Source organism: Heloderma suspectum, chromosome 3 (assembly GCF_057233095.1).
Source record: "Heloderma suspectum isolate Gila_16-S chromosome 3, 16-S_ref, whole genome shotgun sequence".
Lineage (NCBI taxonomy): Eukaryota > Metazoa > Chordata > Lepidosauria > Squamata > Helodermatidae > Heloderma > Heloderma suspectum.
The window spans coordinates 315,692,640-315,836,818 of record NC_139460.1 but is presented as its reverse complement, the minus strand read 5'-3'; the positions used below and the strand labels follow the sequence as shown (position 1 = coordinate 315,836,818).

Here is a 144,179-nt window from a genome sequence, read left to right as displayed (position 1 = left end):
ACTGCCTGATGTGAAAGTTGTGGTTATCACGCGCAGTCTAGACATCTTTATAAATAATGCTGGGTAGAGTCAGTGGACATGGTCCATGTTGGTACCATTGACATGGGGAAATGTAGTTGTGAGGTCCTGGAAGCCAATACATAATACTAGAACCTGGGGTCATCCCATGAAACTGATTGGTGGGAGATTCAGGACAGATAAAAGGAAGTATTTCTTCACAGAGTGCATAGTTACAATATGGAATTTGCTACCACAAGATGTAGCGATGGCTACCAATTTGGATTATTTTAAAAAGAGATTAGACAAATTCATGGAGGTTAAGGCTTTCAATGGCTACCAGTCCTGATGGCTATATGCTACCTCCAGTATCAGAGGCAGTATGCCTATGTACACCAGTTGCTGAGGAACACAGGTGGGAGGGTGCTGTTGCACTCATGTCCTGCTTGTGGGTTTCCTATGGGCAGCTGGTTGGTTGCTGTATGAACAGAATGCTGATTAGATGGACCTTTGGTCTGTTCCAGCATGGCTCTTCTTAAGTTCTTATCTTTTTCTTTACCTTAGTTATGAAGTGTAACAAACTGCAGCTTCTTTCCTTCCTATTCTTACCTGTCCAAGGGAGGGAAGCAATGCACTTAGCTGACTGGCCAACTGCTAGGTGTTTTCTTGCCCCAAAGATGTTGTACATAAAGCCCATCTGCTGAGATCATCACCCAGTGCTCTCCTCTGTGGTGAGGCAATTGACAACTGAGGAGAGGTCATCTTGGGCTGTGGCTGCTCATCTCTTCCAAGGGAGGCTGACCTGGTACTTACACTGCTATCTTTTAGATGCCACAGAAAGATCTCATTTCATAGAATCATAGAATAGTAAGGTTGGAAGGTGCCTATAAGACCATCGAGTCCCCCCCCCCCCCCACTCAATGCAGGAATCCAAGTCAGAGCATCCCTGACAGATGGCTGTCCAGCCTCATCTTGAATGCCTCCAATGTGGGAAAGCCCACCACCTCCCTAGGTAACTGGTTCCATTGTCGTATTGCTCTAACAGTCAGGAAGTTTTTCCTGATGTTCAGCCGGAATCTGGCTTCCTGTAACTTGAGCCCATTATTCCATGTCCTGCATTCTGGGATGACTGAGATTTCTCCCAGGCTTTTACAAATGGATTCAATTGATTTGATTCTTCTTTTCATTCTCATTGCTATTTTACTGTTGTTTTATTACTTAATTTTTAATTTTTCTTTCTTTTAATGTTTCTTTATTGGTTGCTCTTTTTAATCCTGTAAACCTTGTTGACATTTTATGATGAAGGGTGGAATAGAAATCTATAAGTAAATAAATATTAATAAGCAAACTCTGGTATGCTGTCTCCTGGGGTAACTTCAGCCCAAACCATTTAACGGTTTACGGGCACAAACCTATCTAGATAGGCAGCTGCCTCTGAACATGGACGTGACCACCTATCCAAAGCAAGGCAGGAGAAGCATGGGTGGGATCATTCCCTCTGCACCTCTCCTGCCCTGTGTTTTCGGCTGTCTCTCAAGCGGGAGAGGAAGGCTGCTGTACGACACATAGGATGTGTCGTACATGCAGTACTGTTCTCCCCACCTCGGAACGCCCCCAGCCCCACCCCTTTTCAGCTGCTCCACACTCCTGTTCCGAGCACAGAGGACGGGGCTCCTCTGTGCTGCCTCTGAGGGGGGGAGGTTGGTTTACCAGGAATCAAAGAAAGCAATCCTATGGCCCCTAGACAGCAGCTAGATGGCCAATAGGATACATCGGTTTCTAGGAACCGAACTCGGAGGCTGCGTTGCAAGGTTGGTTCCCTGAGAACCAACCTTCCCCGCCTCCCGCACTGCCTCGCAGGTAGCTTGGAACGGCCCTGTGCTCTGCTCTCAGAAGAAGAGTGCGGAAGTGCGAAAACGGGCTGTTCCTGGGGGCGTTCCAGAGCAGGAAAGGTGGAAATGTTGGTACGACACATCCAACGTGTCGTACAGCAGCCACTTCCCCCACTCCACCTTCCCGCAGCTAGACAGCCGAAATCGGCTCTCTAGCTGCAAATGCAGGGCAGCTGAAGCACAAGGGGAACAATCCCCTCCGCACTTCTCCTGCTCTACATTGGATAGGTGGTCACCCCCAAGTTCGGAGGCAGTCGCCTATCCTGGTAGGATTGCTCCCTAAATGTTAAAACCAGCTTAGTTTAGGTGCCATGCTAAAAAAATTATTTGTCAAACATTTAATGTTTAATTGAGTAATACTGCTATTTGAAGCTTGTTGTTATACTGCATCATTATTTTCATGGTTTTTATTGTTCCTCATTTATTTATTTTATTTAAAATTATGTTTAGGCTACCTTTAAGGGTTTGACCCTTAAGGTGGCATGTAAATTAAAAACAACACAAAATAGTGCAAAACAAATACAACAATATTCAATAAATAAATATTCAATTAAAATCTTATAAAAACAGTTATCACCAATAAAACCTACAACCCACAGACTATGAAAAGGTCAGTAAAAACAGGTAGGTTTTCAGAGCCTTCCTGGAGATCTGCAAAGAAGGGGCCTGACAAACCCCTGATTGAAGCTGATCCCAGAGGTGCAGGACCCACCACTGAAAAGGCCCTCTCCCTTGTACTCACCAGCCTAATCATGCTTGGTGGCAGGCAGGTGAGAAGGGTGTCTGCTGCTGACCTCCAAGTATGGGTAAGCTGGTAGAAGGGAACGGGGTCCTTCGGGTAACATGGTCCCAAACTACTTAAAGCTTTAAAGGTTAAAACCAGTACCTTAATTTGCCCTCAGAAACCCACTGACAACCAGTTCAGCTGGCATGGTATTGGTGTTACATGAGTGGACTGTCCAGCACCCACCAATATTTGGGAAGCTCCATTCTGTACCACTTGAAGTTGCTGAGCCATCTTCAAAGGCCGCCCCATGTGTTGCAATAGTCCAGCCTGGACAAGAGCATGAATAACTGAGGCAATCTTCTCACTCTCCATATAGGGTCATAACTGGTGTCCCACCCTAAACTGGTAAAAAATACTCCTGGCCGCCACCACCACCACCTGAGCTTCCCCAATCAGCAAAGTAATACTTTCTCCTGAGTAAAGCTTTGATCTATTTTGTTGTTTTTAACTGTTGGAAGCCATCTGAAATTTTTTGAAAAGTTATGAGGGAATAAACAAAATTCTCTGAATTCTCTTAGCAGCTTTTGATTAACATCAATCATGATATCCTTCTGCACCACCTGGCTGGTTGGGTGTTGGGTATACTGCGCCCCCGTGGTTTCATTCCTATTTGGGGGGAAGATTACAGAAAGTAGTTCTAGGGTATTTTATCCCTGATCAGGGCATTTATGTTATAAAGTTCTGCAGAGCTTTATTATTTCACCCATGCTATTTATCATCTACATGAAACCACTGGCTGAGGTTGTCTGAAGATTCGGAGTGAGGTGCCATCAGTATGTTGCTAACACACAAAACCCAGGAGGGGAACACCAAAAACAGATGGAATGCAAAAAGAGAACATGTTCTCAAAGGTGCCAATGAATAATTAAAAAACAACAACTCAGTGCATTTCAGAACAAAGCATTTCTTTGTCAGGAGCAATCTCACATCGCTGTAGATGTCCAAGTGGCATCTGTCAGTCAAAACATCTTTATGAATTTCAGTTGGTATAGCAGCTGGAGGGGGGGGGGGGCATTACTTCACCAGATATCCATGCTCTGGTCATGTCCAGTTTGGAATACTGTAATGTATTGTACATGGGACTATTTGGAAACTTCAACCAGTTGTTGTTAACAGGAACTTGTTAAAATGAACTTCTTAGGCTAGTATTAATATGCCTTATCAGAGGCCCTTCTCCAGTGTCCCCCCCCCCCCCGGTTTATTAGAAGTTATATAAGTGGTGACTAGAAATAGGATCTTCTCTGCTTTGGCACCATATCTTTCAATCATCCTCTGTGGAGATGTTCATCTGGTTCCTACATTGTTATCATTTAGGCACTAGGTGAAGATGTTTGCATTTTATCATGCCTTTAGTTTTAATTCTGCCTAAAAGTCTGACTTTCTACTAACTTGCTGCAACTCTACACCTGTTTTAATATTTTGGTGTTTCATCTCTTGCTATTAGACTTATTTATAACATTTGAATTATTTGATTTATTTATTTATTTCATTTGTAAGTTACTTTGTATGTTCCTATAGAAAAGCATTTTTAAAAAATAAAAAGGCAAGTAAAGCCAAAGCTGTTGAAGACAAATCTTAACAGAAGTATTGAAGGCAGTATATATGTCCACATATAAAATAAAATTGCAGTTGAGATTGGTACAGTGCAGATTTGAAGAACAACAAAAAGATGTTGTTGTTTTTAGCATTCTGGGTTTTGTGAAACTATAAATATGAATTATGGTCATGAAATGTGGTTTTGCCACAGAGATCAGTTTCACTTGATTCAAGACTATTTGCCAGTGTCTGCATTCAAATTCTGCTATGTCAAATTGTGAAATACATCCAATTCCCACCTTGTTCACTTGTTATTGCAGCACTGATGCAGTCCCTGTAGTACTGGTGTAATATGCTACTGACTACCTTCCTGCATTAAGAGATGCGCATTATAGTTTTACTCATGTCTCAAACTGACATGACTCAAAATGTCAGTTACCAAACATGAAACTGAAAGAAAAGCAGTTTTCTCACCAGATACCACTGCTGAAAAGTTCAGACCACCACTGGAACCAAGAAATAGAGTTAAACACGTGCCTATCCTTTGTGCTGTAGAAAATCTGTCATCTGACTACCATTCACTTAGGCCCAGCTCTATGGGTTGTGCCCTTCATGATCATAAGCCCCCAAACTCAGAGGCTTATGATCATCAAGTTCACCCAGTGATCACCCTATGCAGGGCAGGAGGAGTGGTGGTAAGGATCTCTTCCTCCCTGCCCTGCTGCTTTGCATTTTTCACTAGATTGTCTTTTTTGCCCATCTAGCTGGGGTGCTTTGTAGGGGGAGGGAAGGAGGCTGGAGAGGCCTCAGGATAGCTTGTATCCTGGCCTCTCTAGTCTCCCCCCCACCCCACTCACTGAAATACCCCCTTCTCTTCTCCAAAGTTGAGTTCCTGACCTCAAAGAGCAGCCAGCGTGGTTCTTTCCATGGAAGCTGTGAGGGGGAAGGGGGTTGGAGCCCTGATTCCCCCCTCCGAGGTTGGAGTGCTGTCTCCAACCTCAGACTGGGGAATCCAAAATACCCTATGGCCCTTCAGATGCTGTCTAGGGGGCCATAGGATTTCTCTCTTAGTTACTCAGTTTTGGAAATCACTGTTCAAATATGGAAAATCTTTTGCCATATACCACTGTCAAAGTAAAATATTTCCAGATTCTTGATATTGCTCATAGGTCCTCTGTAATAAACATACAAAATACATAGAATTCAGCCAACATATAGCTCCCAAACTTCAGCAAAGGAGATCGTTACCTTGTCGTGGTGCTGGAGCTTGAGCACCTCAGTGACGTCCTGAGCTAAACCGTGAAGGGACACCCAAGACGGGAAGGTCATGGCAGAGAGGTCAGAGTAAATATGATCCCTGGGGAAGGAAATGGCAGCCCACCCCAGTATTCTTGCCATGAAGACTAAATGGATCAGTACAACCAGAGATATGTCAGTATACCGTCGGAAGATGGGACTCCCAGGTCAGAGGATAGTCAAAATGCTACTGGGGAGGAACAGAGGATAAGTTCAACTAGCCCCAGATGTGATGACACAGCTAGCTCAAAGCCGAAAGGACGGCTAGCAGCTGATGGTGCTGGTGGTGAACGACGAATCCGATGTTCTAAAGATCAACACACCATCGGAACCTGGAATGTAAGATCTATGAGCCAGGGCAAATTGGATGTGGTTATTGGGGAGATGTCAAGATTAAATTCAGGGTAAGCCATTTAACATCACAGGGGTCCAAATATATGCCCCAACCACAGATGCTGAAGAAGCAGAAGTAGATCAGTTCTATGAGGATCTGCAGCACCTACTGGATAGTACGCCAAACAAAGATGTTATTTTCATTACAGGAGACTGGAATGCTAAGGTGGGTAGTCGAACGACACCTGGAATTACAGGCAAGCATGGTCTGGGAGAACAAAATGAAGCAGGACATAGGCTGATAGAATTTTGCCAAGAAAACTCACTGTGCATAACAAACACTGTCTTCCAACAACCTAAGAGACGACTTTGTACATGGACTTCACCAGACGGTCGACAGCGAAATCAGATTGACTACATCTTTGTAGCCAAAGGTGGCGGACATCTATGCAGTCGGTAAAAACAAGACCTGGAGCTGATTGTAGTTCAGATCACGAACTTCTTATTGCACGATTTAGAATCAGACTAAAGAGAATAGGGAAGACCCACAGATCAGTCAGATATGAGCTCACGAATATTCCTCATGAATATGCAGTGGAGGTGAAGAATAGATTTAAGGGACTAGATTTAGTAGATAGGGTCCCGGAAGAACTATGGACAGAAGTTCGCAACATTGTTCAGGAGGTGGCAACAAAAAACGTCCCAAAGAAAAAGAAAACCAAGAAGGCAAGATGGCTGTCTGCTGAGACACTGGAAGCAGCCCAAGAAAGAAGGAAAGCAAAAGGCAATAGTGGTAGGGGAAGATAAGCCCAATTAAATGCAACATTCCAGAGGTTATCCAGAAGAGATAAGGAATTATTTTTAAACAAGCAATGCGCGGAAGCGGAAGAAGATAATAGACTAGGAAGGACAAGAGACCTCTTCCAGAAAATTAGAAACATTGGAGGTAAATTCCAGGCAAAAATGGGTATGATCAAAAACAAAGAAGGCAAGGACCTAACAGAAGCAGAAGAGATCAAGAAAAGGTGGCAAGAATATACGGAAAATCTGTATAGGAAGGATAATAATATCGGGGATAGATTTGATGGTGTGGTCAGTGAGCTAGAGCCAGACATCCTGAAGAGTGAGGTTGAATGGGCCTTAAGAAGCATTGCTAATAACAAGGCAGCAGGAGATGACAGTATCCCAGCTGAACTGTTTAAAATCTTGCTAGATGATGCTGTCAAGGTGATGCATGCCATATGCCAGCAAATTTGCAAAACACAAGAATGGCCAACAGATTGGAAAAAATCAACTTATATCCCCATACCAAAAAAGGGACGCACCAAAGAATGTTCAAACTATCGAAGAGTGGCACTTATTTCACATGCCAGTAAGGTAATGCTCAAGATCTTGCAAGGTAGACTCCAGCAATTCATGGAATGAGAATTGCCGGACGTACAAGCTGGGTTTAGAAAAGGCAGAGGAACTAGAGACCAAATTGCCAATATCCGCTGGATAATGGAGAAAGCCAGGGAGTTTCAGAAAAACATCTATTTCTGTTTTATTGACTATTCTAAAACCTTTGACTGTGTGGATCATAACAAATTGTGGCAAGTTCTTGGTGGTATGGGGATACCAAGTCATCTTGTCTGCCTCCTGAGGAATCTGTATAAGGACCAAGTAGCAACGGTAAGAACAGAGCATGGAACAACAGACTGGTTTAAGATTGGGAAAGGAGTACGGCAGGGTTGTATACTCTCACCCTACCTATTCAACCTGTACGCAGAACACATCATGCGACGTGCTGGGCTTGATGAAGCCAAGGTGGAGTTAAAATCGTTGGAAGAAACATTAACAATCTCCGATATGCAGATGATACCACTTTGATAGCTGAAAGTGAGGAGGAGCTGAGGAACTTCATGACAAAGGTGAAAGAAGAAAGTGAAAAGCTGGGTTGCAGTTAAACCTCAAAAAAACCAAGATTATGGCAACCAGCTTGATTGAGAACTGGCAAATAGAGGGAGAAAACGTGGAGCCAGTGACAGACTTTGTCTTCTAGGCGCAAAGATTACTGCAGATGCTGACTGCAGCCAGGAAATCAGAAGACGTTTACTTCTTGGGAGGACAGCAGTAACAAATCTGGATAAAATAGTGAAGAGCAGAGTCATCACACTGACAACAAAGGTCCGCATAGTTCAAGCAATGGTACTCCCCGTAGTAACCTATGGCTGCGAGAGCTGGACCATAAGGAAGGCTGAGCGAAGGAAGATAGATGCTTTTGAACTGTGGTGCTGGAGGAAAATTCTGAGAGTGCCTTGGCCTGCAAGAAGATCAAACCAGTCCATACTCCAGGAAATAAAGCCAGACTGCTCACTTGAGGGAATGATATTAAAGGCAAAACTGAAGTACTTTGGCCACATCATGAGAAGACAGGACACCCTGGAGAAGATGCTGATGTTAGGGAAAATGGAAGGCAAAAGGAAGAGGGGCCGACCAAGGGCAAGGTGGATGGATGATATTCTGGAGGTGATGGACTCGACTTTGGGGGGGCTGGGGGTGGCGACGGCCAACAGGAAGCTCTGGCATGGGCTGGTCCATGAAGTCACAAAGAGTCGGAAGCAACTGACCGAATAAACAACAACAATAGCTCCCAAAAAACATTTGTGTAGTCTGTAACAGTTGTTGGTACCTGGGGCATACCATCTCCTACTTTCTTTTTAAAAAGAAAATTTATAGTCCCTGTAATCAAAGAGATGCTTTTGAAAATGGAGTGGAAAGCCTTATGAAAGAACAAGGAAGGAAGTTAAAAAAAATAATCAGAGGCCAACGTGATAGCTAAATATTTCACAATTCTAATGAAGTATGCTTATTAAGAGACTCTGATGCTGGGAAAGATTGAAGGCAAAAGGAGAAGGGGATGGCAGAGGATGAGATGGCTAGATAGCATCACTGATGCAATGAATATAGACTTGAGCACGCTCCGGGAGAGAGCGCAGGACAGGAAGGCCTGGCGTGCTATGGTCCATGGGGTCACGAAGAGTCGGACACGACTTAACGACTGAACAACAACAATGCTTATTAAGATGTTCAAGAAATACAACTACTTCCTCAAATTTGAGGGTAACAATTCAAAACAACAATATCAGCATATGTGGAATATGTACATCAACCTTCACTGGCAATTGACATCTTCAGGAAAATGATAAGCAAAACTAAACTTCAGATTCTGGTCCTATGGTTTGTGGTATATTTCCAGTATTCATCTTAGTGCTAAAGAAGTCACTAGTCCCTGATTTAGAGAATTCCATGAAACTGGGGAAACAATCAGTAGCCTACAGATGATAAGCAAGTTTGAATGAAGGTCTTCCCATTTAGCCTTAAAAGTGTTGTGTTAAGGTTGAGGCCTGCTAGGTATGACCAAAATTATACTACTGTCTCTCTATCTGTTCATAACAAGAAGTTATAGTCCCTCCTATAGCAAACAGACCTGTTTTTCTCTAACAGCAAATTCACTTGTCATGGAAACCAGACATATATCCTGGTTAACATTTTTCTCTCTTTGTGACTCTTCCATATTTTTTTTATTTCTTTTGTCCCCACAGATCTATATTTATCATTCCTGGCCCACTCTTGTATTTATGTTAATTCTCTTCCCTTTGTCTGTGGCTTCCCATTTCCCCCCTACCACCCATGACCACTTTTCTCTTGCATTTCTCTTTTTGTTCCAGATACATTACCACTGGATTTTTAGTGAATGCACACTCTAATGGCGTTTCTCCTGCTGGGCTCTGAACAAATACGACTGACCACTGTAGCAATCTGTGTAAACTTAATATCACGTGCTGGTTCCAGATGGACAAGCTGAGTTGTTTGATTGCTGAGATTATCACAAAATGAGGGTGAATTATAGCTCTGGTACTTGTTTGTGAGTATTCTTAATAATACAGTGTCATGTATTAATAACAGTGTCTCACACATAACAAAAGCAAAAGCTGAAGGTACATCTGTGGCTCCATTATGAAGTCATTTGTGCATGGCTCAAAATATAAGTAATAGGACAGGGCAACTTCCAGCTCTCATGCTCGGATTCTACATACATAATCAGTGGAAACTATTTTGACGTGTTGTTTATTTAGGGTTATATTGACACTGGATTACACACTAGGAATCTGAACAACTAAGCATTAGTTTGCTGTAGTCATGAGCAGACTCCCCCCAGGCTCATTCTTTTGTGGTCCATGCTTAACAAGCTCCTTCTCTGGAAAAAGAGCAATGGGATTCCTCCCCTGGTTTCTCATATTGGTTCATGCATGCTGATGGTGACTCACATTGCTCCTTGGGATTTGTAGTTCAGATGCTGTAGTGCACGCATAGAACTTATAGCACAGTATATCGCGATCATGCACACTGGCTGTTCTTTGAACTTACATCGTGCCACAGCTTACAATTGGTTGCATTTGATGCATGTCTATATGGGATGGATTAAATAAAGTAAAGCTGCAATACAATGTTAACCTACTTGGGAGTAAGTCCCACAGAACACAATAGGACATTTCCCAGCAAAAATATATCGGCAAACTGCTGCATCTACATGAATCTTTGCCAAAAAAGTAAACATATTTCTGATGTGTAGCCTAACATTTGCAGTGCAAGATGGGAAGAAAGGAATAGATATAGGAGTGAACTGGAATTCCTACTGCATGTTATTCTTGCTGAAAATTCAGTGGAATGAAATGACATGGCACATCCCACACTCTACTTTCACTTTCTCAACTTACAACTTGGGAATTGTGGTTCACTTGCTGTAGAGTGTGGAATGATGAGCTTCCACCTGGCTTTAAAAACCTGGCTGTTCAGGTGGGCATTTGGGGTGGGGTACGGTTTTTTTTAGAGCGGTGTTGTTTTGTTATGTTGTTTTGTTCAGATGATTATGTAACTTCATTGTATTTCGTGTTATTAGTATTGTATGCTGCCTAGAGTGGCTGGGAAGCCAGCCAGATGGGTGGCTAATAAATCAAATAAATAAATAAATAGCCCTGCTCTCCCTCTCATCTCCCTCCATACAGCCTATTGAAATGGCTGGTGGGGTGACAGTTGAAGAAGGAGTAGCCTTCATTAGGGAGATCTTCACCAGGGTTGGTGGAATGGCCCTGCTCTCCCTACATACAGCCTGCTGGAATGGGTGCTGGGGGAGGGAGAAGGAGCCTTCATAAGGGAGGCCTTTCAGCAGAGAACAGTGTTTGTGTGTGCATGTGTGGGGGGGTACACAAATAAGTCTGAGATCCTCCTTTATCTTTTACTTACTCAAAAAGTAAGCATTTTTGTTGCAATTTTAACTGTGCTTTCTTTTCAACCCTCATCCCTGCAATTTTCTCTGTGCATTAGGAATATGCACTACTACAAATACCTCAGAACCCCTCTCACTGCTAAACCTCCCTCCTTCTTTCTCTCCTCTCCCTAACAAGCTCATGCTCATGCTGTATCTCTTGCTCTCTCTGTGCACTCTCTCTGCACCATCACGGGTCTACACCTGCATCTATTACCCCCCTTTTTTTCTTTTCCCTATGCACAAATCTCTCTGAGGTACCATTTCAATTACCTCTTTTGAGTTACATCCCACAGCACTCTCCTTGTACCCCCAATTCTGTTGCCCCCCTTGGTTCTTTCCACACTTCACAGATCTCAGTACCCCAGTCAGCCACCTCTTCTTTTTTCTATTTCTCCACCTACAGTTCTGTCTGCTTCTCTATTTCTCACCTTATTTCCCTTTTCCTCCCTGTACCCCCATTGCACTCACTTTTCTCAGCAACTCAATCTGTTCCCCTTTTTATTTAATCATAGTTTCTATGTTTGTTGTTTCTGTCACACTCCCCACCCTCTGCCTTAACTAATTCTCCATGGCAAGTTTGGTAGCAAAAGCATACAAGGGCTTCCCCTCTCCCAGCAAGTTACACCAGTGAAGGAGTCTCATGCAGCATTGCCTGTGCAGTGTGGCTGGCTGGCAAAGTCTAGAAAAGCTTGTGCCAACTCCATTATGCACCTATGAATCTAGGAAGGGGATGGGCAGTTCAAGTGTAGTGATACAGTGATTCTCTCATCCCCATTCCCACATTTCTCAGACTTCACTGGGCTTTAGATGTTCTCACAAAGATTATGAATAGGCTACCAAGAATGAGTATTTGGAATTTGCCTGGATGGCTCTAAAGAGACAGGGAGGGGCTGCACCATTGTGCAAGCCTCATCTATGAAATTGTGAGAAATGGAATCCTGTGCCACATCCCACACCACTGGTCAATCGGTACCCCAGCCAGATGCAAACTTGGTTGTAGGCTTGTTACCTTCCAAAGTCTCTGAAAAGCCAGCTGGCTGGGAGATATCACTTCCTTTGTCTGAATCTTTTGCCCATTTTTTAGCAGAGGACAGATTTCCAAATATGACTCACCACAACAATCTCCAGTGTCCTTCACCTGTATTCAACTATAATTCCATGGACGCAGCCAATGATAGCAAGACCCCCCACGGTCCCCTCCCATTGTAGTGGATCCAACTGTGGATGACTCCAGTGTAGTGACGCCTGCCTTCATTCTCCCACTTCTCATTACAATTCTGGAAGCTATAGAAGTCAGTGAGCAAAATGAAGAGATGGCATTCAAGACCTTTTACGATGCAAGTGCTAAACAGAGGCCCCATCCACATGGAGACGCTTCGTGATCTGTTTCTGGTTTAATCTGGAGTTTCATCACTTTGGGTTTGCTTCTCCAGTGGCACAAGGTAGCCAGTAAAGCAATATGTACCTTAAAAAAAACCCTTGCACTGGGCAAATGGCACCTGAAGCCACGTTAGGGATTGAGTAGGGTGGGTGAGTAGAACAACGTCATGAATTGCGTAGGTGCGGGGCAGCTAATGAGTGGAGGCTTGCTCTTCACCCCTGCTCTCCTTTCCTGCTCAATCAAGTGCAATGGACGAGCATGACTTATTTCCAAGGAGGCACATTTAGCAAACACCTCCCCTCACATGCTCCCTCTCTCAGGAAAAGCTGAGGTGAATTAAAGTACTTGAATTAAATTCCTGTGGATGTGCAGGCAGACAGGCTTGCCCCACCACCACCCGCTCTCCGTGCTCCTATGTTTTGTTAAATCAGTTTGTTGTTGTTCAGTCATTCAGTCGTGTCCGACTCTTCGTGACCCCATGGACCATAGCATGCCAGGCCTTCCTGTCCTGCGCTCTCTCCCTGAGTGTGCTCAAGTTCATATTCATTGCATCGGTGATGCTATCTAGCCATCTCATCCTCTGCCGTCCCCTTCTCCTTTTGCCTTCAGTCTTTCCCAGCATCAGGGGCTTTTCCAGAGAGTTTTCTCTTCGCATTAGGTGGCCAAAATACTTGAGCTTCAGCTTCAGGATCTGTCCTTCCAATGAGCACTCAGGGTTGATTTCCTTTAGGATGGACTGATTTGACCTCCTTGCAGTCCAGGGGACTCGTAAGAGTCTTCTCCAGCACCCCAGTTCGAAAGCATCCATTCTTCGGCGCTCAGCCTTCCTTATAGTCCAGCTCTCACAGCCATACATTACTACTGGGAAAACCATAGCTTTGATTAGACGGACCTTTGTCGGCAAGGTGATGTCTCTGCTTCTTACTATGCTGTCTAGGTTGGCCATAGCTTTCCTCCCAAGGAGCAAGCGTCTTTTAATTTCATGGCTACAGTCACTGTCTGCGGTAATCTTGGAGCCCACGAAAGTAAAATCTGTCACTGCTTCCATTTCTTCCCCTTCTATATGCCAGGAAGTGATGGGGCCAGATGCCATGATCTTCGTTTTTTTAATGTTGAGTTTCAAACCAGCTTTTGCACTCTCCTCTTTCACCCTCATCCTCTTTCACCCTCAAGGATCTTGAGATCCTCTTCACTTTCTGCCATTAGGGTGGTATCATCTGCATATCGGAGGTTGTTGATAATTCTCCCAGCAATCTTAATTCCGACCTCTAATTCATCCAACCCGGCATTTCTCATGATGTACTCTGCATATCAGTTAAATAAGCAGGGTGACAATATGCAGCCTTGTCGTACTCCTTTCCCAATTTTGAACCAATCGGTTGTTCCATGTCTGGTTCTTACTGTTGCTTCTTGACCCTCGTACAGGTTTCTCAGGAGACAGGTAAGGTGGTCTGGTACTCCCATCACTTTAAGAATTTGCCACCGTTTGTTGTGATCCACACAATCAAAGGCTTTAGCGTAGTCAATGAAGCAGAAAGAGACGTTTTTCTGGAATTCTCTTGCTTTCTCCACGATGCAGCGAATGTTGGCAATTTGATCTCTAGTTCCTCTGCCTCTTCGAAACCCAGCTTGTACTTCCAGTAGTTGTCGGTTCACATACTGCTGAAGCCTAGCTTGTAGGATTTTGAGCATCACCTTGCTGGCATGTGAAATGAGCGCAATTGTGCGGTAGTCTGAACACTCTTTGGCGTTGCCCTTCTTTGGAATTGGAATGTAAACTGACCTTTTCCAGTCTTGCGGCCATTGTTGAGTGTTCCAAATTTGTTGGCATATTGAATGCAGCACTTTAACAGCATCATCTTTTAGGATTTTAAATAGCTCAGCTGGAATACTGTCATCTCCACTAGCTTTGTTGTTAGTAATGCTTCCTAAGGCCCACTTGACTTCACTCTCGAGGATGTCCGGCTCAAGTTCAGTGACCGCACTATCATGGCTATCAGGGACATTCAGATCTTTCCTGTATAGTTCTTCTGTGTATTCTTTCCACCTCTTCTTAATCTCATCTGCTTCTGTTAGGTCCCTGCCTTTTTGGTCCTTTATCATGCCCATCTTTGCACAAAACGTTCCCTTGAGATCTCCGATTTTCTTGAAGAGATCTCTATTCTTTCCCATTCTGTTGTTTTCCTCGATTTCTTCGCATTGTTCATTTAAGAAGGCCTTCTTGTCTCTCCTTGCTATTCTCTGGAACTCTGCATTCAGTTGGATATATCTTCCCCTTTCTCCTTTGCTTTTCGCTTCCCTTCTTTTGTGAGCTACTTGTAAAGCCTCATCAGACAGCCACTTGGCTTTCTTGCATTTCTTTTTCTTTGGGATGGATTTCGTTGCTGCCTCCTGAACAATGTTACGGACCTCCGTCCATAGTTCCTCAGGCACTCTGTCTATCAGGTCTAATCCCTGAAATCTATTCCTCACCTCCACTGTGTATTCATAAGGGATATGATTTAGGTCATACCTGAATGGTTTAGTGGTTTTCCCTACGTTCTTCAATTTAAGCTGAAATTTTGCAACAAGAAGCTCATGATCTGAGCCACAGTCAGCTCCAGGTCTTGTTTTTACTGACTGTATAGAGCTTCTCCATCTTTGGCTGCAAAGTACATAATCAATCTGATTTCGATATTGACCATCTGGTGATGTCCATGTGTAGAGTCATCTCTTGTGCTGTTGGAAAAGAGTGTTTGCTATGATCAGCGTGTTCTCTTGGCAAAACTCTATTAGCCTTTGTCCTGCTTCATTCTGTACACCAAGGCCATGCTTGCCTGTTATCCTGGTGATTTCTTGACTTCCTACTTTAGCATTCCAATCCCCTATGATGAAGAGGACATCTTTTTTTGGTGTTAGTTCTAGAAGGTATTGTAGGTCTTCATAGAACCAATCAACCTCAGCTTCTTCGGCATCAGTGGTTGGGGCATAGACTTGAATTACTGTGATGTTGAATGGTTTGCCTTGGATTCGTACTGAGATCATTCTATCGTTTTTAAGATTGTACCCCAGTACTGCTTTTCCCACCCTTTTGTTGACAATTAGTGCTACTCCATTTCTTCTAAGGGATTCTTGCCCACAATAGTAGATATGATGGTCACCTGAATTAAATTTGCCCATGCCTGTCCATTTTAGTTCGCTGATTCCCAAGATGTCGATGTTCAATCTTGCCATCTCATGTTTGACCACCTCCAACTTACCTTGATTCATTGATCTGACATTCCAGGTTCCTAAACAATATTGTTCTTTACAGCATCGGATTTTCTTTTCACCGCCAGACACATCCACAGCTGAGTGTCCTTTCGGCTTTGGCCCAGCCGCTTCACTCTTTCTGGTGCTACTTGGAAATACCCTCTGCTCTTCCCCAGTAGTATATTGGACACCTTCCGACCTGAGGGGCTCATCTTCCGGTGTCATCTCTTTTAGCCTTGTGTTACGTTCCATGGGGTTTTCTCGGCAAGAATACTGGAGTGGGTTGCCATTTCCTTCTCCAGTGGACCACATTTTGTCAGAACTCTCTGCCATGACCTGTCTGTCTTGGGTGGCCCTGCACGGCATAGCTTATGGCTTCACTGAGTTACACAAGCCTTTTCGCCACAACAAGGCAGTGATCCATGAAGCGGGTTAAATCAGTAGGAGACATCAAATTACATCTGCCTCTGTTCTCCTTTCCGTGCTCAGTCAAGTGAAATAGATGAGAATGAGGGGGGGGGGTTGAGGACAATCACTATTTAAGTGACTAGAAATGCACAGTTCCGCACTGCCATATATGAATCAACAGGCTTTCTGTCGCTTGCGTGCAATGGAGGAGTTACTTCCAAGGAGACATGCAAACATCCTCCCTCTCATCCCTCTCTTCCCCTCTAGTGGTGGCGGCATCCCTAAGCCCTGGTGAAGTAATGCAGAAGTTCTGAAGGAGCAACAACGCTCCTCTGGAAAAGCGATACTGTGAATGACTGAGCAGCAGCAGAGCTCAGAATTATTATAATAGTATTAGTAGTCCTCATGGGATTAGGGCTCATTTGGGGGCCATCGGCTCTTAAAATCAATAAACCTCTGGGTACCTAAGAATCGGGAAGTGGGGGAGGGGAAGGGCATTGCAAGAATGAGTGTAAAACTACGTGGAGATTTTTATTTTTTTTTTTCAAAGGGAACCCAAAAGCAACCTGCTGACTTTCTCAAGAGTGAGCGTTACTGAAAAAAATGTGATTTACTTCTGAGTAGACATGGTTATCTATGCTAGCTCGTTCCTTGAGGCAAAGAAATTAAAAGGGAGAAAGGAGGTATTTTCATATTTGAAGCTGTGCAGATTCTGGCCGGGTCTACATGGGACTTTTACGCCAGTCCTACTACGCCTCGAAATTGATAGTCAGATGACACATGCCCTTCTCTGCAGCCAGCATGCTGTTTCTTGCTGTAAAATCTGGTGTTTCTGAAACTGCTTTTCTGACAAATTATCCCATCATGGTGTTTTCACAGCACTTTTGGGGTCTGTGTGAGCTGAACTGCTCTGGCTGTGGGCTGCTGGAGCAGCGCTGATTGGTAGAAGGGAAAGTGACGGGGGTGGGGGTGGAAAGAGCAGAATCATGTCTACCCGAAGTAACTTCAAATTGCACTTTGCCGAGTACAGGAGCAGAGGGGTCGGGAGAATTCCTCTGCCTGTTGTTATAATATTGAGGGTGGGAGTCAGGTGGGGGCGGAAAAGTGGTGGACATCTCTACTTGGAAGTAACTTGTCTTCTTTTGCAGTTCACCACGGGGGGGGGGGGGAGGGGGGGAGACATGGCTATCTGTGCCAGCTAGTTGTCCCTAGAGGGAAAGAAATTAAAAGGAAGAAAGGAGAGAACTGGCCCCATTCATATTCAAAGGTGCACTGATAGGGATAGGAAGAAGCCATAGGTTAACTCTTGCCATTCCTTCCCTCTCCCACTGTTTGAGATTTGCTCTCTGCCACCACCACCCCCTTTGCAGGCAGTGAACTGCAAATGACGATGCATTACTTCCAAGTAGGGATGCGTAGTTTTGAAATGGCAGACTTGAGACTTGCTCTCCATCACTCCCCCCACCCCCGCACTCCTGGGCTCAATGAATATTATAACAACAGGCAGAGGAATGCAAAGTGCAATTTGAAATTACTTCCGGATAGACCTGACTCTGCTCTTCTCATGCCCACCCCCTGCCACTTTCCCTTCTGCCAATCAGCACTGCTCCAGCAGCCCACAGCAAGAGCAGTTCAGCTCACACAGACCCCAAAAGTGCCATGAAAGAGCCACGACGGGATAATCAGTCAGAAAAGCAGTTTCAGAAATACCGGATTTTAGAGCTAGAAACAGTGTGCTGGCTACAGAGAAGGGCATGCGTCATCTGACTCTATCAACTTCAGGGCACAGTAGGACTGATGTAAAAGTCCGGTGTAGATCTGGCCAGAATTTCATTTGCTCATTTCAAATTGTGTCACATGATTTCCCGATTTGTAAATTTCCATTAGAGCTTCCTTTCTCTTGGCTAGGTGTTATCTAATACCGTATGCATTGTAGAAGAAGGGAAATAAGTTACTTCTTGGGGGTGGAGGTTTCACGGGGAATGGCCCATTTAACTTTGAGTCTGACTCACAGGAACAAATATGTTTGTTAACTGCATAGTAGCATGCTTCCTGGCTTCATGCCTAGCTTCATTCCACCTCCCTCTCCATCTTTCATAGTTTGCTATCTTCCCTATTTACTCTCCCAGTTCAAAAAGTGAGGCTTACATATATGGTTGTATGATCATTAGAGCGCACATTCAAGAGATGGGTTCCAGTACTCTTCAGGCTGCAAGAAAACCTAAAAAATAAAAACAAATGTTTATTTTCAAGAAAGCACCATCACTATGAATATATATACTGATATTTTTAAGTATCTTATCTTATCTATCTTATGGTAGTATTTGGATAGACTACCTGTGATTGGGATTTCAGACATGCCCAGAACAACTAGTGTCAAACATATGCCTAACAATTTTATATCCTTTCTCAGCTTACTGTTTTAACGGTACAATTCTATGAACTTTACTCAGAAGCAAGTCCCAGTGTATTCAGTGGACCTTACTCCAAAGTAAGTACGCATAAGGTTGCAGTTTGGGCTACAAGACAAATTATTCTTACACAGAAGGAAGTAGGCTATACTGAAGTTAATATGAATTGTTTCTATGTAACACTTTAGTGTTTCATACTCCACACTTTCTGGCTGAATAGGAAGTTTCAGGGAAGATTTATAGGGTCAATTTCCTTTGCAAAGAGCAATGGAGATGTATAGAGAGTTTCTGCATCCTCATCCTCCCCCTGTCTAATATTGAATATGGGTAGTCAAGTGCCTATCATTTTGGAATAAGATAGTGATTCCTACGTAAGAACTCCCTAGATACTAATAGATGTGTCAATTTAAAAGAAACAGATTATAAAAACAAAATGCATAAATAATTAGTGACTTTTCCAGGAGCTATGAGATATTGAGGGCATAGAGATAATTATATTCTAGAGCTGGGGTCCCCTACATGATGCCCATGGGTGTCAATGTGCCCACAGACACCTCCCTTGGTGTTAATTAGTCTCTCTAAAATAATTATTTATTTTTAGATTGTTTTAATTATTTTTTTAACTGGGAGACTGGCATCCTGCAAAGTAAATTGCCAGCCTCCAGTGCTATCTTTATTTCTAAATATGCCTCTGGGTCTCACGTGAGCCCCCAAGTCATTCTTAAAAAATAAAAATGACAAGTGGCTACAGCCCAGCATGACTTTTTGAAATATGCCCACCTGCCCACCCAGAAAAAAGTATACTGAGGAGGTGGTAGGAGGACATGTCCTAGGAACAAGGTGGATGTCTTGCCTGTGCTGTGCATGTTTTTCCTTTGTGTGTGTGGCATGGGGTGGGGGTGTATTAGTTTCTTTGTTTGTGGCATGGTATGTTTTGCCTGTGTGTGTATGGTATGTTTGGGGGCGGGGGGTTGTTGGGGATGTGCAGTGTTTGGCTTTTGTAAAATGAGTATTTTATTGTGCTTTGTGGAGGGAAATATGTGATTTGGCATTTAGCACCCAGACTCCACCTCTGCCTTGTGCTAGTTTCTTGGCCAGTTTCTTGTGAAATGGGTGTTGCAGCAGAAAACTCGAGAGAATAGTTTGTGTTTTGGAGCTCAGCCATTTTGGAGCTGTAGTTATGTTCTTGAGCAAGTTACTTTTGTTGCAAGGCACAATTCTATGCATGTTTAGGCAGGAAAATGTGCTATAATTCCCAGCATGCCCCAGTCAATATGGCTAGCTGGGGAATGCTGGGAGTTGTAGGACTTTTTTCTGTCTAAACATGCATAGGATTGCACCCTTAGTCTCATCAGTTTGTGTTCTGGGAAATTGATGTTTTGTTACTGGTCACACTCACCGGGCACCATTTTGTGAATGAGAAGTCCTCCCATGGCAGCCATTTTGAGAGAATACCCATAAAAATCTCTCAAAACTCCAAATATGTCCATTGACCCAAAAAGATTGGGGGCCTCTGTTCTAGAGTAACTCATCTCATTGTCTAGAGAGAAAATTTTCTGCTTTACACTAAAGCCAGGGATTCCTTTCTGTGCTGCTATCTTTTGTGGAGGGGATACACTCCTGCCTAGTCAAGCTACACTAAAATCCTGAATTTCTCCAGTGTTTCCTATGGGCATCTCTTACTTCTGACCAGCAAGAAGAAAGAAAAAGGGTGTAAAAGAACTGCGCGAGTCTAGAAATCAAGGGCACAATGTTATGCATGTTTAGACAGAAAAAAATCCTACAACTGGGACTTTTTTCAATCTAAACATGCATAGCATTGCACCCTAAGTCTATGCCTGTGGGAGGGCCATGGAAAAATGGAAAACAGGGTGGGATTGCCTGCTCAGGTCCCTAACATCTTACAGTAGCCTAGAATATTAGAGTTGGGCAAATGCATGACATGAAATTAAAATAAAAAAGATCTTACCCCTTGCTACACTACGAAATTCCAGAAGGAAAAAGCAGCACCTTTTGAAAACATCTCTCCCCCCACCTCACTACTAACTAAGTAACAAATATGTACTCAAATATAAGCCCTTTAGCACTATATATAGCTCTTACAGCACACTTAATATAAGATGGTGAAGCAGGGCTGGGGGAGTGCTTCTTCCCCCCCTTAGAGCTCCAAAGAGTGCTACAAGACTCCTCCAGGCTGGTTGGAGCTGTGACCAAGAGCACTTCTGTTAGTTACTGGGAATACACCAGAACCCCCTTCATGGATCACTGCCTTGTTGTGGCGAAGGGGCTTGCGTAACTCAGTGAAGCCATAAGCTATGCCGTGCAGGGCCACCCAAGACGGACAGGTCATGGCAGAGAGTTCTGACAAAATGTGGTCCACTGGAGAAGGAAATGGCAACCCACTCCAGTATTCTTGCCAAGAAAACCCCATGGAACGTATCACAAGGCTAAAAGAGATGACGCCGGAAGATGAGCCCCTCAGGTCAGGTGTCCAATATGCTACTGGGGAAGAGCAGAGGGTATTTCCAAGTAGCGCCAGAAAGAGTGAAGCGGCTGGGCCAAACCCGAAAGGACACTCAGCTGTGGATGTGTCTGGCGGTGAAAAGAAAATCCGATGCTGTAAAGAACAATATTGTTTAGGAACCTGGAATGTCAGATCAATGAATCAAGGTAAGCTGGAGGTGGTCAAACATGAGATGGCAAGATTGAACATCGACATCTTGGGAATCAGCGAACTAAAATGGACAGGCATGGGCAAATTTAATTCAGGTGACCATCATATCTACTATTGTGGGCAAGAATCCCTTAGAAGAAATGGAGTAGCACTCATAGTCAACAAAAGGGTGGGAAAAGCAGTACTGGGGTACAATCTTAAAAATGATAGAATGATCTCAGTACGAATCCAAGGCAAACCATTCAACATCACAGTAATTCAAGTCTATGCCCCAACCACTGAGGCCGAAGAAGCTGAGGTTGATCGGTTCTATAAAGACCTACAACACCTTCTAGAACTAACACCAAAAAAAGATGTCCTCTTCATCATAGGGGATTGGAATGCTAAAGTAGGAAGTCAAGAAATCACCAGGATAACAGGCAGGCATGGCCTTGGTGTACAAAATGAAGCAGGACAAAAGCTAATAGAGTTTTGCCAAGAGAACATGCTGATCATAGCAAACACTCTTTTCCAACAGCACAAGAGGCGACTCTACACATGGACGTCACCAGATGGTCAATATCGAAATCAGATTGATTATGTCCTTTGCAGCCAAAGATGGAGAAGCTCCATACAGTCAGTAAAAACAAGACCTGGAGCTGACTGTGGCTCAGATCATGAGCTGCTTCTTGCAAAATTTCAGCTTAAATTGAAGAATGTCGGGAAAACCACTAAACCGTTCAGGTATGACCTAAATCATATCCCTGATGAATATACAGTGGAGGTGAGGAATAGATTTCAGGGATTAGACCTGATAGACAGAGTGCCTGAGGAACTATGGACGGAGGTCCGTAACATTGTTCAGGAGGCAGCAACGAAATCCGTCCCAAAGAAAAAGAAATGCAAGAAAGCCAAGTGGCTGTCTGATGAGGCTTTACAAGTAGCTCACGAAAGAAGGGAAGCGAAAAGCAAGGGAGAAAGGGGAAGATATACCCAACTGAATGCAGAGTTCCAGAGAATAGCAAGGAGAGACAAGAAGGCCTTCTTAAATGCACAATGCAAAGAAATCGAGGAAAACAACAGAATGGGAAAGAATAGAGATCTCTTCAAGAAAATTGGAGATCTCAAGGGAACGTTTTGTGCAAAGACGGGCATGATAAAGGACAAAGAAGGCAGGGACCTAACAGAAGCAGATGAGATTAAGAAGAGGTGGCAAGAATATACAGAAGAACTATACAGGAAAGATCTGAATGTCCCTGATAGCCATGATAGTGCGGTCACTGAACTTGAGCCGGACATCCTAGAGAGTGAAGTCAAGTGGGCCTTAGGAAGCATTAGTAACAACAAAGCTAGCGGAGATGACAGCATTCCAGCCGAGCTATTTAAAATCCTAAAAGATGATGCTGTTAAAGTGCTGCACTCAATATGCCAACAAATCTGGAACACTCAACAGTGGCCACAAGACTGGAAAAGGTCAGTTTACATTCCAATTCCAAAGAAGGGCAACGCCAAAGAGTGTTCAGACTACCGCACAATTGCGCTCATTTCACATGCCAGCAAGGTGATGCTCAAAATCCTACAAGCTAGGCTTCAGCAGTATGCGAGCCGAGAACTACCGGAAGTACAAGCTGGGTTTCGAAGAGGCAGAGGAACTAGAGATCAAATCGCCAACATTCGCTGCATCATGGAGAAAGCAAGAGAATTCCAGAAAAACGTCTATTTCTGCTTCATTGACTACGCTAAAGCCTTTGATTGTGTGGATCACAACAAACTGTGGCAAATTCTGAAAGTGATGGGAGTACCAGACCACCTTACCTGTCTCCTGAGAAACCTGTACGAGGGTCAAGAAGCAACAGTAAGAACCAGACATGGAACAACCGACTGGTTCAAAATTGGGAAAGGAGTACGACAAGGCTGCATATTGTCACCCTGCTTATTTAACTGATATGCAGAGTACATCATGAGAAATGCCGGGTTGGATGAATCAGAGGTCGGAATTAAGATTGCCGGGAGAATTATCAACAACCTCCGATATGCAGACGATACCACCCTAATGGCAGAAAGCGAAGAGGATCTCAAGAGCCTCTTGTTGAGGGTGAAAGAGGAGAGTGCAAAAGCTGGTTTGAAACTCAACATTAAAAAAACGAAGATCATGGCATCTGGCCCCATCACTTCCTGGCATATAGAAGGGGAAGAAATGGAAGCAGTGACAGATTTTACTTTCTTGGGCTCCAAGATCACCGCGGATGGTGACTGTAGCCATGAAATTAAAAGACGCTTGCTCCTTGGGAGGAAAGCTATGGCCAACCTAGACAGCATAGTAAGAAGCAGAGACATCACCTTGCCGACAAAGGTCCGTCTAATCAAAGCTATGGTTTTCCCAGTAGTAACGTATGGCTGTGAGAGCTGGACTATAAGGAAGGCTGAGCGCCGAAGAATTGATGCTTTCGAACTGTGGTGCTGGAGAAGACTCTTACGAGTCCCCTGGACTGCAAGGAGGTCAAATCAGTCCATCCTAAAGGAAATCAACCCTGAGTGCTCATTGGAAGGACAGATCCTGAAGCTGAAGCTCAAGTATTTTGGCCACCTAATGCGAAGAGAAAACTCCCTGGAAAAGACCCTGATGCTGGGAAAGACTGAAGGCAAAAGGAGAAGGGGACGGCAGAGGATGAGATGGCTAGATAGCATCACGGATGCAATGAATATGAACTTGAGCACGCTCCGGGAGAGAGCGCAGGACAGGAAGGCCTGGCGTGCTATGGTCCATGGGGTCACGAAGAGTCGGACACGACTGAACGACTGAACAACAACAACAACACCAGAACATTTTGTTGTTACACTTCCCCATTTACAAATATATAGACCGAGCTAGTACCAGACAAACAACCTTTCCTGTTAGACTTACACTGTTGGAAGAGAGGAGATTAAAACCACGAAACAGGCAGATGACCGGGTGGGGGTGGAAATGAGCAGTAGAATCCCTCATTGCAGGTCAGCAACTTAAGCACAGCTGCTCCCTCCTCTATTACAACTGGAACTTGAGGTGAGCAACCCCCAAACGTGGCGTGTGAGTGAGTGAAGGAAACCTTGGGCCAGTGCTACTTCTGCTCTCTCAGCCTAGCCTACCATAGAAGATTGTTGCAGGGATAAGGAAGGATGGAACTGTGCAAGCCACCCTGAGCATTTTGGAGGAAGGAAAATATAAAAATGGTAAAATCAATACGCAAGTGAAACGAATCGTGATGGGAGAGGAAAGCTTTACTCGGATGTTTGTGTGCGTGTGTATATCTATCTACGTGTGTGTGTAAGAGATACACACACACACACACACACGTACTGGTTTCATCCTTCAAGGCGGCCTAAAAATAACTGTAAATACATAAATAAAACACTGCGCGCACTCGTACCTATATATCTTGAAGCCACTATGTACATTCAGAACTTGCTAAGCTAACTAGAGTTCTACCTTTTTGTTTGTGTGTCTCCCCCCCCCCAAAAAAAAAAAAAAAAATGGTTCGCAGAAAACAAATCCGCCCCCTCACGCCGCTGAGGAGAACCTCCCTCCCTCCTGCCGAAAGTGCCGCCAGGCCTGCAGCGCGCGCGCCTCTGCCGCTTCTCACCTCGGCCGGGGGGGGGGGGGGAGGAGGCGTTGCTGTTTTACGACAAGCTCGGGGCCTCTGTTCGCTTTACGGCAGGGCTTCTGAGGAGAGAGGGAAGGGCGGCCGGGGTCGTGCGCTCCGAGGCTGGGCCCGGCTCGTGTCGGCTCGAGCAGATTCTCCCCCCCCCCCCGATACCCCACGCCCCATTCTCCTCACACGCGTCGGCGGAGGCGCACGGGAGCCATGGTGAGTGTGCGGGAGAACTGCCGCGCCCTTGGTTCTCCTTGTACTGTAGCAGGCGGTCAGCCCCTGCCAGGCGGGGGGTCCGGGGTGGGCTCGTGAGGCTGCGGCAGCCTGTCGCTTCTCCCTCGCAGTTCGCCCTTTCCGCGGGAGAACCCTTCCTGCCTCGTTGAGGAGAACGGGTGATGGCCGTCTTACCGACACGTGTGCGCGCGTGCATAATGTGCCCTTCCAGTTTGAGGAGCTGGGAGCGGAGAGCATGCCCACCCGTACACGCACGATATTACACGGAAGTAAGCCGCACCATGCAGTGTAGCTTACTCCTACATGACTTCGCCTAGGACTGGAGCCTTGCAGCTCAATACCGTGCGCATGTTTACTCAGCAGTGAATCCCCATTAAGGCTAGTGAGACTTTACTGCCAAGTAAGTATGCACAAGATTGCAGCTGTAGTCTGGAGTAGTGCGGATCTGGATTAATAGTCGCCACTGTGCCTTCCCGTTTATAATGGTCAAACTAGATTAATAACACACTAGCTGTTTTGTTTAGAAGTGTCGCCCATCTTTCTTAAATTTCCCTGTTGCTCTGAGAAAGAGAGGGAGTTAGGATTTCCCATCTTTATAATACTTGCTGGAAGATTAAAATTATAATTAATAAATAAAATAATGCGTTATCATGAGCATACACTCTATGAAGAAAGAAGGAGCAAATATTATGTCTAGGCACGATCGTGTTTGTCTAAAGAATGTCATTGGCTATTAGTCATGCTAGCTAAACGGAATCTCCTTATTCATAGGCATTGTCTCTTTTGAGTGCCACATTTTGAGGTGGAAGGCGCCTGGTCATACCTTTTTCAATCTGGTCATTCTATGGTCACAGTATCATTTAACATAGATTTTGTTCACCTTTAGCCACAAGTTTTGTCCATATGAACTGTTTGAGAGTGTCCTGGGGCATCTGGCTTGCCACAATTGGAAATAGTTTTTCTAATCTGTAAAGGTGATTGTTATTTTCTTAAAGAGTGGAAAAGGCTCTGAAAACAGGTGATCAAGGGGCTGAAGCAACTCCCCTATGAGGAAAGGTTACAACATTTGGGGTTCTTTACCTTAGAAAAAAAGGCGAGTAAAGGGGGAGGGACATGATAGCAGTGTATTAAATTATGCAGGGTGTGAAGAAAGTGGATAGGGAGAAGTTTTTCAGGGTTATCCAGCGAAGCTGAATGGTGGGAGACTCAGGACAGTTACAAGGAAGTATTCTTCACACAGTGCATAATTAAACTATGGGATTTACTTTCACAAGATATAGTGATGGCCACCAACCTGGTTGGCTTTAAAAGGGGATTAGACAGATTCATGGACGATAAGGCTGTCAGTGATGGTCATGTATTATTTTCAGTATCATAGGCAGTATGCCTCTCAGTACCAATTGCTGTAGAACACAAGCAGGAAAGTGTTGTTGAGCTTATATCCTGCTTGTGGGCTTCCCATAAGCATCTGGTATGGCCATTGTGGAAACAGACTGCTGGGCTAGACAAATCTAAGGTCTCATCCATCATGGCTCTTGTTATGTTCTTAAATATTCAGTCACACAGATCTTAACCTGATAGAACTACTACCTCTCTAGATATAGATTTGTTGAATTCAGGTGCATCATCCGCTTGAGACTTCAGTAGTTTGGTCAGGTACAAGATGAGGGCAAAAAGTTCAAGATCGGTGGAAAAACCCAAAATGGCAGTGCTTGAACAATCCCATGAAGTCATTTTATTCTAGCCATAATGACAGTATTAAATAAAAATAGAAGCCTCATGTATGCAGTGTGAGTTGAAATAATGGGAGCAGGGAAGAAACCCATCCCACCATCATTCAGACACTATTCTATCTTTTATATGCTCCTGTAGCTGCACAAGAGCTGCATTTCCATGATGCACTCCCATTACCAGAGCTGCCTCTGAATGATATAACCATGGTGGTGGTGATTATCAAATAGGTCTTTCCCACAGAATTGGTACTTGAAGTCATTCAGCTGCATGTGAGAGCATCATGGAAAAGCAGTTCCAACACAGCTACAAAAACGTATAAAGGAAACCTACATGTGCAAAACATATGATTAAAGGCTAACAAAATCTATGTTAAATGATATTGAATATGTGACCATAGAATGACCAGACTGAAAAAGGTATGACCAGGTGCCACCTCAAAATCAGTAATTTTGTTTTAGTAATTGCACATATCTATGCTGCATGATTTCTTTTCTACCCTTAGAATACCTGTTGACAGTATGCTGTGTGTGGTTTCAAATGCAAGAAGAAGTTGAAAGTTACCAGTTAAGGCTCTCTGTAATGTGTGATCAATCTGCATCCCATCCATTTTAGTTCAGGTTATTGTTTTTCTTTTTATATCTCAAACCATCTGAGTCCAATAGTACCTATACTCAGTGTACAGAAATGATTACTTTTTCATTTTATGGTATTGCTTCCCCCTGCCCTTTTTATTTTTTAGGCTAGTACTATGATAGCCGTTGGTCTGACAATTGCTGCTGCTGGATACGTAGGTTTGTATTTGGATTGCATGCTTTATTTCTGACTACTTTTAGTAGTGTTACAGTGTAAATTGATAGTATCATTACAGTCCAGGCCTGGGTAGCACGTTAGTCTCCAAGGGCTACACAGGATAGCTTTCATGACTAGAAAGGCAGTGGATAATTATATATTTTTAGTGGTATGTTGTGGAATTCTTCTCTCCTTTTTTGGAGAAATCTTACAAGTACCAAATTATTTTATACATTTCCGTTTCTATCACATCCTTTATTGCGAGCTCAGTTTGGGTACCTCATTATTTAGGAATAGCAGGTGTATTGTACTAAATCTAAAACTATGTTTGCCCTAAATTAGTGTTTCTCAAACTCTTTGAACTTGGGCTTCCTACTAAATGTAATCTGTGTTCCAGTACACAAAGGTGAGTGTGTGGAGATTCTCACATACAATGGAATACAGGTGGCTCCTGTACATGAAAATCTGTGACTTGTGGCAAATTGCTATTAAAGATTATATTGTTTATTTATGTATTTATTTGTGATATTTATATACCGCTAAATATAATAAAATCCTTAAGCAGTTCACATATAAATGTTAAAATCACAACATTAAATATTAAAAACATAACATTCCAATTACAATAAAAACAATACAAAGGGCAGTACGATGAAGCAGCATGATTAATTTAATTGCAATCCAGGGAAAACCTGGGTGAACAAGTGCACTTTCAGGAGGCGTTTGAAAGATGCCACATTTTTCACCTCCCGAACTGCACAGGAGGGTTTCCAAATGGTGGGTGCCCCTACCCAGAAGGCCCGCCATAAAGGTATTGCGTGGTGACATTCCATTAATTTCAGAATGACCAGCAAAGCCTCCACTGATGCTCCTAAAGGTCAGCTGGGTGTGTGTGTGTGTGTGTGTGTGTGTGAAGGCAGTCTGCTAGGTATCCTGGTCCCTAGTTATTTAGGGCTTTGTATGACAATAACATAACTTTGTATGTGGCTCAGTAGCTAATAGGCAGTCAGTGCATTCTTTTAACACATGTGTTATATGAGCATTGCTGGGTGTCCCTAGCTGCTGCATTCTGCACTAGCTGTAGCTTCTGAACCATGCACAGGGGCAACCTTACATAGAGCGCATTGTAGTAGTCTAATTGTGAAGTTACCAGTCTGTGACTAGGCTATCTCTATCCAGGAACAGGCATAGTTGGCATACCAACCAAAGTTGGTAATGGGCACTCCGGGCCACTGACATCACCTGGGCCTCCAGTGACAAAGATGGATCCAGGGGCACCCCCAGACTACATTCCTGCTCCTTCAGAGGGAGTGCAACCCCATATAGAACAGGCGAACAGCCCAATTACCGGACCTGGGAACTGCCAACCCGTAGGGTTTCTATCTTACCAGGATTCAGCTTCAGTTTATTAGCCCTCATCCAAGCCATAACTGCATCCAGTCACTGTTTCAGAACGTGCATGGCCTCTCCTGATTCAGGTGTCATAGAGAAATAGAGCTGGGTGTCATCAGCGTACAGGTGACACCTTGCCCCAAATCTCTTATTAACAGGTGTATTACCCCTTTTCTTCAACTTGTCACCCTTGCTTTCTTGCCTGATAGCAGGCCTCGTAGGGATTGACTTAACTGACAGAAATTTAGCAATTAATTTCTCTTAACTATTACATGCAGAGTTTCTGTTCAGGTTCTTGGAGCAACAAAGGAGAGTGGATGCCCTATCTACCACTCCTGACAGCAGAGGGCAACTCCCAGTCTCCCAGCATCACCCCACGGGATCCTGATCTGACAGTTTGAGAATCTTGCATTTAAATCATATCACCCTTGCTTGATTCTGATATTACAAGTGTCTATGGTTTTAATTTTTTTCTTGAAGCTGCTGGCACTTTAATGACCTTCCAGAAGAAGGGAATTCTGTAGAAGAGCAGCTACCTTTGTTTTGCAGAATCATAGTGCATAGAAAGTATTTTCAGAGAAGTGCTCCCTGCGTAGTATTAGAAATTGTAAGCATGTGGGAAGATGCAATCTCTCAAGTATAGGGTATGATTCATTATTTTGCACAAGAAGATATTTCACTTATTTGTGAAACAATCCTAAATGGTCTTGATTCCATATATCTCAAGATCATTAAAGTTAATTTGGGCTTCCCTTTGCTGGTTTTCTGAAGTTTTACAGTACACTGTCATTCCCGTCTCAAGTTTTATCTCTACAATTAGAGTAGTAGAATGTAAACAAAAATAAGACTTGATTTTGAAAGGCCTTTAGGGTAATAGAAAAATTGGTTGAGGGCTCTACATGGCCCAACAGCTGCATGTAGCCCATCCTTGATTTTAATAATCTGGAGGCTCTAAGGATGGGGAAAACATTAGAGGGATGAATTGGCCCAGGAAGCTGTAGAGATTCCTGTGTGTTTATGGTTTGATTGAGGAATATTAGAGTCTTCAAAAGTAGTGTGTGAATTCAGGAGATCCAGGTTATAGTCCCCACTTGGCTATGAAGTTCACTGAGTGACTTTGGGCCACTCACTGACTCTCAGCCTAACCCACCTCGCAGGGTTGTTGTGAGGATAAAATGGAGAGAAGGAAGAACATGTAAGCCACCTTGGGTTCCTTAAAAGAGGAAAAATGGCAGGATATAAATGTGATAATAAGTTCAAGAAGTATACATGTATCTGTGCAAGAGCTATAGGAAGACGATTCAGATCTGCTCCTCATGCTATGGTTGCCATAAGCACTCCTACAGAGTTTCCAGGAAGAAGCAGCAAATTATAGGCTGGGAATAGGGAGAAATTACTATACCTATGTCTGCACCCTCTTCAGCCTATTGCACCAGTAGGAAGCCAGCCTCTGGAGGCACTGCATCTCGTCCAATCTCTCCTGGGCATGCAGTGCTGGCCAGCTGCGCCAGAAGAACCTGCAGATCAGTCTCTAAGTAGCTGAATTGGAATTCTTCCCTTTCTTCGAGGTCGTTATGCACTGCAAGCAATGAAGCAAATGGAGCCACAAGTAAAGCAAGCTCTTCAGTCACTGCCAAAAGCTGTGAGTTTGTTTTATTCAATTTTCTTTTGCAGCAAGAGTATTTTTTTCTTTCCTTGCCGTAGCCCTTTATGTGACAGTGGGCTAAAGCAGCTCACTAACGAAGGATTGTGTGATTCTTATGCTTTAACATAATCCTACATTTGTCCATCACAAACCACACTTGGCAATTAGAAGATATGAAAATCAGGCATATATGCATTTGTTCGCTCTGTTTTGTAGAAATATTTTTACTCTTGAACTAGGAAAGAAGGGTTGGGTGTCATAATCTGAGGTGACGGGGAGGGCATTATTTATTGATTTGATTGGTACCCCACCTTTCTACCAAGAAAATGGCACTCAAGGCGGCTAATTCTACTCCATTAGGAGTGGAAAGGCTGATTTACCCAGTATTGTAGAATGCTCTTTGGCACAAGTACAGTGGTCTGGATTTTAAGTCCTCTCGCAAATTGGTGGTAACTTTGTTTAACACTTTTTAAATACCAATTTATCTTATTACAGACCTTCAGTGGTTATTACAGAGGAGGATTCGAACCCAAAATGAGCAGGCGAGAAGCTGCTTTAATATTAGGAGTGAGGTAAAAAAACACAAAAAACAATTTCAAGTTTAAGGGGCCCATTTTCCAAATATGCAGGACCCAACAGGTCCTAGTGACCTTCCTTTTTACTGGGCTTTGGTATGTTAAATTTAGGACATACCTAATGTCCTAGTATGTTAACATAATACGTTAATAGTATGTTAACATAATTATGTTGACATAATTTAACATACCTAAATTTGGTGTGTTAAATTTAGGACTTGTATAGTTGAAGAGCAGGAAACATTCCAGTCTGTATAACTTTATGTAGAAGTTACGTAACTTTATGTAGACAATTACCATGTGCTTTTTCTATACTTCACTCTGTCTGAAGTAAGTGCTGTAACTTGGGTCAGACCACAACAGCCACCCTTAATATCAGTACTGCTAATGACAAGGGTCCCTGAATTAGTATTTTGACTGAGTCCAAGGTGGGTGGTAAATCTTCAGAACCCCTCAGCTTGATCATTTGAATTTTGCCATCTACAGAGCTCTCAGGCAAATGAGTTGGGGAGAGGTGTGGGTGATTGTGAGGAATTGACCTTTCACTGTGCAGTACATGAGCAAGAGAGAATGAATATCTTTATCTGTCCACATTGTTGCAGACTAATCAAGTAGAATTGGCTATTTATTTGTATCTGCTGCTAGAATTGTCGAAATATTTATTGTGTAGCTTGCAAATTCTTGGTTACAGACTGCAAGAATGCTGTATAATTTTTCCCATTAATAGTCATGCTGCAATGTCTGATGTGAGTGGGCTTACAGTCATGTGAAAAAGAAAGTACACCCTCTTTGAGTTTTATGGTTTTACGTATCAGGACATAATAAAAATCATCTGGTCCTTAGCAGGTCTTAAAATTCGGTAAATACAACCTCAGATGAACAACAACACATGACATATTACACCGTGTCATTATTTATTTTACAGAAATAAAGCCAAAATGGAGAAGCCATGTGTGAAAAACTAAGTACACCTTATGATTCAGTAGCTTGTAGAACCACCTTTAGCAGCAATAACTTGAAGTAATAATTTTCTGTATGATTTTATCAGCCTCTCACATCATTGTGGAGGAATTTTGGCCTACTCTTCTTTACATCATTGCTTCAGTTCATTGAGGTTTGCAGGCATTTGTTTATGCACAGCTCTCTTAAGGTCCCACCACAGCATTTCAATCGGGTTGAGATCTGGACTTTAACTGGGCCATTGCAACACCTTGATTCTTTTCTTTTTCAGCCATTCTGTTGTAGATTTGCTGGTGTGCTTGGGATCATTGTCCTGTTGCATGACCCAATTTCGGCCAAGCTTTAGCTGTCGAACAGATGGCCTCACATTTGACTCTAGAATGCTTTGGTATACAGAGGAGGTCATGGTCAACTCAATGACTGCAAGGTGCCCAGGTCCTGTGGCTGCAAAACAAACCCAAATCATCACCCCTCCACCACCGTGCTTGACAGTTGGTATGAGATGTTTGTGCTGATATGCTGTGTTTGGTTTTCGCCAAATGTGGCGCTGTGCATTATGGCCAAACATCTCCGCTTTGGTCTTGCCCGTCCAAAGGACATTGTTCCAGAAGTCTTGTGATTTGTTCAGATGCACCTTTGCAAACCTAAGCCATGCTGCCATGTTCTTTTTAGAGAGAAGAGGATTTCTTCTGGCAACCCTTCCAAACAAACCATACTTGTTCAGTCTTTTTCTAATTGTACTGTCATGAACTTCAACATTTAACATGCTAACTGAGGCCTGTAGAGTCTGCGATGTAACTCTTAGATGTTTTGCAATTTCTCTGAGCATTGCATGGTCTGCCCTTGGGGTGAATTTGCTGGGACGTCCACTCCTGGGAAGATTGGCAATTGTCTTGAATGTTTTCCACTTGTGAATAATCTTCCTCACTGTAGAATGATCGACTTTAAATTGTTTGGAAATGGCCTAACAACCCTTCCCAGACTGATGGGCAGCAGCAATTGCTTCTCTAAGATCCTTGCTGATGTCTTTACTCTTTGGTGTTGTGTTAACACACACCTGAATGCTCAAGACCAGCAAACTCCTGAGACTTCAGCTTTTATAGAGGCGGTCACACTTGCTGATGATCCATTAATCAAGGGTGTTTGATTAGCAGCACCTGGCTGCTACTTAGCCTCTTCATACCCATGGAAGCAGTAAGGGTGTACTTAGTTTTTCACACATGGCTTCTCCATTTTGGCTTTATTTCTGTAAAATAAATAATGACATGGTGTAATATGTCATATGTTGTTGTTCATCTGAGGTTGTATTTACCGAATTTTAAGACCTGCTAAGGACCAGATGATACTCATTATGTTCTGATACGTAAAACCATAGAACTCAAAGAGGGTGTACGTTTTTTACATGACTGTAGGTAATGCTAGTGGGGATGGGGAATCTATCTCTATCACCCAAAGAAGCAGCTCAGCCCTGACACAGATAGAACTATCCAAAGGTAGCTATTTTTTCACATAAGCTTTTGAAGATGGAATTGATCTTCATCTTTTTTTTAAACTATTAGTCCTACAGCTAATAAAGGAAAAATCAGAGAAGCTCACAGACGAATCATGCTTCTGAATCATCCTGACAAAGGTAAATCATATCAGAAAAAACAAGTTCTCTTTGACATGAATGTACTAAAACATTCCCCCTGCTCATCTAGAATAGGGCTATGCTATGGGGCCAGACAAGAAGCCATTAGGGGGTGGCTTCGACCCTGGGCTTTACTTTCCTAGCCCTGCATAGTTCTTTTGAAGGCCATGCAAATGTAGAGCTAAGGGAAAAGTTTTGGGGTTTTCTGATAAGTCTGGAAAGGCCTCCTTATTTTCAGTACCATTGTTATACGGTCAGGTACTTTGGGTAGCAAGCAGTATCCAGTGCAACACTACCACTAACATAAATTACATCACGCTAACGTATATGAGCTCTAGCATTCTAATAGCATTCCCTGGCGTGACAAGTTTCCCAGAAAACCCATTGCACCAGCAAACGCTATTGGTGTTGCACTAGAGGTCATTTATGCTAGCACAATGTAATTTACATTAGCAGTAGTATCGCATTGGATACTACCCATTTTTTTTACATGATAAAATGTCTTGACAGAAGGGATTTTGTCATTCTGAGTGTTTTCCCTATGCCTAACACTCCAAAATATTTTTTATTTGAATAGTCATACATAAATGTATAGTGCATGTGCCAAAAGGATGGGACAAATATTCCTTTTCGTGGAGTATGACATCCATATTTTCCTCTTTGCTAGGTGGGTCTCCATATGTTGCGGCCAAAATCAATGAAGCTAAAGACTTACTGGAAGGTCAAGCTAAGAAGTGAAAACACATCACCTGATCAATGACTTAAGAGTATATTTTTAAAAAATCACCCAAAGACATCAACAAAAGATGAGCATATGATATGTACCAAGATGAATTTCTTGTTCCAGTGGCAGTCATATGCCCCTTTGATTATTTTCAGAATTGAATCTTAAATACAACTTCCAGTAAAAGAGTAAAGAAGGTGTGGGGCAGTGGGTTGATTCATGCTAAGATATGTGCAGGCTTTCCAAAGTATTGGCCAGTTTGATTAATCAGATGCTGGTGTCTGAATTTCATGCTGCCATGATTTAGGCTGTCAACAATAGCAAGATAATGCTGACATCCATGACTGGGTCAACAACACCTGTTTGAGTTTTATCATGTGACGTTTTCCTCATCAGGTAAAGTGTGGACAGTGGTATGAATCATCTTATCATGGACCTCCTATCTAGCATACTCCAATTTGATCCTTTCAGCATTTTTATAATTGTCATGGTTTCTGAGCAATAAAATTGTTAAAGTAATCTCAGATTAGCCAAAACCAGGCTTGTGACAAGATATTCACTTTTCCCATTGGTCTCCCAAGCAGCAGCTGGGGATACAGACTAAGTTGGTCAACTCAGCATTCTTGTGCAGCCTTTAAAGCAAGGAAGGAGAATGTCTGGCCCATACAGCCTCCCTGGATTCCTCTAGGCTCATCCCTTGGAGGAATCCCTGTTGGGATCTCTGATCGGAAATAACAGTGGAGATTCCCCCTCCCAATTGGGATGGCACTGGCTCCTCCCAGTGCTGGCCAAGTCCCTCTCTCAGCATGGAAAAAGGGCGGGGGCAGTGTTAATAGGTGAGGGGCAATTTGGCCCCTCCTGCTTTAAAGTATACACTTTCAACTGACTCAAAGTACTGTGCATTCTTTACACCAAGAAAAGCTTTATAATCTGAACGATGTTCTCTGCTCTCACATGATCTCAGTTTTGAACATGAAACTTTTAATGAACGCAAGGGGAAAGGAGCAGGAATAAGGCAGCCATAGACAGAGTGAAGTACTACAACTTACTGAATAAGGCCTCCCCCATTAGAAAGTTTACCTTTAAAACTATGCTAGAAACATTTGCCTTTAAATTCAAACTACCATGTTCTATAGTTGTACAAGTCCTGTAGAGAAATACAACTGAGTTTAATTCTTGTATAGATACTTATCCTGCTCTGTTATGGCAAGTCTAGTTTACAGATTTCAGTCCTTATTTTCATATATGCCACAAATTCAAGCTCATACTAGATTGCACAGTTCATTCCTAAAGGCAGCAGACATTCCCCTAGTATTGTGCTGTGAACAAGGCAGCTGTTGGACTGATGCAGAAAAGAACTTGTGGTGTCTAGGTATCCCAGGGCAAGATTTTTAGTGATGGTATTACTGTTACCCCCCCTCTTCAGCTGAAAAGGCTCTCAGAGCAACTTAGAAAGATCAGAAACAGGATAGTCCCTGCCTGCAGGCTTACAGTCTAAAAGACTCGTGAGAAAAGGGAGTGGGTAGGAAAAGGAAAACAGCACATGTGTAGTAGATGCTGTGTTACAAAGTTCAGAAGGTCACTGAGTTGGATCTAAGTACAATGGAAGGGCTACTGCTTCTCCCTCTGGTAGCCTCAGCGATGGCAGTTTGTAGCTGGAGAGAGGGTTCTCAGCTGGAGCAGAATCCAGGCATGAGAGAAAAAGGTGCTTCTTCTTCTGGAGGGCTGTAGTCTCTCAGCTAGACAAGCTTGAACATCCACATCAGTAAGCATTTGTTAAGGGCGGGGAGCTGCCTTGGTTTCACTTCTGCTTAAACATTAAACTAAAACCACCCAAGAATACCCACGTATCAGTTGTTCCTACCAGCCATAGAAGGGGTGAAGTGAAGAAACTGTTCAACAGCAAAGGCAAGGAAGCAATCTGATTCCACTCATTTGCTCTAGTTTAGTGATTGTGGATAAAGATTTTTAATCATATGAGAGGAGGAATGGGCTGTATGGGAAACATGTCCACATTGACAGGATAACACATGGAACTAAATATGTTATCCCATTCAGATGCAAGATAGCTTGCTCTTGTTCCGTTTCCTGCATATGGACAATTGTCTTAGCGTGCACAAACAAGCATGCAAGTAACTCAAGGCTGTTCACCTTAATTATAGGTGAAAATCTTTTCCCCCTAAGGTACAGATTGCTTTTAGGATCAAACTAGACAATATAGCAGAAAATCTGAGAGTGGATCTCCAGTTATTGTTTTTAAACAATATTTCAAATCAGAGGAAACCTGCTTGGGGCAAAGGTTTAACTATTCCCTACTAATCTAAATTGCCCCCTGCTGCAGCTGTTTTCCCCCATGTGATAAATAGCTGCTGCGCTGCAGGGAGGAAGGAAGCATTTAGATCAGGATATTGGTATGGGGAAGGAATTCCTCCTTGCAGCATTTGAACGTTTAAGAAAACAAAGGGCAATCTAATCACAAATTTGCTATCGCACCTCATTTGACCCCACAGTGGTAGTAGCCATGTCAAATAGCACTTTGATTTTAAATCTTTAAAAGATTAATGACTGTGGCAAGTACTTAAGGATCAACCAATGGAAGATCAAAGTTTATTTATTTTTCTACCAGCATACAAAAAACATATTGCACATCAAACAACCAAAACAAAAATAAAAATACTCTAAGGACTAACGTATGTAGTTTATACAGAATAAACTTTCTGGAAATTGATCTTTTCAGTAGTACTGGTTATGTCTTAATGGACATGACTAATTCAGCTTAAGTGTTTTGACTAAAGCTATGTTTGATTTTTAAATACTGTACAGTTTAATAAATAAATCAAACAAAGCCTCAATGTAGAACAGTCGCTGCCAATGTCACCCAATATCCCTGCAGATTGAGAATTTAATAAATGTATTCCAGTGGTCTGCAGTTTTCCCCCACTACATACAGCATTTAAAAAACATGTATTAAAACAGACCAGTTTCCAGACTAAACTAATGGAGAAATTACAATTCAGTGCAAAATATTTTAGACTGCATTTTTTCTAGTTTTCCTCAGGTGAAGAAGTGGTTGCATATTATTAAAAATGTAACAAAAGCAGCTAATGCTTTCATAAAGAAGGTTACGTTAGGGATCCCCCCACATCTCTGCCATATTTTGAAAACAAAATAACATTTCCTATAGCCAGCAATTTGTTTTTATTTAAATGTTACATTTACTATTCTCAAGGCACATCTGATGATATTTATAACACAGTAGGTGTCAAGGTATGTTCAACATTGGATTTCTTCAGGATCCCTCCCCATTCTGTTTTCCAAAATGGAGGAACTGAAAGTGCGGTGTCACAACTCGCGATCCATATTCTATCTTTGGCAAGCTTATACAAGCACTATTGTAAAATGTAATGTAAAAGAACTGTAAACTAGGAACTCTTGTTTATGAAACACCATTCAACACCGCTTCTTCCTGTTTATTTCTATCTTCTTGTACAGTAATAGGCCTTTCTTCAGGACCATGCTGCAGCTTTAATGGTTCAGTCCCAGAAACAACTGCAGGGCCATTTATGGCCTTTTCAGGAAGGCCAACTTCTTCAATCACATCTTTTGCCTTTTAAAGAAGAAGGCAATATTTAGTGACAGAGCCACTTGCAAATTATTATAGCATAAGCTTATACTTTCCCTTATTTCCAAATTCAGGCACTGCAAGAAAATCTACAGACAGTATCAAATTCCCAGAGGGGTAGCTATGTTAAAAACACATTTTAAATACAATAGTTAATATTTTTACATCCAGTCATCTATGTTCTACCTACAAAGTCTGCTCATCAAGTTTATCTTTAAGTTCTGAGGCACTCCTTTTAAAATCCTATTAAAATAATTGTTACATAAGGCAATTTGATACTATATATGAATTATTACGTATGAGGAAGCGAAGGTGTAGCCAGTTGACCTCCATTCTTACACAATGTAGGTGGAAATATGTGATCAGGATAAATTGTATATATTTAACCAAGATACTTTTGCCAAAATTCACCAATAGTAAAATGGTGGCATGCCGTCATTCTTCCTCACACGAACCCCCTAGAGGCAATATGCTGGCAAAACTTTGTCAACACATAGGGATGGATTTAGTAATCTATATGGTCCTAGCAGTGAAACCCCTACACAAATCAACAGAAGGACGTATGCTGGCACAAGATACAGATGTACAACACAAGAATTTCTCTATTGTGCCAGCACGTATCTGAGCACCACATTGATTGACCTGTCACATTCCCTTGGTGTTGGTACAAATCAATAGCTGTCTTGTGCAATATTTTTAAATAATTCTATAAATGGGGAAAAAACCAAACATTTTAATGAATGTACCACTGTATATTTCTTTCCTTACCATTTCTTTCTTGTTTTTGGCCAGTGTTTCCCTTGGGAGGTTTCTTTGTCTACTCTGAGATTCTGCTCTTGATATATAATCAGCAACTGTTACTGTAAAGAGAAAAAGTATTTTTAAAATTACGTTTAAAAACTGAGTGATCACTGGCTGCAATCCAAAAAGGCCAATTAGGTAGATGCCTCAGTGTCTGTATCCTTGCCTGCCAACACTAGCTCCAACTTTCAGGAGTAGTTGCTTGGTGGCACAAAGCAAGCACCATTCTAATGCCTGTTGTGTGCACAGAATACAGAACACATGATCCTCGGATTTAGGGATTTCAACATTTCGTATATGGCTGATCTTTGAAGGGTTCTTAAACAGAATCATTTGTCAAGTTACTCAAATTCTATTCTAGTTTGAAGCAATCAAAAACAGAAGACCTCAGGCCTTATCCTGAAGCTTCTTACTCAGAACTAATCCTAATTAAGTTAATAAGTACTTGTTTTTAAGGGGTCTACCTATTCATCCCTTTAATTTCAGCATATTTTAGCAGTCTTTAACAGAAGAGGATTTTGTTTATGGCTTTTATGATCAGAGAAGGGCTGGGCAGCTATGGTACTGCTTACAACTTTGTCTCAATTATATTCTTCAAAGAGTGTGAAAAGCCTGAAGGAGACTTAAAATTAGTTGGATTTTGAAAAGAAGCCTTGAAAACAATTAACAATTTATCTTGGACCCAGCTGGGAGAAAAGTGGTGGGCTGGGTCAGACAATCTGGTTGTGATCCAGATACATATCCCAGGGTCTGAGTGGCGGCCCAGATTGAGATCCTTCAGAGTAGAGCTCCAAGGCAGTTTGCTGTTACTGCTTAATGTAACTATCATGTATGGTGCTGCAAAGCTGTATTGCAACCAGTTCTGTTTGCCTTAAAAAAATATCCACAGGTGGGGAGCACTGTGGATTGCTTTCTCCTTTTGACTACATACACAACCAGGATGTTGGAGAGGGAGACAGGGGAGAAGAGTGCAGTGCAGCTGCCCTGGACTGAAGGAGAATGTCACAACACAGTCTAATCTGGAATGGGCTACTATTTATGAGAGGGGACACATCTGTGTGGATGACTGCCATGTCACCCAAAAACATCTGCCAGTTCACACACACCTAGGTTTCTGGAGGTGCTTCATAGCACTAAGATGACCAGACACTAGCTCTTACTGATCAAGATCATGTGCTCCATGCAATATTTTGCAGTATCATAATATATTGTGTTTCTCAATTGTTCAAAAGCTACTGAAGGCACAAAGAGATAACACTATCACAAATCATTAGTTTACTAAAATACAGAAACATTTTAGTGGACACATAACAATACTTAGTTACTTAGCTAAGGTATTTATGGGCACAACAAAGAGCCATACTGAGAGAGCCATTATACCTTTAAAATATGTAAGGTGTTAGTAGACATTAAAGAAATGCATCAAACTACAATACCAAACAAGAACATGCAACTATTTTTGTTTTAATTCAACTGTGATTCCTAGTGTCCTTAAAAGCAAGGGACTGGAGGTCATCAGATTGATTCAAAGTATAAGACAGGCAGGTGCCATGCAAGTTCCCCCATACTGGTATGCTAGAGCACTAGTAACCTGGCTAGCATCTCTGTTACTAAGAAGAATAGATGCCAGAAGGGCCAAGAAAGAGAGACTATCTGGTAATGTTGCTACCAATCTGACATAATCTTCCATCGCTGACATCCATGGATATTTGTCCTCTAATTTTAATGGCATTTCCACTGGAAGTACACAAGGTAAAAAGCACCAACATTCATTTCATAAATGTTATAAAACCAGAAGACATCCTGCTGACAGTTTCTCATCCTGCAATTTGATTAGTTATTAAGCAATAATTATTTCCAAAAGCAGCTTTACATATGTTTAGGAGGTACACAACAGCAGACATAGAGCATTCCTTCATGCTTGTGACCTGAGGTGGTCCACCTCTCCACTCAAATTACCTGGCTGTCTATCTTCTGCCTGACCCCTGAAGCGACGCCTGCGACTACGATTGCGTCGCTGGGGTTTTTTGTCTCTATCATCTGCAATGGCAAAGTTTTACCATGAACCATCTCAGTGATAAATTGTTTTGTTGGCAGTTTAGTGCCCAACCCAAAACACATTCAAAGGAAAAAGTCTTCTGAATGGTTAAAAGCACTGCAGTTCTATACATCTGGGGACTGAAAGAGCAACAACCTAAGTCTGTGTTTAAGTTGGTATACCGAAAGTTAAACATGGGCCTACAGAATTAATTCCCTATCTCGTTAGAAAGATTTTTCCTTAGTGTGATTTGCATAAACAGCATGCTATCACAAAATGGCTGTTCTTGGATGCATAGCATACACTTCAGTCCTCAAACCACATATATACAAGTCCTACTGATTTTTTAGCATGTTTGGGATCACAGCCTTAAAGGAGCAAGAAACCTGAGTTCTTCTCCTGAGTCCTGACCTCAACTTCCTTCTTTCCAAAGTTCATTTAGCAAATTTCAGCAAGACAACAACTCAAGTCCTAGAAAAGGCAGAAGGGATGTTAATTTCACATGTGTTTACTTTATTAAAACAGAAGCCCAAGCTCCTAAAGATGAAGGGCTAGCTCCTCTGACTTTCCCAACTCAAGCTGATTGATCTTCGTGGTAGATGTGTACATGGAAGCTCATCTTGTAAATGAGTTCAACATATGCCCTGTTATTCCATTCCTAGGAGGCTAAAACTGGATATATATACGGTGATCTAACCCATTCAAGAGACGGGCCTCCATGCAGCTCTACTAGAAGTCATCTCTAAGAATACAGTCCAATGAAATTCAGCTTTTCATAGCCCTTCTGGATTCCATTTTCCCCAATGTATTGTGGCTCCAATATAGGGCTAAAATTAATACCACAAAAGATGAGGACAGTATCTTGAAGCACTAGGAAGCAGATAGAATAAAGGGGCTAGTTAAGAAAATGAACCAGGTTGGTAAGATTTTTGGGAGGCAATGTGCGTTCAGTTCTGCCACAAGCTATTTACATACCTAAGCCATTTTCATTAACTGATGCTGTGTCAGATTCTGTCATCCCATCCATTAAGGCAGCATCTTCATCAGTCCTTCGTCTGCGGGATCGCCTGCGCCGGTTAGTGCTGTGATGTGATTCACTCGCGTCTGTGTCTGCAGTCTGGTCAGACTCTGTGTTATCAAGTAAACTGTAAGGGTTGCTGTCTGGATCTTTTAGCACTAAAGTAAATGACAAAGGAACAAAGATCACATAAGGATCAGTAATGGTACATGTTCATTTTGTTCTGTTTTCATCTAACACTTTAACTAGAAATGTTAAGAGGAAATAATAGTTTAATCCAGGACACACATCCTACGGGCCATTCCTTCTTGGCCTCAATAACAAATTAGCCCAGACAGGATGCCAGACCACTAAGGGAAATCTGGGAGAAGTTGTTCTCAGAAGGAAAAGGAGGAGTTATCGTAGCTTCTGAAAGAGGAGGGAAAGGGAGGACAGCATAGACCTGAAAGACGATGGCCGCACCCAGGCTCAAAGTGTTCAAACACCTTTGGGTGTAATCAAGTCCTGCCCTCCAGAAAATTCAGCAGGGGAGCTTAAGGACAATTGTTCTCTGTTTACTTCCTTGTGCAATTTGTCTCAATATGACTTTCTGGTAGCTTCCAAATTAAGGTATAACATAAGAACTGTATGCTGTAATTCTGGTACATATGAGGGGGGACAGGTGAGTTCAAAGTACCAAATCTAAGAACAGTAAAGCCCTCTGAACTGCAAGTCTTCACATTTGATTGCAATTCCTGGATCAAGGCAGTCAACTTGAAAGTTGCAGCAGAAGAATTTCAAGACACTGCTTCTTGCTGCGGAATTTCAAAACGTGCCTCTCAAGTACTTACCAGAACTGATAGATGACTTCCCACCTCGGGGGCCACCTCGTCCACGGCCCCCAGAAACACTACGTCCTCTTCCCCCTGGTGGACGCCTTCTGCTGTCACGCTGGTGTCTGCTATCTCGGTCATCATCTCCTGCTAATGACCAGTCACTCAGTTCATCTTTCCTTTCTGATTCTGTTTCGGAGGGATTAGACAGCTCAGAATTTGTTCCTTTATAAACAAATGAGAGGGAAGAATTAAGTATTGTTCTCCTAGGCACAAAAAGCACAGGTGGAGGTTTGCTCCACAAATTACTATGCAGTTTCTAACAGAATGCATACGGCCAGTATCAAGCCATAATTGTACTAGTGTCTGAAACAGGTAACAGAACTTAGCCCAAAAAGCAGACAGTCCAAAAAGCCAATAAGAAATGCTGAATGTGAACTCTGGAGCACCAACCAGATGCCAATGAAGATCAACAGGATTGGCAAAGAGCCAGTCTGTTTTATTAAGCAGCCACTTCAGTCATGGCATGTGAAACCTAGCTATTCCTAAGCAGTCTGGAAGTGATAATCGCTGGAAAAGCTTAATCCATACAAATAATGAAGCATAAAAGATTAGTAGTATGAACCAAATGGGAGCAGATCTGAAGGGGAGTATGTTTTCTTATTTATGAAACTGGATACTTCCATTTCATACTAGCTTGGCCAGTTCAATACCATCTATAGACCACAGCTTCCATACGATTTCAAGATCAAGAATATGCCACAAGACACAGATGTCTAAGCCAATACCTAAACAGCATTTGCAATGCCTAAAAAAATAGCTACTCCTATTAAAAAAGCATTCCTACATCTCAGTGATGTGTTACATTTAGACAGCAGCCAAGATTTCTACTTTCTAAATGGAGGGGACCCTCCAGAACAGAATGGGATATGGTGTAAACAACTGCAGTAGGTTGGGGGAGTGGGGGGAGATGGATTGATGAAAAGTGCCTTGACTTGCATGAACAGAAGCACTGTCCATTAAGGCACAGCCACCATTGGATACAACCCAAAGTGCACAGTGATCCAGGTTTGGTTCTCTGTAATACAGAACACGAGATAATGAAATACTGAACACTCTAAAATGCTGTATACGTGCTGCTTTTCTTCCAGCATTTTAGCTACTTTTTCCTGTAGCATTTATAGCAAAGGTGAGAAAAATAAAGAAGCGAGCAAAAGCAGTTCAATAATTATGTACTTTCACTATCACAATAAGGAAGTGATGGGTTACATTTTCAGGACAAAGGTTATTCCAGGTATCTGCATAATTATGGGCCTAGCTACATAATCAAGAATTGGGTTTACTATTCAGGCTTGTCAACTGAGGATAACATCCTGTGCCTACACAAACAAGGACATCCAGGGTATTTCAGTCCATCCCATACTTCATTGCTCATGGTCTTGGGTTATGCACAGCCTACTGTGCTTAGTTATAAACTCCACTCACTAAGGAACCCTTTTACTGCCTTTTACCTCACTTAGCAATGGAAAGCAGCAAGATAAGGCACTTTCCATGATCTCTTTAACTCTGAACAACAACAACAACAAGGAATGTCCTGAATTCTATGAACAAGGGATAACCAACTTCTGCATTCTTGGGGGTTAGAAATGGATTTTGCATCACAGCTACCCGTTCCCCCACACTGGTGGTTCAACTCTAGAAGTAGGCCATATCCACCAGTATGGACTTAGGTTATAGAACAACCTGGGGGGGCACTATGGCAGGATTATCTGCCATTATATACAGGGCAATCACAATTTTACTAAGTTAATGAAGGACAGAACCAAACATTGATACTTACCGAGAAGGTTCCTTCTGGGCTGGTGTGTGGAAGGCATCCCACAATGGGCTAACTCCCCTATCGCCCAAGGAAAAGCAGGGAGCATGTGACAGATTTTCAAGAACTCTATTGGTCCCAGGGTCCTCCTTGCCAGTTCTGTCTGTGGCTATAGCTCAGAAATAGAGAAAAGTAGACACTCCTAGGTAGAGTTGTGAGAAGGACAAGGCCATGCAGTTTTAATGTTAAGACAGTTATCACACCTGAAAAAAATAACTGACTAGAGTCCTGTAGGTAAAGGACCAGCTGGAGGGCATAGAGGTCAGTTGCTGTAGAACTGTGTGTGTATAGACTCAGTGAAAAATAAGGGTGCAGTTGGGATGCCTTCCACACACCAACCCAGAAGGAAACTTCTCAACAGGTACCAATGTTCCATTCCCCAGGTTGGTGCAAGGAAGGCATCCCACAATGGAATATGCTAAAGCTTGACTACCAGTTTGGGTGGGAAGAAGGTTTACAAATCAACAAAGTCTACTGTGATGCTACCCTCTTACCAAAGGAGGCATCTGGAAAGGCATATGTGTCAATTTTGTAATGCCTATAATGAAAGAATTTGGGTTTTTCCAAGTTGTTGCCTTGTATATCTCAGCCAAGGATGCATTAATGCTTAAAGCAGCCAAAGTGGCTGCTGATCTAGTTCAGTGTGCTGTAATATGGAGAGGTGTGATGCCTCATATGCCAGAAATATGCATGCTTTTAACTATCTAGCTAATGTGGATCTGGACACTTTTTTGGCCATAGCTGCTTATGAATAAAGAATCAGATTGTCTAAAGGACTGGGTATGCTTACGGTAGATTTTTACTGCCTTCCGTACATCCAATTTGTGCCAATCCCTCTACTATGGGTGAGAGGGACTAAGACAGAAGTAGAGTAGGATCAGCTCCTGAGACCTATGAAACAAGGTGTTAACTTTTGGGATGAATGTCGGATCCATCCTGAGGATCACTGTGTCTTTTTGAAAGTTGATGAGCCCTTTACTTACTGAAAGGGCTGATATTCTGCATGCAGAACTAATGGCTACCAGGAATAACTTTTTGAGACAATGTTCTAAGTGATACAGATTTAAATGGTTCAAAAGGACCTTTTGTTAATGCTGAGAGGACTACATATATACTCCATGATGGGAATCTGTGAATCGTGGGAGGACTTTTCAGAGAGGCTCCTGGGAGGGATCAATTAAGGTGAGAGTGTGTGCGTACTGAACGGCATCTTGGTTTTGATAGAACTGAAGAGACGGCTGATGTTTGCCTGTGCAAGGTGCTGGGTTTTAGGCCCAAGTCAAGCCCTGCTTTGAGGTAGAGAAGTTCTTTGATGTCTGCTCTTTGGGTGTCGACCTTTTTTCTCCTATGCCATCTGGAGAATGCCTTCCAAGTGATCTCATATATGTGTGATGTGGATTCTTTGCAGGATGCTAGCAGGGTATTTATGACTGTATCCGGATCGCCTAGCTTGGAATAGATGGATATTTCAATAGCCATGTGGCTAATCAAAACCATCCTGTCTTCAGGTGAAGAACTGGGTCCTGGGATAGGAGACCTGCTTTCAGAGGGAGGAATCATGGCTCTTGATGTGCCAGGTATAGGAGTTAGGAGAACTATGGTCAGCATGGCCAGAATGAGGCTATCAAGAGGACAACTGTCACTTGTTCCTGTCTGATCTTTTGCAACACCCTCGTGAGGATTGGTGGAAAGGCTTAAGAGTCTCTCCTTTGGCCAGCTGAGGTTCAGCGCATCTATTCCTGGTGTTCTGTAAGGGTGAATCTCAAAAACAATCTTGGGCGCTTGTGGTTGTGTTGTGAGGTGAGTAGATCCACTGTGAGAGGGCTGAACTGGTGTTGAATTTCCTGAAACACTGAAAGATGCAGGCTGCACTCCCCCAGCTCTACCTGTTGTTAGCTCAGGTGGTCTGCCATGTGGCTTCTTCATAAAGTGAGCAAGTTTGGATACTCCCTGACAATTCATGCGTGCCTTTGCCGTCATATTGTCTGTTCTTATGAGAACATGTGAGCACTGGATGTGGTGCTAGAGGTGCTTCAGGCCCAAGTGTATTGCTCCGAGTTCCAGCCAACTGATGCTGTGTTTCTTTTCTAATGCTGCCATTTGCCTTGGGTTACTATTGCAGTTGGGCCCCCATCCCCTGAGGTTGGAATTTGCAGTTAGCGTGATCTTGCACGGTTCCTAGAATGGTGTATCCGTCTGAAGGTTTGGGAGGTGTTGCCACCAAAGAAGAGAAGCTCTGAGTTGGTGAGTAAAGTGGATTATGCTATGTTCCCTCCTGGTGGTCATTGTAAGGGGCAAAAAAGCAGTCTGGCCCATGGAACAATGCCAAGGCAGGAGATCACAAGGCCCAGCAGGTGTGCCAGATCCATTAAGTCTGCATTGTGTTGATGTTGAAATTTCTTTGAGTTTGTCGTTTGAACGCTCTGTCGGGAGAGACCAGATAGCCCTTCATGGTGTTGAATATGACTCTGAGGTGGAGTAGAGACTGTGTTGGTGTAAGGTGGCTCTTTTTCCTGTTTATGATGAATCTGTGCTGATGGAGGCAGGCAACTGTAGGGAAAGATCCAGTGAAGCTTTGTGACTGGAAGGGGACTGGATGAGTAGGTAATCCAGGTATGGGTAGATGTATACTGCTTTTAGCTATAGATGGGCCACCAGGGACACTATGATCTTGGTGAAGACACAGGGTGCTGATGTTAGGCCAAAGGGCATGGCTCTGTGTTGAAAGTGCTGATTCTGGTAGCACAGGAAACGTCTGTGATGTGAGGAGATTGGAATATGGAGATAAGCTTCGGTGAAGTCAATTGACATGAGAAATTCTCCTTTGTGAAGGGCTTCTCTGATTGTTTGAAGTGTTTCCCTGCAAAAACATCTGTACTTTACAAATGTGTTAAGGTGTTTGAGATCCAGTATGGCCTGCCATTCTCCATCTTTTTTGGCAACCACAAAGAAGACTGAGTAGATGCCTTTGCCTTTTTCTTGAGGCAGAGCCTGTTCTATGACCCCTATTTGAAGTAGATGTTGTATTGCTTCTGAAATTATATGCTTTTTGGTAGTGAAGCATGATGTTGGTGATGGAATGAATCTAGGAGGTGGATCTTTCCAGAATTTGATGTGGAAGCCCTTGCTGATGGTGTCTAAGATCCAGTGATCTGATGTTGATTGTTCCCAGGCCGGAAGGAAATGCTGCAGTCTTCTTCCCACTTTGGGATCACTGGCATCAGAATTGTTGAGGTCCAGTTTTGGCTGACTGGAAGGAAAAAGATGGTTTAGCAGAGGAGCTAGACGCACTGGCGCCTCTGGGCTGGAAGCACTGGCTGGACCAGGCTGGTTTGGGGAATCTGTAGTTTTTGAAACGAAAGGAAGACTGGTTAGCAGACCTGAAAGGACAAAAGGAAGGGTAAGGCCTGTTAAAGGACTTCCTATCCTCCCTCCTGAAAGATGAAGGCATGGCCGGTTTCTTAACTTTGGTTTCTATAAGGATACCCTTTAAAGCTTTTTCTCCAAATAGCTGTGTGCCCGTGAAGGGCAACTGTGGCAAAGTTTCATCTAGAGGCAATACCTATGTTCCAGTGCTTATGCCAGATGGAATATCGAGCCACAGCCGGGGCTGCCATGGAGTGTGCATTAAATTGAAGTGCATCCTGTGTGGCGTCTGCTAAGGAGGCAAAAGATTTTGAGAGTTTTAAGTAATCTTCTATAGAAGATAGTCTGATGTAAGTCTTTATTGTTTATAAATATAAATATCCTCCACGCACAGTAAAGCTCTAGTGAAGGTAGAGGAAACTGCTGATGCTCGCAGGGCTAGGGCTGCTGCTTCATGAGTTTTCTATAATGCTACATCAGACCTTCTTTCACCCTGGTTTGTAAGGGGGGTGTCTCCATCTTTTGGAATGACTGCCCCTGACAAGAGTGCCGCCATGGCAACATCTACAAGAGGTGTTTTAAGTTCTTCCATGACATCCCATGGAAGCGTATAAAATTTATGTGCTGTATTAGTGCCCTTCTTCCCCTGAATGGGTGATTTCCATTCCTCTTTTAGTAATTTTTTTAAAGAGTTAGGAAAGGGTACCTCTCCAATGGTTTGCTGAGGCTCTGGGAACATCACAGTTTCTCTGGATAGTTGTTTTTTTCTCTGGTTCTGTTGGCTGAGTGGCTAAGAAGGCAACTGCTTTGGACAACAAAGGTACAGTCTTCTCTATTTAAAAAAATCTGTCAGATGCAGAGTCCACTACTGTTTATACATCTGATCATTCCCCAAGCTGACCTATTGTTGTGAAGGTGAGGAAGAATCACCAGCTGGGTGTGGCTCGGTTATAGTTGAGTGTGGCCTAGTGGCCTGACCCACAGTTACGGAGCGTGGCTTGGGAAAACCTTCCCTGGAGTCTGCAGAGGAATACTGACTGGGCATGGGGCTGGATCTTTTTGAGTTAGAAGTCTTTTTTTCTGCTTTTCGGATTTGGTGGTGAACAACAATCAGATGCATACACATCACGAGTATGCTTCCATGCACGGCCTCTTCTAGCACCTTGCTTATCTAATAAATGATTAATTAAGTTTATCTAGTACCACCATGGTGAGTTGGGAAAGTACTGATTTATCCATTTCAGAAATGTGTGGGGGTGGGGCGGACGACTTTATTCCCTCATTGTAGATTAGAAGAGGTGGGGGGGGGAATGGCAGCTTCTTCCTGCTTGAGAAATCAGAAACAGCTCTCCAAAATGGCCACCCATCTAGTTTGGTGGGAATCATTAGGCATTCTCACCCATTTTGCAGGCCTTGTGTTGCATTCCTGCCACCCTCTTTCATCCTCTTCCGAGCCCAGATCAAGTCTAATCATGGGCTGCATGTTGGAGAGGGTGGTATGGCTGGCTGATGAAAGTGCTCTGATTCCATCAAGCTGAGCCGTCTCCCTTACGGCAGGATTGGAACTTTCCCTCTTCATTTCGGCAAGACTCAGCAGGCGGCGTGAGCCGACAAGCTGGTTATCGCGGACCCCATCATCTCAGGCATCGTCAGCACTTCACAGGAGGCGAGGGTGCTCATGCTCGTTGTTTTCTGACTACCCTTACATGAGTAACTGCTTGATTGCAGCCTTGGAGCTTGATTTCTTCTCCGGGGGAGCCATAATAAAGGGTAAAAAAGGAGCAGCAGAACAAACAGAGACTAAAAGAAGTTGCATTTGTCTTTGTGTGTTTTTTTTTAAGGAGAAGTAGGAAAGTTTGGAAGTTAGAGCTAAGAAAATACGCGTTTTTAAAGCCAAAAGAGTAGTAGTAGTAGTAACAGAAGGAGGAAATATGAGAAATAGTTCTTTCCTGGCCGAAAAGCAGGACAAACCGCCATAGAGGAGCCTGGGACCAATAGAATACCTGAAAATCTGTCACTTGGTCCCTGCTTTTCCTTGGGCGATGGGGGAGTTAACCCATCATGGGATGCCTTCCTCACACCAACCTGGAGAAAATGGTATTCATTACAAAGCCTAACATTGCAAATGAAAAGCAGAGTAGGGTTTCCCATCAGTACTTGGGCAGACAGGTTAACCAACTAATATGTGACAATTATAATGGGTTAAAAAGAGTACTATCTTGGAGTGGTAGCCTGCCCTTTAGACTCAGTCTGTCACAACCACCACTGATAAGTCAGCATGCAGTGGGACTACAGGCTACATACATCCGTTGTTTATCAGCTCTACATACTTTAATCCTTCAACTGTTCTTTGTATATTCATAATTAGTTCTAAGAAGTGCACCCCTCTCTCCCAAAGAAAAGCACTTTTTAAGACATAAGAAGGCAATCTCAATCACTCCATCAGTGTTTGTTTTAGAGTTACAAATCTACTTGATTAAGCTACAGAAAAAGCCTCCAATGTCTGACAGGTCTCATCACGTCCATAATAACTTGTTTAAAAAAGCATAATAACTTGTTTAAAAAAAGGAAAAGTGGAAGCTTTTGGTCACCAACAGGTTTATTATTGCAGAAACCATAAAGTGTTCTACTAAGTGGAGAAATGGAAAGTCAACTGATAGAAGTTTTTCCCACAGCACTTGCAGAAGGCCAAGATTCCCAACGTAGTGCTGAGTCTATTCACAAGAGGTGTAAAACATGTATATGAGGCTCTGTGGGGAAATATCTCTTCAAACACATATGAATTAATATATCATGGTTATGCTGTCTGCAGAAACATACAGTCATGCACGCACTGCACCAGCTCTATATTCTATATTAGATAACCTATTTTTTCTTCGGAGTTCATTAGTTTCCTGTAACTAACCTAACAAATGATATGTGAAAAATAGATCAGTCCATCATTTCTCTGGACCAGAGTGAGCAACAAGATGCCTGAATGCACATTCTGGACCTATAAGTTATAGCTGAGTTCCTGAGAAAGATCCTTTTTATGTTAAGGATAGCAAAGATAACTGTGAAAGCATATTGGCCAAGCTCTAAACAGTTAGAAACCAGCAAGTTATTTCTGAAGTCCACATTCACAAAGTTCTTTTTGATACTCTGAATTTCTAAATTAAGCATCATGATCTTTCAGGAGCTGACACATATTGGTAACAGGTTCACAAATTCTGTCAAAGCACACAGCACACCCACCATCTGTTGTGTTTTTGTCCATAATAGCAGGAGCCAAACAAATAAGCTATGCTACTGATAAAAATATCAAAATGGTTTTCATCACTTATTTTTTATAATGCTCACCATAGCCAGAGGTGTAATTGGGGCCTCTCCGTCCTCTACCTCTTCCACTATATGACCTGGAGCCTTGTACGGAAGAAGGATTGCTCTCATCAGTGGTATAACCCTTCTCCTTTTCCAGACCTCTGGTAGATGAAGGTCTGAAACCCATGCCAATTTGACGTAGCTGCTCATCAATTTGGAGCCTCTCCATCCGTAGCTGTTCCACTTCCTGCATTGTTAAATTAAATATAAGCAAGTCCACAGTGTTGCTTTCCACCCCCATCCACACTGCTGAATTTTTTAAACACATTTCTATCCATTTTTTAACATTCAAAGCAGCTAAAAATCATATTCATCTTAAGATCCAAATAATCCAAATAAATGATCAAATTTGCAGATGACACAAAATTGGGAGGGATAGCTAATACTTTGGAAGACAGAAACAAAATTCAAAGTGATCTGGATAGACTGGAGCGCTGGGCAGAAAACAACAGAATGACATTTAATAGGGACAAATGCCAAGTTCTGCACCTAGGAAAAAGAAACCAAATGCACAGTTACAAGATGGGGGATACGTGGCTCAACCACACTACAAGCAAGAAGGATCTTGGAATTGTTGTCGATCACAAGCTGAATATGAGCCAACAATGTGATGTGGCTGCAAAAAAGGCCAATGCTCTTTTGGGCTGCATTCATAGAAGCATCGCTTCCAAATTCCGGGAAGTACTAGTTCCCCTCTACTCAGCACTGGTTAGGCCTCATCTGGAGTACTGTGTCCAGTTCTGGGCACCACACTTTAAGAAGGATGCAGACAAACTGGAGAGGGTTCAGAGGAGGGCAACAAAGATGATCATGGGACTGGAAACAAAGCCCTATGAAGAGAGACTGAAAGAACTGGGCATGTTTAGCCTTGAGAAGAGAAGACTGAGGGGAGATATGATAGCACTCTTCAAGTATTTGAAAGGTTGTCACAGAGAAGAAGGCCAGGATCTCTTCTTGATCATCCCAGAGTGCAGGACACGGAATAATGGGCTCAAGTTACAGGAAGCCAGATTCCGGCTGAACATCAGGAAAAACTTCCTGACTGTAAGAGCAATACGACAATGCAACCAATTACCTGGGGAGGTGGTGGGCTCTCCCACACTGGAGGCCTTCAAGACGAGGCTGGACAGCCATTTGTCAGGGATGCTCTGACTTGGATTCCTGCATTGAGCAGGGGGTTGGACTCGATGGCCTTGTAGGCCCCTTCCAACCCTACTATTCTATGATTCTATGATTCTAAGTGCATAGTGCTCCAAGGGCAATAGTACTTTTGGTGACTGGACTGCAAGTCCCACTAAAAGCCAACATGATATAATGTACTCCAGTATCGTAGTTATGTTTTGGATAGCTTTGGTTCACATTGCTTTCAGAACATTTGCTATATGTTGTTTGCTCCTCTCTGTGTGTGGAGATCTAATAAAGATTTCCATCAATCCTTTGTATGCAGCAGACCTCAAGGCTGTTATTCAGTTATGTATAAGTCAGATTTGTTTGGTTCTACTTTGTTAAGAGTAATAATGAAAATGTCCTTCACGAGTCATATTACTGTGCATTCTTGAAAAGCTGTGTAATGACAAAATGAAAAAGTTGAAAAAACAGAAATCTGGTTGGAACAAGCTCAAACCAGATGGAAGTCAGGCTTTTAAGCAGGAAGTGGGGGGGGTAGAGACAGTAGCATCAGTACGGGACATAAAGACAACCAGTTGTGACAACCATGATGGCAACATACCAGAGTTAACTGGAGATTTCCACCCGGATGCATTTGGAAGACCTGTAAATGCTGAAGCAGTATAATCTGGCCCCTATTCAACCTGGGATGATTTTTAGCAGAACCTACAAGGATTCCCAGCTATACAGCAGCTGCACATCAGTTCCCCATTTAAATTGCAATAGTTTAAGACAATGACTGCTACACAGGTAGAAGTGCAGTATGAGGCAATGCCAATATATTTTCCAATAAGCCGTCAGGGGGCTTACACTTCGAGGCCTTTGAGGAGGGTCAATATATTCCATCATACTTCATGTCAGCCATTTGACAGCCACAACTATCAATGAATTGGTATCACTGAAGTTCTACACAACTCAAAGCCATATAATTTAAATGCAGCGCAATTATTCCCCCCTGTTGTGTATCTCTTCAATGATGTAAATTCCCCCTGCCTCTCTCAGCTTGGAGACAGGGACTGGTCAACAGCTGGTTGGCCACTGTGAACAGAATGTTGGACAAGATGGACCCTTGGTCTGATCCACATGGCTCTTCTTATGTTCTTATGACTCAGCCGGTGTTAGAAGGAGCAGCTCCTCCCAGTGCCAACCAAGTCAAGCACCTCTTGCTATCCCCATCATGGGCAGCAAGAGCACCAAGGATGACCCAGCCACTGCTGGAAGGAGCCACTCCTACCGAGGCCCTGGCTTCACACATGCCCACATTGCCGCTGTTATCTCCAATTTATGATTTTCCTGTGCACCGGGGATTCCTCCAAGGGGTGGGGGCTGGGAAGCCAAGCCTTGCCCCTGGAGGAATCCATACAGGGGCTTTGCTGGCCAGATGGGGAACATCCATGGGTTGGATTTTAAACAAACAAAATTAGTTTAATACTGGGTACAAAATGAACAAAGTATCTGCAACTAGGGTAAGAATTTCTACAAAACCTAAAACGGGAGCAGTTAATCAAGGAAAATCCTGTCTTTACCACAAACAATGCTTACCTTCAAATAGGCAATATGGTATTCAAGAAGTACTTGGACATTCCCAATGCTTTCTTTAGTGCCCACAAAGACGAATGGAACCATCCCCTACAAAGATAAAATACTATTTTCAAACATACATAAACCAAGTCATAAGCAAATTATGTCTACAATCCACTGTGCAGTTATCACAGTTAAGCCCATTTTAGCAAGACCCAAGTGTAACAGTGAGCTGGATTGCAGACTCTTCATTATTTTTGAGTGAGTAGCTACACCACCCTTCAAACAATCCCCATGCACAGCTCTTTATCCTATCTGTGGACTGTGTGTCTGTATGCCTATTGGGGGATGGATATGTGTAAGGAGCATCCATCTCTAAACACGGCATATTATCACAGTTTCCAACTTGTCTGTGTATATTTTATGAATAAGTAAATTGAATAGCAGTCAGAATTATAACCTAACTCTCAGATCCTAAGTTGAGTGAGGCAAAGGCAATCTTGGCTTGGAATGGTTTTTTTCATCACCAGTTGTTTGAAATGACTGAAAAGAGAGTGTTGCCTGACATTGTAATATCCCTGCTTGTACGGAGTCAAATGGGTCATCCTCCACCCCCATAAATTAGCTTTTCAAACATTTGAATATTGAAATATTTAATAGGTCATTTGTGTCTTAATAATTAGCACAATAAAAATGGGGAAAAATTATCATACTTCTAAAGCCAATTCATCACAAATTGGACACCACGATTAGTGCAGTTCCATTAGTAGATGCATCCAGAGCACCATCTGGTCCAGTTTTATTGGATGCGTTTCAGTTATTGAGGCCCAAGGATGCGGACAAGATGCTTGGCCAAGTCAGATTGATCACCAGTGTGCTCGACCCTTTCCCTTCATAGCTCATCACATCAAATAAGGAGGGGATATTCAGCTGGATCCAGAAGGTTGTAAATTCCTCTAGAGAGGGAGTGGTTCTGATCTCTTTAAAACAGGCACTAATTAGGCCACGCCTGAAAAACCCTAACCTGGACCTGGAGGATGTTAATAGGTATAGGCCAGTGGCTAGCATCCCCTTCCTGGGCAAGGTTTTTGAGTGGGTGGTTGCAGGACAACTCCAGGCACTCTTGAATGAAATGGATTATCTAGATCTATTTCCACTGGGCTTCAGGCCTGGTTTTGGAACGGAAACTACCTTGGTTGATGACGGGATGACCTTTGCTGGGAGAGGGACAGGGGGAGTGCGACTCTGTTGATTCTCTTGGGACCTCTCAGCAGCTTTCTATACCATCGACCATGGTATCCTTCTGGATAGGTTGTCTGAGCTGGGAATTGGAGGCACTGCAGTGGTTCTGCTCCTACTTGGATGGCCGACTCCAAAATCAGCTATGCTGCTGGGGGATTATTGCTCTGTGCCTTGGCAGCTATGCTATGGGGTTCCACAGGGCTCTATTCTATCCCCTATGCTGTTCAACATCTACATGAGACCACTGGGGAAGGTTATCCAGAGGTGTGGGCTGAGGTGTCATCAATATGCAGATGACACACTCCAGCTGTACCATTCTTTCTCATCAAATCCAGGCGAGACAGTGGCTGTTCTGAATCAGTGCCATTACTTCTCCAGCTACACTGGCTGCCAGTCCAGGCCCACGCCCAATTTGAAGTACTGGTATTAACATTCAAAGCCCTAAATGGCTTGGGGCCAGGTTATCTGAAGGATCGTCTCCTCCCATATGTACTTGCCTAGACCTGAAAATTATTTTCAGGGGTCTGTCTCTGGGAGTCCCCGCCAAAGTAAGTAAGGCAGGTAACTACCAGGAAGAGGGCCTTTTCTACAGTGGCACCCTGGCTGTGGAATGAGCTCCCTAGAGAAGTTCACCTGGTGCCTATGATGTGCTGTTTTCGACACCAAGCGAACACCTTTTTATTTTTCCAGCATCCTAGTGTTTTAGCTTTGTTGTTTTGCTGATGTTACTGTATTTTAAATCTCTACATTGCTGTTAGGTTTTATTCTGGTTGTATTTTTATATTGTCGTTTTTGTATGTTATATTGTTTTTATGATGTACTTTGTGGTTTTAATTTTTGTGAACAGCCCAGAGAGCTTCGGCTATTGGGCAGTACAGAAATGTAATGAATAAATAAATAATGCCCCCATACTAATAATAGCCGAAGTTCTTTATCCATTCAATATACATTGGCTGTTATTGGCACGGGATGCTATGCTTGACATGGTTTTGCACTGTCAATGAGTCGCTTCAGTTGGATGTCCCCTACCCTTTTCAGTGTCTGCAAAGAGGCTGCAGCAACCACACACTGCTTTTGAAGCCCCCACAGGAGGATGGTCTGCAGTGCCCAGAGTTGTCGCCCATCTCTCCCCTGTAATAAGGCTAGCCTAACAGGGAATGAAAACCCCATTTTGCATCAAGTTAAACATAACTTTTAGTATGTTGTTTGTTATGCTTATCTGATTGTGATCTCAAAAAATAATTTCTTCTGCAATAATTTTAACGCATGCATCCATTTTTCACTCTGTTTACTGCAGTAAATTGCCCTCTCCTGCTGTTGTCCGCCAGCAACTGGTATTCAGAGGCATACTGCTTTTAATCTTGTATTTTGAGAGACTGCATGGTTTCCTTAGAAGGATCTTGGACTGATTTTCACCTGCAGTGTGCAGCCATAGGATAACACTGTGTGTTCTAGGTTGCATTCAGTTCTTTGGCAGATGTGCAAGAGGTTCAATGGATAAATTGATGTGGACAGGTAGAAAGATGGATAACCACTGCATTAATTATTCTCAGTCCATATATGATGGACACGCATTTGCTTTTGGCCTTCCATAGGCATTTGGATGGCATTATGGAAAACAGGATGCTGAACTCGATAGGTCTTTGGTCTCATCCAGTAGGGTTTTTATGTTCTTATATATAGTTTTTGAAAATCACTGATCTAATGTATTAAAAGGCATCCATCATACATACATCAGACTGCATCAAGGCATTGATTAACTGAAAGACACCTGAAGTGGCAATTCTCTGTTAGTTCCTTCAGATCATAGAGTAACTCAATAAGTTCTATGCCCCATTTTTACGGTTGTGCTGTACTGCTAATCCTGAAACTACATGTTAAGCTTAATATTGATAGAAGTGTCACTGACAAAAAAAACATAGAGTTAAAACTTAAGCAAGGGTGAAATCGTACATCTTCTCTGGGAAGTTTGTTCTCGTTGTCTCCTTCAATTCTCACTCTCACAACTCCAGACTTGTCCACGATCTCCTGAATAACTTTTCCATTTTTGCCAATAACTTTTCCTTTAACACATAAAGACGATTAAATTTTGAACCACCATTGAGGATAGTTGCTCAAATAAACCATCAACAAGAAAAATAGCTAAAAGATTAAGAATACCTCCTTTTATCATCTTGGAACAATTAACAGACAAAGACAATACATAAATAGCAACCAGTGCAATACTTTGAAGTGTACAAATCCTTTACAGTTATGTATGTACTTCAGAACCTCACATGAGATTTGAACATTTTAAGGAAATCCCAAACCACCAGCATATTCAGTTGGTAACTTGGGAATGGACCAAAGAACAGCAACAAAGAACTTATTTAAAAAACATTATTATTTTATTTAAACACCCCATTTTTCTTTATAAAATGAACTCAAAGCAGCTTATCAAGAAGTTCATAACATATATAACACACAGTTACAAACAACAAATTATTCCATATTTATATAATTATTCCATATTTATGGACCCAGTCCAACAAACTCTCCCAGGGACTGAATGTGGAATACAATATACCATTTAAGAATAAGGAAGAAAAGGGAGATTTTGTCTTACATGCTATATCTCCTTTCTGGGCATAAGCTGAGAAAAAATCTGAAAGTGGAAAGTCTACTTCCTCAGGACCAAAAGGCAGGAAGTAAACCTTACCCAAAGAGGACGACTCTTTTCCCCTAATCTGAAACAGCAACAGCTTGGAACACAGAACTTTTAATATGGAAGGAACAAAAAGATAAAAGGGGCAATGAAGCTGACCCCAAGCCATCTCCCCAACCCATGGAGGAGCAGGTGCACAGTTTGGGGGCATTCCTGGATCCAGTACTGCTTTGGAATTCCCAGGTGGTGGCTATGGCCAGGAGTGCTTTTTGCCAGTTTCAGCTAGTGCACCAGCTGTCCTCTTTTGCTGGAGAAGATATGGCCACACTGATACATGCCATAGCCAACTCCCTATTAAGACTACTACAACACACTCTACATAGGGCTGCCCTTGAAGTATGTTTGGAAACTGCAGCTGGTGCAAAATGTGACAGTCAGACTATTTTCTAGCATGCATTATTTACAAATATTACATCAGTCTTACAACAGTTGCACTGGCTGCCAATTTGTTTCTGGGCTCAATTCAAGTTGTTGAGGGGAAAGTGCTGCCTACTCTTGCTTCCTAGTCTAGACAGAAATGGACTGGAGATAGGGAGTCCACTTGTTTGGTAAGGTCTGCTTCACTTCCCTATCTCTTAGTGCCAGTGACTTCCCCACTTCCAGAATGCTTCTCTGCACATATCCAGAAAAAGCAACCTGTTGCAGAAACAACATTATCCCTATATATTCAACTGCTTCAGCTGCCAATATACAGCAGCTTCATATGTGATATTAAAGCGGGGGGGGGGGGGCACACATACATGTTTTCATAGTGAATGGCCTCTTTCCCCACAGCTATACAATTGTGTTAAATTTTATCAGTACTACATACCCACAAGACTCCTAGGAACCTGAATAAAGTCCTCTACAAATTCCAAATAGCTCCTAGCCTTTTTTACTGCCTCAGCACTCTGGAAATGAACGGAAACGATTTGTGAATGCAATGCATTAAAAATTAAAACCTCTCCCAAAAGTTAGAACTCGTTTAGGCAACACACCCTTAATATACAATGTGAGAATGGTAAATATAGTTTGCAACTTTAAAATACAAGAAGCAATTCCTGTCATCTATGACTACCAGGTTAGTGCTTAAATACAAGGCTGGGAGAAGACTATATTCCCACAACACTGAAATCAGATTACCACCTGCAGTTCACATGAAAATGCATAGAACAGTGTCTGTTTCTATATAAGGAATATTTGTAAACAGGCAAGTAAATTTCCTAAGTCAAAGAACATACAAAAAGTTATTTAAATATCCAAGAGCCACAGCCCATCATTTCAATTTTCTCCTCAGTATTTGCCCCATCCCCACCACCATGACAACACTTCTTTTTCTGTCACCAATCTACCTTCCTCTTAGCTTACTGCTCCTTTAGTGATCCCCAATTCCCTAGTATTCCTAGCATAGGAGTATGCTTCTCAGACAGTGCTGTCATCACCAACTTTCAGCCCAAAAATTTTGTTGAAAGAGAGGCAGCAGAATGGACATCTAGTCTCATTTTGAATTGCTCCAGCACAATCAGTATATATGCCTCTAAGCCACTCGGGCTGTTCACAAGTAACAACAACCCATTGGTCCATTGGTTCAAAAACCAATGAGCTGTTGGGAATGTGCGAGAGCACTGCCCGTAGCATGCCTGCCTCTTCCACTTTATAGCACAACCCACAATCAGCTCCTTTGTAGGTTGTGTAGTGTGATGTGCAAACCTGGACAACTGGGTTGTTTAGAGACTAAGCAACCCAGTAGTTAACCCAACAACAAACCATGGGTTGTACCTATGTACGAACCAGGTCAGTTTGGAGGCCCCTGCATTATACTGAAGATGCAATCGTTACAGAAAAGATGCATTAGCATATCTTATCTGGATGAAGTATCACATTGTCACACACTTCATTTGTAACCCCATTTGCCACACTGGCAAAAAAACAAACACACCTCTATGGGTCTATGGGTCATATTAGTAAGTGCAAGATGGGAGGATATTGGTCTAGCATTAAAATGCACAAGTGGAGACTTGGGAAAACTACCCCATTTTACTGCAAGCATTCTCCTTCCCCTACAAAGGAATGGGACACTTGTAGTCTCCAGTTTATTGAGGCAAGCCACTAGGTCTCTTTTCAACCCTAAAGCAGGAGGCATTACTCCATCCTCCAGAAAGGCCATCATGTCTTCTTCTACTTCATTCTGATGTATCCTACCAGCTACTGGTGGCAATTAGCCCCTGAGAAGAATGTATCCTCCATAATCCAGCACAGGTGTTAAGTCCATCTATGTGGATAATACAAGTGAAAATAAAGCAGTGATTACAAGTTTCACCATATGGATTTCTGTACAATGGAACAAGTAAAAGGAGAAACAGATAAAGAGGTAGCAATGGCATTCTGTACAGACAGTATTCCCTTCCAGCAAATGATGATGTCTCTTTAATGGTAATTGGAATTTGTGTATTCACCTCATTCCAGATTCAGGCTTCAAGGCAACCAATCAAGAAGTAGAATACCACACATTTACTAAAAATAAGAATTCTCCTGTTCCTTTTTACCTCTCCATAGATCCTGAAAGTTCCAGTATCTTCCTCAAGCTCAATTGCAGTAACTCCTGGAACCTTCCTTGCTTGCTGTATGTTACTACCATGTGTTCCTATTGCAAGTCCCATTAAATCTTCTCTGACAACAAATTCCTCATGAAATGCTGCTGCAAGCTGTTTCGTGCACTAGGGAGGAGGCAAAGGAATTTGTTTACTACAACAAGGCCTTCAAACATGAGCACAGGTAAGTGACTACATCAACACTTGAATTGGCGGTGGGAAGCAATTATGAGGACAACTCACTTCTAGATGTTTTGTGGCTTCTTCATTTCTTGACATGAGCATCAACTTGGTTCGAATGCTGCGCAAATGCATGTCACTCAGTATACTCACTCTTTTCACCGTTGCCTCAGTGGCAGACTGCAAAAAACAGCATTTCCATTTTTCAGGCGAAGTTATACCAAGAGAGTAATCATTCTATTTAACATTAGTTTTGTTACTGTTTATTTCAAGCTTTCGAAAAATGTTAGTCTCTTACTGTTAAGAAGGGAACAAAATTAATGGATATTTGTTTTTTAGTTAATTTAGTTTTTTGAAGTTAAACTGTGGGGTCAGACGAGAAGAAACAGATTTATTCTTGTCATTGTATCAGGATACTGAGATCCATATTGCTTTAATGGCAAGAGGGTTAGCAAATTTTATGCTACTGGATGGCAAACAAGCACATAGGACTACTTTGTTTGATGCAGCTTGACCTATTTTTGGCACAAAGCCATACCCAATCAGATGAAACAGCTATGGCATAGGAGCTGTACACACCAAGTAACGCAAGCCACCTTTGCAAAAGTCCCCACTTAGCATTTCACTTCATGAACCGGTTGTCTTACTCTCCGCTATACGTAGAACAAGCACCAAGGCCAAACTGGTACAAATGAGATCCTCTGCCTGCAACTCTCTACCTTTCAATCTACCCTAAAGCAAATTTGTCATTCACAGGCAGATGTTACCTCAATATACCCAAGTAAGAATGTATTTTCACTTTGTCCCGGTTTGTAACGACAACCCATGGGTGCTTCCCACATGCTTGCCACTGAAACAACGAGTTTTAACCCATGGCTTAAAACTCAGCGAGCACGTGGGAGGCGCTCCCACATGGCCCCAAACATGGGTTAATTATGGTTCATTGTTACATGCAAATTGGGTCTTTATCTCACTCACATACAGAATCAAGCAGGAAGCATAACATTAACAGAAAAGCAAGACTAAACTTTGACACTGAACGAAAAAGAAAATATATCTTACCAGTACTATTAACTGAGCTGTTTCAGCCTGGTAAAAAATTCTGCAGGCTCCTACAGCTTTCTTAAAATCCTTATGAGCACTTTCATTAGCACACCTAGAGAAATCCATTTATAAGTTAAATTCAGGTGGCAGTGTTAAGACATGCTGTTGTACAAAACTGACGATATTGAAATATCCGAAGGCACAGCATTCTCGAGTCAGAACATTCCCAAGACAAGGACTTTTGCACAAGTAAGGTGATGCCATTTACTAGACCTATGTTTAATGATGAAAAAGTGTGGAAACTCACAAGCTACACAGAACTCTTCACATGAGAAGAGGTCAAGGTGTTTTAAAGAATATAATGAAACAATTCAAGTAACATCAGAAAATAACACTGTACTTTTACAAATACATTTTTTTACTCTCTTCAGATGTATACAAATTGACAATTCGGTTGAGAGCCCACTTACTTTTACACCATTAAAAATATCACCTGACAATTTTGAATTTCTTATTCTTTTGGACCAATACGTGAAGCCAGTCTCAGGAATCTTGATGCCATTGTTTTAAAAAAAATGATATATGTGCTTTTCCCCCTTCCTTAGATGCAGAAATCATGAGTATGGTGACCCACTTTTACCAATGAACCACAGCCTATTGCCATTAATTTAAGATGAAACTCTTCCACATCAAAAACAGCCACCTACAGCTCAGACCCCCTTCTCATGTCTTCCCTTTCATGCCTCTTTGTGATCCGTCTGTCCTCTGCCACAACCCACAGCTGGTCCTGTGGTCTTCCGGATCTTCATCCACCCTTTCCTGTCTGACCCTTCCTTTCTGTCTTACAATGAGGATTCAATAAAAGATGGAACATATTATGCATGTCTGCTCAGAAATAAGCCCACTGTGTTCAATGGGACTCACTCCCAACTAAGCGTGTATAAGAGTGCAGCATCAATCTTTCATCTACCAGAGACTTCAGATTATTTATTTTTAAAAAGCAAAGCAAATTGTTTTTAGATACAAGATACCGACAGAAGTTTTAGGGCAGTTTACTCACGCATCTCTCAGGTCTTCAGGAACATCTACTGCACACTTGAAGAATGTGTTCTTGTTAACAGATTTATTTTGATTCACGGGCCGAAGTCGTTCAAATGTGACTATTTCATTATAAGTGGCATCGCAGGCAGCATACTCAATGACATAGAACTGAGGAGGGATGAGAGTTTTTTAATTGTTTTTCAAAATTGTAAGTGAAAAGTTGTTTTTAAAGACCAGTAAATTATTTTAACCAAGAAAGTGCAGAAATAATCACAACAGCACTTAAGTCTCACTCCCCCTCAACACATCTATCTGAGCACTATTGTTCTTTGTTTATTATGTTTTATCACACCCCTCTTCCACAGAGCTCAGAGTACCACACATCATAATACCACCCCCATCATGGGATGCAAGTTAGGCTGAGAATGACTGACCCAAGATCACTCAGTGGAATTCATAGCTGGGGATTTGAACCCAGGTCTTCCTAATCTGACACTAACTACTACACCATAATGGCTCTTGTTAGGCTCGCCTGTTACACTACATGGGAAATAGGAACCTGTAATACATGTTTTCTGCGGGATTTTTGAACCTCTAGATATAAAGGAATAGAATATACAAAGTTTATTTCCCTAAAGAATACATTATAGTGAAAACAGGTATGACACAATTTAGGGTCATATAACATTAAGAAGTGGATTATTACAATAACTAAAGACTGAAAAATAATATGCATCTGGCGGGAAATTAAGATTTGAATCATTTTTTCCTCTGCACCTCCCTCTCCCAGGCAACTAAGCTTTAGCAATTTCACACCAAAGAATCTCCATCCTGTTCCATCTTGGGGGGCGGGGTGGGGTGGGTGGAAGAGGTTACTAAACTTCTGGAGTTTAAATTGCGAGTGCTTCTTTTGTACTACAAGACATTGCACACAAGTTTAATGCTTTCCTTAGATATGGCTTCATAATGAACTGTGTCTGCAATTCCCACATTTTACTCCCTACTTACCTCCCCTTTCATCATTCGAACTTTTGCTAGCCACCATCCACAAGGCTCTTGGTCATTTGCTCTTGAGTAAACCTGTAAGTACAACATAGTTAAATCATCTTGATTTGAACATGTTTAAACCAAGCACTCTAGTACAACTCCCATTCACTCTAGTTAGGTTTGATGCAGAAATACCTAAACGATTATGCCTACTGACACTTGAATTCTCTGTGGGGGAGTTCCGATGATCCTGCCTCAGCTTAATAAGCAGAGATATGAACAAGCCTTTCAGCAGAGCACACAGCCCCTTCACTCCTTGAGTAAATGTACAGGAGGCGACACGTGGATGTAGATCATAACTGGTTTATGGTAAATAATTGTAAGATACAGGCACTGTAACACTGACTATAATGACAAGACTATTTAAAAAACCTCCAGTAAACATTACTAACAGAAAAAGCTACCTGATACGTAAAAGAAATACTTCCAAATGTTATGTTTAAAAGAAAAAATAATTTAGAGAATACAATGCCATATCTCCAGCTCTAGGACTAAAGAATAAAGGATTTATAATTGACCCATACTTAGGTCAATTTATGTTTCTTACCAAGGGTGATTACTTAAGTTGTGGAGAAAAAGATCAATTTAAACAAAATGACAATGATAATTTTACTTTGTTTTATAAATTTTAAGAACTGAAAACTATTTAGCAAAGAAAAGAGATAGAAAACAACTTAGAAATAAACAACTGCCAGGCTTGCTAACAAACTACAGGCACAACCCAATCTAGACTACACATGGGTGCTTAAGTGCATGCTTGCGTACAAGTTGCTGCATGGTGAACATCATGGGGCAGTGTGAGCAGGTAAGGATGAATTGCTGCATTAATAATGTTGATAATTATCCTCCATGGAAGAGGCTTTTGATAAGGCAGATCCAAGTGAGGCTATCTTTTATGAACTACTTTTTCTTGGCTGAGGCAAGTGCCTCTCTGTAACCTATCAGTGAATTTGACCAAATCAACGTAAGCAGATCTTAAGTGTTTATGTGATTGCAGTGTTAGTATTCAATATGAACCATTCATTAGGAATACATATTCAAAATACTGGATACTTTTCCATTTGTATAGCCTGAGGATGTGGACAGGATCCTTGAAGAGGCGAGCCCTGCCACATGTGTGCTGGAATCTTGGAGCCTTTTCTGGCTTTGAAAAGCGCGTGCGGGGGGGGGGGGGGTACGCACACTGGCAGAACAGATAATGTTAGTGGTGAACACCTCTTTATGGCAAAGTATAATTCTGTCCTGCCTAAAAGAAGCAGTAGCAAGACTTCTGCTTAAAAATCCTTCCTGAGCCCCTGCCCATATTGTGTAATTTTCAGCCAGTCTCCAATATTCCTTTCTTCAGCAAGGTGCTGGAGCATGTGGTGGCTTTCTCAGCTCCAGCGGTTTCTGGATGAGATGGATTTCCTAGACCCATTTCTTGCTTCAAACCTGATTATGGAACAGAGACTGTTTTGTTCACCTTGGTGGACGAACTGGGCAGAGGGAGTGGTTGGTTCTGCTGGACCTCACAGTGACTTTCAATACCATTGACCATGGTATCCTTCTGAGGTGTTTGAGATGGGACTGGGAAGCACTGTTGCATCGTGGTTCCAGTCCTTCTTACGAGGGGGTGGGGGCGATTTCAGAAGGTAGTGCTGGGTGATTCCTGTTCAACGTCATGGCAATTGGTTTGTGGTATCCCCCAGAGTTCCACTTTGTCCCCCATGTTATTTAAGATTATACATGAAACTGCAGGGAGAGGTTGTCTGAAGTTTTGGGGTTCGGTGTCAGCGTATGCTGATAACTCTCAACTCTATCTCTCCTATCTAAACCAAAGGAAGCAGTTCTACTTCTAAGTTGGTGTCTGATGTTGGTAATGGAATGGACAAGGGAAAACAAATTGAAGCTTAATCCAAACAAGATAGAGGTGCACCTGGTTAGTCAAAAGGCAGATTAGAGAATAGAGATTCAACCTGTGCTGGATGGGGTTACACTCCCCCTGAAGGCTTAGGCTTGTAGTTTGGGTGAACTCCTGAATTCAGCCCAGAACCTGGATACCCAGGTTTTGGTGGTGACCAGGAGTGTGTTCCCAGAGCCGAGGGTAGTGCACCAACTGCACGCACTCCTAGCGGTGTCCGATCTGGCCATGGTCAAGCATGCCTTCGTTACGTCCTGTTTGGACTACTGTAACATGCTCTATGTGGGGCTCTTTGAAAATGTAATTGGAAACTTCAGCTGATCCAGAATGCTGCAGCCAGACCATTGACCAAGGCCAGTTACAGGGAGCACATGACACCTTTGTTTCAACAGTTTCACTGGCTATCTGTCTGTTCTCAAAAATTTTTTAAATTTTCTGTCCCACCTTTCAACCCCCAAAATAGTGCTCAAAGTAGCAAACAATAAAATCCAGATTTTAAAAAAGTAATTAAAACATAGACAAATATAAAAGCACAACAAATGAAATACACCAACCAATTAAAACCCCCTTCTGCAATAGACCAGCTTGTATGCCAAGGCTCTGCCGGAATAAAAATGTCATTGACTGTGGCAAAAGGACAACAGAGAGGGAACCAAGCTAGCCTCCTTTGGCAGGAAGTTGCAAAGCCTGGGAGCAGCCACCGAAAATGCCTTCTCTCACATCCTGAAACATGCCACTGATGGTGGTGGTACCAAGAGAAGGGCCTCCCCAGTAATCTTAAAACCTGGGCAGGCCCGTATGTGAGAAGGCAGTCTTTCATATAGCCAGGCCCCAAGCCATACGGGCCTTCATATGTCATAACCAGCACTTTGAGTTGTGCCTGGAAACAAAAATAAAATTCTGAGCATAAAAGAATCGTTATAAAGAGTATGGGCTGAATCAGGCCAAACCTGTTCCCAATTCCACCATACTCATAGCAGATAGCAAAAGCACACCTGCATTCTCACCCAATGTGCCTATCCTGACCCCAACGTCCCTGGATATCTACTCAAGGGTATAACATTCACATAGGGGCTGTACATCTAAAATCCAGAGCACATGGGCACACATTGCCTGGACAATTACCAGATTTTATCAGAGATATTAACCATATAATATGGACCTGTGCATACTGGATTTTACAAGTGCAGGTTCAGTTTCAACATTATACCCCCACATGAATGTCTGAGGATGCTGAAGAAAGAGCATATGTACCAGATGAAAAGATGTGCTCTTGGTCCCACCACCTATATGGGCTCAATCAGGGACAGGTATTGTCCAATCCAGTCGATTGTAAGCACCTTGAAAACATAAAGGGATTACTTGAAGCCAACATGGATTTGTCAAGAACAAATCCTTACAGACAAATCGGATCTCATTTTTTGATCACTTAACCGCCCTTGTGGACTGTGGGAATGCTGTGGCCATAATATATCTCAACTTCAGCAAAGCTTTCGACAAAGTGCCCCATGATATCCTGATGAGCAAACTAGCTCAAAGGGGGCTAGATGAAACAACTATCAGGCGGACCTACAGCTGGCTACAGAATTGGACCCAAAGAGTGCTTATCAATGGGATCTTCTCAAACTGGGGAGAAGTAACGAGCGGGGTACCACAGGGCTCAGTCCTGGGTCCAGGCCCCTTCAACATTTTTATTAATGACTTGGAGGAGGAAGTGCAGGGAATGCTTATCAAATCTGCAGATGACACAAAATTAGGTGGGATAGCTAATACCCTGGAAGACTGAAACAAAATTCAAAGTGATCTTGATAGGCTGGAGTGCTGGGCTAAAAACAACAGAATGACATTTAATAAGGATAAATGCCAAGTTCTGCACCTAGGAAAAAGAAACCAAATGCACAGTTACAAGATGGGGGATACTTGGCTCAACAGTACTACAAGCAAGAAGGATCTTGGAATTGTTGATCACAAGTTGAATATAAGCCAACAATGTGATGTGGCTGCAAAAAAGGCAAAGGCTATTTTGGGCTGCATTAATAGTACAGCTTCTAAATCATGTGAAGTACTAGTTCCCCTCTACTCAGCACTGATTAGGCCTCATCTGGAGTACTGTGTCCAGTTCTGGGCACCGCACTTTAAGAAGGATGCAGACAAGCTGGAAAAAGTTCAGAGGAGGGCAACAAAGATGATCAGGGGACGGGAAACAAAGCCCTATGAGGAGAGACTGAAAGAACTGGGCATGTTTAGCCTCGAGAAGACTGAGGGGAGATAGGATAGCACTCTTCGAGTACTTGAAAGGCTGTCACAGAGAGGAAGGCCAGGATCTCTTCTCCATCATTAGGGAGTGCAGGGCATGGAATAATGGGCTCAAGTTATAGGAAGCCAGATTCTGGCTGAACATCAGGAAAAACCTGACTGTTAGAGCAATATGACAATGGGACCAATGACCTAGGGAGGTGGTGGGCTCTCCCACACTGGAGGCATTCAAGACGAAGCTGGACAGCCATCTGTCAGGGATGCTCTGATGTGGATTCCTGCATTGAGCAGGGGGTTGGACTCGATGGTCTTATAGGCCCCTTCCAACCCTAGTCTCCTATGATTCTATGACTCTAATATTGAATTGGCAGGCTATATGCAAGAAACATTTTAAAAAGCAACTATTTTAATATTAAATTATTTCCCTTTATATATTGAAAGAGGTATAGAAATAAAATAACATGCCAGTTATTTAAATTCATACAGAACAAATATGGCTAAATATATGGGTTCTTCCTCCTAAAGGTATGTGATAATTTTAATAAGCAATCACATTTAGAGATATATGGAGGACTACCTTTTAACTTAATACAAATACGAATTCTGAAGTACACATTACTTGTACAAAAACAAATGGTTGTTTCTCAAGGATATATGTTTATCTTCTATAGTGGTACCATGGTCAAATCTGTTTTACTGACTGATTTTCATTAAGTAGCTTAAAGATCCCCTGCTGGGTAAGACCACAGGGCAGATTCTTGTTGTTGTTCAGTCGTGTCCGACTCTTCGTGACCCCATGGACCATAGCACGCCAGGCCTTCCTGTCCTCCACTCTCTCCCGGAGTGTGCTCAAGTCCATATTAATTGCATCGGTGATGCTGTCTAGCCATCTCATCCTCTGCTGTGCCCCTTCTCCTTTTGCCTTCAGTCTTTCCCAGCATCAGGGTCTTTTCCAGGGAGTTTTCTCTTCGCATTAGGTGGCCAAAATATTTGAGCTTCAGCTTCATTATCTGTCCTTCCAATGAGCACTCAGGGTTGATTTCCTTTAGGATGGACTGATTTGACCTCCTTGCAATCCAGGGGACTCGTAAGAGTCTTCTCCAGCACCACAGTTCGAAAGCATCAATTCTTCGGGGCTCAGCCTTCCTTATAGTCCAGCTCTCACAGCCATACATTACTACTGGGAAAACCATAGGTTTGATTATACGGACCTTTGTCAGCAGAGTGATGTCTCTGCTTCTTACTATGCTGTCTAGGTTTGCCATAGCTTTCCTCCCAAGGAGCAAGCGTCTTTTAATTTCATGGCTACAGTCACCATCTGCGGTGATCTTGGCAGATTCTAGATCAATGCTATTACTGTTTGTGACTCAGTACTCTTTTGCATTGGGATTTTCCCATCTAGTGTAATTAAACAACAGTTTCTATACATACATTGCTGTAAGAAACTGGACAAAACTCCATTGTTACATTTAGGAAAGCTGTTAAATTAAAATGGAAAATTACATCTTAATTCTGATCAACCTTAAAGAAAATTGGAACCCTACAATTTAGTCTCTCCACCATGTATGTACACACACACAGACCTACAGCAGACAGGTGAATATAGCATGGAAGTAATACACACCAGATATTTTAAAAAATCTAACACTACTAAGACATAACAAATTTTGGCATGCAAATCCAGATCCACACCAGTTATTAATAATACATATTCCATTTTCCAATCTATTTAAATCAGGTTGTTATAGCCACCTTGAGTGCCATTTTTTCGAAAAAGGAAGGGTACAAGATAGATAGACAGACATGGTAGAAATACCAAGCAGTTTACTCTGTCAAGGACAATAATTTAAAGAATAGTACAAATCTAAAGTACTATACATTGTTCACCATTACTAAACACTCAAATGTGTGCACAAATTATAGGTGGTAAGACAATAATACTCTCTCTTTCTCCATTCACTTTATTTACAGCATTCTTTTCTACTGCCCCCTCTACACTGGTGTTGACAGTTTCAAATATATTTCTGCAATTACTGCATACGGGGTTCAGAAAATGGTCCTATGATTATGATGCACCCTTAAAACTAAACAGGCCTGAAGTGGTTATTGACTGGAGACTAGCTGGCAGCTCCATCTAAGCTGCTCTGAATTCCCAAAGGAATGCAATAAATAAATGTAATAAATAAATCAGGTAATTCTTTTTTACTATAAGAAAACAAGACTTGTGAAAACAGATTTATCAAATTTAAATATTAGCATAGAGGCGGCTGGGTAGGATGGCGAGGGGTCTGGAATCCAAGTCCCATGAGGAACAGTTAAAATAACTGGGTATATTTAACTGGTAGAAGAGAAGAATAAGGGGACATGATAGGGGTCTTCAAATATCTGAAGGGCTGTCATGAAGAAGGTGAAGCAATTTTGTTTTCTGCTGCCCCAGAGGGCAGAACTAGAGCTAATGGGTAGAAATTGCAAGGAAGCAGTTTTTAACTAAACATTAGAAGAAACATCCTAACATGCACAGTTTGACAGTGAAACATACTGCCTTGGGTGGTAGCAGGTTCTCTTTCACTGGAGATATTTAAGCAGAGCTGAACAGCCATTTGTCAGGGATGCTGAAGTTACATTTTGTTGTTTATTCAGTCAGTCGCTTCGGACTCTTCGTGACTTCATGGACCAGCCCACACCAGAGCTTCCTGTCGGCCGTTGCCACCCCCAGCTCCCCCAAGGTCGAGCCTTGCCCTTGGTCGGCCCCCTCTTCCTTTTGCCTTCCACTTTCCCTAGCATCAGCATCTTCTCCAGGGTATCCTGTCTTCTCATGATGTGGCCAAAGTACTTCAGTTTTACCTTTAATATCCTTCCCTCAAGTGAGCAGTCTGGCTTTATTTTCTGGAGTATGGACTGGTTTGATCTTCTTGCAGTCCAAGGCACTCTCAGAATTTTCCTCCAGCACCACAGTTCAAAAGCATCTATCTTTCAGTGCTCAGCCTTCCTTATGGTCCAGCTCTCACAGCCGTAGGTTACCACAGGGAATACCACTGCTTTAACTATGCGGACCTTTGTTGTCAGTGTGATGTCTCTGCTCTTCACTATTTTATCCAGATTTGTCATTGCTCTCCTCCCAAGATGTAAACGTCTTCTGATTTCCTGGCTGCAGTCAGCATCTGCAGTAATCTTTGCGCCTAGAAAGACAAAGTCTGTCACTGCCTCCACATTTTCTCTCTCTATTTGCCAGTTATCAATCAAGCTGGTTGCCATAATCTTAGGGTTTTTGAGGTTTAACTGCAACCCAGCTTCTGGCTAACCTCTGGGATGTTGCATTTAATTGGGCATATCTCCCCCTATCACTGTTGCCTTTTGCTTTCCTTCTTTCTTGGGCTGCTTCCAGTGTCTCAGCAGACAGCCATCTTGCCTTCTTAGTTTTCTTTTCCTTTGCGATGTTTTTTGTTGCTGCCTCCTGAACAATGTTGCGAACTTCTGTCCATAGTTCTTCTGGGACCCTATCTACTAAATCTAGTCCCTTAAATCTATTCTTCACCTTCACTGCATATTCATGAGGAATATTAGTGAGCTCATATCTAACTGATCTGTGGGTCTTCCCTATTCTCTTTAGTCTGATTCTAAATTGTGCAATAAGTAGTTTGTGATCTGAACTACAATCAGCTCCAGGTCTTGTTTTTACCGACTGCATAGATGTCTACCACCTTTGGCTACAAAGGATGTAGTCAATCTGATTTCGCTGTCTGGTGAAGTCCATGTATAAAGTCGTCTCTTAGGTTGTTGGAAGAGGGTGTTTGTTATGCATAGTGAGTTGTCTTGGCAAAATTCTATCAGCCTATGTCCCACTTCATTTTGTTCTCCCAGACCATGCTTGCCTGTAATTCCAGGTTTCGTTTGACTACCCACCTTAGCATTCCAGTCTCCTGTAAGGAAAATAACATCTTTGTTTGGCGTACTATCCAGTAGGTGCTGCAGATCCTCATAGAACTGATCTACTTCTGCTTCTTCAGCATCTGTGGTTTGGGGCGTATATTTGGATCACTGTGATGTTAAATGGCTTACCCTGAATTCGAACTGAGATCATTCTGTCATTTTTTGGATTGTATCCAAGCACTGCTTTAGCCACTTGATTATTAATTATGAAGGCTACTCCATTTCTTCTGTGGTCCTCTTGTCCACAGTAGTAGATCTGGTGGTCATCTGATGTGAAGTGGCCCATTCCAGTCCATTTCAGTTCACTGACACCCAAAATGTCTATATTTAATCTTGACATCTCCCCAATAACCACATCCAATTTGCCCTGGCTCATAGATCTTACATTCCAGGTTCCGATGGTGTGTTGATCTTTAGAACATCGGATTCGTCGTTCACCACCAGCACCATCGGCTGCTAGCCGTCCTTTCGGCTTTGAGCTAGCTGCATCGTCACATCTGGGGCTAGTTGAACTTATCCTCTGTTCCTCCCCAGTAGCATTTTGACCATCTTCTGACCTGGGAGTCCCATCTTCCGATGGTATGCCAACATATCTCTGGTTGTACTGATCCATTTAGTTTTCATGGCAAGAATACTGGGTGGGTTGCCATTTCCTTCCCCAGGGATCGTATTTAGTCTGACCTCTCTGCCATGACCTTCCCGTCTTGGGTGTCCCTTCACGGTTTAGCTCATGACGTCATTGAGGGGCTCAAGCTCCAGCACCACAACAAGGTAACGATCTCCTTTGCTGAAGAAAGTCACATTAACCATTGCAGATTCTGTATTGAGCAGCGGGTTGGCCTAGATGACTGCTGAAATCAATTCCAACTCTATGATTCTATGCCCCAGATTCAAGTTAGCATAAGAATATTCCACATGTGCACTTGAATAAAGTTAATCCGTGTCCTTATTTTAAGTTTCAACATAAAAATCTTAAATTTTAGAACTGCATGATACATATCAGAAACATTAACATCCCATTTTCATCATTGATAACTAAAATATGACTTTTAATTAATAAGAATTGAAGGAATCCATCTCTCCAACTGTGCTGAGTTTTCACTAGTGTTATCCAAGGGGAACAGGGAAGACAGAAACTCCACATATGAACTGCAGCACTTATCTGATGAGCAGCTCCAGATATTAGAGCCATAGTGGGGATCAATAGCTTACATGGAGAGCACCATCAACTTGGTAATCATAATATGCAGACTGGCTCTAAATATACTTTGTGTTACTGGAAGAGACACTACTTCTATTTAATAAATTGTCAGGGCACTGCTCCTGTGAAATTCCTACTGTTTTCAACATGGTTGATTAAGGTAGCAGCTTGGTTAATAGCACCGCTAAAGGCAAGCGCATATGTCTCGGCCCGTAACGCTTCCAGAAGATACACTTCAACATAAGGAAAAGAAATATTTGGATGAACTCACCTCCACTTCATCTCCTTCACCAATTTCCTTCTTAATATCAGGTGGTGGGGGTAATCTTACTTCATTGAAGGGAACCTGGCGTTCTGGTTGCCAACTAAAAGATGAATAGGTATTTCAAATTGTCAGCATCAATAAGAAAAGGTAACAGTAATCCACTGTTACAATCATATTTAAATTATACATTTAGATATGAAAACTGGACACAAATGGCATACTGTCAACTTCAATATTAAACAGAGAACCCCATTATCAGCTATGCAAGTAAATACACAAAAATGAGTAGCCCATAACATTTTACTAGACTGCCTCTCCTCACACAGTTATGTTAACCATGTGAATCAATGGCCCAGTTCAGTTTATCACCTTAACCATAGTTGAGTGTTTGGGAATGAACTATGGTAAGCCTTGAGATCATGCGCTCTCCCTTCCTCTTACCCACTGCATATGAGAGGACACTTCTCCTTTCACCTTAGAACAAACCACAGCTCCCTAATACGTATGAACTTAGGTTATTAAAGGTATTCTAATGCACCCGACATCCAAGGATATTTGGGCAGTATAGAAGAGGCATAAAAACCAAAATAAGCCACAATACAGGACAAAAATAAAATATCACAATAAAAACAAAAGCATAAAAACAGCAGAGCAAACTAACCAAATCAGCATAATACTTTAAAATGCCTAGGTAAATAAGTTTTAACTTGGCGCTGAAATGACAGCAGTACCAGTCAAGCTTCAATGAGAAAAGGCACTCCAGAAATGGCACGCCACCAGAGAAGGCCCTCTACTTAAGTTTTACACAGTAAGCTTCCCTTGGCAAAGGAACCCCAAGAAGAACATCTGCTGAAGATAATATGACACAGACAGGTTTGGTTGCTCTAACCAAAGTGCAGTAACAAAATAGGATTTGAAGGTAAGTGTAGCACACATACAGACTGTTTTAGGTGTTCAGATATTTCAATAAATCAGCATGAGCTTTTGTGGGTTACAACCCACTTCATCAGATGCTTTAAGTGGAACTGGAGGCTTTGGATAGGTTTGCATGTCACTTTAAGCAATGCCGGTTTATACAGTAGCTTATATGGAAAATAAGCTACTGTGATCCCTCACACGATCAGACAAATAAGTTACGCAGAGCAGATTATTCCCCCCCCCCCCCGGCCTCTTCTCCCTCTGCAGTCCTCCCACCTGGCCGGGATGGTTTTCCAGCTTCCTTTGTGCGGGATACATTCCCTGCAGACCCTTGTGCTGCAGCTATGTCATGTTCCTCTCTCCGATTGGCCGGCTGTGCACTAGGGGGCATCTTCTTCTGTCTTTGCCTTGTTGCCACTGATCGCACCCCAGCGTCAATCCTTACCTGCTTCTGAGCACCCCCACTGTAAGCCGTGGTACTCCCCACCTCTCCTCACACTGTCCTTTCCCCTGCTCACCAGCAACAAAAAGGGGGTGGCAGCTCTAAACCCTTGGAAGTTTGCAGGAACAGGACAAAATTTCATACACAGGTTCCCCTCGTAAGGAGGCACCCAATGCACAACCCAAACCCAGAATGATTACAAACACGTGCAAGTGAAAACATCTTTGCACCAAAAAGGGGGTGGCAGCTCTAAACCCTTGGAAGTTTGCAGGAATGGGTCAAAATTTCATGCACAGGTTCCCATCATGGGGAGGCACCTGAGGCAAAACTAACCCCCAGCATGGCTATGCCTCTCCGTGGGAAACATGGGGGGTCGATACTTTGGAAGTTTGCAGAGTGAACCGCCGAGTGAGGGGTGAGGGCAGAGAGCACAATATGTTGCCAGGCAGATCTTGGAAACAGAGATCACCCAAGAGGAGCAGAGAGGTGGCAGCGGTTTTGACCGCTCATCAGGAGACTCTGTAGGCGATCTGTTTAAACCAATCTGAATCACCAGTTGACACAATAGGCCATTATAAGTTAAAATAAACCTCGCTGCAGATGGTGCTTATCAGAGTGGCTTATTGGGTTAAATAAACGACTGTGGTTGGGAAAAACCACTCGCAGATGACACGATAAACCATAATGGCTAAATCAGAAAAATAAACCATTATGGCTTAAATCGTGTCATGCAAACCCAGTCACTAAGTTTGAAAGGACAGTTAAATAGGTAGATCTGCAGCAGGCATTCCATTTTCTTAAAGCAACAGTTACAAACCACAAAGTGGCCTAAGAGTCTTTATAATGTTCATAGAAACCATAGTCCCTACCGAGTCCCTGATTAATACAATCAAATTTCTCTATCATCTTATGCCTAATGTTTGATTTGTGCCCATTTGATCTTTGTCTTAAAAGATAATCCTGTCTGGCCAAAGTAAGTGGCTTTTGGGCACTTGATACAGGAGATTGTCAAATGTTGCATATTTGAATTGAATGTTGTATATCTGACTTCAAGTATAACAACATCAATAAGCCTGTCATTGAACAATTTAACCTCCCTGGATAAACCATCGAAGACCTCAGGGTGACAATTCTAAAGAAACTGAAAGCATGGGCTTGCTTGGAACATGAGACTGCAGAACAAGAGACAAAGCAATTTGACTGTTTTAAATTAGGGACTCAATAGGGACTATGGTTTCTATGTACATTATAAAGACTCTCAAGTGCACTTTGTGGTTTGTAATTGTTGGTTTAAAAGAATGGTATGCTTGCTGCAGATCTACCTGTTTAACTGTCTTTTAAGAATGAAAGCCTCCAGTTCCACTTACACCATCCGATGAAGTGGGTTGTAAACCACGAAAGCTCATGCTAATTTATTAAAAAAAATCTGAACAACTAAAATAATCTATGGGTGGGTCCACACGTCACACTAAGCCACCCTGAGAATATGCCACCATAGGCTGGTTGTTCATTTACTAACCTGACAGACAATCTGGTTCTGTGGCTTGCTGCAGCTCATTCCCACCCTCAGTCCTCCCGCCACATCCCAGAATGCATCCCAGATGCCTTTGCGGCAGAACTCCTCATTTCCTGTCCCTACATCAGCACCCTTTCTGCAACTGTTCTGCTGGGGTTGCCAGCTGCCAAGGGAAACTTCCCACCCCACTCCACCCCGCATCAGACAGCCAAATACAGTTTTCTGAACTTTTATGAACGCAGTAACATGTTTGGAATTTTTTTCCAGGGTCTTGAGCCCCTACAGCTCCTTCTCTTCTGTAGCTGCCAGCCTCTTTCAGCTTTCCCCACCCCTGCAGCGCATCAGATCGTAAAAAGGAAATAATTTTCCCAACTGTTATGAACATGGGAACACATTCACAAACTTTTTTCAGGGTCTTGTGCTCTTGCAGGAGCCCAAGACTGCCTGTCCACTATTTAGCCAGACATGCCCATATCCCCATCTTGTCAATGTCCTCCACTTCAGCACTTCCCTTCCTAGCAAATACCTTTGTTTTAAAAAAGGTTGCTTTTATGTTATACTGAAGTAATAACACCCACCCCTAAAGCTCTTCCTCTCCTAGAGCCGCCAGCCACTTTCAGCTCTCCCACTCCCCCTCGTGCCAGTTGCTTCCCAACACTGGTCTCAGTTGCTAGCTGTCACATATATGTATGGGTTACAGGCAGCAAGAAGGACTGCTAAACATGCGCAAATGTCATGGCGCAGCAGTAAAACGGAGGCAATAATTGGGCAAATTTCAAGGCAGAACAGTAAAATGGAGAGGAAATTTGCACCAGTTTCCTAGCAGTGGACATTTACTCCTGCACACTTGCTGAATTTTTTTTTAAAAATATATTGCAGAAGCATTTGGGACACTCTCCGGTGTCCTTTCTTCTCAATGTTTAGGAGCACTGGGTGTAGGGCACTGAGAAAGGATGAGGGAGGATGGTGGCAAGGAGTGGCAGGGGTTTTCACTGCTCTTGCCAGGCAGTTTTCTAGCCGTTCCTGACAACCCATGATGAAGTTACCCTGCTGGATTCAGATGACATAAGAAGCCACCATGGGTTATGAACAACCCTACAACTAGCCATGGGTTTTCACAGGGTGGCTTGTTCATGGAAAATAAGCCACCCTGCGGAAACTGCATTGGCTTTGCACAACACGACAACCCACCATGGCTAACATGCCATGGTGGGCTGTCATGACGTGCGAACTAGGTCTATATATGTGCTACACTTAACCCTTGAATTTTTAAACAGAAGGCTAACATGGTTATATTATAGGATTATTTAAAATAGGATTTGAAACCAGAGTTTTATCCTGGTTTAACTAATTTTTGTTAGAACAGACCACAGCTCCCCAACATTTTGCACACCATGGAACTGTGATTAGTTCTAAAGTGAAAGCGGAAGCTCTCCTTCAATCATTCTCTCATGCATGATCTTGGTCACCTAAATCTGATCTCAACCAGGTCAATGACAGCCTAAAAAAAAAGGAGGGGGGATGCTTTCTAGTAACTTATGGAAGCATCTCTGCCTTAGTCACCTGGAGGCAATACTTACTCCAGTGAAATAAAAGGCTATTTTATAAGATTTTCCATTGTCACCACAGTAAGATCAGTCATATTTCTATTTAAACACACTGAATTTGCTATAGTTACCAAGAATGCACAGGACTACTACAGCTTCAGTAACTTAGCAACAACATTTAAGTATTTTTCTTTCCAGTTAACATTAAAGTGTATTTGTAGTTAAGATCCCACTCTGTCCCTCCATAGTGAGCAAGATATCATGCATTTTGGGAAGGATGGTCCATTCTGTAACTAAATGGTAGATAAAAGAATTCACATTTTGTATAATGGGTTTCAACATACTACATACTTGTTTTCAAACACAACTGTGAGTGAATCCTCACGAACATCTTTGATGAATCCCTAGAATGAAGTACAAATATTGTTAGAAAAACTCATGCTTGATACACTATTATTGCAAAATGACATCTTATCTTATAACAATTTTAAACAAAGGAAAAAATCTATTCTTAATGCCAAATTAAGAATCATTGCCCAGAGTGGCTGGGTGACCAGCCAGATGGGCGATTAATAAATTTAATAAATAAATAAAAATAAATACAAATGAAAATATGACTAAATGATACCAAGGACTGCAGGTTTCTACCACATAGATCATTAATGGAGGAAAAACTGGACACAAGCAATGTTACTGTCAATCTGCCCTAGTTTTTGTGAGAGTTGAATGTTGATCAATGCTATTACAGAAGTATTCAAAATGCCTATTCTAATATTTACTTACAGGTAAAAAGGAACAACATTCAGAAGAAATTAATAAAGACTTTGCAGAGTTTATTAGTAACTTTATCTTCAGCTAGAATACTCAAAGACTAAATAATTTCAGCCAAAGTACAAATTTACAAAAATAAGAAATATGGTTTGCTATTATTTTGTAATAACACAAAATGGGTTTCATCTCTAGAGATGACCCAGCGCCATATACTCTATATCTCACCAAAGTATGGCAACTTTGTAACTGGCAGTTCATCCCCTGCTTCTGCAGATCCAGAGTGGACTTTTTTCAAAAGCAGTCTAACCACAACCTCCTCATGAGCAACTCCCTCTGTTGAGGCAGCATTTAGTATAGACCTCATAATACACTCTGCCAGTCTCTCCAAGCAAGCTGAAATTAGCCAGATAGGTCAAGACTCCTGAGAACATGTGGTAGAAAACCCGTCCTAAACCGGGTGACCTTAATATTTTGTACTTCAACTCCCATCAGCTTATGCCAGCATGAGTAATGGTCAGGAATGTTGGGAGTTGTCGTCCAAAACATTTGGAGGGCAACAGGCTGGGGAAGGCTGTGATAGAGCAAACTCCGCCGAGGACCTTATCAATATCCTAAATCTTTTCGAAGCAACTCTAATCGATACGATGTGGCCTCAGAGATGTGAAGGCACAGGAAAAACTCAGAAAAATCTAGAAAAAAAACTTTTTTTGCGCTGCAGTTTGGGAAAGTTAAGAAACAGGAACTGCTGGAGAGGCTCCTACTATTTATCTTCTCCATACCACAGCACAAGTAAGACACCCCCAAGCCCTATGTATACAGTGCAAAGTCCCGTCAGGACAGGGCTTTGGGGCAGGAATCCAAGACCCCAATAGCAGAATTAGCATGAGGGCCCCCAAACCTAGCAAGGATGTCTTACCACATTTTGTAGTGAGCAAAGTAGTATGCATTATCATCATCTAAAAAGCCACACCACCACCACCTCGTAAGACCACTAAGTCCAGAGTGGTCTTAAAATTACCTAACTGGATGTGTTAGATGGCTGAAGAATGAGGCAGCAACAAATAATGACTGACATAAACCAAGCCAACATTTGTACAGCCCTGCTGAAACAAAACTAAATTAGATAAAACTAGTATATGACAATATATTGAGAATTTGGAATTTTACACACTGTTCTATGATCCACAGTCACTCAGCCAGCATTATTGGAAGGTGAAGCCAACCTGACTCACAAGCACATGAGATTCAGGTCCTTCTCCCTCACAGATGGTTGTACATAAATATTTCTCAATTAAGACATTTCATTTTGACAGTTAACAGGGAAAACAAATCTCACAATTACTAAAACAGCTTAGCCTGAACTAGTCAAGAATATCCAACAGGAATTCAAATAGTATGAGAAAAGTGAAAGTTAGACTCATCTCCACTGCATAAACAGAGGTTTAGATGGACAGAATAGACAGCTATAAAATCAGTTTTCATATTTTCATCACTAAAAGGCAAATTCTGTAAAAGTTTTGTGTCACAAAATTGTGAGGCATTAGAATTACTAAGGTTCTACTGTCCAAACTTTACAGATCTGTTCCTATGGGAACATTTTGTTGATAAAGCCCCCCATTCTTTCCATTACCTAGATGAAATCTGTATTTAAATAAAAAACATAACCATATAGCACTGGCTTCACACACAAAAACTTAGTTTTTCTAGTGTAGCCTACCTTCATTAACGTAGGTTAATGAAGGGTAGTAACTGGAGCAAGGGCCTTCTCAATCATGGCATCCAGATTATGGAATGCCCTCTCCAGGGAGGCTCACCTGGCACTAACTGTGATGTCATTTCAGTGCCAGGTGGAGATATTTTTATTCACCTAGGCATTCCAGAACATAATGTGAACTGGTGAATGTTGGTCTTATCCACTCTGCTGAACTATAATGCTGATTTTTATGTTCTCTGTTTAGTTTTAGTTGTGGTTTTATACTTACTTTTTAATTCTTGTTGTATGCCACCCAGATAGTTTTACTGAAGGACACCCAAAAACTTTAAAAATAATAAATACTTCTCCTACTGTATAAAGAAAACTCTCTCAGATTCAGGGCACTACTATAAATCCTGACTTGAGCAGCAACATCACTACCAAAATAGTAGAATGAGGTAGCCTTACAACACAATCCTATACGTATCTACACAGAAGTCCCATTTAGTTCAGTGGGGGTTACTCTCAGGTAAGTGTGTATGCAACTGAAACCTTAGGCTGAAAACCTGTGCACACTTAACTAGGAGTAAGTGTCACTGAACACAGTGGGACTTACTTCTGAGTAAATATTCATAGGACTGCTCAATTAAAAGAGTAAGTTTAAACCAATGTAAAAATACTGATGCAAAATTTAGGGAACCAATCTAGAAAAATCACAATGAGATCTCATATCATAGAGAAGTATTTGAACTTTATCTTAACAATTCAACAGTTTTTATTCCATATTTTCTTCAACATTTTTAAGAAAAAGGGACCAGTATATCAGTTTTAACTAGAATTAAAATTCCTATTAAAATTTAACTTCACTAACCAGTATCTTAAACTACATTAATTATATTTTACTTATCCCACACAGCTGGTACTTTATTATTTTGATAATGGCTATAAGTTGCATATAATGTATGCAGTTATGCAACGGGCAGAAAAATAACTAAAGTGATTATTAAATGAATCAGCTTCTGACTCGAAAAAGGTATCAAGCTGGGGTCAACCTAAGGTCAGGTGTTGTTCAACATATTAAATGCTGGGGTGAGAGTATGCTTTAAACGAAGCAAGGCAAAACAGCCCACTTCAAAGAAATTTGGACTCCAAAGCAAGGCCACACTAGTAAAAACTGAAGCAAGCTTGTCCCAAAGCTTCAGAGGAGAGTTGTTAATTTCAGTTTATGTCCAATTTCATACATCTTTGAACCTCCCCCATGTTCTCGATAAAAGGAAAATGCCAGGAAGAGGGAATAATTATGTGGTTTGTAGCTGACAACTCTATCTTCCAATACAAGGGCTCTCCAATCATAGTGCTTTTAGGAGGGACATTGACACAAAGTATCAGAAGCTGTTCCGCATTTTCCACTGTTCTTTGTAAACTGACTCTCTTTTAAGAGCAAAAACCCTGTAGAGTTGGTGGTTGTCTTCTCATTTTGTGATCTTTCCTTATTCCAATCCAGCCCAATCCTTTCCTAAAATCCCATCCCTTGCATCCTATTTTTTATTCTTGCTGTTATTTATGTCTGTCCTGACTGTTATCTATTCGGTAAATCACTTCTCGCCCCATCCCACAATTTCAGCCTAAGTAGCATTTGATTTTGTTTCAGTATTACTTGTAGGTCTAGGAATAAAGCATCTGTCTGACTTTCAGCCAGTTCACACGATCACCATAGATTAAACAGGCCATGGTGGCTTGTACAGCACGTACCAGACACCATTCGCCTAATCACCCAACCAGGCAGGGCTTGTTGTGTCATCCAAACCAGAGCGGCACAGCTTGTTGGAGGGGGGAACAGCCCTCAAATAACCCAATAACAGCCAGTGGGATAGTAGGTAAATGATGCCTGACACACACTGTGACTTAAACAAGTCACTATGGCTTGATCAACCCACAGTGATCATGCAAACCAGTTCAATTTGTCTGTGTTCTTTATAGCATGAATAGGTGTGTTACAGTCACGCAGTTATAAGTGTGCAAGTGCTATATATTGTGCACAAGAACTACAATGTACACTTCCATATTTCAATAAATTGTGTAACCTCATCAAGAATGAAGAGTTATAGCCATTTGTTCATTTCCCCAATATAGTTAATGGGGAAAACAAAGCTCAGCTCTGCTTTGGGTCCAAATCAAACCTAACCACAACACCTATCTGAGGCTCTGAGCTGAAGCAGTTTGAGGCTCTGAAGTGGCTTCCAAACAGGATCTTTTTTTCTTTGTACACCCCTAAAAAATACCCATCAATATGACAGTTAGTGTGTGTGTGTGGGGGGGGAGGGTTTGTACACTGCAAAGAGCCTCAGAGGTGAAGTAACTCTACTGGGCCGGCTCACACAATACAGCCCATTATAGCAGCTGTGTCACAACAATCTTAAGTCACATGGAGTCAACAGTGCCCTCCCTAAAATAGTGATCTCAAGCACAGTGCTTTACCTTTCCTGACTGGAGTGAACTACATGTAAAATGGTACACTTGGAGATACCTTTGGGACGGGTGCTAAATCTGCTCCCAGCCTCTGGTGACCACAATTTGTCCAAGCCAACAGGAATTTGTCAATAGGAGGGGGGAGGTTGGACACCACTGCTTAGACACATGGCACACCTTCAAGCAATGGCACCCAACCCAGCATATTATAGAACCCTGCTAGAAAGCCTGGGAAAGGCCACTGCCTGAGACTTTGGGAAGCCACTGCCAATCAAAGATAAGAGTGCTGGGCTTGATGCAACAATGGCCTACCCCTAAGGTATAAGGCAAGTTTCTCATGGCTAAGCAACACCATCAACTGAACAGCTAATATATCACAGTAGCTTTTTATGAGATCTTGTTTATTGTCCAAACACTGATGCTGCTATCTTGAGTTGTACACATATTGAGTTGTATCCCACGTTAATCTAACTTCAGTCCCATTTATTTCAGTGGGTCTACTCATTAGGGTATGTACACTAACATGGGATACAACTGTATTCATTGTGGGTGCATTTATGTATGCTTGGTATGGCCACTGTTGAATTTCAATAGGGCTTAAGCATATATAACTAGAACTAAATTGGCACTGTTCAGGTGGAATGTTGGGATTCAGCAAGACCTTGTCATGAGCAGACCAAGTAAACTAAAGAAAATCAGGGGATTTGGATAGATTTTGAAATCACAAAGTCAGCACTGAGACTTCACTCTCATGGGAGTTTAGTCCAAGTTGAAAATAACTTACATTTCTTCATCTCTTATTTCTCGCCACACAACACCTTGATAGTTTTCTATTTATATCTCTTCTACCCAAACCCCTAGCAGTGCCTGTGCTGACTTTCTTTTGCTTTGCAACTCTATTAAAATAATGTTAGAATCATAGAATAGTAGGGTTGGAAGGGACCTGTAAGACCATCAAGCCCAACCCCCTACTCAATGCAGGAATCTAAGTCAAAGCTCCCTGACAGATGGCTGTCCAGCTTCATCTTGAATGCCTCCAGTGTGGGAGAGCGCACTACCTCCCTAGGTAATTGGTTCCATTGTCGTGCTGCTCTGACAGTCAGGAGGTTTTTCCTGATATTCAGCCAGAATCTGGCTTCCTGTAACTTGAGCCCATTATTCCATGTCCTGCACTCTGGGATGATCGAGAAGAGATCTTGGCCTTCCTCTCTCTGACAGGTACTTGAAGATCACTATCATATCTCCCCTCAGTCTTCTCTTCTCAAGGCTGAACATGCCCAGTTCTTTCAGTCTCTCCTCATAGGGCTTTGTTTCCAGTCCCCCAATCATCTTTGTTAGTTTGGCCTAGAATTAGGGGTTGGAATAAATTACTTGTAGAATTCCTTTCAACTCTTTGATTCTATGGTTTGGATGTCAACACATCAGTAATTCTATTAGAAACTATAAGTCATTGCCCCTGTATATCTAATGGCACATCACTAAACCCAAAGATCCAACAACTATTCTGAATAGTTTGTTTGTAGCACTGGTATTTTAGAATACCAAAGCCAATACTAGATCAATATGCACAAAATAAATGATTTTTTCAGGAAAAAATGTGCTTCAAGACACAGAACCGATTTAAACATACATGTTTGAGGCAGTATAGTCTTTCACACTTAAGCATGGTTTGATCACTTTACAAGTAATTTTGAAACACACCAAGTTTCTCAAATATCAAGGGAGTCCGGAAACTACACTGATCACGACTCACCATACTAGGACTTCAGCAGGAGTGCAAACATACAAAAAACTTTGAGGATTCAAAAACCAAGAACTTTTGACATTTAGCTAATAGATGTAAACTTACAATGAAAATAATCCATCACATACCACCAAAGTCCTTTGAAAAATCATAGCAATATTGAAACAGTTCTTTTGAATGTTTCTACATTTGTCTGAATATTAGCTGTCCAGAAAATTATCCTTGTTGTGCTGCTTTAACAGTATATTAGAATTACAAAGCTTAGTTTTCAAAATACTGCTATCATTTTCCAAACAAGGAAAAGATTACATTTTTAAAGTGACAGAACACAGAATAATGAAGAAATATTTAAACTTCCAATATCCTCTTCACAGCCTCTACTATCAAAATCAGACAGCCTAAAATAACCCTGCAGCCATGCAACATGACAGTGAACGTGAGAGTAAAGCTCGAACCAAAAAAGACCTATGACTCACAGGTAGCAGAAAGCAAGCAAAAGTAGCGGCGGAAATCAAACATGAGTCAAAGCAACCATTTGAAACAGGTATTAAAGCTTACTTCCAAGACTGCAAAAATATATCTATCCTTTGAACTTGACAAAAAGTTTGAGACTTATTCCTTTAGAAACTGGACACTGACAGTTACTTCAAACTTGCATCAGTTTAACACTGACTGGTGCAATGCAAATGATTTCAATGCACATTTCCAAGATATTCTGCAATTATAAAGATTCTCCATTATGCACACAGGATTTCTCATTGGTAAGGTTCTCTGCAAATTTGTTCCATAAATGTATTTATTTATTTCATTTCTATACCGCCCAACAGCCAAAGCTCTCTGGGCGGTTCACAAAAATTAAAACCAAACGGCACACAATAAAATAATTTAAAATATATAGAACATTAAAACCACAATATAACACTACAACCACAGCCAGTGTGGTGTAGTGGCAAGAGTGTTGGACTAGGAGCTGGGAGATCCGGGTTCTAGTCCCCACTCGGCCATGGAAGCTCCCTGGGTGACTTTGGGCCAGTCACAGACTCTCAGCCCAACCCACCTCACAGGGTTGTTGTTGTGAGGATGAAATGGAGAGGAGGATGATAATGTAAGCCGCCTTGGGTTCCTTGCAAGAGGAAAAAAGGCGGGGTATAAATGCAATAAATAAATAAATAAATAAATAACCACAGTAAAACCTAGCAGCAGTGCAGGAATTTAAAATACAGGTTTAAAACAGCAAAGCTAAAAGTCTAGAAAGCTAAAATGCTAAAATGCCTGGGAAAATAAAAAGGTCTTCACCTGGTGCTGAAAGGAATACAATGTAGGTGCCAGGCGAACCTCACTAGGGAGCTCATTCCACAGCAGAAAAACCCTCCTCCTAGTAGCCACCCACCTCACTTCCTTTGGCAGGGGCTCACTGAGAAGGGCGGTTGACGATGATCTTAAGGTCTGGGCAAGCATACATGGGAGGAGGTGATCCTTCAGATAACCTGGCCCCAAGCCGTTAAGGGCTTTAAATGCTAATACCAGCACTTTGAATCGGGCCAGGAAATGGACTGGCAGCCAGTGCAGCTGGAAAAGTACTGGCGTAATATGAGCTCGCTGGCCAGTCCCTGTTAACAATCTTCCTGCCCTATTTTGGACCAGCTGAAGTTTCCGGACCGTTTTCAAAGGCAGCCCCACGTATAACACATTGCAGTAATCCAGACGAGAAGTTATCAGAGCATGGATAACTGTAGCTAGGCTATCTCTGTTCAGATAAGGGCATAGTTGGTATACCAGCCTAAGCTGATAAAAAGTGCTCCGTGCCACTGAGTTCACCTGTGCCTCAAGTGACAGTTCTGGGTTCAACAGCACCCCCAAACTACGAACATGATCCCTTAGGGGGAGTGCAACCCCCTACGGAACAGGTTGAATATCACCTGGCAGGGCAGATGAACCACCACTAACAATACCCCCATCTTGTCTGGATTGAGTTTGTTTACTGGCCCTCATCCAGTCCATTACCATGCCCAGGCACTGATTCAGAACAGCCACTGCCTCACCTGGTTTTGATGAGAAAGAGAGGTAGAGCTGGGTGTCATCCGCATACTGATGGCACCTCAGCCCACACCTCCAGATAACCTCCCCCAGCGGTTTCATGTAGATGTCAAACAGCATGGGGGATCAAACAGAGCCCTGTGGAACCCCATGGCACAATTGCCATGGCACACAGCAATAATCCCCCCAGCACCACCTTCTGGAATTGGCCATTCAAGTAAGAACAGAACCACTGCAGTGCACTGCCTCCAGCTCCCAACCCAGACAACCTATCCAGAAGGATACCATTGTTGATGGTATTGAAAGCTGCTGAGAGGTCCAGGAGAATCAACAGGGCCGCACTCCCCCTGTCCCTCTCCCGGCAGAGGTCATCCCATAGGGCAACCAAGGCAGTTTCCGTTCCAAAACCAGGCCTGAAGCCCAATTGAAATGGATCTAGTTAATCTGTTTCATTCAACAGTGTCTGGAGCTGGTTTGACAATTTCCTCAACAAAACTAGTTCTGACAGGACAGTGGTCAATACAGTTTTAATTCCCCCCACTCATATTTTGCTATATATGCAAAGAAATTTATGAAGCAGTGTTATCTTCACACATCTCAGCCAGCTTCATATATCTAAAATATACAGGAAAAAGCTGTCAGCTGAACAAAGGCGTGTGAACAAAGACTCAGCTGGCAGCCAGTGCCAACCAAGTCCCAAACTCCACACACGCCCACATGCCCACTGTTATTTCCAATTACAGCAAGGATTGCGAGCCTCACCCCCTGGTGGAACCCATGGAGGTTCCACAGGCTAGATGTGGAACCTCTGCAGGCCAAATTAGGCCTGCAGTTCCCCATCCCTGCACTACAGAGAAAAGGTGGAGCTAGAACAAACCCACAATACCATTCAAGTGAAGCACTTTAATACTCATCTAAACAAGATTTGCTTATTAAATACATTAAATTGTTTTAAATTCTTAATTCAGAAAGCCTAGCTCGTTGAGAAGCTAGTTTGTAACTGTAAAATGTGAGATTTAAAAATCTGAACCACTGCATTTACATATATACAGAATAGTGGACAATCAGATCCAAGATTATCCAGAAAGCCACTCAATCAAGTTATGTTTCTATAAGCAGGTTTGGGCAGTGTATAGCTATGGTCTCATCCTGGTCTCCCTCTTACTTTCCATTCATTAAATGCACATGCCTTCACGTTTGTAGAACAGTTTGAAATTTTGATGACAAAAGATTGCTTGAAGAACCGAAAAAGCAGCACCTTGCCCAAGTATGTTTGTAAACTTGGGATCTAACCTACTGACTCAAAAATTTTACATCTAGGAGCACCAATTCCAGAAAAATAAAAATACTGCAGAATAACAGCAATGTATTTACTCATTGTAGTACTGCATCTGCAATGTAAGTAAATGATAAGCAAACTGTATCAATCACATGCAACTGAAATATACAATACATAGCAAACCTCCAAATCATAACACATTGGTTTATGTGGCCTTCAGTGCATCCTGTATTTCATGTCATTCATTTCATTTATTACTTTTGTATACCGCCCAATAGCCAAAGCTCTCTGGAGGGTTTACAAAGATTAAAAACCTTTAAAATACAGTATTATGCATAATATAAAAACAGTTTAGCTATATATACACACAGAGCAGACACATACACACACTCAAACAATATCCCATTTACAGAACCAATTTTCCATATCAGCTGCTTCCTGCGTTTTAGGCAAGGGGTTTCCCAGAAACTGAATTTGCCTTAATTCAGGACCTGCCTGCAAGTCCAACCCACTTGGAAGAAATCATTCCCCAATAATATTTTGTATGCCTTTATGAGTACCGTGGGGCAGAGGAAATGCGTATCTCAGTTATTATGTGGGAATTCCTCGCACAAACCTAACAGCTTGGTGTAAGGTTTGTTCCATGCTGGCTTCTGAACATAAAATATGAACGGTGACTCCTTTCAATGCCAACTTTCCCCAGCAAACCTCTGTTGAAGGTTGTTCCAATACTGAGTATCATTTATCTGCGTCATACTTAAATGCTCATATGTAATGAAAAACAATGAAATAGCAGTTTATGTTTAGCCATAAGTAAAAGTTTACTGTAACTCAGGGATGGGCAAATTGTTGTCCTCCAGATGTTTTGGCCTTTCAATTCCCATCATCCCTCATCACTGACTATATTTGCTAGGGCTGATAGGAACTGTGGTCCTCCAGATGTGTTGGCTTACATCTTGCCCATCTCTGCTATAACTTAACCCTTCGAAAGACTACTCAAAAAGTAGAAACAAAATTTAAGTGGTGAATAAGACAAATTTAGGCAATGTTAACTAAAATAGCCACAATTCAGAAGTTAGACATGATTAAGCCCACCAATTTCAATACAACTTAAGTGTACATAATAGTGCAATGGACTACAGCATCATAAATACTGAGATTCATAATATGACAAGTAGGAAATTCATTAAAAAATCTTAGGTGAAATGAGGGGCAGGGAGAGAGAATTGGCCTCAGAGACCTCCAAGCCTGATCGCCCCTCTCATGAGATCCTTTAAAATGCAATCAGGAAGTCTCTCTTATAGTTTAAAAGGGTCTTTGGAGGGGGAATTGTGCTTGGAGGGTATACAAAAGGATGCACGTTCTCCAAGAAACCTGTTAGGCCCAGGCCTCTTGCTCCCCTTCAGCATAACTCTCAGCTATGACCAGCTGAATACTCCCACTTACATTGTTCTCTGCTACCACCTCAGCCCTGCAATAGTTTTGGGATGGGGGGGGGGGGAGCAGGAGATCATTTTGAACTTCCTACATTTTGCTGCAAACATAGTAGAGATCCACCCCTATCCTTGCCTAGGCAATATGACTAAAATCATTTACAGCAAGCAATCACACTAAAAGAATTACAGAAACCATTTTTAAAGGTGTACAACTCCCTCTGCAGAATGGAGCCCCTCAATATATACCTTAGTACCAAAATGGGGGACAGGGGGTAACATTTGCCAGCTGGGTTGGGTTTTTATTTTCCAGTTTTTAGAAAGCTAAACAAGAGTTACCATGTGAGTGGTACAACAGCCTTTAACAAATAAGAAAAATGAAAGAGGAAAAAAGAAAACAAATTAAATGGTGCAAGCATGGTTGAAGGAAGATTGTGTTATTGGTCACCTGTGATACCACGGCCACTAAAAGGTAAGTGACATTCCCACAACCATACAACTATGGCAGGAACACTTGCTTGGGAAATAATCAAGTTTTATCAGTAACTGTAAACTGGTTCCTCACAACAAGAGGACTGCTTTTTCCATATGTGACGCCATTAGCTGGAAAGTCCTTCCAATCCTAAACAATTCCCATCCCCCTTAGGAAATTTAGTGCTCAAAAACAATGCAGCTGAAGACTTTAGACCTTCTATTCACCAAAAGGTAGAGCAGACAAAAGCTTCTCCCAATGTTTTCCAGTCAATTTTAATAGTATCAGCTCCATGTAGATTCAGTTCAGGTGTCAATTTTTGAGAGTACCAATGAAAGTTACAACTATGGCAGCTGCTGAGCTTGCATCAAGTGGAAGAATTTGAATCAACTGCAAAAAATGCCAGAGAAAGTTGTTTAATAACTAGGCACCAGTACTACATTAGAGATCTACTGATTGCCAATAAGAAAGGAAAAACAATCTTTTGGTCTCTTCCATGCCCAAGAATTGTATTTATGATTGCCATTTATTCATGATTATAAGAGGCCATGAAAAACTCAAATCCAACATGACAGTTTACTAATACTGGATACAAAGTATTTTTTCCTCTATGTGATTGCTCTGAAGCACTTCTTATAGAGAACCACTCCTAGAAAGAAATCCTACAAACTGAAAAACTGTACTTTCCTAGGTGAGAGTGGGTGTCACTTTCACCAATATCAACATGGAGTTTCACCTATTATTGCCTGTGGGTTGGTGTTATTTAGGTTCATTTCCCAATTTTAAATCCCACTACCGAATGTACTTATTTACTTTCATTTCTATACCGCCCAATAGCTCAAGCTCTCTGGGTGGTTTCTTATATTCTGAAAAGCAATACGTTCCCCCTTCCTTTCCTCCACATGCACACACAAAAACAAAATAAAGGGAATGAAGCTTCTACAAAAGCAGTTGTACTTGTTGAGTGCAACAGCCTCAAGGCCAAGTAGAGCAAACATCTGCTGTTATCAGCAAACAGCAGATATTGTATCATCACATGTATATACTGACATTGAACAGAATTTTCAAAATGAGTGAACTAAATAGTGAGAAAAGCATTAACACAACATGGAAACCAGTGTAAATATCCCAACCTCCTTTTGTATAAATGGACTGTTGTCAAATTTTATCTCTCACCAAGCCTCCAGCTACTGGCTTTGTACAAGATGTTATGACTCCAGATTTTCAAGAGATCAATGTAATTACTGCACCTTGGTATTTAAAAATATCTGAAGACACATCAAGCACTAGAAGAGTCACAAAACTAAAACAGAGCTTTAGTATATGATTCAAGGTCATAAAGCAAGAAAATGGCAGACAAAATAGTTCCCAGAAATTCTTTACACCACTAACCAATAGGAAAGGCCTTTCCTATTCAGAAAGTATCTACATTTTAGGATGAAAGATTTAGCTATGTTCTCAGTTTGGGGGCTCCTTTACAGACTAAAGGCTGTATTGAAATGTTCATAAATAAATATACAAGATATGAAATTTCTTAACTCCACAGCTGAGGAGTAGGATCCATGTCATTCTGAAGTATGAATTCAAAACAATATTATAAAGGAATCCCTCACATTAGTTTTATCAAACTGCAAAAGACAGTTGCTTGGAACATCAGCTAGTAACAATCCTTTAAATTCCCTATTTACATTACGTACACTTACCACATGTCATCCAAACATACTTACCACACAAACAGTACAAAATAATAGTACTGATGTAATTATCATACAGAAATGATTAAGTATAATGAATGTATGTACACAGTACAAAGATAAAACTAGCACTCATAATGCTAACTGCTATCAGCCCTCATGTAAAGGAATACAGAGGCCTCACACCATAAAAAGATCTAGGATTTTCAAGCATCCAAAGACTGGCTTAGGGAGGAAGACTGACAGGCAACAGCTGAGAGTATCCTGTATTGATCCTGTAACATCCTGGCATACCAGGGAGGGTGGCAGTGAAGAAAGCTTTCTGGTGACATAAATAAACTCCAAGCCCCTAAAAGTATTAAGGTTGCCACACATTCCTAATTTTATAGGGAAACTGCAAATTTTAAACAAACTACCCTGCATTTTAGATGATCAGGACTTCACGGAAGTGTGCAAGTTAGCTTTACAATCTACCTGTCCCCCAAACTGCAGGAATACTCTCTAAACCCCACACCACACAGTGGGTCTTTTTATTGTTAGAAGGGTGATCCCGACTTGAATCAAACGTTAGTAAAGAGATAGAAAAAGTGTTATGACTAACAGCGGAGAGAATCCTCCGCACTCCTTACGAGTGACTCCAAATACAACCTTTTCTGCCCGTCTTGTGGGTCCTGCTTAGGGTTCAAAATACAGGTTTAAAATAAAACAGAATTCGGGCTCACCCTGACGCCCCCCGCCCCACCCATATACCTACTGGTTCAAACTATCAAGCAAAACAAAAACCACCACCCTTAAAATAAATCCCTGAAGAGTTTCCTCAGGGGTTTTAAAGGCGTTCCTAAATGTCTCAAGAATGCAGCCCCACCCTGTCCCACAGAACACGGGAAGCCCTTCGTTCATTATAGTTTCTACGGTACTTTTGATAGCGGTCAAACAATTCCGACACGCCTTACCTCACTTAACACTACGGATACCAGGGCCACAGAAAGTGGGCTCTACTACCACCTCCCGCCAAATATGTCCCCCCTCACCCCCCAACTCCCCCCCAACTCCCCCTCGTATTCAACTACGCCCGCAGAGTCCCCCGTCCCCTCCCTCATACCTTATGTCACCTCACCTCACACCCCTTTCGCCCCCAACGCTCAGCCTTCCTTCGCCTCCCCAATTCGGCCTGGGCAAAAGGCTTCCCCAGCCCGCTCCCACGAGAGGCGGCTGAAGGCCGACCTTCGCCCAACCCCCACCCCGCAGTCGTGGGGCCCGACCACCCCTCCCCCCCCCCACCGCACCCCAGTCGGGGCTCGGCGGAGCGGGGCGAAGAGTACCTTGTAGAAGGCCCCGTTAGAGCCGCGCACTTCCACCGTCAGCTCCTCCATGTTGGGGCCGCAAAGGACGCTGGGACGGGCTTCTAGAAACTATCTCCACCTGAGGAGGGGGCGGAGAAAGCGGAAGGGGGGCACGGGGCGCCCTCGAGGCTTTCCCCCTCCTCACACCCGACGCAGGCCCAGGGGCGAGGGAGGAGGATAGGCGGGGCGGCGCCGCCCTCAGCCTCCGCCGCCGGCGACTCACACGGGCGGAAGGATCTCCCTCCGCTCTGACCTTCCCCTTACGCGCCTCGCTGCCTCGCGCGCGCCTGCTGGCCGGGCGGCGGCTGTCCCTCGCCCTGCCTCCCCTTCCCCCTTCTGGCGCCTCAGCGGGGCTTGGGTGAGGGGTGGCGGGCGTGGGGCAGCGCTGTGGGGAGCTGCTCCTCGTGCCCTCCCCCCCCCCCCCCGGAGAGGCACGAGGCGGGAAGGGGAAAGGCCGGGGGCGGCCTTTGGAGCTACGCTAAGCGGGGATCCGTTCTCACGACTCCCGCCCCCCCCCCCGAAACACGCCCCAAACACCTTCACGACGGCTGCTACCTAACACTGAAGACGCACCTACACAAAGCATTCGAGAGATGTGACGGGGTCGCTGTCCGTCATTCGATGTGCCTTAACCGGGTCTGCTCGCGACTGAGGGAAAAGGTAAGAAACGCGTGTCAGCTCGCGAGGGCACTGCCCTCTCCGAGAGACGGAGATACTGCATCCACACGCACACGCAGGGTCGCTGCCTCATCCCGTGCATCCGGTGGCAGAGGGTGGCGAGAGCTGTGGCTCACCGCGGGAAAGGGTGCACAAACGCAGGAGCGGAGGGGTCACCTGGCGTTCAGTCCCATGAGCACATGGTGAGAGAGAGAGAGAGACCCTCACTTCGTTTCCCCACATGCATAAGAGCCCTTCTAAATCATGCCAGCGGTCTCCCTAATGCTGTTTCCCACAGTGACTAACCAGTAGCCTCTTGGGAAGACCACAAGCAGGGCATGAGGTAACAGCCCTCTCCCACTTTTTTACCCCAGCAACCTGTATTCAGAACCATACTGCCTCTGAACCTGAAAGTAGCACCCCGTTCTCCGTGAATTTGTCTAACCCCTTTTAAAGCCATCTAAAGGCGCAATCCCATGCATGTTTAGGGAAAAAAGACCTTCAGCTCCCAGCATCCCCCAGCTGGGCATGGGATCACTTCCCTCAATGTACTCATGTGTGGATAGCTGTCTCAGAAGATGGCATTTGCAAAGTTTGTCCTAAAGAGTGTGTGCTTGTTTCCTCATAAGGATAGCAACTCACAGCCCCAAAGATGTACACAGCATGGGTAGATTTGCTGTCCCTTTCCACATGCAAGAAAGGGGGCTCGCTCCTAAGGTTGCCACCCAGTTAGAATCCCAATCAAAATGTTATCCTCTTGCCCAGTTATTTGAACTGGAGGATTCAAAGCCAGAGAAAAGAGGAGATCCTGCTTACCTGTTGTTTTTCAATGAGTTGCCCTTGTGTGCCTTCACAGAACAAGCGTGGTGGCTGCATCTATAGCAGCGTGTGCACACATGACTGCAAATGAATGCACACCATGCTGTACCATGAAACGTCACTTCTTAATTAGAGGATCACAGAGGTGGCTGATACATTTTCACAGGGTGCATTCAGCCTAGTGAGATTGCACATTTGTGTTGTGCAGATGATCCGGTCACCCATATTAGAGCCTGAACTTCTCCCCCTCAGTCAAATGATTGCCTACCATCTCACCTCTTTTCACAGCACAACATCTGTGGGGCGACTGCTGCCCTAGGCATGCAGGAAGAAGACAAGGCATGGGATACTAGATTCCACTTGACACCTGAAAAGTCTCTGGACATGTGAAGTATCCATTCGCTAAGTAAGATCATCCTCCATGTGTTCAGGGGTACTCTGCCCTTAGGTCCTTTGGAGGAAGCAATTCTGAACATGCTTTGAAGTACACAGACTTAGATGCCAAAATGTTTATAAGCAAAACCTGACAACCATACTCATATTTATTTCTTAAGATGTATTCCCCACCCTATCGAGGCCACTTTCAATAAAGTATTTAAAACGTTATAAAATAACTACTACATAAAAATAAACAGCAAGGGCTGGATCCAGGATTTACCTTCTGCTGATGGAAGGGCTCCATTCATGGCAGGTGCCTCCTCCGGATTTTCAGGGATCCACTCTTCCCACCACAGTTCATCCAATTCAGCATTGTCCCCTGAACTTTGGTGTAGCATTTTCAGGAGGCTGGAGTGGTTGCCATGGGGAACAGGGGGCAGGAAAGTTGCTTCCACCAGTCTAGTTCACATGCTTAAATCCAGATGCAACCCCAAATCTATAAAAGCTGCCTGGCACCAACACTGTCATCTGTTCAGCGCCAGGTTAAGATTGCCCTCTACTCCCAGGCATTTAATGGCATATGATGGGTCATTTATGTCAGCCGTCTTGAACAGGTCTAGTACTGAAATTGTTTATTGAAATTGTTTTTAGCTGATAAATTGTTTTAAATTTTGTATGATAAAAATTGTATACTATGTTTTATTATAAAGTTGTATCTGTTGTTTGTAATTTTTGTGGATTATTGTGAATGGCCTAGAGATCTTCAGTTATTCGATGTATAGAAATGAAATAAATAAAAATAATATCAAAATAATTCAAATAAAACAAATCAACAAAAGTTTAAAAGCTGGAGGGAGCAATCCTATTGGGATAGGTGGCCGTCTATCCAATGCAGGGTGGGCAGAGCGTGGAGGGATCTTCTCCTCCGTGCTCTGGCCACCCTGCATTCATGGCTAGATGGCTGATTTCAGCTGTCTAGCTGCGGGACTTCAGGGCAGGGAGGCCAGATGACACATAGGAAGTGTTGTACCAGCACTTCTTCAGTCCCCACCCCCGGGAACACCCCCTTTTGCTTCACTCAGCACTGCTCTTCCGAGCGCAGAGCCTGGGGACAATCCGTGCTGCCTACGAGGAGGGGGGAGAGGGGAGGCCGTTTTCCGGGAACCACCCTCAGAGCGTAGGCTCCAAGGTCAGTTCCCAAAAACCAAACAATCCTACGGCTGTCTAGCCGCTTTATAGTGGCCATGGTATTGTGCCCTAAGAAAATGAAAAGGTTTTTCATTAAGCCTTTTACTTAATGTGGCTTGCCCCCAATATACATGGTGATTTTTATCACCGGTGCCAGAGTTCTTCGTGGTCTAAAAAACATTGGGGAAATCTCAACATTATTTCTTCCTGGAAATAAGGCAGGATATATGTTTTTAAAATAAATAGTGAAAAAGTTACACACATTTTTGAAGTGCAGGTGCTCATCATGACAGTCCCACACCAATGCTCCCAAGGAGAGTCCAAAAATGTAGGCAACTGTTGATTTGTACCTGGGTGTGTAGACACACACACACACGCACCAATGAGGAGCAGTTCATAGCATAATAGTTAATGTATTAGGATCAACTGAGAATGAGAATAGTTAGGTGGCAAAGGGCAGCATAGTGGTTAGCATGTTGGACTTTCGTTGGACAAATCTAAGACTGCATGAGAAAGGGAAAGAGAGGAATACAACAGCATAGGACCACCAGCTCAAGATTTTCCAAGCGTTTGTTTTCCCAGCACCAGGGAGAAACTGTTTATCTCAAAGTCAACAAATCAGTTCTAACAGTTTTTATCTCCATCAGGAGCAGATCTTTTGTAAAGCTAATGTGTCTTAATTTCCCATTTAAGTCCAAGCTACTGCCAAAATACTTTGCATTACAACAGGGATGTTGTTGTTTATTCGGTCAGTCCTCGGACTCTTCATGACTTCATGGACCAGCCCACACCAGAGCTTCCTGTTGGCTGTCGCCACCCCCAGCTCCCCCAAGGTCGAGTCCGTCACCTCCAGAATATCATCCATCCATCTTGCCCTTGGTCGGCCCCTCTTCCTTTTGCCTTCCACTTTCCCTAGCATCAACATCTTCTCCAGGATATACTGTCTTCTCATTATGTCGCCAAAGTACTTCAGTTTTGCCTTTAATATCATTCCCTCAAGTGAGCAGTCTGGCTTTATTTCCTGGAGTATGGACTGGTTTGATCTTCTTGCAGTCCAAGGCACTCTCAGAATTTTTCTCCAGCACCACAGTTCAAATAACAGGGATAGCTTACAACAATATATTGTTGCTGGAACAATCCATTTCCCTAGGCTACTGTGAGGATTGAAGCTGAGCTCAGAGGGAACATGGAAGTCTGAGGAAGGTGATGGCAGATGATGTCATTATCCCTGCTAATCAAAAAATTCCTGGAGCTTCAACACTGTGAGCCTGGGCTCCACTACTCCACAGCTGTCAGTTCTTCTTTTTCCTGGTCCTCTGCTGGCTCATTGCTTGCAGATGGGTCTTTTCCCTCCTCCTTAGAAGACTCCTAGCAACAGAACCTCCTGGCAGCCACTCAGGCATTCCTCCTGCAATTCTATTTCCCATTGGGTCTGTTCCCACCTTTGCTCTGAGACTTGAGGGACCAGGGAGGAAAGTCAGGGACTGAGGCAGGTCTTGGGGTAAGGGTGAAGGGGTTATTGGGTGGTCCTTGATGAAGCATCTTAGGCTACCTTTGATCTAGTGTCAGTTTCTCCATGTCTTCCATGGGAGCAGATTTTTCAGCAGAATCCCAGCCCTCTTCCTCTGAAGACATCTTTCCAGAGTCCGGGTTAAACAAGTTCCTGACAGTGTGCAAAAATCACCCATTATATGTTACAGAAAAATTATAAACTAGAATTTGCTGATTTCCTGGCTGTGACAACTGAAGCAAAAAACTATATCTTTAACCTAGACATACGTTAGTGATCTTCCTGTCTATATTTTATATTATGCTCTATGTTTTTATTGTAACGCGATGTGAATGTGCCATATGATAAATAAATAAATATAAACTAGACATATTTATAAGAAGCTGGACACCTTGCATTAATTTTTGTAACACCAACTAGTTGTATCCTGATGTACCAACTTGTTTTTGATTACTATGGATTTATTGCATTATTAATCGCAATAATGAAACATTTTCAAATATTCTAATTCAGAGAAAATGGTTAATTATTTCAAAAGCGATCCTTTATTTTTAAGAAATGGCACAAAAAAAGGGTTTCAGAGAATATTAAAAAGCTCAATCTTTAAATATTGAACACAGCATATTTTTGAAGTGTCTTAAAATGAAGCAACACATTTTAAAAGAATCTAAATAATACTGTTATTAGGAACAATAAAAAAACAAGCTAACTTAATGTTAAAAGCAAAGGGGGGCAGATATTGCTTATACAGGGTATAATGAAGGTGCCATTTGCAGTATGTTACAGTTTTACGATGGTGATTCAGAAAGTTCCTTGCAGCTTAGTTAAGTTAGATTGTGCCCAATACAAAAGATCACAGGTTGCACCAAGACATACTCATGATAAAAATGTAATGGCCACTCTTCCTTTGAAAATATAAAATGCATAAGTTATTTGAATCTGTTAAGATCCTGCTAATTTCAAAAGAAGTTGATGCAGAGCCATGAGAAGCACCAGCAAGGCTATATTTGGAATATTATTCATAGTTCTGGCCAATAATGATAACAAGGCTTGGCTTGGCCTGCTGTAATCTGCATGTGAATTTGCCTGATTAAAATTGTGCTGGAAATACACACTCAGTGGTGTTTAAAAGGCAAAATATATCCACAGGCTGATTTTGGGGCCAGTTATTGCAGCTGGCAATTCGTGTCTGTGTGTGCGTGCATGTTTGTACACACACACACACACACACACATTTTTATAGGGCTGGACTAAAGAAGGAGCAGCACAGAATCAATCAACCTGGTAATATCGCTTATACCAAATTCCATTACATTTGCATTAGTGTACAACAACTATGACTCAAATAGCCTGATGCACAACCCTGTTAAACTGAAATATTAGGAGTTAAGCCAAGAGATAGCCTGTGTAGTCTTTCTCCCATGTTCTGCCTTGCAGGCAGCAGGACCTAATCCTAAAGGATTGCTCTACTAGATTTATTCCTCTGCTATTGCAACATGCATTCAGATCATACCTGGAATCCACAAAATGGACTTGGTGAGATTAAATTGACTTAAATTCAAGTAAGGTGGCTTGACTGCATTATTGTTAGCAACCAACAGCCTTTCACATTAGGATTGAGACATAACATGGGGAGGTAATAGACTGAAAATGACCAATATTAAGGATCAGTTTGCATGTATATGTTCATCTCTGGATTTCCCATCATTTGATTACCAAACACTTGGGCCTAGCTGAAACATGCATGAATATCTCTCTGTTTCTAATCTTTAGCTTTGATTTCATTTGATGACCAGCAGTAATGTGAAGCACTAGTAAAGAAAGGTGCATCTGAGTATGTGCAGATTATCTTTCTGTCAATCCTGAACACCTGCAGCCTGTTCCCACACAAGCAGAATTAAGGAGCAGGGCATCCAGAGATTGCCATGTCGCTTCAGGCAAAGCTAATTAAACACCAGTAGCACTCTGTTTAGAAATTAATCAGCATTTGTATCACTTTCAAATGTTCCAGGTCATCTGCCAAATTTTTTTTCTTTGCTACAAGGTCTGTCCAAGCCGTAAAACCAGTGTATGCTCTACACTGCAATTTGTACCACATTCCATAATTGTCTATGCTTAGTGGGTTTTCAGCCTGTCTCTGTAGTACTGGGACTTTCCCTCCTGCTGTGCAGAATTGGTACTTCCAAACGAAAGTCTCTTTCCAGTCTTGGAAATGTTAGTGAAGTCTGTAGGAGAGAAATGGTCGAGCATTACATGCTGAATACATTAAAGCATTATCAATAAAGCTGGGCTAGTAGGAGACTAATGAGAATAGTAGAAAAGAGACATGAGAAAGCCGAAATGAGATGGACAATGGGGAAGAGACTGGACAAAAGGGAATATGGGGCAGTTGAAGAAAAAAAGGAGCTCAAAGAGAAAATAGAAAAGCAAAGAAAGGAATCATTAAAATATGTATGTATGTATGTATAATGCTATATAAGGCAGTAAGTGGTTTGTAATCTTTGAATTGCTGATCTCCACAAGAGCCCTGTAAGGTCAGCCACTATACTTAATATTTTGCAGTTGGGGAGCTGAGACGGGGGAGTGACTTGTCCAAAAACACCCTGGAAAATCACAGCAGTGGTGTGGTTTGCACCTTGAATTTCCCAGGCCTGTATCCAATAATGTGACCTCTGGATCACACTGACTGTTTTTGAAGAGAAGACTAAATCAAGTATTTTGGAGATGAGGAAGAACTCATCAGATTTTTAGGACATCTGGACCTTCTTCTCACTGAGGTGGTGATGGTGAACCTGAGGCTGGGCTGAACCACTTCAGAATTCACACAATTCACTCCATGGGGGAGAAAACCATCCCCAAACCCTTTCTCCAAGTAGAGAACATAAGAGCCGTGCTGGATCAGACCAAGGATCCATCTAGTCCAGCATTCTGTTCACACAGTGGCCAAACCAGCTGTCGACCAGAAACCTGCGAGCAGGACAAAAGTGCAACAGCACCCTCCTGCCCATGTTCTCCAGCAACTGGTGTACATAGGCATACTGCCTCTGATACTGGAGGTAGCATACAGCCATCAGGACTAGTAACCGTAGAGAACTAGCTATCAGGGGAGAGGGTGCTAAATTAGCTTTCTCCAGTGCGTGAATTTCAGTGGGGGCTTCGCCTCCCCTTACTTTTGGGGATGGCACCCTTTACTACTGTTTTTAGAAGGCTAAAAGAGGAAAGCATGATCTAGCTAAACTTGGAGGGAGTCAGTAGTTGGGGGCTTGTGGATTTCATTAAGTCCCCTACTAGGGTGACCACTCATGAATCACCCAAAATGAGGAAATGCATCACCAAAAAAGAAATTATCAATTTGCATAAAATTTGCGTATGCTGATTTATATGCAAAGCACAAATTTAGACAGTATAATAATTTAAATAGAAATACAGTACATCTCACCAGAGAGTGGAAGACTGTGACCAAGTGACCTGTGTTTCTTGCTCAGTCTGCTGTCCAAGTGCTGTTGATGGGTGACTTCAAGGCCCAGCATTTCCTTCTGATGGTTCTGTATTTTGAAACTGGACTTGGACTGGACAGCCCTTCAAATAGAAGATGTCTTCAAAATAGAGGACTGTTGTCTGGCAGCCCTTCAAACAGAGGACTGTCTTTTGTAAAAGGGATCAGAGAGACACTCTAACCCTTACCTTCCCCCCACCGCCTTCTCCCTCATGAGCTACCCTTCAATGTTGTTGTTGTTGTTGTTGTTCAGTCGTTCAGTCGTGTCCGACTCTTCGTGACCCCATGGACCATAGCACGCCAGGCCTTCCTGTCCTGCGCTGTCTCCCGGAGCGTGCTCAAGTTCATATTCATTGCATCCGTGATGCTATCTAGCCATCTCATCCTCTGCTGTCCCCTTCTCCTTTTGCCTTCAGTCTTTCCCAGCATCAGGGTCTTTTCCAGGGAGTTTTCTCTTCGCATTAGGTGGCCAAAATATTGGAGCTTCAGCTTCATTATCTGTCCTTCCAATGAGCACTCAGGGTTGATTTCCTTTAGGATGGACTGATTTGACCTCCTTGCAGTCCAGGGGACTCGTAAGAGTCTTCTCCAGCACCACAGTTCGAAAGCATCAATTCTTCGGCGCTCAGCCTTCCTTATAGTCCAGCTCTCACAGCCATACATTACTACTGGGAAAACCATAGCTTTGATTAGACGGACCTTTGTCGGCAAGGTGATGTCTCTGCTTCTTACTATGCTGTCTAGGTTTGCCATAGCTTTCCTCCCAAGGAGCAAGCGTCTTTTAATTTCATGGCTACAGTCACCGTCTGCGGTGATCTTGGAGCCCAAGAAAGTAAAATCTGTCACTGCTTCCATTTCTTCCCCTTCTATATGCCAGGAAGTGATAGGGCCAGATGACATGATCTTAGTTTTTTTAATGTTGAGTTTCAAACCAGCTTTTGCACTCTCCTCTTTCACCCTCAACAAGAGGCTCTTGAGATCCTCTTCGCTTTCTGCCATTAGGGTGGTATCGTCTGCATATCGGAGGTTGTTGATAATTCTCCTGGCAATCTTAATTCCGACCTGTGAGTCATCCAACCCGGCATTTCTCATGATGTACTCTGCATATCAGTTAAATAAGCAGGGTGACAATATGCAGCCTTGTCGTACTCCTTTCCCAATTTTGAACCAGTCGGTTGTTCCATGTCTGGTTCTTACTGTTGCTTCTTGACCCTCGTACAGGTTTCTCAGGAGACGGGTAAGGTGGTCTGGTATTCCCATCACTTTCAGAATTTGCCACAGTTTGTTGTGATCCACACAATCAAAGGCTTTAGCGTAGTCAATGAAGCAGAAATAGACGTTTTTCTGGAATTCTCTTGCTTTCTCCATGATGCAGCGAATGTTGGCGATTTGATCTCTAGTTCCTCTGCCTCTTCTAAACCCAGCTTGTACTTCCGGTAGTTCTCGGTTCGCATACTGCTGAAGCCTAGCTTGTAGGATTTTGAGCATCACCTTGCTGGCATGTGAAATGAGCGCAATTGTGCAGTAGTTTGAACACTCTTTGGCGTTGCCCTTCTTTGGAATTGGAATGTAAACTGACCTTTTCCAGTCTTGTGGCCACTGTTGAGTGTTCCAGATTTGTTGGCATATTGAATGCAGCACTTTAACAGCATCATCTTTTAGGATTTTAAATAGCTCGGCTGGAATACTGTCATCTCTGCTAGCTTTCTTGTTACTAATGCTTCCTAAGGCCCACTTGACTTCACTGTCTAGGATGTCCGGCTCAAGTTCAGTGACCGCACTATCATGGCTATCAGGGACATTCAGATCTTTCCTGTATAGTTCTTCTGTGTATTCTTGCCACCTCTTCTTAATCTCATCTGCTTCTGTTAGGTCCCTGCCTTCTTTGTCCTTTATCATGCTCGTCTTTGCACAAAACGTTCCCTTGAGATCTCCAATTTTCTTGAAGAGATCTCTAGTCTTCCCCATTCTTTTGTTTTCCTCGATTTCTTTGCATTGTTCATTTAAGAAGGCCTTCTTGTCTCTCCTTGCTATTCTCTGGAACTCTGCATTCAGTTGGGTATATCTTCCCCTTTCTCCCTTGCTTTTCGCTTCCCTTCTTTTGTGAGCTATTTGTAAAGCCTCATCAGACAGCCACTTGGCTTTCTTGCATTTCTTTTTCTTTGGGACGGATTTCGTTGCTGCCTCCTGAACAATGTTACGGACCTCCGTCCATAGTTCCTCAGGCACTCTGTCTATCAGGTCTAATCCCTGAAATCTATTCCTCACCTCCACTGTACATTCAGAAGGGATATGACTGAGGTCATACCTGAACGGTTTAGTGGTTTTCCTGACATTCTTCAATTTAAGCCGAAATTTTGCAAGAAGCAGCTCATGATCTGAGCCACAGTCAGCTCCAGGTCTTGTTTTTACTGACTGTATGGAGCTTCTCCATCTTTGGCTGCAAAGGACATAATCAATCTGATTTCGATATTGACCATCTGGTGACGTCCATGTGTAGAGTCGCCTCTTGTGCTGTTGGAAAAGAGTGTTTGCTATGATCAGCATGTTCTCTTGGCAAAACTCTATTAGCTTTTGTCCTGCTTCATTTTGTACACCAAGGCCATGCCTGCCTGTTATCCCGGTGATTTCTTGACTTCCTACTTTAGCATTCCAATCCCCTATGATGAAGAGGACATCTTTTTTTGGTGTTAGTTCTAGAAGGTGTTGTAGGTCTTCATAGAACCGATCAACCTCAGCTTCTTCGGTCTCAGTGGTTGGGGCATAGACTTGAATTACTGTGATGTTGAATGGTTTGCCTTGGATTCGTACTGAGATCATTCTATCATTTTTCAGATTGTACCCCAGTACTGCTTTTCCCACCCTTTTGTTGACTATGAGTGCTACTCCATTTCTTCTAAGGGATTCTTGCCCACAATAGTAGATATGATGGTCACCTGAATTAAATTCGCCCATGCCTGTCCATTTTAGTTCACTGATTCCCAAGATGTCGATGTTCAATCTTGCCATCTCATGTTTGACCACCTCCAGCTTACCTTGATTCATTGATCTGACATTCCAGGTTCCTAAACAATATTGTTCTTTACAGCATCGGATTTTCTTTTCACCGCCAGACACATCCACAGCTGAGTGTCCTTTCGACTTTGGCCCAGCCGCTTCACTCTTTCTGGCGCTACTTGGAAATACCCTCTGCTCTTCCCCAGTAGCATATTGGACACCTTCCGACCTGAGGGGCTCATCTTCCGGCGTCATCTCTTTTAGCCTTGTGATACGTTCCATGGGGTTTTCTTGGCAAGAATACTGGAGTGGGTTGCCATTTCCTTCTCCAGTGGACCACATTTTGTCAGAACCCTCTGCCATGACCTGTCCGTCTTGGGTGGCCCTGCACGGCATAGCTTATGGCTTCACTGAGTTACGCAAGCCCCTTCGCCACAACAAGGCAGTGATCCATGAAGGGGACCCTTCAATGTACAGGGAGGTTTTTCTGCAGAGGAGCAAGCAGTCCTTTGAGTTCTTGCCTGCAGTTTGAAGTAGCACAGTACAGGCCTGACTTTACCACCCAAGTAAGAACTAAGGCCCTGGTTAAACAAAAAGCAAAATAAATGTTAAGGGACTTAGCAGAGAAAGAACCATAACCATAATTCACCCAAACTTTGTAGGCCAGGATTTCACCATGAACTTTCTCATGTGACCCTGTCCTTATTGCATATGAGACAGAGAGAGAGATCCATGATTAATGATTAATCTAGGTCCTTGCTTTTTCCCATCCCTACTTTTGTTGAAAGCAAAAGCACTGTATCAAAAGCATGGTATGCTACGACGAAAGTTCCCTGCTCCCTGAGCTGATGAAGCCTATATGAAAATACCTGTATACCAGTCTGCGGAAACTTGGCACTCTCCAGATGTGTTGGGCTACAACTCCCATTGGCCATACTGGCTGAGAATGATGGGAGCTGCAGTCCAAGGCATCTGGAGAGCACCAGCTTGGGGAAAGCAGCAGTCAGTCACTATTCATATTTTGCTATTGGAGAGCTGAGGATGAAAGAGTGAATGGCTTGGCGAAAGCCACCCAGGAAGTCCACAGAAATGGTGGGATTTGCATCCAAATCTCCTAGGCTTGTACCCTCCAATAATGTGTTGTCTGGCCCACACATTGGCCACAAAGGACTACCCTGACAAGCAGAAATCATGATTTGGGGTTGGATCCAGATTTACGCTGGATCAAATGTGCTGACTTCCCTGCCCCCTCATTTATTTATATTTTTTAATCTACCAACGTTCTCTGGGTGGATTACAAAATCCTTCCCACAGCAGCCCCTCCACCATCACTCCTGCATATGCTACACAGAGTGTTAAAAGACCCTGCTGAATGAGTGGGGTGAACTGTAGTGTGGAAGGGGGATCCCCCAAAAATTGAGCAGAGGGACCTTCCGCAAATAGAGGCTTCCGTCTTATGCAAGGTCCCTTCCTTTCCAAATCTGGGCTTGACAAAAATCCTCCCATACCCTATAAATATCCCTATTGAGGAGAAAATATCCCTACTGGGCAGCAGCAAAGCTGCACATGTCTCGATCTGAATTACAAGTATAGTAAGGTCTGCACCCTGCTGTAATTTAAACATTTCCTGAGTTCTTTTCTACTTTTTTTAACGTAATTTTTATTTGATCAATACTCACTTCTTCTTTTTTGCTAGTAAAGCAACCCCAATTTAAACTACCTCATATCTTCAATAGAAATTTTCCTCCAATTGCATTTTTTAATGTAAAACATTATTTCATTGCTCCCCCCCCCCGCGCGCAACATTCTTTTGAACATTGCTTCTCAGAAAGCTCTGTGTGAAATTTTTAGAAGATGGGTTTTAAACAGTGGTGAAGATAGATGCATATATCGAACTCAAAGGACCTTGATTTAAAAGAAATTTGCCAGATACCCAGACCTCTGGTTGGTAATGCCCATTCAAGGATGCAGAATCCATCAGCCACATTATTATTTTTACATCTGAACTTTTTTTTTTTTTTAATGTAGCTGATAGACTTGAAACTTACAGGGTCATTTGCCCAGCATGTAATGGAATGTCCTGAGTTACAGATTCTAATTAGCTCGACCATCTTCAATCGGCCTGTACCACCAATGCTGTCTTACCGATTCCCACTTGGCTTTATCTGTTTCTTCTTTGTTGCAGCTGCAACCTGATCTTATCAATCCTTTGATAAGAAATATTTCAATTACCCGGGGAGAAGCTTTCAGCTTTATGAAGCATTGAAGTTTTCCCCCATTTGTTCTTCTGTTGAAGAGCACTTCAAAAGAAGAGTTTTGGAGGAAGTAATCTGATAAAATTAGGATAAAGTCTTGTGGACATTCACTGCTCCCCCGCCCCCGCCTTGTAACCTGAGCAGAAGAATCTGCCAACTGCATTTCTTTAACTCTCTAAAAGAGATGTACTTAACACTTGGGGGCAAAGTATATGTCATACACACCAATGCTTTTTGGTTGTTTTTAATGAAAAAATAACCTTGGGAGGCTGAAATTCTGAGCAGAGGAGTGGGGTGGGAGGAGTGCTTAAGCCTTTATCTACCAGCCATTTTCCTTTCAAAATCACACATCTGCCAAATTGCTTCCTTGCCCTGCCTGGCAGGATTCCAGATGGATGACTACCCTTTTCAGCAAAAAAAAAAAAAAAAAGAGGACTTGGTAGGGAAAGGGTTAAAAACTGTCCTCCCCATAAGAACATGAGAAGAGCTGTGCTAGATCAGACTAGTCCAACATTCCGTTCAAACAGTGGCCAACCAGCTGTCTGTGGGAAACCCACAAGTAGGACACAAATGTAACCCTACTGAGGCTGATTTCATTCAAAAAATGCAACATAAGAAGCTGTCTTATACCAGGGCAGCCTGTTTGACCATCTAGCACAAAAAGAACATAAGAACCATGCTGATCAGAACAAGGGTCCATCTAGTCCAGCATTCTGTTCACACAGTGGCCAACTACCTGTCGACCAGGAACCCAGAAGCAGGGCATGAGCTCAACAGCACCCTCCCACCCATGTTCCCCAGGAACTGGTGTACATAGGCCCACTGCCTCGGGTACTGGAGGTAGCATATAGCCATCAAGACTAGTAGCCATTGATAGCCTTTTCCTTCAGGAATATGTCCAACCCCCCTTTTAAGGCCATCCAAATTGGTGGCCATCACTACATCCTGTGGTAGCGAATTCCATAGTTTAACTATGCGCTGTGTGAAGAAGTACTTCCTTTTATTTGTCCTGAATCTCCCACCAATCAGCTTCATAGATGACCCCGGGTTCTAGTATTGTGAGAGGAGGAGAAAAATGTTTCCCTATCCACATTCTCCACACCATGTAGACCTCTATCATGTCTCCCCTTACCCTCCTTTTTTTCCAGGCTAAACAATCCCAGCTGTTATAAGCATAGGGGAGATGCTCCAGCCCCTTCATCATTTTAGTTGCCCTTTTCTGCACTTTTTCCAGCTCTACAATATCTTTTTTTAGGTGTGGTGACCAAAACTGGAAACAGTATTCCAAGTGTGGCCGCACTATAGATTTGTATAGGGGCAGTATAATATTGGCAGTTTTATTCTCAATTCCTTTTCTAATTATGCCTAACATGGAGTTTGCCTTTTTTACAGCAGCTGCACACTGGGTTGACATCTTCACTGAGCTGTCCACCACAACCCCAAGATCACTTTCCTGGTCAGTCACTGCTAGTTCAGATCCCATCAGACTATACTTGAAATTGGGATTTTTTGCCCCAGTGTCCATCACTTTACACTTTATCACTTACATTGAACTGCATTTGCCATTTAGATGCCCATTCTCCTAGTTTGGAGAGATCCTTTTGCAGCTCCTCACAATCCCTTTTTGTTTTAATCACCCTAAATAATTTGGCGTCATCTGCAAACTTGGCCACTTCACTGCTCACTCCTAATTCCAGATCAATAATGAAAAGATTGAAAAGCATTGGTCCTAATATAGATCCCTGTGGGACCCCACTATTTATTTCCTTCCATAGGGAGAATTTACTAACTAGAGATCAAATCGCCAACATTCACTGGATCATGGAGAAAGCAAGTGATTTCCAGAAAAACATCTATTTCTGCTTCATTGACTACGCTAAAGCCTTTGATTGTGTGGATCACAACAAACTGGCAAATTCTTAAAGAGATGGGAGTACCAGACCACCTTACCTGTCTCCTGAGAAACCTGTACAAGGGACAAGAAGCAACAGTAAGAACCGGACATGGAACAACCGATTGGTTCAAAATTGGGAAAGGAGTATGACAAGGCTGCATATTGTCGCCCTGCTTATTTAACTTATATGCAGAGTACATCATGAGAAACACCGGGTGGGATGAACCAATTAAAATTGCCGGGAGAATTATCAACAACCTCAGATACACAGACGATACCACCCTAAAGAGCCTCTTATTGAAGGTGAAAGTGAAGAGTGCAAAAGCTAGTTTGAAACTCAACATTAAAAGAACTAAGATCATGGCATCTGGCCCCATCACTTCCTGGCATATAGAAGGGGAAGAAATGGAAGCAGTGACAGATTTTATTTTCTTGGGCTTCAAGATCACCGCAGACGGTGACTGTAGCCATGAAATTAAAAGATGCTTGCTCCTTGGGAGGAAAGCTATGGCAAACCTAGACAGCATAGTAAGAAGCAGAGACATCACCTTGCAGACAAAGGTTCGTATAATCAAAGCTATGGTTTTCCCAGTAGCAACGTATGGCTGTGAGAGCTGGACTATAAGGAAGGCTGAGCGCCGAAGAATTGATGCCTTCAAACTGTGGTGTTCGAGAAGACTCTTACGAGTCCCCTGGACTGCAAGGTCAAATCAGTCAATCCTAAAGAAAATCAACCCTGACTGCTCATTGGAAGGACAGATACTGAAGCTGAAGCTCCAATATTTTGGCCACCTAATGCGAACAGAAAACTCCCTGGAAAAGACCCTGATGCTGGGAAAGATTGAAAGCAAAAGGAGAAGGGGACGGCAGAGGATGAGATGGCTAGATAGCATCACCGATGCAATGAATATGAATTTGAGCACACTCCGGGAGAGAGCGGACAACAGGAAGGCCTGGCGTGCTCTGGCCCATGGGGTCACGAAGAGTCGGATACGACTTAACGACTGAACAACAACAACCTACTCTCTGCTTTAACCAGTTACTGATCCATAAGAGGGCATCTCCTCTTATTCCATGACTGCTAAGTTTACTCAGGAGTCTTTGGTGAGGAACTTTGTCAAAAGCCTTTTGGAAGTCCAAGTAAACAATGTCTACCCCACCACCCCTGTCTACATGTTTACTGACGCTCTCAAAGAATTCTAAAACGTTAGTGAGACAGGACTTACCTTTGCGGAAGCCGTGTTGATTCTTTTTTAGCAGGGCTTGTTCTTCTATGTGCTTACTAATTTTATCTTTAATAATGCCTTCAACCAATTTACCCAGAACAAATGTTAAGCTAATAGGCCTGTAATTTCCCAGATTCCCCCTGGATCCCTTTTTGAAAACTGATACTACATTGGCCATCTCCCAGTCCTCTGGTACAGATGCTGGTCTTAGGGACATGTTGCATATTTTGGTTAGAAGATCAGCAATTTCATATTTTGAGTTCTTTGAGAACTCTAGGATGGATACCATCTGGGCCTGGTGAATTATTTGCTTTCAATTTATCAATAAGGTTGAGAACTTTATCCTTTGTCACCACTATTTGCCTCAGTTCCTCAGACTCCCTTCCTGAAAACATCAGTTCCAGCACAGGTATCTGACCTATGTCTTCTGCAGTGAAGACATTTGAAAAGAATTCATTCAGCTTCTCTGCGATCTCCTTGTCCTCCTTCAGTACTCCTTTAACTCCATTGTCATCCAATGGTCCAACTGCCTCCCTAGCTGGTTTTCTGCTTCTGATATATTTAAAGAATTCTTTATTGTTGGCCTTGATGTTGTTAGCGATATGCTCTTCAAAATGCTTTTTTGCATCTTATTGTCTCTTGCATCACCTTTGTGCAAGGTTGTACTCCCTTTTGTTTTCCTCACTTGGGCAAGACTTCCATTTTCTGAAGGAAGCTCTCTTTTCGCTAAAAGCTCCCTTAACACTGCTCATTAACCATGACGGTGGCCTCTTGGACTTGGTGCTACCTTTCCTAACCTGTGGTATAGCTGGGCATGTATTATTGTGGTTTTGAGTAATCTCCAAGCATTCTGAAGGATTTAATCCTCTTGGCTCCTCCTTTTATCTTCCTTTTCACCAGTTCCCTCATTTTAGATAAGTTTCCTCTTTTGAAGTCAACTGTGACTGTGTTGGACTTCTTGGGCAAGTTTCCACTTAAATATATATTAAATCTGATAGCACTGTGATCACTGTTTCCAAGTGGTTCAACAACATTTACATCTTGTACTAGGTCCTGGGTGACACCACTTAGGATTAAGTCCAAGGTCACGTCCCCTCTGGTCAGCTCCATGACCATCTGTTCTAGGGCACAATCGTTTAGGGCATCGAGAAATTGGACCTCTTTGTTGTGGCTGGAACATGCATTTATCTAATCAATGTGCAGGTAATTGAAGTCACCCATTATTACAACACTTCCTTGTTTGCAGGCCTCCCTGATTTCGTTTTCCATTTCAAGGTCACTCTGAGCATTCTGGTCTGGGGGCAATAGCATGTTCCTAGCACCAAAGTAGTTTTGGAGCCTGGTATTGTCACGCACAGTGTTTCTGTGGAAGAGCCTACCCCTTTTAGGTGTTCTAGTCCACTCGACACTATGCCCTCTGACGTACTGGGCAACACCTCCCGCAGTATGCCCTTCCCTTCCCTGTCCTTCCTATAGAGTTTATATCCAGAGAAGACCGTATCCCATTGGTTCTCTCCACTCCACCAGGTTTCTGTAATGCCCTCTATATCCAGGTTTTCCTTTAAAATCAAGCAGTCCAATTCTCCCATGTTGGGTCAGAGGCTTCTATCATTTGCATAAAAACACCTATACATGGTATCCCTCCCCAGATGTCTCTGGCATGTTCATCTTTTGCTAGGGGACACCGGCCCCTTTGATTGGCTGTTATGTTCTGCTATATACTCCTGGCCTATTTCCTCCCCTTCTACATCTGGGCAATCAAAAACATTTTCATCTTCATCCCTTTGGAATTTTATACACCTCCATCATGTCTCCCCTTACTCACCTTTTGTCCAAGCTAAACAATCCCAGCTGTTGTAACCTTCCCTGATAGGGAAGATGCTCCAGCTATGTACCCTGCCTGGAATTTGTGCCCAGGGTCTTTCCCATCACCTGCCAGGGGTTGATTGTACTTGGGACCTTTTACAGGCAAAGAAACCGCTGCCTCCTCTTTACTGCAAGAGATATGTAACTTGAATGTTATATACCTAGATACTGTAGGTGCATGACAAAACAATCACCTGAAAGCTGCATCATGAGTGAAGGGCCTGATTTATCCCACACCACTTCAGAGCCCTTTCCTTTCAGAGCTGGCGTGATTATGTGTTGGACGAGAACATGAGGTCAGACAGCCTTCTCCAACTTGGGGTCTTCCAGAGGTGTTGGGCTGCCATTCCATGGCCTTGCTGGGAATGATGGGAGTGTCACCTCAGCACCTCTGGAAGACCCCAAGTTGGGGCAGGCTGATTTAGGAATTCCCTGGGTCAAACCATCCCAACTACTAAGTCACTCTCTTGGCCTCAGCCCTACCTCTTCATTAAGGGCAAGGTAATAAAACTGGCCTGCTCTATAGGGCTTCTGATCATTGATTCACTGACTGATTGATAAGCATTACTGAAATAATGTATGTAGAAGACTTGAAATCCAGCCGTACCTGAGCAGCCGGCGCCTGGGACTATTATAAAGGAATCTATTGAAGAGTTATAGTGATAGAGCGGTAGGGTTGGAAGGGGCCCATAAGACCATCAAGTCCAAACTGAAAAGTATTTTAGCAGTCTAGCTCAGGGGTGGGGATGTCCCCCCTACCCAGCTATCCACAGGCTGAATGAAATCGGGGGGCATGGCCATGCCCCTGACATCAAAGGGTGGGGCCACACACCCTGATGTTACTGGACAGGGCCATGCCCCCTGACACCATTAAGTCCCCAGCCACCACCTTCCTTCATTGGGGAGGATGTGGGTGGACAAAGTTAGTGGGGGAGGAAGCACCACTGTTATCTCTAATCACTGATCACAGCAGGGATTCCACTGTGCACTGCTCACCCACCCTGCTAGTCTTCAGGGGGCAGGGCTTTGGGAGGGGGAGTGGCGCACAGGGGAATCAGCAGGGATTCCTCTCCTCATTAGCCTTCAGGGGGCGGGGCTTTGGAAGGGGAGGTGCTTTGGGCTGCCAGTGGAGCCTTCCATGGTTACTTCAAGGAAAGACACTTTTCACATGTCCACAATGCTTACTGGGGTAGAGATATTTAAATAAATAAATGTACAAAGGTATATGCTATCAGGTGGGGATTTGGGCACTAAGCACTTGTCAGGGGATTGTGGAATCTGTGGCATAAAGGTGCCTCTGAGCATGTTCTGGGTCCTAAATGCATGCTTGGTGGTAACAGGGAATGTTGTTGTTCTTCATTCGTTCAGTCGTGTCCGACTCTTCGTGACCCCATGGACCATAGCTTGCCAGGCCTTCCTGTCCTGCGCTCTCTCCCGGAGCGTGCTCAAATCCATATTCTTTGCATCAGTGATGAATCAAGCTATTTCATCTGGCATCATGGGTTTTGAAGTTTGAAGGGTACACAAATAAAGCTCTGTGCTTGTGTCTAAAGTAGCTAAAGATACCTGGGTGTGTATTAGGGCTTTATCAAATTGACAAACACCATATCTCATCCATTTCATCCACCTAAGAATGGATTATTTTGTTTCGGCTATTTTTCAGGGGTGAGCTAAATTACTTCGTAAGGTACAGCATCGCAGCAGCTGCCATTTTGTTTTCCCCAGAAATCCCTGTTCTGCCTCCTCCGCCACTCACTGGGGACCACCATTTTAGTGGGCAGAAGTTGAATATCTACAGAAAAAAAGCCACTTTTACAGAGTGGGCGGATTGTGAACTCATTTATTCAAGAGGTGCTGTCCAGTTAATACCCCTCCAAAGAAAGGGCAGAGATTGAAGCTGGCTTGTTAAAAATATAAAGTCACAGTGTGCCATTGCATGCAGCCCTATTTTTAAGCCTGAACTACTAAGAAAAATGCTTTTTTCTTTTTAATGAGAATGTCTTGGGGGAAAAAACCTCCTCAAAGATGGTTTATTTGAGAGCGGACTCATGCCATTGGTGGGGGGGGGGATCAGAGATTAACTGTACAATAATTATTTTTTATTTAAGAAATTTATATCCTGGTTCTCCCCTTCAAAAAAGGAGTTAGTAAAAGCAACTCACAAAATATAAAAAGCATAGAAATAATAGCCATATTTACACGCTAAAAGCAGCAGCAAAAACAAAAACAGAACCAAAACAAACCATCAGTAAATAAAATTAAGCAACGGCAAAGTCAAATAATTGTTTAAAAGAGTCCTCTACATTTCTAATCAGAAGTAAGCCCTGGTCCATTGCATTCAATGGCACTTACTCCCAAGTAAACATGCTGAAATGATTCTGAGAAATAAAGGGGGGGGAATTTACAAAACTATTTCTCTTCAAATTATTAGGTCAATTTAGGGCATGATCCTATGCGTATTTAGACAGAAAAATGTCCCCCAGCCAGTCATGCTGGTTGGGGAATACTGGAAGCTGTAGGAGGTTGTTTTTTTGTCTACATGCATATGTTTGTGTTCTTAATGAATGTTGGTCAAATAACTGTTTCTTCCCAGCCCTAGTGACTATTAGTTGACTATCAGTTAAAAGCAATAAATAGTTCATTCATTCATAACCATCAGGATCAAAATGTTGAAGATAGCCACCTCCCAGTATCTAAGAACCTAAGAGCAGCCATGCTGGATCAGACCAAAGGTCCATCCAGTCCAGTATTCTGCTCACATAGTGGCCAACCAGCTATTGACCAGGAAACTACAAGCAGGACATGAGTGCAACAGCACCCTCCCGCCTATGTTCCCCAGCAACTGGTGTACGCAGGCATACCACCTTAGGTACTGGAGGTAGCACATAGCCTTCAAGCTTAGTGGCCAATGATAGCCTTCTCCTCCAGAAATTTGGCTTAACCCCCTTTTAAAGCCATCCAAACTGATGGCCATCACTACATCTTGTGGTAGCAAATTCTATAGTTTATGTGCTGTGTGAAGAAGTACTTTTATCTGTCCTGAATCTCCCACCAATCAGCTTCATGGGATGACTTCAGGTTCTAGTATTGTGAGAAGGAGAAAAAAGTATCCCTATCCACGTTCTCCACACCTATCCACATCTGTAACATCCTGAGCTCAGGATGTTACCTATATTGGGAGTTGATTATCTTTAACATTTTGATGTTGGCATGCTAACTCAGAAACAAGTTTGCATAGGATTGCAAGCTACATACACACTTGCTCAGAAAATTACACTAGATCGAAAGCATGTTGGACAACTCCTCTAAAAAATTTTAGTCACTGAACCCAAAAGTTACTGAACAGAATCCAAGTCCTTTCAAGCCCCCAACTTTTATTTGTCCTATTGCAATTCTATATAATTTTTGCTGTTGCCTAGAAGGTTCTTAAAGGGGTGACATCTGTTAATGCTTTCTCAGTTATGTATTTTTAAAATGCTGTTGGAATGGCCTGGCATGTTTCCTTCTTCTTCAACAGATTCCCTCATATAAATAAGTGATGGCTGCCAATTCACACTTGTTTTTAAGATTTCAGGAACTTTCATAGCCATGGCTTGAAATGCAATCCCTCATTATTGTCTCTATCTTGCAAATTAATTTGTTGCAGTATTTGATGTCCTCAATGTCTCTTGAAAAAGCTGGAACATACAACAATGTACTCACGATGAGAGTTATATATGTAAAGAAGATAATCTTTCAGTGGCATGAAAATCCTGTCATTCTTGCTTTACTGTTTTTAAGCTGTGTATAATGCTCGGAGCGCCTCTCTCTCTCTACCTCACAATACTGAGGAATGCAGAATAGGATCCATCGAAGACAGAGGAAGTAAACAGGAAGAGGAGAACAACAGAGGTCTCCTCAGCATGGATGAGCAGGTCAAATTTTCAATAAAGGAGGGGGGCACTTTAGAACTGTTGCGTCTGAGATAAGAGGTATCTAGTACTTTTGTGGAAGAGTGAATTATAGTAATATAGGGCCCTCTCATGCTTCTCTAGGACTGAATTATTTTGGAATGAGGTTACACTTTCAAAATAAAGGATACAGGCTTTTGAAAATGTAGCTCAGACAGTGTTAGTTTCTTGAAAATGAGGACCCGTGCACCCCTTTAATAATCTTAAGTGCTCCTCACTTCCTGAGCAGTGAGAAGTTGAAGGGCACTGTCAAAGCATTTTTTTTCCTTTGGAGGAGAAAGCACTGGAGTCTTGGAATATCTGTATAATATCTGTTTATGTACAATAACAATAACAACCAAAACCAAGAAGAGCTGTTTGGGAATAAACAGACCCCTACACAAGACAGGAAGCACTCAGTCATGTGATTCTCCACCTGCAATCTGAAGTGATACAGTCAAAGCCCAGATTTATCACCTCATCTGCTGATTGAGAGAACTAGGCCTCTGGGTCAAAAATCATCATAAGCTTCCAACTGGATTTTAGCCCTTCCCATTTGTATGAAGGGTATCAGTTTCCAAAGACATCCATCCAAGAAAATGAATGGTCTTTTCTAAGTGCCTAATAACTCACTAGCTACCTAGTGAGAGATCCATTCAGAATCAAGACAGCTAAACACCAAATCATTTCTCATACAAGCCCCCAAAGTTAGAAGCCAGCCATGCCAATTAAGATACAGTGGTTTCACTCTCAATTCCATAAGAGTTGCTCCTGGTTGGTTGGTTGGTTGGTTGGTTTAAACCATCACCTTTGGCTGATGGTAGAAAGTTTAATGTTTAAACTTTTAAACTAAAGTTTAAAGTTTATGGTGGAAAAATGGTAGAAAGTTTAACTCTGTGGGCTGACAAGCAGATTTGTCATTGATCCATTCTGAGGAGGTAGTGAGAAGCAGACAGTCAAGTCCTCTGCTTGGGAAGGTGGAGGACAAACCCCAAACAGCATCCCTGCTGCTTCCCCTCCAACCCCGCCCCCAAATTCACAAGTTTTGTTTCTCTCGCTTACTCTTCTTCCACTATCTCCCTTCACGGCAGAAATCTCTCCTTACATATCTTGGAAAGGACCCACAGCTTAGCCATAGAGTGCACAAGGGCCTGGGTTTAATCTCCAGCACCCGTGGTTAAAAGGATCTAAGGGAGCAGACTGGGAAAGGTGGCAGACCTCTGCTGGAGAGCTACTGCCGCTAAAGAGCAGACACGAAGAGCAGACTGGGCCAGATGGACCACTGATCTAATTTGGAATAAGGCAGCCTCAAGTCTCATATGCTCACAGCGGAGATGCATGTGTGGATTTGTGGGAGTGCCAAAGAAAATGGAGAAACCACTGCCTCCACAAAAAAATTTGGTTTTGTTTTCCATTTGCAATGCATTCATTTTCATATAGGACTTGGTAAAGCTTCTTAAAATGTGTTCCCTTGGGGCACGGGTGGGCAACTCGTGGCCTTCCAGATGTTTTGGCCTACAATTCCCATCAGCCCTAGCCAGCATAGCCACCGGTGAGGGATCATGGGAGTTGTAGGCCAAAACATCTCGAGGGCCACAAGTTGCCCATCCTGTCTTGGGGTCTGTGTATTCTCTGAATCACCACCTCTGAACCAAAATGGGAAATAGGGAGCTGCCGAGCCATATACGTCTAAAAGTCTCATAACCAATCTGGCCAGAGATTAGTTATAGGCAGAGGAGGTGGCCAGGAAGGAATTTCCTCCCAAGTCCAATGGCACAGAAATACCTTGAGTGTGTGTGTGTGTGTGTTGGCATTTCCCTTCAGCATTTCGCTTGACTCTCTTGGGTGAGTCACCTGGATCAATTTGCTCTGCAGACATATTCTTCCCACTTATTAACATATGAAACAACCTTATACTGAGTCAGGCCACTGTTCCAGCTTTCCTAGTGTTGGCTATTTTGACTGGCAGCAGTTCTTCAGGACCTCAGACAGAGGCCTCTTTCAACTACATGATTGGGGACGGAACATGAATGGGACGTTCAGCACACAAAACATATGCTCTGCGCCGTGGCCCTTGCTCTTGCACAACACTGGTCCGGAGTGCAATGGCTCGTAAGCAGTGTGGGAGGCATGGCTGCATGGTCTTTCGTTTCCCTTCCAAAACTAAATCCAACCAGTACTGAAATTCCAAAATTAGAGATGCCGGGTGGTGAAATCACACCCTTTGTAATTACTCAGTAGTGACAGAATGGCACTCTACACATTCCCTACAGGGTTGCCAGGTTCAAAGCCAGAAAACATCCGTATCCCTATAAATCTCCCAATATGTCAGGATCAAGGCAGCTGTGGCTTCTCCTTTCGTTCTTGCCCTAGCTATGTTGTCCATCCCTAGATAGGAGGGAGATATTTTGGCACTGTTCATTTATTTATTTAATTGTTACATTTCTGTCCTGCCTTTCCTCAAAGGAGCGCAAGCTGGCGTACATGATCCTCCTCCTCTCTATTTTATCCTCACAACAACCCTGTGAGGTAGGTTAGGCTGGGAGTCAGTGACTGGCCCAAATTCACCCAGTGAGCTTCATGACTGGGTGGGGACTAGAACCCAAGTCTCTCGAGTCCCAGACCAATGTTCTAATAACTACACCACATCCTGAAGACCTGGCTGACTGGGCAAAGGGGAAAATGGGATGCTGGGAGGCAGTATGAACAGGGCTCTTCTGCAGTTGCAAGGAGGATACCAAGAGCTGATCAAGACCACAGATAGCTCTCTTCCTGAGCAGAAGAGTAAAGTACGCAACAAACTTTAATCCAGGGCAGAGAGAAAACCTATGCCTCACATGTCAAAAATGAGGAAACACTATTGTATGAATCAAGTTAAGTCACTGATGTTTGAACAGAGATATACAGCATGAATGTTTGAAATTTGGGTTGGATCCAGATGTAGTCATGCTTAGAGTATAGGCCCATTGAAATCAATGGAAGAAGTTATTCATGACTAACTTAAGTCCCATTGGCTTTCATTGTTCTGCTCTAAACATGACTGAATCAGGATCTCACATTTTGTCTCCTAGAGTTGACCTAAAAATGCTCCTTTACTAAAGCTGTTCCATTTGAAAATAATAATAATAAGCACTGAGTGTATTTTAAGGGGAAAATTCTCAAGCAAATTATTTAACTTAAAATTTGCTTCAGAAAATGTGTGTTTTCCAAATTCAGTCTCTTCCCCCAGATCTTTGCAGTTGTGGATGCTCTTCCCTTGAGGAGCTATAGAGGGAAAAGAAAAACACAGTAAGAAGGTAAATTAGTAATATGATTCTTGACTTTATTCTTTTAAAAATTATCAGCAGGACTTACAGTTCAATCCTATGTGTGTTTCTTCGGAGATAAGGCTGCATTCAGTGGGATTTCCTCCTAGGTAAGTGTGCATATGATTTATTTCTTTTTAACAGCATCCCTCAACACCACATTTCAAGAGTCAAATATTAGAACATTTAAAAGTTAAAAGTTCAATATTGGACAAATTAAAAAATCAAATCTGAATTCTAAAACTTTGCTTTTGAATTTCTGTTAAATTTTGTTACACATCCCAGAACAATAATCAGAGCCCTGTTCAGATGACATTTCAGGGACAGTGAACATGTGAAGGGGAACATGTGCTCACTGCCCCTACTCGCAGGTATCAATCCTGCTAACTCCTGATAGGTCATTGCACATGGCTATAGAGTGGCAGGTATAAAAGATTTGCAAAGAGTGAGATTTGCAAATCACATCTCACAGCTTATCCCCAAATAGCTCCCTCTCTACACCAGCCTTCCTCAACCTGGTAGCCCCCAGATGTTTTCAACTTGAACTCCCATCAGCCCCAGCCAGCCTAGCCAAAGGTCCCAAATGCTGGGAATTGCAGTCCAAAATATCTGGAGGGCATCAAATTTGAGAAGGTTACTCTACAGCATAGGTGCAAAACCTCTTTCAGCCCGGGGGCCAAATTCCATTCCAGAGAAGCTTTGGGGCCACATTCCAGTGGTGGGCAGGGCCAGAGGCAAAAGAGGCGGAACCAAAATTACCAGGATATTTTGGCTTAACACTCTTATTGCCAGTAACTAAGCATTACATGAGGCATTTCAATCTTTTAGAAAGGAGGGGAAAACTTCACAAAGGCCAGGAAACTAACAAATGATCAAGGGAAGGGGTGGGGCCAGAAGAAGGGACATGACCATATAGGTAACCCCAGAGGGCCAGACTGAGACCCCAGGAGGGTGGGATTCGGCCTCCAGGCCTGAGGTTCTACACCCCTGCTCTACATTATGTCGGGTCGCCCGACATGGCGCCTATGGGCACTTCCAATGGCACCTGTGAATGAGTCTCCAATGTGGTGTTTGTGAGCATCCGATTTTTTTAAATTTTTAAGTTGTATTTTTTCCATTTTTTAACATACATACATAGATTTGTATGACATGCATACAACTTTCTAGCAATTATACATAGGGTTTAACAAAACCGGACCAAATATCCAAAGTATCCATTTGATGGTGGCATCTATATGCCACCCGTTCAAATATTGATAGCATTGTAAGGTCCTCAAACCATTGCATGATAGTAGGTGAGTGTTTATCCTTTCACTGTGTTGTAATATCAGTCTTGGAGGGCGCAATCCTATGTGGAGAGGCGGCTGCCTCCGAACTCAGAGGTGACTGCCTATCTAATGCAGGGCAGGAGGAGCTTGGAGGGGATAGTCTCTTCCGTGCTCCAGCCTCCCTGAATTTGCAGATAGACAGCCAGTTTCAGCTGTCTAGCTGCAGAACGTCAGAGTGCACGGTGGGGAGGCCGAACAACGCATAGGAAGCGTACCGGCATTTACACACTCCCCGCTCCTCCCCACTCCCGGGAATGCACCCTTTTGGCCTGCTCTACACTGCTCTTCTGAGTGCAGAGCCTGGGGACAATCCACGCCGCCTATGGTTTCCCAGAAACTGACCAATCCTATGGCCCTCTAGCCACTGACTAGCAGCCATAGGATTGCACACTTAGCTGTCAAAAGGGTGCAGAGAGAAGCCATTTACACTGACCATTTGTTAATTTCCATGAAGTAGGTAAATAATTTAAAAGAGTGTGTGCATCAGTGAATATTAAAAACTCCAGGCTAAACTTCCCCAAACATGATACTCACTTGGTACCAGATGATGCTCAAGCAATTGAACTAGTAACTTCATCTTCAGTGGGACTTATTCCCAAGCAAGAGTGCATCTGATGACAGCCCTAGCAAGGCACAGAAGGGGTGTACAACAGCCACCCCTCTGACTGGCAGGCAGTATAACACCTCCTGATTAGCTAGACCAGGTAAAGAAAAATTGGACTATGCTCAAGACAAGGTGCCTGGTTTAATCCTTGTTGTCTCTCAGACACAGTACTGTAGATCAGCCTTCCCCACCCTGGTGCCCTCAAGATGTGTTTGAATGCAATTCCCATCATTCCTGACCATTGGGCATGCTGGCTGGGGATGATGAGAGTTGCAGTCCAACCCATCTGGAGGGCACCACGGTGGAGAAGGATATTATAGATGATTCATTTGGAGAGCTGGTGTAGGGTAAGCTAGAAAATCTCTGGTTCAAGTTTTGCCTCAGCCATTAACTTAACGGTGGCCTTAGCGAAACCACTAACTCCCAGCTTCAGATGTTCCCCGTTCCATAATATGGGTATAATAAATGGTACCAATCTACCTTAAAAGATTGTTGTAAAGGTTGTTGAGTCCATTAAGCATTCCCACCAGTTTGGAAAAGGGCTGTAAAATGTACAGTTACTCCTGCTGGATATATATATCATCATAAACAGATGATCTTACCAAATATTATCATGGCCAGCAGACCATTTTTCTCTGGGTATTTTGTTCCACTGCTGCCATCTAGGGTATAAAAATATTGTAGGAATAAATGATTTTGGTAATAGGCACTAAAATTAACAAGGAACAAACCAGAATCCTGATCAGTAGGGATGGGTTGATCACTCTCCCCCCTCCCTCTCCAGTATTTTGCTCTGCTGCTGCCACCTAGGGCATATTCAGCAGTATATTATGTTTCCAAGAAAATTTAATGCTGGATCAACAGCCCAGGTCAGTTGACTGTTGGATTTAAAACATAACCCATTTGATGTCAATAGAGATGAACTGATTAAAATTTCACTTATGCCACTTAACTAGATTGTGTATTGGGCTTCCAGTTAGCAGGCATAAGTTAATGATGTCAGCACTGGGCAATAGCTTAGCAGGATTGCTTATCTTTTCTCATCCCCTTCTTTGTTCTTATTCCTTCTCTTTTCCATATCTGGCGGTTCAGGGGACATCCCCACCTTGCCAAGGCCAGCAGACTCAGGGGGGAGTTGGCCACGTGTCCTACTTTACAGAGGACAGCCCAAAACAGCCCCAAACTATTTCATTGGCCCAAAGTGGGGCCTCCCTGTGTGTAACATCTTGCTCATAAGTAAAGGCCTATTCATGAGTATGAGGCAAGGGAGCCAGGAAACGGGCCCAGCTGGAGATCCGTGTATAAAAGGCACAAGACACAGGAGGCTGAGAAGGTTTGTGATTTCTTATCATCAGGGAGGGTGTCAAGAAACTTGGAGGAAAAAGAGCTGAGTGATGGCAGCATCCTTCCCTTGGGTAGAGGCACAAAGGGCTTGAGGTCCCCCCGCCCCCAAGTAAGGCCCAGTGAATAGGGTTCTAAAAGAATGAAGCAATTAAAAAGAAACACCAATAATTCTGTTGAATAAAGCAGCAATCAGAATAATGCATGCATAATTTTAATTGGGAAAATAGTGTGTGTGGAGGGGGGAAAGCTTAGCCCCCCCACCCCAAGCAATCTAACCGTGATCTAAGTCAAATCTCCTCAAAGCTGCTATTAATTTTTTAAAAATCATAGCCATAGGAAATTATAATCAACAATCTTATTATGCATCACTTGGCCCCAGGAGCTTCTCCAAAATTGAATTTAGCCCTTGGGCTGAAAGAAGTTCCCCACTCCTGATATAGTGCAATTCATAAGGAGTATCGGGGCAGGCAGACAGGCAGGCATGGCCACCAGCCAATATCCATGAGTTGGATATGGTGCAGAACAGTTCACTGTAGTCCCTTGTGGTGGCTATGCTCCTTGACCAAGAGCAAGAGAGGACCAAAATTACATGCACCATGGGGTATTTGCTTGAAGCCAGATGGTGCTGAGGTTTGGTATTGCCCAGAGGGCTCAGGTTCCTAAGACGTGGTTTACACAACTGTGGAAACCATCATATAAACCCCCAAATTCAGACCAGTTTAGCTCTTCCATCAGCTCATCGTTGGGCCTGTTTTTAAAAGGTACTAATACTGGATTAGAAAGGACATGCAGAGATATTTTAAAACAGTACTTGAGTGAAAAAGGGCAGCAGTGGCTGAATCGAATGCTTGGAGCCCCTTTGAAGCCTGCAGTTTTATGAGCTCATGGTCCTCAGAAGCTTCAGAAGTTGCAAGACAGAAATGGAGATCGTTCTGGCTTTTACATTCGCTTGCTTCAAACATGAGTGAGTGACTGCCATAAAATTGGAGTGGCTATTAAAACTTCAAAAGTGTGTGTGTGGGGGGGGATATCTGACCTGGATTTCTCTTCCTATGTCTTGAATTTGCTACCAGAACGACTCTTCTGTTTTACTAATTATATTGTTTCAGCCTGATTTGGGAAGATGGCTTCAATAAACTCTTTCCCCCCTGAACTTAAAAAAAAAATCTGATAGAAACGTTGGCATAACCTTTTTGTTGTTGCAATCAAGATATACCCACAGTTCTGAAGATAAGACGCTGGCTGCCCGAAGGCTGCAGTCCTGTGCACTTGGGAGTGAGCCCTATTAAACACAGGGGGACTTAATTTGAGTAACTGTGTTTCCAAAAAGCATGTTGAGTAGGGACTGTGCTACCACTAACTAAGCCAACATGGGGGGCGGGGTGCCTATTGCACTGGCAGTAATGGCGATATTTATATAGCACTGTCAGTATAAAGTGGACCTTGCGAAGTATATGAGGACAGGATTCAGCCGCAAGAAGCTTACAATCTAAAATTCAACAAAGAGGAGACAGGAAGGAAATGGACGTGTAAATGGGAAGAACATGCATTTGTTTCAGTTAGATGTACTTAAGTTTAATTAGAGTACGAGGACTGAGGGGTTATGCCAAAGGCTTCATGGAAAAGATGGGGTTTGAGAAGAGATCTGAAGGAAATAGACCATAAGAAGAGCCATGCTGGATAAGACCAAAGGCCTATCTAGTCCAGCATTCTGTTCCCGCAGTGGCCAACCAGACATCAATGGGAAGCCCACAAGCAGGACATGAGCGCAATAGCACCTTCTCATTTGCGTGTCCCCAGCTACTGGTGTTGAGAATCATACCGCAGCCTTCCCCAACCTGGTGCCCTCCAGAGGTTTTGGATGACAACTCCCATCAGCCTCAGCCAGCATAGCCAATGGGAATGGATGATGGGAGTTGTAGTTTAAATCATCTGGAGGGTACCAGGTTGAGGAAGGCTGGCACACAGATACTCTAAGGCTGTGTTTCCACCAGCAATTTATTCCAACCTGGCTGTGCGGTGAGGTCTCTGTGTTTCCATAACATCGTGACCATTCAGCACCAGCCCTGTATTTTAACGCAGAAAAAACGCTTCTTATGAGACTGGTTATAGCTGACTTTTCCAACTTACTTCAGCTCCATTACTGACCTGTTTCCACAACCACACTGGGTTCGATATAGTCTTGCCCATGGGGCGTGTAGCCCGGCCTTTGTGGGTGTGTCGCTCTGACCTCAGTGACCAAACCCTTTCCCTCCCTGTTTTCCAGAAGTTTCATTGCCATTTTGGAGTGGGATGCCAAGGGACCAACTTTTAAAACATCATTGAAAATAAGCACCAGAACACAGCCCATGACCCCAGTCAAGGGGTGTTTTCTCCCACTGTGCTGAATGAGCCTTGCCTTTGAATGTCCACATCAGAACTTACAGAGATTCCCCCTCAATTGAAATAGCACACTTCAAAGCCCAATTCCTTAAGTGCAAGTAAGCAACCAAGCAGGATTACGAGGCTCCGATGAATTGCCTTAGGAAGAAAGTACTTCACAGCTTCGTTATAGATATCCTGCGGGTTACAATGGGGGCTGGTTTCTGTCTTTGTGTTTACTGCTCTCTTTTCCCCAACAAACCCATTAGTGTCTCATCAGAAGTAACTCCCATTGTGGTCAATGAGGTCCTCTGGGTTAAAGTGGGGGCTGGTCTCCCTCTCTGTGTTCTCCCCGCCCCTTTTCCAGCACAAGCACATGTCTGTCTACTCAGAAGTAACTCCCATTGTGCTCAATGAGGCTTGCTCCTGAAATGCAGGAGCATCTGGACTTTCAGGGAAAGGAGAAAGGGGGAGAGGGGGAAAGCCTCTCTTCACAACGAAGCTGATTCCTTTTTAAAATCCCGTACTCCTCCATTAGCTTCTCCTTCTGTTGTCCTGGAAACAGGGCCGAGGAGGTGGGAACACTGATGAGGTAATCAGACCCAACCCAGACTCCACCCAGCCATCAAGAAAATAATTCAATTAGAACTCAGTGGAAACAGCACGGAGCCCCAGGCTGCAGCGATGAAAAGCCGGGTCTTTAAGGGCTGCGGAAACTGGAAAAGGTGAAGATTGGGGAAACTTCACAACAAAGTTGAAAACGAAGTGAAGCCAATAGTGTGGAAACATGCCCTAAGTAATATACAGCCATTGTAACTAGTAGCTAATGATAGTCTTGTCCTGCATGAACAGAGAGGTGGTATCATATTGGTGACCTCAGAGGTAGCACATTGTAGGGTTGTTGTTGTTCAGTCGTTCAGTCGTGTCCGACTTTTTGTGACCCCATGGACCATAGCACGCCAGGCCTTCCTGTCCTGCGCTCTCTCCCGGAGCGTGCTCAAGTTCATATTCATTGCATCTGTGATGCTATCTAGCCATCTCATCCTCTGCCGTCCCCTTCTCCTTTTGCCTTCAGTCTTTCGCAGCATCAGGGTCTTTTCCAGGGAGTTTTCTCTTCGCATTAGGTGGCCAAAATATTGGAGCTTCAGCTTCATTATCTGTCCTTCCAATGAGCACTCAGGGTTGATTTCCTTTAGGATGGACTGATTTGACCTCCTTGCAGTCCAGGGGACTCGTAAGAGTCTTCTCCAGCACCACAGTTCAAAAGCATCAATTCTTCGGCGCTCAGCCTTCCTTATAGTCCAGCTCTCACAGCCATACATTACTACTGGGAAAACCATAGCTTTGATTAGACGGACCTTTGTCGACAAGGTGATGTCTCTGCTTCTTACTATGCTGTCTAGGTTTGCCATAGCTTTCCTCCCAAGGAGCAAGCGTCTTTTAATTTCATGGCTACAGTCACCGTCTGCGGTGATCTTGGAGCCCAAGAAAGTAAAATCTGTCACTGCTTCCATTTCTTCCCCTTCTATATGCCAGGAAGTGATAGGGCCAGATGACATGATCTTAGTTTTTTTAATGTTGAGTTTCAAACCAGCTTTTGCACTCTCCTCTTTCACCCTCAACAAGAGGCTCTTGAGATCCTCTTCGCTTTCTGCCATTAGGGTGGTATCGTCTGCATATCGGAGATTGTTGATAATTCTCCCGGCAATCTTAATTCCGACCTCTGATTCATCCAACCCGGCATTTCTCATGATGTACTCTGCATATCAGTTAAATAAGCAGGGTGACAATATGCAGCCTTGTCGTACTCCTTTCCCAATTTTGAACCAATCGGTTGTTCCATCTCTGGTTCTTACTGTTGCTTCTTGACCCTCGTACAGGTTTCTCAGGAGACAGGTAAGGTGGTCTGGTACTCCCATCACTTTAAGAATTTGCCACAGTTTGTTGTGATCCACACAATCAAAGGCTTTAGCGTAGTCAATGAAGCAGAAATAGACGTTTTTCTGGAATTCTCTTGCTTTCTCCATGATGCAGCGAATGTTGGCGATTTGATCTCTAGTTCCTCTGCCTCTTCGAAACCCAGCTTGTACTTCCGGTAGTTCTCGGTTCGCATACTGCTGAAGCCTAGCTTGTAGGATTTTGAGCATCACCTTGCTGGCATGTGAAATGAGCGCAATTGTGCGGTAGTTTGAACACTCTTTGGCGTTGCCCTTCTTTGGAATTGGAATGTAAACTGAGCTTTTCCAGTCTTGTGGCCACTGTTGAGTGTTCCAGATTTGTTGGCATATTGAATGCAGCACTTTAACAGCATCATCTTTTAGGATTTTAAATAGCTCGGCTGGAATACTGTCATCTCCGCTAGCTTTGTTGTTACTAATGCTTCCTAAGGCCCACTTGACTTCACTGTCTAGGATGTCCGGCTCAAGTTCAGTGACCGCACTATCATGGCTATCAGGGACATTCAGATCTTTCCTGTATAGTTCTTCTGTGTATTCTTGCCACCTCTTCTTAATCTCATCTGCTTCTGTTAGGTCCCTGCCTTCTTTGTCCTTTATCATGCCCGTCTTTGCACAAAACGTTCCCTTGAGATCTCCAATTTTCTTGAAGAGATCTCTAGTCTTTCCCATTCTGTTGTTTTCCTCGATTTCTTTGCATTGTTCATTTAAGAAGGCCTTCTTGTCTCTCCTTGCTATTCTCTGGAACTCTGCATTCAGTTGGGTATATCTTCCCCTTTCTCCCTTGCTTTTCGCTTCCCTTCTTTCGTGAGCTACTTGTAAAGCCTCATCAGACAGCCACTTGGCTTTCTTGCATTTCTTTTTCTTTGGGACGGATTTCGTTGCTGCCTCCTGAACAATGTTACGGACCTCCGTCCATAGTTCCTCAGGCACTCTGTCTATCAGGTCTAATCCCTGAAATCTATTCCTCACCTCCACTGTATATTCATCAGGGATATGATTTAGGTCATACCTGAACGGTTTAGTGGTTTTCCCGACGTTCTTCAATTTAAGCCGAAATTTTGCAAGAAGCAGCTCATGATCTGAGCCACAGTCAGCTCCAGGTCTTGTTTTTACTGACTGTATGGAGCTTCTCCATCTTTGGCTGCAAAGGACATAATCAATCTGATTTCGATATTGACCATCTGGTGACGTCCATGTGTAGAGTCGCCTCTTGTGCTGTTGGAAAAGAGTGTTTGCTATGATCAGCATGTTCTCTTGGCAAAACTCTATTAGCTTTTGTCCTGCTTCATTTTGTACACCAAGGCCATGCCTGCCTGTTATCCCGATGATTTCTTGACTTCCTACTTTAGCATTCCAATCCCCTATGATGAAGAGGACATCTTTTTTTGGTGTTAGTTCTAGAAGGTGTTGTAGGTCTTCATAGAACCGATCAACCTCAGCTTCTTCGGCCTCAGTGGTTGGGGCATAGACTTGAATTACTGTGATGTTGAATGGTTTGCCTTGGATTCGTACTGAGATCATTCTATCATTTTTAAGATTGTACCCCAGTACTGCTTTTCCCACCCTTTTGTTGACTATGAGTGCTACTCCATTTCTTCTAAGGGATTCATGCCCACAATAGTAGATATGATGGTCACCTGAATTAAATTCACCCATGCCTGTCCATTTTAGTTCGCTGATTCCCAAGATGTCGATGTTCAGTCTTGCCATCTCATGTTTGACCACCTCCAGCTTACCTTGATTCATTGATCTGACATTCCAGGTTCCTAAACAATAGTGTTCTTTACAGCATCGGATTTTCTTTTCACCGCCAGACACATCCACAGCTGAGTGTCCTTTCGGGTTTGGCCCAGCCGCTTCACTCTTTCTGGCGCTACTTGGAAATACCCTCTGCTCTTCCCCAGTAGCATATTGGACACCTTCCGACCTGAGGGGCTCATCTTCCGGCGTCATCTCTTTTAGCCTTGTGATACGTTCCATGGGGTTTTCTTGGCAAGAATACTGGAGTGGGTTGCCATTTCCTTCTCCAGTGGACCACATTTTGTCAGAACCCTCTGCCATGACCTGTCCGTCTTGGGTGGCCCTGCACGGCATAGCTTATGGCTTCACTGAGTTACTGTACATATTTCTACAGATGATCTTATAGCTGCAGTTTACCACTGGTTTACTACAGATGGAGACACCCCTGCAGAATCTGCATTTTATCTATTGTAGCTTGGTGTTAACTATTTTTGTAAGACACCATGGTCAGTGCTGGCTCCGGGTTTTTGAGGACCCTTGGGCAAGACACACTCAATGGGCCCCCTCCCTCAGTAAGTCTACCTTCTCACCCCCATTGTGACCTGCTCATCTTGCTCCTTCTCCCATTCTGCTTGACAGGCAGAAAGCCACTGAGCAAGTAGGCAGGGGCATCTGCTACTCCTCCTTCTCACCACCATTGCTGTCTGGGCCAGAGTGAGAGGCAGGTGAACAAGCAGGTTGCAATGATGAAAAGGAGGAGCAACTCCAGGGGGCTCTTGTCAGTGTGCCCCTGCTGGGGTGTGGGCCACAGTAGGTGCCCCACCATGCCTACCTTTGACGCCAGCTCTAAGCAGGGTAGCTTACTTCTTGAAAGATACAGAATGGACCAAGTAAGGGCAGAGCTGGCCTGCACAACCTGTGACCCGCCAAGCTGAAAGCAGCCCATCAGCCATGTATTTGATTCTACCATATGCTTGACAACCCTCCCTTGCAGTCTTGGGCAAGTGACAGGAGTTGTACTGAATCCTTAGCACAGAGTGGCCAGGTGTCCTACTTTACAGACCACAGTCCTCTATTTGAAGGTGTCTTCTATTTGATGGGCTGTTCAGTCCAAGTCTGGTTTAAAGTCAAAGAATCATAAGGTGAGAGAGCAGAGAAGGGGCCTTGAAGTTGCCAATCAACACTTAGCTCCTGGACGGTGCTAAGCGGGTACCTGAGCAGGCACACAGGTCAGCCTCACCCTTATGGTGAGATGTACTGTATTTCTATTTAAATTTTGGCAGTTTCTTTCTAAATTTGCATAATTTAGAATATAAATTAGCACATGCAAATGTTATGCAAATTAGTGTGTTGTTTTATCCTTTTTTCCGGTGAGGCGTGACCTCTTTTTTGGCGATGTGTAAGTGGCCACCATGCCCTGATGTGCTGTGTTTGGCTTGATAGGTCACACGATTTGTGCAGACCTATAGCAGAATGTAATTACTTTTGCATTCCTTTGGTGGAATGCTATTTTCAAGAGGCCTCCTCCTCCACCTCTGTACTTTATCAGTGAGAGTCAAAATTAGGGATGACAGATCAGACTGTTTTCAGTTCATGTCAGTTTTGCATGTTCATTCATAAGTCTGTTCTGACCTGTTTCCACAACCATCTGTGAATTTGTTTTTAAAACTATATGAAAATGTGCATTTAAATACAAAAATATGGGGGTTTCCCACAAAATACACAATTTTTGTATGCATCGGATCCTAAATACACATTTTCTTACATGTTTTGTACTGAGGAGTATATCACAAAATTTGAGGAAGTATAAAACAAAGAAAACTGCATTCCAATTCATGGATTACTCCAGAATGTGCAAATCAGGGTGCTTTTCTTTAAAATATGAACTGAACAAAATCCTCAAACATCCCTGGTCAAAATAGGACAGGCCATATTTTCCTTTGCAGAATGGAGGCAAAGCAATGAGGAACAACAAAGCACTGTCTGATGTGGAGGTTAGACAAATGCTGCAATCCTATACACTCTCCGTGAGGCTTACGTCTGAGTAGACATGAATGGTGTTTCACTGAAAAGCACACATCATGAAGAGCTGTGGTTCTGAATTACAAGTTTCCGTAATATCTGTAACAATTTTCAGGAGGGTAGCCGTGTTAGTCTGTTGCAGCAAAAACAACAAAGAATTTTGTGGCACCTTGAGACCTAACAAATTTATTCTGGCATGAGCTTTCGGAGACACAGTCCGCTTGAGGTTAGCCTCAACCATAACCATCATGCAACTGATGTAGTGGGCAATGTCCACAAAAGCTTATGCCAGTGTATAATATCTGGTCACAACACCTCAGAAAAGATAACATAGAACTGGGAAAAGTGCAGAGAAGGACAACCAACATGATCGGGGGAGTAACTCCCCTACAAGGAAAGGGTACAATGTCTGGGGCTTTTTAGTTTTCAGAACATATGAGTAAGTGTGTGTGCAGGGGGTGGGGTGGGGCAGTTGGCATCATAGAGATTATCAAAATTATTCAGGCATCATTCCAGGGCATTCTGGAACAAAAATGGTGGCTGACACTTGGCAGCCTCTGAGAACACTGCCACAGTTAAAGAAGCAGTGATACCCCATTAACCCAGGAAACATCCCCATCTCCATTTGCCCCTTACTGCCCAATAAGCCCCCCTGAACCTTGCAGGTGATTTCACTCCACAATATTGCCTCTGTTTTGCCCGGCCCTCCACAAATTCCAGACAGGATGTTCAAGTCTTTGAATTTTCAGCTCAGCCTTAAAACTTACTATTACTAGGAATAATTACCCTGTTATTAAGTCTTAGAGTGCAGTCCTATACAGTCAACATGCCTTAGCTCGGAGTAGAGATGTATAGGATCGCATTCAGGATCTCCCATTTACTATTACTACCTTGTGTGTGTGGGGGGGTTCCTTTTGGGTTTTTTTTTTAACGTATGGCACATCTAAATGATTTGGAAGGAGAATACAGATGTGCAACTGACCCTCTCCCCGTAGGCTCCACAATCCAATCTCTCAGCAGTCCCTGCTTGCCAAAACTGCAAATGGAGGCAATTATGGGACCAAATTTTCAGCCTACAACAAAATGATATCTACAGGGCCATCTCCTCCATTTGATCCATCCCTCTTTAGCAGCAGTCCTGCTTCATTTCCCACTGATATGTGAGGTGCAGCAATTGGGTATGCCAGATAGAACTTCCTTAGCTGTGGCACTCAGGCTAGGGAACTCTCTGCCTAAGAAGGCGTGTCTGGCTCTCTCTCTGGTGGTATTCAGGTACCAGATGAAATCAGTGCTATTCTCATGAACTTTTATGATGAATAATAGAAATGAGGTTTCTCCCTCTGTTTTAAGTTTTATGCCAGCTATTGTTGGCATAAAATCTGCTGTTCTGCATCTATCTATCTATCTATCTATCTATCTATCTATCTATCTATCTATCTAAATTTATTGCTCATTTAAACCACCCAATAACCCAAGATCTCTGGGTGGTGTACAATACATATTTTGTTTACTTTTGGGGAGGCAGAGGTTGTATTTATTTCCAGTTGGAAAGACGAGATAGAAAAACCTTCACTCAGCCATGAAGCTCACTGGTTGACCGCAGTCCAGTCCGCCCGGTTTGCATGACTGTGGCTTGGTTAACAAGCCACCCAGAATCCATGGGCTGCTGTAGGGTTCTGGGGTGGCTTGTTAACCATGGCAACAAGCTACCCTGGCCAGGTTCGCACAACACGACAAGCCATGCTGCCAAGAATAATTATGCTAATCCCCCCCAGCATGTGACCGGCACATGCAGGGTAGTTAACAAGCCACCATGGCTCATTAACCACCCTGCGATTGTGCAAACCAGGTCAATATCTCTCAGTAACCTACCTCACAAGGCTGTTGTAAGGATAAAATGAGTGTAACAAGAACCATGTCTACTGCTTTGAGAAAGGCAGGATATACATGTAAAAAATAAACAAATATATTGGTTGGTCCAGGTTCCATCAGTTCAGTTCAGAAACACTGAATGAAAAGTTGTGTGTTTGCAATAATATTTACCAGAAGAATGTTTAAAGATGCATATCCAATACAGCACATTCAAGCAATTATTTTGAAGGGAATAAATTTGCATCCAAAACACACTCAACCTCTGTGGTTCAAAGATCAGCCCAAGACTTCATCCGGTACTAATTCTTCCCTGCCCATCCTTACCTAAAATGGCAGTAACAGCGACTGAAAAAGCAGTTTAGGCGATGCAGTCTGCCTGGCCAGGAGGTTCATTATGAGACCACAAAATAAAAAGTTACCCTCCCTTTTTTTCAAGCTTCTCTGCATCAGTAATTATACAACTCTATTTAAGAGGTGTGACATATTTTCACCATCATTTGGTTCTCTGCCATGTTACTAGCTATCTACGTCCTGGTTCTTGTTGTAAAGTCATGACAATGCCATGTAAAGGACCCACAAACTTCTGTGAGTGGCCAATCTCAGCCGCAGGACAAAAGCCACATGTAGAGAAGGCCTACACTTCCAGATACTGCCCCTATTTTAAAACCCAAAATTTGTAAGAAGTTCGAAGTTTTGTTTCAGTTTTAATTATTTTCCAAGTCTGCCCCCAAATGGCATAATGATACATGTTCTGAATGTTCCCATGTTTTTGCAGTCTTACAAATCCAAATGGGTTCTTGCCATGATATAGTGCAGGAGAAACCACACTCTCCACAGAAAGAAGCAGCTGCTTTGTGTCACGTTCCCTTGGCCCCCACCTTCCTCATGCACACACACAAGAAGAGAGGCTTCAGTCTCATGCCTTTAATTCACTATCAACTGGCTCGTTACATATGCAAATTCTCGAAGACTCTCAGGCTTCAAAGGAATGACAACAGGAGATCCAAATGGGAGCTACGATGTTGCCAGCAGTTTAAACACGGACTTGCTGGCTAGGATGACTTAAGGAGGGAAACCCCTCCCTTTCAGTGATGCTCCCCTATGTCAACCCTCACACATCGCCAACCTGGTTGACCATCTCAGCTCCACCTCTAACTTTTCCCGCTTCGCTCTGTGCCGCAGTCTAGCATCCCTCAGGTCACACCTCGTGCTCTCCTCCTCCTCGGTTCTTGGGGGGTGGGGGGGGCTTCAGGCCCAGCCATCTGGGTGTTAGAATCCTGAGAAGCACACCTATCCATATCTGAACTCGCTTGGGAAGATGCCTCCCCTGGTTCTGGCTGTTCCCCTTCTGAATCTGAACTGCTAACTATCTCCATACACTCAGAATCAATCCTGACACTTTGTTCCTCTGTAGCTAAAATGGCAACTAGAACATGACTAGTTCCTGCACATGTGAGAACAAGATTTCTAACTTCCACCATGTAGGAGAACAATATATTGAAAGTGATCAAAGGCTGGCTTAACCAAAGTTTGGGGTGGAAATGGGGTGCCTTTAAGAATGACACAGGAACTTCATTTGGTACAGAATGCAGTCACTCATGTCCTTCTTGGAGCTGTACCATTTCAGGCTGGGGGTTCTGATGATCTTCGGTTGTGTTGCAGGATGCGCCTGTGGATCACCTCCTGGGCGATTTCAATGCAAGAGTTGGGCATGATTTTGATTTGTGGCCAGGGACCATTGGGAAAGAAGGAGTTGGCAATAGCAACCAGAATGGAATTCTACTTCTGACTAAATGTGCAGAGCATAATCTTGTCATTACCAACACACTTTTTCATCAGAAAAATAAATTTAAAACATCATGGAAGCACCCACGGTCAAAGCATTGGCATCTTCTAGATTATGTAATTGTCCGTGCCAGAGATCGCTGCGATGTACGAGTGCTGACAACTGCTGGACAGACCATCGATTAATTCGTTCCACGATGGCCATTAAGACTGTCCCTCAACGTAGGCTCCAAGGAAGAAGACCAAGGTGTAAAATGAACACCCAAGCCCTTCAAGACCCTATTAAGCGAGCCTGCTTTCAAACATCCCTCAAGGAACATCTACCTATGGAAACCGCTGAAAATGTCAAGGAACACTGGAATAAACTGAAGACTTCCATTATCGCAGCCTGTGAACAAACTATTGGATACCAAACTAAGAAATATCAGGACTGGTTTGATGAGAATGAGAGATTGAACATATTATTGATAAGAAAAGGAAAGCTTTCCAAATATGGCAAAAGGACATCAACTGTGCTGCTAAGAAAAAAATCTATGCCAGTGCAAAGGCTGAGGTCCATAGCAGAACTAGAGAACTTAAGAACTCCTGGTGGATAAAGAAAGCTCAAGAAATCCAGCATTTTGCAGATGCCCATGATGCACAGGGCTTTTTTAATACCACAGAGGCCATCTACAGACCAACAAACCATGGTACAAACCACTTACACTCAATAGATGGTGCCGAACTTCTAAAGGACAAAGAGTCTATGCACTGCATTGGAAAGAGCATTACCACAACCACCTTAACTGTAACTCTATTATGGCTGATGAGGTTTTCTTGCAAATCCTACAAAAACAAACCAGAGATGAGCTTGCAGTATCCCCTAGTTTGAAGGAAGTCAGTAAAGCCATTAACCAAATTAAAAATAATAAAGCTAGTGGACCCGATGGGATCCCTGTTGAAGTCTTTAAAGAAGGTGGGCCTGAAACTACACAAGAGCTTCACAAGCTCATCAAAAAAATCTGGATGAGGGAAGAGATCCCAGCAGATTTCAGGGATGCCATAATTATCACTCCCTTTAAAAAGGGTGATAGAACAGATTGTGGAAACTATTGAGGCATCTCCCTTCTAGCTACAGCAGGCAAAATCCTGGCAAGGATCTTCGCAAACCGCTTTCTACCTCTCTCAGAAGACATCCTCCCTGAATCCCAAAATGGCTTCCGCCCTTCCAGGGGGGCAGTGGATATGATCTTCACCGCACGACAGCTCCAAGAAAAGTGCAGGGAGCAAAACCAACCTCTGTACATGGCATTTATTGATCTGACTAAGGCCTTTGACACTGTAAATCGTACTGCTCTCTGGACCATCCTTCTGAAAACCGGATGCCCTAATAAATTTGTGAACATCTTGTGGCTCCTCCATGACGATAACAATCTTGGATAACAATGGCTCTCAAAGTGATCCATTCAAAGTGGGATCAGGTGTTAATTATTCGCTATCTTCATCGCTATGATTCTACACCTTGTTGAAGGGAAAAATCCCACTGGTGTAGAAATCATGCATCAAACAGATGGAAAACTTTTTAATCTCAGTAGGCTGAAATCAAAAAGTAAGGTAATTGCATCCTTTGTCATAGAACTTCAATATGCTGATGATAGCGTAATCTGTGCACATTCAGAGGAAAATCTCCAAACTATCCTAAACATCTTTGCAGAAGTATATGAAGAGTTTGGCCTCTTGCTTAACATCAAAAAAACCAAAGTGCTTTACCAGCAAGCACAAACCAATCCCTCTGTAGTGCCATCAATCCAGCTTAACGGTGTGATGCTGGAAAATATCAATCACTTTTCTTATCTTGGCAATCCTCTCTCCACAAAAGCCGACATCGACACTGAAATTCAGCATCGCCTGAGCTCTGTGACTGTAGCATTCTCCCGAATGAAGCATAGAGTTTTCGAGGATCAGGACATTTGCAAGGAGACCAAAATGCTTCTTTACAAAGCCATTGTACTACCAACTTTACTGTACGCCTGTGAAACATGGACCATCTATAAACGCCACTCCCAACTTCTCGAAAAATTCCACCAACGCTGCCTCTGAAAAATTCTGCAAATTACTTGGGAAGACAGACGGACTAATGTGAGCGTACTGGAAGACGCAAAGACCATCAGCGTTGAAACAATGATTCTCCAACATCAACTTCGCTGGATCGGTCATGTTGTTCGAATGCCTGATTATCATTAAGGTGTTCTTAAAGCTAATCTAAAAAAATGTAACATAAGGATTGAGAACTGGGAAGCTCTAACTCATGAGCGTTCCAACTGGAGGTCAGCCTATATTAAAGGCGCTATGGACTTTGAAGAAGCACGAGTACAGAGCGAAAGGGAGAAATAAGCTCAGTGGAAGGCATGTCAAGCAAACCCTCACCGTGACCGCCTTCCACCTGGAAACCTATATCCTCACTGTGGGAGGCTGTGTAGATCCAGAATCGGCCTTTACAGCCACCCGCAGACCCACTGCTAGAGATTAATGTGTTGATTGACCTATCTTCTATGGATCTGTCTAATCCTTTTAAAGAGTTATCTATATAGACTCTGTTTTTGGAAGACAATCTTACTTGGTCACAAGTGATCGCCATGATGATGGATCACATCTGGAGCATGGGTCAGATTCTGCAGGAAGCAAGGCAGAAAGCAATCAGCACCATAGACCAATGTTGCTAGGGCTGGAAGCTAGACAGGGCTGCCTGTATGTTGCTCCAACAAAAGTCAGAGCAAGACTGAAGCTAAATAGGAAGTTACTGGCCTCTAGGCTGGTTGGCTTCACCTCTGTTCTACCTCTACTAAAGTCTTTGAGATCACCTTTGGAGGCCCTACTTACTAGCCTACCACAAAGATCAATAAGGTTGGCAGGCACTAGAGACAGCGCCTTCTTCTTCATGGCCCCTTCCATATGGAACTCCCTCCCGAGTTGTTGTTGTTGTTCAGTCGTTAAGCCATGTCCGACTCTTTGTGACCCCATGGACCATTGCATGCCAGGCCTTCCTGTCCTCCGCTCTATCCCGGAATGTGCTCAAGTTCATATTCATTGCATCGGTGATGCTATCTAGCCATCTCATCCTCTGCCGTCCCCTTCTCCTTTTGCCTTCAATCTTTCCCAGCATCAGGGTCTTTTCCAGTGACTTTTCTCTTCGCATTAGATGGCCAAAATATTTAAGCTTCAGCTTCAGTATCTGTCCTTCCAATGAGCAGTCAGGGTTGATTTCCTTTAGGATGGACTGATTTGACCTCCTTGCAGTCCAGGGGACTCGTAAGAGTCTTCTCCAGCACCACAGTTCAAAAGCATCAATTCTTCAGCACTCAGCCTTCCTTATAGTCCAGCTCTCACAGCCTTACATTACTACTGGGAAAACCATAGCTTTGATTAGACGGACCTTTGTCGGCAAGGTGATGTCTCTGCTTCTTACTATGCTGTCTAGGTGTGCCATAGCTTTCCTCCCAAGGAGCAAGCATCTTTTAATTTCATGGCTACAGTCACCATCTGCGGTGATCTTGGAGCCCAAGAAAGTAAAATCTGTCACTGCTTCCATTTCTTCCCCTTCTATATGCCAGGAAGTGATGGGGCCAGATGCCATGATCTTAGTTTTGTTAATGTTGAGTTTCAAACAAGCTTTTCCACTCTCCACTTTCACCCTCAACAAGAGGCTCTTTAGATCCTCTTCGCTTTCTGCCATTAGGGTGGTATCATAATTCTCCCGGCAATCTTAATCCGACCTGTGATTCATCCCACCTGGCGTTTCTCATGATGCACTCTGCATATAAATTGAATAAGCAGGGTGACAATATACAGCCTGGTCATACTGCTTTCCCAATTTTGAACCAGTTGGTTGTTCCATGTCCGGTTCTTACTGTTGCTTCTTGACCCTCATACAGGTTTCTCAGGAGACAGGTAAGGTGGTCTGGTACTCCCATCTCTTTACGAATTTGCCACAGTTTGTTGTGATCCACACAATCAAAGGCTTTAGCGTAGTCAATGAAGCAGAAATAGACGTTTTTCTGGAATTCTCTTGCTTTCTCCATGATCCAGCAAATGTTGGCAATTTGATCTCTAGTTCCTCTGCCTCTTAGAAACCCCGCTTGTACTTCCGGTAGTTCTCGGTTCACATGCTGCTGAAGCCTAGCTTGTAGGATTTTGAGCATCACCTTGCTGGCATGTGAAATAAGCGCAATTGTGCGGTAGTTTGAACACTCTTTGGCATTGCCCTTCTTTGGAATTGGAATGTAAACTGACCTTTTCCAGTCCTGTGGCCACTGCTGAGTGTTCCAAATTTGTTGGCCTATTGAGTGCAGCACTTTAACAGCATCATCTTTTAGGATTTTAAATAGCTCAGCTGGAATACTGTCATCTCCGCTAGCTTTGTTGTTAGTAATACTTCCTAAGGCCCACTTGACTTCACTCTCGAGGATGTCCGGCTCAAGTTCAGTGACCGCACTATCATGGCTATCAGGGACATTCAGATCTTTCCTGTATAGTTCTTCTGTGTATTCTTTCCACCTCTTCTTAATATCATCTGCTTCTGTTAGGTCCCTGCTTTCTTTGTCCTTTATCATGCCCATCTTTGCACAAAACGTTCCCTTGATATCTCCGATTTTCTTGAAAAGATCTCTAGTCTTTCCCATTCTATTGTTTTCCTCGATTTCTTTGCATTGTTCATTTAAGAAGGCCTTCTTGTCTCTCCTTGCTATTCTCTGGAACTCTGCATTCAGTTGGATATATCGTCCCCTTTCTCCCTTGCTTTTCGCTTCCCTTCTTTCGTGAGCTACTTGTAAAGCCTCATCAGACAGCCACGTTGCTTTCTTGCATTTCTTTTTCTTTGGGATGGATTTCGTTGCTGCCTCCTGAACAATGTTACGGACCTCCGTCCATAGTTCCTCAGGCACTCTATCAGGTCTAATCCCTTAAATCTATTCCTTACCTCCACTGTATATTCATAAGGGGTAGGTCATACCTGAATGATTTAGTGGTTTTCCCTACGTTCTTCAATTTAAGCTGAAATTTTGCAATAAGAAGCTCATGATCTGAGCCACAGTCAGCTCCAGGTCTTGTTTTTACTGACTATATAGAGCTTCTCCATCTTTGGCTGCAAAGGACATAATCAATCTGATTTCGATATTGACCATCTGGTGATGTCCATGTGTAGAGTCGTCTCTTGTGCTGTTGGAAAAGAGTGTTTGCTATGATCAGCGTGTTCTCTTGGCAGAACTCTATTAGCTTTTGTCCTGGAGCACAGGACAGGAAGGCCTGGTGTGCTATGGTCCATGGGGTCACGAAGAGTCGGACACAACTGAAGAACAACAACTGCTTTCCCCACCCTTTTGTTGACTATGAGTGCTACTCCATTTCTTCTAAGGGATTCTTGCCCACAGTAGTAGATATAATGGTCACCTGAATTAAATTCGCCCAGGCTTGTCCATTTTAGTTCGCTGATTCCCAAGATGTCGATGTTCAATCTTGTCATCTCATGTTTGACCACCTCCAGCTTACCTTGAATCTTACATTCCAGGTTCCTAAGCAATATTGTTCTTTACAGCATCGGACTTTCTTTTCCCCACCAGACACATCCACAGCTGAGTGTCCTTTTGGCTTTGGCCCAGCCGCTTCACTCTTTCTGGCGCTACTTGGAAATGCCCTCTGCTCTTCCCCAGTGGAAAGTGTCCCATTGGACACCTTCCGACCTGAGGGGCTCATCTTCCAGCGTCATCTCTTTTAGCCTTGTGATATGTTCCATGGGGTTTTCTTGGCAAGAATACTGGATTGGGTTGCCATTTCCTTCTCCAGTGGACCACATTTTGTCAGAACTCTCCACCATGAGCTTTCCGTCTTGGGTGGCCCTGCACAGCATAGCTTATGGCTTCACTGAGTTACGCAATTGGCTGCTTCTGTGGCTGCTTTTAAAGGGGCTTTAAAAATTTACCTGTTCTTTCTGGCTTTTAATTGAAAAGGTTTTATGGTATTTGCTGCTGTTACATATTTGCAATTATATGTTAATTTAACTGGATTATTTTAAAATTATTTACATTTAGTTGCTTTTATTATTTTATACTAAACCTTACTGTTTTATATTGTAAGCTGCCTTAGGAAGATGGCTTGCAATCAGCTAAGAAATATATTTAATAAAATGCATGTTCTTTTATTTATTTATTACATTTATATCCCATCTTTCTTCCATAATGGAATTCAAGGTGGCTACATGGGATTTCGAGGTGGTCTACCCCCCCAAGCCTTGACCAGACTCAGATTTGCTTAGCTTCAGTAAGATGGCTGCCTTACATGCCTTCAGACCATGCCCTGGGATGTGGATATGCATCTGCTCAATTCATATAAATGCCCCTATCAATAGGGAGGCAATGGGTGCCTTTTATCCTGGACACTTTTTTCCCAACCGGAGTCAATTCTGATATCAGAGCAGGGTTTGTGTGTGTGTGTGTGGGGGGGGGGATTTTAGGCAGCTGGGCATCAGAAGGTAAGGTTATCCTCCATTAACTCCTATGCCTCTTTTAATGTCAAAGTCAGACCCAACCACCCTGCTTTATACACAGTCATGTGGGGCAGACATGTCATTAAACATGGCTGCCACGATCTCATCCTGTTTGGCCCTCAACCAAATGCTGAGGACCATATAAGGTTGTAAACTGTCTTGATGGCACTTTCGCAGATAAGGTAGTTGTTGTTGTTGTTCAGTTGTTCAGTCGTGTCCAACTCTTCGTGACACCATGGACCATAGCACGCCAGGCCTTCCTGTTAATAATAATATGTATTGCAGCTCTTTAATTTTTCCAGTATGCTTCCTGATTGCATTCTTGGCCCTTCTAGCATCTGTAGGGAGACAAGATGGGGCCAGAAGTCATATTAATTTAAGTTGAACCTGTGCATAATGTTATAATATATTTCAAGTTCCCGGAAAGTCCAGATATTTGTTTCAATGTTCACAAAGAAATAAAGGCAAGAAGATATATGATGAGAATGTTTAGCGATACAGGGTGCAAACATAGGCATGTTTAGACAGGAAAAAAGTCCTACAACATCCAATATGCTGGGAGTTATAGGACTTTTTTTTGTCTAAACATGCAGGGGATTGTGCCCTCAAGTTGATGAATAGACAAAAACTGCTTTTACAATGAATGGTTTATTATGTTTCAAGAGGAGAGCATGTCACCAGGGCAGAGTCAGTTCCCAAATGGTGATTCAAGAATTATCTCTGGTTTTATGATAAAAAAAATGTCTTGCTGTATCAGACTAATGGTCTATCTTGTCCAGGACTGTGTTTCCAACACTGTCTAGCTGAGATACATGGGGGAAGCTCACAAGTATAGCAAGAAGGTGACGGCCTTCCTCTATCATTTGTCCCCAGAATGGACGGGTCTGTCTATTTCTAGTCAATGTCAATTTGCACACATATTCATTCATAAGTCCGGTCTGTCCCATTTCCACATTAATCTGTTAATTCCTCTTATGGCAGTGACTTGCACAAATGAATTAATCAAGACATCAAAGAACCTGGCAGACTACACATCTAAAATGATTCAACTGCTATAGTTTTCCCAAAGAACTCTGGGAACTGTAGTTCAGTGAAAAGGGACCATGGATTCTCTAATAGGGAAATCTTAGCAACTGCACAAAGCTGCAACTACCCAGGCTCCTTGGAGGAAGCCATGCCTTTTATATCACTGAACAAGATCCACTATGATCCCCTGGCCTGTATGTTCAAAGTCTCTAACTGTAGCTCACAGTCACAATGTGACAACTTCCTTTAAGTGGTTTAAAATTGTAAATTTATCCTAAGTTTGCACTCAAATTAGACAAAATAATTTAGATAAAATGGTTGCAGGTGCTTTTCTGGAAGCCTTTTCTCCTTCATTGCCCTTCCTCCCCAGAGCAAGCCAGCAAAGCCCTCTGTTATTTATTAGAGACTGGTGTAGAGCACAAGGGCAGGATATTGTCACATCATGACTGTAAACCATAGTTAGTGACAGGGAGTTGCATCCAGTAGATTGTATTCAATGTTAGTTTAAGCCCCATTCATTTCAATGTGTCTGCTCCAAGTAGGACTATCATTGGATACAACCCTTTGAATAAAAAAACCCAAGGGCTTATATAGATTCTTGATCAATTCAACTGGAATAAAAATATGATCTGTGAATGAGCTCTCTAACAGGAGAAGGATCTTCTGAAGCTGTGAAACAATGTTCAGCTGATTAGTTATTTCAGCTTCCTCTTGGAAATTCCGACATAATATCTGACAAATAAGGATCAGTCTTGAACCTCCAGTAGCAGCTGTACTTATTACAGCTGTGCATGAAACAGTTTTTGAACCTTCCCTCCTTGGTTCCTTTTAACACCCTTCTGTGCATGTCTTGAAAAAAGGTTTCTCCCAGATTTTTTTTGCAAAGACCTGCCCTTTATCGCTGGTGCATAGATGTATATGAATGATTGTACCCTTTTCCTAAGGGAAATGGAATATTTTGTTACCCTTCCCCCTCTTTCTTTCTTTTCTTTTTTTTAAATGGAGGCAGCTCATGTGTTCACTTGGGTTTCTTTCTGCATAATGAAGTACTACTAGACCAAAGAATCACTTGTGGCAGGTAGCAAAGAAATTTCAATAAAGTAAACTCTCGGTATTATGAAAATTATACATTTGGGGCTGTTAGCATGGCCTAGAAAAAGATGAGGAGAGGCTCATCTCATTAAATGAGAAGAAATAGTGGAATTAGCTTGAATCTAATTACAAACCACACTATCTAATGTAAAAACATGACTGTTTTTTCACTCCCATTCATTTTGGCTAGTAATTAGTTTTGGCCTCTAAAATGCCACCCTTTAATCATCCAAACACAGATGTGATTTGCCGTGCAATTTAATCTTGCTTTAATGAAGAACTAATGGACGCATCGCAAATTACTTTCCCTGTTGGAGAAAAATTCTATTTCCTGCTTTTCAAAAGATCAAGAGTATCTTGTGATAATAGCCCAAGCGGCCCTGGAAGCCTCGTCGCGCAGAGCAAACAAGCTCTTTTACTCAACTCCCAATTCAATGGAGAAAAAGAGGCTACAATTAGCAACAAAGCAGGGGAAACGCGGCATTACAGCCGAATCACTTTCTGTAGCTCAACCCCCGGCAACCACTGCCTTGTTAGAGCCAGGTCTAAAGTGTCAGGAGCGAACAATGCACCGTGATAAATTACTCTCTTCAAACAGCTGCACTGCTAATTTTCAATTATACACACAAATGGCTCTCAGATTGGAAGAAAATGGAGTGCATGGGGAGAACAGTTGTAGATTTCTGTGTTTGTTTGGTGGGGAGAGTGAAGGTGGGAGAGCGGCACCCCCCAAAACGAAGCCGGTGCATGTGAGACCCATGATCCGATACCAGCTGATGAACCATCCCCAATTGTATCATGTGGAGCTTGCTTCTCTCACTGTCTTATTGTGGTGATAACTCTTCAGAGACTTGGGAGGCATGATAGGCGTGCCTGCAAGACATACATTCATGATTTTTTGGCCTTGCCATGGACTCTGGCCAAACTGGTTTTGTAGATTTTTGTAACACATCCAGCAGTGCCTGGTTGAAACTGGCATCCAGCAGCACAAGAGATGAGGGAACAAGGGAGGGGCCATGGCTCCGTGGTAGAGCCCCTGCTTTGCGTGAAGAAGGTCCCAGGTTCAGTCCCCGGCATCTCCAGGTAGGAATGGAAAAACTCCTATCTGAACTCCCCACCTCTCCCCCTTTTCAAATTAGAGTTATGCTAGATTCAGGGATTTCAGCAAGCATGGTGCAAAAGTATGACACTTTATATTGTTTTCTTAATGTTAATCCTCAAGACCTAAGATTTCAGTTTTTTGGAGCGATCTGTTCAATTTGAATTTAGTGCAAATTTTTATTACCTTGCAGTTCTAGTTCAAGTCAGGATGAGTAGATTTCTTCAGTGGATTTATATGCACTGAACTGATCTTAGAAATAGCTCAGCACACAGGGGCGGTGGCCTAAGGCACCACATTACGTGGGGTGCCAAATTTGAGGGGGAAAAATACAAATTAAACAAAACAAATAACTATGAAAATGTTGTGTCTCTAATTTATCTGATCTCAGAAACACTGGTTGGACAGATGGAAAAAATGAATAATTTTGACTCTATTTAAATAAATACACATAAAAAGCATTAAACAGAAAATAGGACCAAAACGTTTCCCAGTTTACCAAAAACCTCAGCCTAGATCTGCCCTTGGGGTTTGGGGGCGCCAGTTGCATGGTCTGCCTAGGGCACCAGTTCCTGGAAGCTAGTCTAGGACTGTCCTGTCAGCGCATAGGAGATAATTGCGCATTATGATGTAGACATAGATCAAAACATTTAATCCCTAAATCTCCCCCCACCCTGCCCCCACACACACCAATTTGCATCTTGCCCATCTAATGTAATGTATAAGTCCTGGGGACAATGTAACCTCTGTGTCCACTACAGTGGCTTTACAGAATGCCTTCCCGATGCTCCAGTGCTCTTGTTAAATTTGTTAAAGTTGCAGTTCTTTGACTTAAATGCCATTATGCTAGTAGCTCCATCATTTCTAAACTATGTGCCAGCACACACTGGTATGTACCTATGAGAGAACCGCTAGTCTACCAGCATAAATAAAGAAACTGGGGAAGGCCTGTAGCTGAGTGGTAGAGCACGTGGTTTGCATAACAAGACATTTCAGGTCCAGTCTTTGGCATTTCCAGATAGGGCTGAGAAAGAGCCCTGTCTG

The 144,179-nt window shown here is 42.9% G+C and overlaps 2 protein-coding genes across 6 annotated transcripts; one reads left to right on the top strand and one right to left on the bottom strand.

Annotated features, from left to right (window-relative positions):
• The first annotated feature begins 24,924 nt into the window (after positions 1–24,924).
• DNAJC19 (DnaJ heat shock protein family (Hsp40) member C19) lies at positions 24,925–37,542 on the top strand. Of its 2 annotated transcripts, XM_084847573.1 has the most exons (7): positions 24,925–25,081; positions 27,336–27,450; positions 27,573–27,624; positions 30,583–30,656; positions 31,155–31,231; positions 33,754–33,824; positions 34,492–37,542. In XM_084847573.1, exons 3-7 carry the CDS (start codon positions 27,582–27,584, stop codon positions 34,560–34,562), a joined length of 336 nt encoding a protein of 111 aa, XP_084703699.1. In that variant the 5' UTR covers positions 24,925–25,081; positions 27,336–27,450; positions 27,573–27,581; the 3' UTR covers positions 34,563–37,542. The 2 variants fall into 2 exon arrangements, with proteins under 2 accessions (XP_084703699.1, XP_084703698.1); XM_084847572.1 differs by lacking the exon at positions 27,336–27,450 and having other exon boundaries at positions 34,492–37,041.
• FXR1 (FMR1 autosomal homolog 1) lies at positions 37,127–93,510 on the bottom strand. 4 transcript variants are annotated; one of them, XM_084847571.1, is made up of 17 exons: positions 92,847–92,915; positions 78,284–78,336; positions 73,516–73,609; positions 63,919–63,990; positions 62,930–63,078; positions 61,888–61,981; positions 60,889–61,005; positions 60,601–60,771; positions 58,887–58,965; positions 57,325–57,434; positions 54,151–54,237; positions 51,421–51,628; positions 42,858–43,064; positions 41,985–42,185; positions 40,931–41,011; positions 38,939–39,030; positions 37,127–38,155 (listed from the first exon to the last, which is right to left on the bottom strand). In XM_084847571.1, exons 1-17 carry the CDS (start codon positions 92,895–92,897, stop codon positions 37,985–37,987), a joined length of 2,037 nt encoding a protein of 678 aa, XP_084703697.1. In that variant the 5' UTR covers positions 92,898–92,915; the 3' UTR covers positions 37,127–37,984. The 4 variants fall into 4 exon arrangements, with proteins under 4 accessions (XP_084703697.1, XP_084703696.1, XP_084703694.1 ...); XM_084847570.1 differs by lacking the exons at positions 40,931–41,011; positions 92,847–92,915 and adding an exon at positions 93,441–93,510; XM_084847568.1 differs by lacking the exon at positions 40,931–41,011.
• Positions 93,511–144,179: the final 50,669 nt, after the last annotated feature.

Excerpts from the sequence above, each read along its gene's own strand:
- FXR1 (XM_084847571.1), bottom strand. The coding sequence starts at position 92,897 with ATGGAGGAGCTGACGGTGGAAGTGCGCGGCTCTAACGGGGCCTTCTAC. Across the intron at positions 63,991-73,515 it reads GTGAAGGAGATGAAGTGGAG|GTTTACTCAAGAGCAAATGA; the intron begins GTGAGTTCATCC and ends TTGTACTTACAG. Across the intron at positions 39,031-40,930 it reads GGCAGAAGATAGACAGCCAG|TAACAGTTGCTGATTATATA; the intron begins GTAATTTGAGTG and ends TTCTCTTTACAG.
- DNAJC19 (XM_084847572.1), top strand. Across the intron at positions 30,657-31,154 it reads TTCAGTCACTGCCAAAAGCT|ACCTTCAGTGGTTATTACAG; the intron begins GTGAGTTTGTTT and ends ATCTTATTACAG. Across the intron at positions 33,825-34,491 it reads TCTGAATCATCCTGACAAAG|GTGGGTCTCCATATGTTGCG; the intron begins GTAAATCATATC and ends CCTCTTTGCTAG.